At 38.3% G+C, this 144,179-nt stretch overlaps 5 protein-coding genes across 6 annotated transcripts in view; 3 read left to right on the top strand and 2 right to left on the bottom strand.

Moving 5' to 3' along the window:
* Positions 1 to 27,104: 27,104 nt before the first annotated feature.
* mcph1 (microcephalin 1) lies at positions 27,105 to 99,696 on the top strand. Of its 2 annotated transcripts, none has more exons than XM_065250513.2 (15): positions 27,105 to 27,261; positions 27,751 to 27,815; positions 28,640 to 28,731; positions 28,814 to 28,932; positions 29,763 to 29,850; positions 29,953 to 30,064; positions 30,159 to 30,290; positions 31,277 to 31,369; positions 31,449 to 32,588; positions 35,078 to 35,178; positions 41,943 to 41,980; positions 45,351 to 45,513; positions 45,609 to 45,686; positions 83,023 to 83,260; positions 99,023 to 99,696. In XM_065250513.2, exons 2-15 carry the CDS (start codon positions 27,779 to 27,781, stop codon positions 99,073 to 99,075), a joined length of 2,484 nt encoding a protein of 827 aa, XP_065106585.1. In that variant the 5' UTR covers positions 27,105 to 27,261; positions 27,751 to 27,778; the 3' UTR covers positions 99,076 to 99,696. The 2 variants fall into 2 exon arrangements, with proteins under 2 accessions (XP_065106585.1, XP_065106576.1); XM_065250504.2 differs by having other exon boundaries at positions 31,449 to 32,615; positions 99,023 to 99,695.
* On the bottom strand, positions 50,954 to 67,898 carry angpt2a (angiopoietin 2a). Its single transcript, XM_065250525.2, has 9 exons — positions 67,463 to 67,898; positions 62,052 to 62,207; positions 60,734 to 60,855; positions 59,828 to 60,054; positions 55,646 to 55,773; positions 55,020 to 55,121; positions 54,762 to 54,928; positions 52,629 to 52,759; positions 50,954 to 52,073 (listed from the first exon to the last, which is right to left on the bottom strand). The coding sequence occupies exons 1-9, from the start codon at positions 67,754 to 67,756 to the stop codon at positions 51,913 to 51,915; spliced, it is 1,488 nt and encodes a 495-aa protein (XP_065106597.1). The 5' UTR covers positions 67,757 to 67,898; the 3' UTR covers positions 50,954 to 51,912.
* Positions 99,697 to 101,692: 1,996 nt separating the features above from the next.
* agpat5 (1-acylglycerol-3-phosphate O-acyltransferase 5 (lysophosphatidic acid acyltransferase, epsilon)) lies at positions 101,693 to 121,841 on the top strand. The gene is made up of 8 exons (XM_065250538.2): positions 101,693 to 102,386; positions 105,544 to 105,613; positions 105,842 to 105,957; positions 106,305 to 106,394; positions 108,074 to 108,164; positions 110,452 to 110,613; positions 115,732 to 115,855; positions 118,924 to 121,841. The coding sequence occupies exons 1-8, from the start codon at positions 102,168 to 102,170 to the stop codon at positions 119,147 to 119,149; spliced, it is 1,098 nt and encodes a 365-aa protein (XP_065106610.1). The 5' UTR covers positions 101,693 to 102,167; the 3' UTR covers positions 119,150 to 121,841.
* Positions 121,842 to 138,540: 16,699 nt separating this feature from the next.
* Positions 138,541 to 139,883, top strand: tmem14a (transmembrane protein 14A). The gene is made up of 5 exons (XM_065250577.1): positions 138,541 to 138,685; positions 138,783 to 138,872; positions 138,991 to 139,092; positions 139,187 to 139,274; positions 139,432 to 139,883. The coding sequence occupies exons 2-5, from the start codon at positions 138,797 to 138,799 to the stop codon at positions 139,463 to 139,465; spliced, it is 300 nt and encodes a 99-aa protein (XP_065106649.1). The 5' UTR covers positions 138,541 to 138,685; positions 138,783 to 138,796; the 3' UTR covers positions 139,466 to 139,883.
* LOC135732481 (glutathione S-transferase 3-like) overlaps positions 139,828 to 144,179 on the bottom strand; it is a 4,405-nt gene continuing 53 nt past the window's right edge. The window contains exons 1-6 of the mRNA XM_065250550.2: positions 144,061 to 144,179; positions 143,839 to 143,890; positions 140,819 to 140,951; positions 140,585 to 140,726; positions 140,340 to 140,465; positions 139,828 to 140,041 (exon numbers count right to left, since the gene is read on the bottom strand). The exon at positions 144,061 to 144,179 is cut by the window's right edge and continues 53 nt beyond it. Coding sequence (XP_065106622.1) covers positions 139,910 to 140,041; positions 140,340 to 140,465; positions 140,585 to 140,726; positions 140,819 to 140,951; positions 143,839 to 143,890; positions 144,061 to 144,147 — 672 coding nt within the window. The 5' untranslated portion in view covers positions 144,148 to 144,179 and the 3' untranslated portion in view covers positions 139,828 to 139,909. The remainder of the gene's footprint in view (positions 140,042 to 140,339; positions 140,466 to 140,584; positions 140,727 to 140,818; positions 140,952 to 143,838; positions 143,891 to 144,060) is intronic.

Below are 144,179 nucleotides of genomic sequence, written 5' to 3'. Positions count from 1 at the left end.
GTATTCAGCCCGTGTTCATACCCCTCACGCCACCATGTATTCCAACATTGTGGGGATGGGTGAGCACGGATATTTAACGATGCCCCGGGTGGAGCAGAGGCTTGCGAGCTATCTCTCCCCCGCTGCGGCGTCATCATTAAAATCGCCTTCGCTTCCCACGAAACCGGTTAGGTTAACCTCATCTTTAGTGGGTAAAGCTTATAAGTCTGCAGGGCAGGCTGGGGCTTCACTGCATACCTTAGCTGTCTTACAGGCGTACCAAGCAGAACTGCTTAAAGATTTAGATGCCGAGGCGGGGGGTACGTCTGATTTATTTAAAGAGCTTCGTCGAGTCACTGATGTGTCACTCAGGGCGATTAAAGAAACTGCGAAAGCCGTGGGTAGATCGATGGGAGCTCTCGTAGCCACGGAACGCCATTTATGGCTTAATCTGTCCGAGCTTAAAACCTCAGACAGGGCTTTTCTCTTAGACGCGCCCGTTGCGCCCTCCGGTCTCTTCGGCGATGCCGTTAATACTGTCGTCGAGAGATTTGCGGAGGCTCGTAAGCAGTCGGCGGCGTTCGAACGCTATCTCCCCCGCCGTGCTCTTGATTATAGGGCTGCTGGGCGGGAGCAGCCATCGACATCATATAGAGCATCGCAAAAGCATAGTGTTGCCACTCGTGGTCCCCCTCAAAAAAACTGGGGTTCGGGCGGTCGCACTCAGACATCATCCAAGCAGAAAACAGACCTGAGGGCTGTTATTATGGCGAGGAAGGCGTCGGCTAAAAAGAAGTCCTGAGGGACGTAGTGTCATATTTCCGAGGGCAGCCCCCAATCGGGGAGAGCCGGCAGTCACCTCACAACACGGTGCCCGTCTCTCCTCGATGCCCTTGGGATGCCAGTGTGTTAACCCCGCCGCAGTGTGTGTTTCGGGGTACAGCGGCTTCATATTCTTGTGTGCCTCGTGCGCGGGGCACGCAACACCTCTCTCCGAGGAGGGAGGCATTAATATCACCCAGGTTGAACCCTGCCAGTTTGGTTCAGGGCACCGGGAAAAGTTTAAGCAGTACACAAAAAGCCAGTCTCGAGAGGCTGGTCCCCCTTATAGAAAATTTGGCAGCGTGGAAACTCCTGCCAAACGTGTCTCAGTGGGTTCTGCAAATAATAGAAAAAGGCTACAAAATTCAGTTTTGCAACCAGCCACCCCAATTCAACGGCGTGTTATCTACCATAGTGGGTGCTGGGCAGACTCTAACAATGGAACAAGAAGTAGAAACTCTCTTGTGCAAGGAAGCCATAGAATGTGTTCCTCCTCACAACAGGGAGTCAGGGTTTTACAGCCGCTATTTCATAGTTCCAAAGAAAGACGGGGGGTTACGTCCGATTTTAGATCTACGTCATCTGAACCGGTCTGTTGCAAAATTAAAGTTCAAGATGTTAACTATAAAGCAGATCGTCACACAAATCAGATCCGAGGACTGGTTTGTGACGATAGATCTAAAAGACGCGTATTTTCACATATCTATCCTCCCGCAACACAGGAGATTCCTGAGGTTCGCCTTCGGGGGCGTGGCTTACCAATATCGGGTTCTCCCTTTCGGTCTATCTCTGTCACCCCGTACATTTACAAAGTGCATGGATGCAGCGCTGGCTCCATTACGACTCCGGGGCATCCGTGTCTTAAACTACATAGACAATTGGCTAATTTTAGCCCAATCAGAGAGTATGGCAGCGCAGCATCGAGATGCTGTGCTGACCCACATGAGAGAACTGGGGTTAAGGCTAAATGCAAAGAAAAGCATGCTCTCTCCAGTACAGAGGACAGCTTTTCTTGGCGTTATATGGGATTCAACAACAATGCAGGCACATCTGTCCCCTGCTCGTGTGGAATCCATTCTTTTGGCTGTAGGCAGAGTGAAGTTAGGCCAGTCACACACTGTAAAACAATTTCAGAGGTTGTTGGGGCTCATGGCAGCAGCGTCCAATGTGATACCCCTTGGGCTGCTTCACATGAGACCGCTACAGTGGTGGCTCAAAACCAAAGGGTTTTCCCCGAGGGGCAACCCGTTCCGTTTGATCAAGGTCACGCGCAGATGTCTTCGTGCCTTAGATCTTTGGAAGAGACCATGGTTTCTCACCCAAGGACTGATGTTGGGGGCTCAGTACCGTCGAGTTACACTGACAACGGATGCTTCCCTCACAGGCTGGGGAGCAACTATGGGGAGCCATCTGGCTCATGGATTATGGGGGGCCAGACAGCTCAGCTGGCACATAAATTGCCTAGAGATGATGGCAGTGTTTTACGCCCTGAGATGTTTCATCCCTCACCTGCGGGGCCATCATGTGTTAGTCCGGACAGACAACACGTCGGTAGTCGCGTACATCAACCACCAGGGGGGTTTGCGTTCACGCCCTTTGTACAAATTGGCGCGGCATATCCTTCTGTGGACACAGGGGAAGTTGCTGTCCCTTAGAGCAGTGTACATTCCCGGGTGTCTGAATCAGGGAGCAGACGTCCTGTCGAGACAGGGGCTGAGGCCCGGGGAGTGGAGGCTCCACCCTCAGGTGGTGGAGTCCATCTGGACGAGATTTTACCAGGCGGAAGTGGATCTGTTTGCGTCCAGAGAGACGACACACTGTCCGCTATGGTTTTCTCTCACACATCCAGCACCGCTGGGTCTGGATGCCATGGTTCAGCCATGGCCGAGGCTACGGCTGTACGCTTTTCCCCCGATCGCTCTGCTCCCGGGAGTTCTGGAAAGGGTTCGTCGCAACAACGTCCGCTTGTTGCTGGTTGCCCCACTCTGGCCGAACCGAATATGGTTCTCGGACCTGGTGTCCCTCCTCGACGGCTCACCTTGGGAAATACCCGTCAGGAGGGATCTCCTCTCTCTGGCGGGTGGCTCGATTCTTCACCCCCGCCCAGAGTTATGGAAACTGTGGGTCTGGCCACTGAGGGGGCCAGACTCATAGAATCTGGTCTCTCAGCTGAGGCTGCTGAGACCATTCTTCACTCCAGAGCTCCCTCCACGAGGAAGCTTTATGCCTTTAAATGGAGAGTCTTTACTTCCTGGTGCAGCAAACACCTGCATGACCCTGTGAACTGCCCAATTGGTACAGTCTTGGAGTTTCTGCAGGAAAAGTTCACAGCAGGGTTATCTCCTTCTACACTGAAGGTGTATGTGGCGGCCATCTCGGCTTACCATGTTCCTTTGGTTGGGCAATCCCTTGGGAGAGACCCGCTGGTGGTTCGCTTCCTTCGTGGCACTCGGAGGCTGAGGCCTGTAGTCCGACCCAGGGTCCCAGCATGGGACCTGGCCGTTGTGCTGGAAGGTCTGTCCTTGGCTCCGTTTGAGCCCATTGAGACCGTTCCAGTCAAGTTTGTGGCACTTAAGACAGTACTTCTGTTGGCAGTCACTTCTCTGAGGAGAGTGGGTGACCTTCAGGCCCTGTCGGTTTCCCCTACGTGCCTTGAATTCGCACCGGGGATGGTTAAGGCTTTCTTGTACCCAAGGCCCAGCTATGTGCCTAAGGTACCGACTAATGTGCCACGACCTGTCGTACTTCAGGCCCTCTGTCCTCCCCCATTTAGGGATAGGAATCAGGAAAAGCTTAACTATGCCTATGTTCACAGATCTTCTTTGTGGAGGAGATCTGAGCAACTGTTTGTGTGCTTTGGCTCGCCCAAGAAAGGCCTGCCGGTGACCAAGCAGACACTCAGTAAGTGGATAGTTGAGGCTATCTCTCTGGCTTATGAGACCACTGGACGGCCTTCACCCATCGCCGTCAGGGCTCATTCTACTCGGGGTATGGCAGCCTCCAAGGCCTTGTGGCTAGGGGCTTCAATGCAGGATGTCTGTGATGCGGCAGGCTGGTCCTCTCCGCTCACATTCGTTCGGTTTTACGAGTTAGATGTTGGTGCTACGCCTGGAGCCCAGGTGCTCATGTCTTAAGCTGTGCGCGTTTTTACACACAGACAGGCATTTGGTAGTATGGTGTTTTGGTACATCGTTCCCATAGCGTAGCTTCGGCGACGCAGCTCGAGTTCCCTCGAAGGGGAACGTCTCGGGTTACGAATGTAACCATTGTTCCCCGAGAAGGGAATGAGACGCTGCGTCTCCCTGCCATACTCCCTGCATCCCTGTCTCGCCTTGCTTCGGCACAATCTAGCTGAAGTTGGCTTGCCGGGTGCTCTTTTTATAGCTTCCTGGTTCCCACGTCACCCGCCTATGACGTGTCACTTGACCATTGGACTGATTTGACATACGTGCTTCAGACGCAATCACGCAGAGGGCGTTCCCATAGCGTAGCTTCGGCGACGCAGCGTCTCGTTCCCTTCTCGGGGAACAATGGTTACATTCGTAACCCGAGACGTTAATCTACCAAATGATGGTTTGTTGAACCAGCTAAAGAAAATGTAAATTCTAACCAGCAACATATTAACATGCTAAAACAATATTGTATTGTTACTATATGCATTATAAGATGAGCAGATATAAGAACACAGGTCACAGTAGCATGTATTGCTCATTAAGTGAGTTTATTATTTAGCCTACAACAGACTAAGCACAAACACACCTTTTCTGCACAATAGTAACCACAAAACATAAAAATATAACACAAGCTCTTCTAAATCTCAAACACAATTGAACATTTAACACTAACAAATAGTTCTCTTTACTGAAAAACACATAAAATAACATTTAAATGGGTCATGACATCATTACTAAAGTTGTGCACTAGACGTTACTAATTTTTCGGCATACTTCCACATGCAAACTATTACTACTGAGCAGACCGATCAGCCTATGACATCAAACTATCACTTGAGCGAATGAAAAGCAATACTCCCATGATAGTTTATCGTAGGCCGATCAATCGTCAGTGCCACAAGTCAAACACACCTATGGGTTGTATAACAGCATAAGCAGAAAACAAGGACAACCCTGACACTATTGACAGGCAACCCTATGAGTGGCCAAAAGTTTTTTAAAAGCAAATTCTCTGGATTCAAACATTGTAGAAAACATTCAGGATAACATAAGTGCTAGTAGTTTTTGGACATTTAAATTGAAAAAGTCTTACATGGGCCTAAGGTAAATAGGATTAATTTAATTTCATGTTGACTTATTGGTACAAGATGAAATAAATATTTAGTCTCGGTTTTGTTTCTACAATGTCTTAAGCATTTAAGCCATATAAAAAGAATTTGCCAAACATTTTGTAATGTCAAGTTGCTGATTGTTTGTTGTGTTCGCGTGTTCCTAACGTTTAATCAGAAAGCTCTCTGGATACTGCCTGCTCATTGATTTTCAAACTGCTTTTATGTGCAAGTCATTATTATATTCAAGTGGCATATGCAGAAACTACCTCTGGGAGAGACTGACCAATTAGTCGTGTCAGTAAAAATAAATCGCGTGACACAATGAATATTGCATTAAAAATGCAAATGAGCATGCGTCTGATGCATATTAAGTGAATATTATATTAACAGAGAATCAGAAAACGTATAGGTGCGCTTAATAACAGCACAGCCATAGATATGAGGCATCATGTATTGCTTGTACTTGATACATATATTGAAAACTTTAGAATTGGTGTAAAATTTTTCATCTGTCATGCTATCAATCACAGCATAAAATTTGCCCATTTTTGTGTCTCTTTTGCATTTGTTTGCATATTCTGTGTGATCAGCCTTTGTAGCAGATCTTGGACTAAATGCAGCGTGTTAGATTGGGGTTTCTGTTTGCTATTCTCATCTCACCTGCCCCTTCTTTTGTAATGTTTATGTGTTTTCTAGTAGCGAGATTGTCAAAGATACTGATAAAAATCTAAAATGTATAACTAGTTAAGCACCCGAGGGGGAGGATTTTCTACTAGCTCTGTGTGACACATTTAGTGTGGCTTGTACAATATATTCAGCAATAATGCTTTGGGGAAAGCTCTCTGTCTAACACAGTCTCACCCCATTTCGTCAATATTTGACGACACTTGACCATTCGTCAATATGTGACGCGGAGGGTATACCTTTCGCGTCATTTTTTGACGAACTGGGGACTTCAATACTATTACGTCCGTTGCATTCTCTTCTCCTATTTTCTTACCAATTTCGCGTCGGTTTAGGGTTAGATTTACATAATGACATCCCTACCCAAACCTAACTCTAACCCCAACGCCAGGTGACAACTGTTTCTAACCCCAACGCCAGGTGACAACTGTTTAATTTCGCGTACACTGTTTAATTTCGCGTACACGGTTTAATTTTGCGTAATCTAACCCTAAACCGACGCGAAATTGGTAAGAAAATAGGAGAAGAGAATGCAACGGACGTAATAGTATTGAAGTTCCCAGTTCGTCAAAAAATGACGCGAAAGGTATACCCTCCGCGTCACATATTGACGAATGGTCAAGTGTCGTCAAATATTGACGAAATGGGGTGAGACTGGGTTGCTCTGTCTACAGTATATAAGAACAGATGAGCATTGTATACACCTCACTTTTTTACCATACAGGCATTGCATGTGAGGTCAGGTTTAGTAGAAATTTATTTTGATACCATTTTGAATTGTTAATTGATCATGCATTGATGTTGTGTTGTACATATATTCAAAAGTGATTTAGACAATGCTTTCCTGGAGCAATATTTCCTGAATCTACCCCGAATCTAGCTCTTAAATCATCCAAATAAATGGTCGACAAAAATAAAGCCCCTAAATAAAATTTTTTATTGTGTGCATCTTTTTCAAAGCATTCTTTTAAATCTACATTTGTGACTTCACACAAAGATCAATGCTTCAAAAGCATTTGTATTTTTAATGGAATATATTTTTTCTGGTATAAAATGAAGCTGCTTAGAGATTCTTTAAGAGTGTTTCTTCTTCTGACCAGGGGCTTATCTGCCGGGATGACATGGGGTCACAAATGCCAAGATAAAGCATTGCCACCCCATCTGCCACAACAACATTGGTATCCCAATCTATAAATTAATAATGTAAGCAGTTTTCTGATCTGATGTCTGAAAATACTATTCTGGAAAATAATGGCATGCCTTTCATCCAGTAAAGTCTATAAAAATGACTCTTAGTTTTTTACTTCATTTGACACTTGAGGTGGACACATCAGAGCTTTTTGCTGTAATGTGTGGATTCAGTTTCAATACAAACACAACAGTGAACATAAAATGTAAATGGCTTAAATATATTAAAGAAACATATACATTTATTTTACATAAATACTTTTACACACCTTACATGGGTATACACATTTTTGCTCTTGCAACAAGTGGACTTGTTTTTATAAAAATGGGTCTATTTAAGAATTATATGTCTTTTTGATTTTACAAGTGTAATTTTGTACCAGAAGTACCAAACAATCGCTGGCTGTTTGTTTCGGTGGACTCTCTTATAGTTGTCAGGATCCTGCCAGATCCTTGTTTGTATTTAGATCTAGTCATCATGGCAGGGTTCTGACAGTACAATGTTTCATGTGGCAGATGCATGGTTTAAGTATTGGTTTATTCTGACCATGCATTTCCCGAATCTCGTCACTTTTTCCCCGATCCCTTACTTGTGATTCTTTTCAGATGTGTGTCATTTAGTTTTCCCTATATTTAAAGTCCTTGTGTTTGGTGTTTTGTACAGGTTCTTTTCATCTGTGAGTACTTTGATATTGTAAAGATCTAGTCCAGTTTATGTTTGATCATCGTGAAGCTTTGTGTAGTCCAGTGTATTTAGTGTTTACTCTGTTTTGTTTGCCCCCTCATGGGTTTTGTTTTCCTGTTTTTTTACCCTGTTTGTGATTAAAGTCCCGTGTTATTATCCACGTCTGCGCTTAGGTTCATTCCACGTCCGATTCCTAACAATAGTTGGACAAACAGTAACAGCATTTGCTTAACATTTTCCAATTTTTGTAAACATTTCAGAATCAGAAACCCTTTATTGCCATGTGTGCTTGCACACACAATGAATTGTATTTGGTTATTGAAGCTTCACTCTTAGAAAGGATGTGTTAATTTGTCTTTGTGCGTTAAGCTTTTAACACATTATAATTTTAACACGTTATGTGTCATTTTGTGTTGATTTTGTGTAAAAATATAACACAAGTTATCTTAAAGTTACACAAAATGTGTTGTTTTAATAATAACACAGAGATGGGTGGATTCTGGGACAACGCATTTAGTGTGTAGTCCCAGAAACAACACTAATGTGTTGTTTTAACACATTCGTTCTAAGAGTGTTGTAGTACACACATTCAAGCCAATAATAAGTTGATACAGTTAAAGGCAAATGTTTAGAAATGGGAATAGTAAAAACATAGTTTAAATATAAATACAAATTTTAAATATAAATTAAAAAAATATAGAGACATTGTAGGGTATATTGTTGCATTTACATATTAACCAGGGCCGGAGTGGGGCCACTTTTCAGCCCGGGAGTTTCAGGCCCAAGACCGGCCCACTTTTTCCATAGTGTTATTCCAAATTATTACACGGCTCTCTGGAATGCTTGATTCTGATTGTTCAGTTGAGACATTTGCAGGTTCGTTCTTTTCAAATAATAACCGCTCCAAAATAATAACGCATAGCCGGACTACTTGCACGAGTAAAATCGCTCCGCTCCACTAAAGATCAATAAAGATTACTGTCTGTTTGCCGCCATCTTGTGACAAACACTCGACAACCACGACAAGACACAGACAGCTTACTGAGACTGAACTTGACAAAATAGAGCATGACAGCTACGAAGCCAACACACAAAAAAATACAGAATGGGGATGAAAACTTCTCAAAGACTGGTTAAAGAGAAAAAAATTTAGACAGACAAGTATGAAGCAGAGGATCTTAATAAGGTATTACGATCATTTTATGCATCTGTGCAAAGTTTCGCGGAAGGATAAAAATGTTAATTTAAAACAAATATGCCAATAAAATGTTTCAAATTCATATTCATGTCCCGTTTTTTTTTCTTATGTGGCAAGTAGCCGTGTAATAAGCGGGATAATGTAGAGGAAGTCGGTAGTTATTGGGAAATAAGCCCCTTCAGTGTGATACAAGACCCTCCGCTTCGCGTCGGGTCCTGATCACACTGTCGGGGCTTATTTCCCAATAACTACCGGCTGCCTCTACATTATCCCTTACTTAGCACTTTTTTCAAATTGGATAAATAAAGCAACAGTCCAGCTCTTACTATAGTTTCTATTAATATCATGGTTAAACAAATAAGGTAAAAGTTAAATAATATTTCACTTAAGATGAGAAGTTAACAAAAATATTCCTCTACACTCTAAAAAAGGCTGTGTTATTTTTGACCCATAATGGGTAAATATTGGACAGAACACATGCTGGGTTAAAATAACCCAATGTTGGATTGTTGTTATGCAACCATGGATTATAATAACCCAACAGTTGGGTTAAAACAACCCAGCATTGGGTCAATTTTAACCCAGCAGCGTGTTCTGTCAAATATTTACCCATTATGGGTCAAAAATAATCCAGCCCTTTTTGGAGTCTATTCCACAAGAAAAGGTTGATAAATTATTAGCATTGCTAATGCTATGAGGGTGTCACAGAGCTGCCCTCTGTTCCCTGTATTTCCCTGGCTAGCCCTTTAGAAACACATGAGCACATACTTGGTTTTTAAAAGACTCTTTATTTACCTTGAAGCACCAGCAAAGGAAGAGGTGGATAACACCCACATTTGCCCAAACATACATATTCAACTAGACTGTGGTGTCTCAGACTGGCCACCTGAGCACAAACCTAATGGACATTTAATCTTCCCTCAAACTATGGACTGTTACCTGGATCAGCAAGCATGGTGGCGGCCATCTTGATTTGAGTAAAAGACTAGAGTGAACTTCTGTTGTACTTTTTATACTTGTGCTGTGTTGCATCATGGGAGTGGGAGATACCAAGTATGATGTCAAGGGGTATAACTGTTTTAATTATTTTATTGATGTTTTCTTAATACAACTATTGGTGAAATGAAGTTTGTGCTTTGCTATTTAAATTTGTGGTTGGAAGGAAATTGGGTTTTTGATTTTCTAGTACTTTTATTTGTTCTGTAATACTTGTTTATGACCTTAATACTTCCCCAGGTTAATTTGTTGCTGGAAAATGGTTGTACCCATGTGTATAAATTCAGATACAAGGAAGGGGGCAAGTTAGTCTATGACTGGCGGTAGTAAGAGCAGTATATGCTGAGTTCTCTGATAATTGTTATACCTGATCCAAGGTTATTATTTTGTATATGTTAAAGTTTTTTTTCTTTTTGAATTATCATGATTTTGCACCTGTGAGCACCTTGCACTGTACTGGCTTGGAAGAACTTAAAAATAAACTTACAAATTGGCATTTGACGTCCTCCCATGTGGTGTTTGAAGAATTCTAGACTGTATCCAAAAACTAGTCTATGACAAGTGGTGTCAGAAGTGGGATCGTCATGCCACCCAAGACCAGACAAGACCGAGGTGCTGGTTCAGATGAACAGTTGGGAATAAATCAGGAGCTGCCCAGTTCTTCAGAGTTACCACTAGCAACAGCTGCTGCCAGCAGGGGTGATGCAATAACTACTCCTGCAACGAGCCCAGCAGAGGGGATGGTGTCAGAACTGGCCGGCCTGGTTAAAGTTCTCCTGCAGTCCCAAGCTGACCGTGACGATCGAATGGAGCAAGTATTGGTGAGGCAAGACCAGCGTTGGCGAAATATGCAGCACCAATTCCAACAAATTCAACACCATGTTTCTGAGATCCAGGGTGGAAGGGGCCCAAGGGGTAGTCAGCCTACGCCTATAGCAACAAGCCCAGTGCCAACAGGAGACAGTACATCATCAGGACGTATCGAGCCGAGATTACATCCCTTGACCAGAGATGATGACATTGAGCAGTTCTTAACAACCTTTGAAAGGATGAGCACTGCATGCAGATGGCCTAAAGCCGATTGGGCAGTGAGACTGGTTCCCCTGTTAACAGGAAAGGCACGTGGTGCCTATGTAGCCATGGATGGAAATGAGGCTGAGGACTATGATAAAGTTAAGGAGGCCATCCTTATGAAATATGAGATTAATGCAGAGATCTACCGGCAAAGATTTCGCTCCTCCGAGATTCGGCCAGGCGAGAATCCCCGTGAGCTTTATGTACGATTGAAAGATCTCTTTTCGAAATGGGTAAAGCCAGAGACATCTACTATTCAGCAGGTATCAGAACTTATTATCTTGGAGCAGTTTATGCAAATGATAAGCCCCGATATGGCAGTGTGGATTAAGGAGCATGATCCAGCCACGGCAGAAGCAGCAGCCAGGCTGGCAGAAACATACCTGGCCGCACGTCGAGATGCCCAGCTCAGCTTTGGAGGTCGAAGTCAGAGATGGCCAAGTAAGTCTGGGGGTGAGGGTGGTCATGCCCAAGGTAAAATGAGTTTTGCTGGTAGGCAAGGGGATAGAATTAACAAGCAGGAAATTAGATGTTACTATTGTGGGGAGATAGGACATACTAAGCCCTGTTGTCCATCCAGGAAGGTTAAGCATTCAGCTGTTTGTTATGTTCCCCGCCCCTACCCGCCACAGACTTTGTCTCATGAGTCTGTGCAAACACGTCACGCAGACATATTAACACCGGTACTTGTGAATGGTCAGTCTGCTAAGGCCTTGGTAGATACTGGTAGCACTCAGACGCTAGTACATGACAGGTTGGTTCCTGAAGATGAATGTAGTACCCAGAATTCCATTAAAGTTTGCTGTGTGCATGGAGAAATTAGGGAGTATCCGACTGCAGAGATCTACTTAACAGTGCAGGGGCAGACTTTTTTTGTGCAGGTGGCCGTCGCCTCCCAGTTACCACATGAGGTAGTCCTAGGGCAAGATCTTCCCATTCTCTATGATTTGGTTCCCCAAGTTCAGCCCTGTTTTGCAGTAACACGAGCCCAAAGTGCTGCAGCCAGCTTCAATGAATTGCCTTTTGCTGATGTTGACTTTGAGGTGACCAGTGAGAAAATACGCAAATCAAAAAAAGAAAGGCGTAAACGTAAGTTTGAGGGTAGTGTGAAAGTGCAGGTTGAGGAGGTAGATACTAAATAAAGCTTCCTGACCCCAGTTCTTGGAGGGGTGGAGATTTGACATTTGGGACGACAGTGGTCGTCTGCAGAAGGGGGGAGAAGTGTCACAGAGCTGCCCTCTGTTCCCTGTATTTCCCTGGCTAGCCCTTTAGAAACACATGAGCACATACTTGGTTTTTAAAAGACTCTTTATTTACCTTGAAGCACCAGCAAAGGAAGAGGTGGATAACACCCACATTTGCCCAAACATACATATTCAACTAGACTGTGGTGTCTCAGACTGGCCACCTGAGCACAAACCTAATGGACATTTAATCTTCCCTCAAACTATGGACTGTTACCTGGATCAGCAAGCATGGTGGCGGCCATCTTGATTTGAGTAAAAGACTAGAGTGAACTTCTGTTGTACTTTTTATACTTGTGCTGTGTTGCATCATGGGAGTGGGAGATACCAAGTATGATGTCAAGGGGTATAACTGTTTTAATTATTTTATTGATGTTTTTTTAATACAACTATTGGTGAAATGAAGTTTGTGCTTTGCTATTTAAATTTGTGGTTGGAAGGAAATTGGGTTTTTGATTTTCTAGTACTTTTATTTGTTCTGTAATACTTGTTTATGACCTTAATACTTCCCCAGGTTAATTTGTTGCTGGAAAATGGTTGTACCCATGTGTATAAATTCAGATACAAGGAAGGGGGCAAGTTAGTCTATGACTGGCGGTAGTAAGAGCAGTATATGCTGAGTTCTCTGATAATTGTTATACCTGATCCAAGGTTATTATTTTGTATATGTTAAAGTTTTTTTTCTTTTTGAATTATCATGATTTTGCACCTGTGAGCACCTTGCACTGTACTGGCTTGGAAGAACTTAAAAATAAACTTACAAATTGGCATTTGACGTCCTCCCATGTGGTGTTTGAAGAATTCTAGACTGTATCCAAAAACTAGTCTATGACAGAGGGCTATGATTAATCAGATGCAAATAGAAATATAAAACCCAGTCCGAATAAAAAAAAAAAAACAATTTGACAAAAATATTGAATCCAATATTGGGTAAATATATAGCATAACAAGTGATTTATAAGCTTTTTTTTTTCGGCTGGTCATTTTTGACTGGGAACACAAAAGGTGTTATATGGTTCTGAACACAACCTGAGGGTTAAATAACTTTAATTCATATTGTTTTCTCATGGCCTCCTCATTTTCAGCGGCGAACTGGCTTATCTGCTGCTCAGAAGCTGCTTGCATAATATTTGCAAAGTCTATGAATCGCCATGTATACACAAAAGGCTAATATTTAAACTACTAAAAAAAGTTGGCTTGTAAATAGTTTGACAACGGTATTAGCCGAATAATTACGTTGCTAATGCTAATCATTACTAGGCTTATTTCTCTTTAAGTTACCTGTTGTTGTCCTCTTGAAAATAAATCTGTAAGTTTGGCACATTTGGCAGCATCATCCTCCAATGGATTTTTTCTTCAACCTGTTTTTTACGCCCTCCTCCTCTCAGACGCGTATTGTTCAGTAGGGCCGGTCCAGCCCATAGATATGTATATAAAGGCTAGATGGCTCGTCCGCGCTGATGGCCAATTGAGTGGAACGTCCGCATTTTGGCGGCCATCTTAGGACAGGGCGCTCGCTCACTCGTAGCATTGAGTTTTAATGATGCAGGTACTTTTAAATGACCATAACTTGCTTAATTTTTTACCGATTTTCAAACGGATTGGTTTGTTATAAACGTCAAAGATGTACCTATGACACTGAATACGTACACTAAAAATAAATAAAAAATTCATGAAACATGTTAAAGCATCCAGAATTATAGCCACGTTAATAACGTTTGTAAAAAACCAAACTGTTTGTAAATCCGTCAAGAATTCAGCAAGTTACGAGCATTTTAGTTGGCGTATGTCACTCACCTTCCGTCCACAGCAGCAGGGAGCAGCACTATGGCAGCACTGACCTAAGATGGCCGCCAAGTGACGACACAGCTGACTCCGCCTTGAGCCATCTAGCCTTTATATACATATCTATGGTCCAGCCTACCGGAGAAAAGTTTTCTTGGACGTGCTATGGACCGAACCAACTCTATGGGAGGGGAGGGGGAAACTCCCTCACATGGTACAACCCAGAGGCTGCGCGCTGCAGTGTCAATGCGAAACGTGTGAAGTGTCATTTAAAAGAAGATAGACTCACTAACGTGACAAATGTAAAAAAAAAAAAACTCGACCGGCCCAAAAGTGAAGCGGCCCACCGGGAATTCTCCCGGTTCTCCCGATTACCCACCCCGGGCCTGGTGGTTCGTAATTTCAAAATTATGTGTTCAGTGCATCGAGAGATCCTATGTGCATCACGTGTCTTATTAAAATAAGTGCCTGCTGCAGACGCGTCTAAAGTGTTTATGATAAAAGAGACGCGAGTTTGCCAGATACTCACATAATCTCATGTACAATTGAGTTTAGTGCTAAGGGAGTGTCTTGCGTATATTTTATGAACGTGAGCGTCTCTTTTATTATAAACTGTTTTAACGCGTATGCAGCAGGCTCTTATTTTGACAAAACACGTGATGCACATGGTTCACATGATGCAACAAACCAACATGATCTGATGAGAATAGGCTTGTTCGACTTCATGCGGCGGCGCAAGAACCGACAGCCGTATGACGTCAAAGTACCGTGAGAACGATAAGAGAAATCATACGAAGTCTAATTTCGTCTTGTTCTCGCGGTACTTTGACGTCATCTGGCTGTTGGTTCTTGTTAACACAGTCTCACCCCATGTCGTCAATATTTGACGACACTTGACCATTCGTCATATGTTGACGCGAAGGGTATACCTTTCGCGTCATTTTTTGACGAACTGGGGACTTCAATACTATTACGTCCGTTGCATTCTCTTTCCTATTTTCTTACCATTTTCGCGTCGGTTTAGGGTTAGATTACGCAAAATTAAACAGTCTACGCGAAATTAAACAGTTGTCACCTGGCGTTGGGGTTAGAGAGTTAGGTACGCGAAATGAAACAGTTGTCACCTGGCGTTGGGGTTAGAGTTAGGTTTGGGTAGGGATGTCATTATGTAAATCTAACCCTAAACCGACGCGGAAATGGTAAGAAAATAGGAAAGAGAATGCAACGGACGTAATAGTATTGAAGTCCCCAGTTCGTCAAAAAATGACGCGAAAGGTATACCCTTCGCGTCAACATATGACGAATGGTCAAGTATGGGGTGAGACTGGGTTGTTCTTGTGGCGCCACATGAAGTCGAACAAGCCTAATACGTGTGTATTTTTACGTTTCAGTGTGGTTGTACCATCCGTATATTTACTTACGTTTAAAACACACTGAAACGAATAATATCAACATTTTGAAAGGGCTAATACGTAAATTATTTACTTATTTACAGCTTTACAAAATTAGAAATTTGTACGTAAGTTATTCCTATTCATAAATATTAAAATAGGCATTGGTGTTTCTTACTCATATTATTGACATGTTTTCAGTCATATTTTTTTACTTATTTAAGACAGTTGAAATGATTGGATTGAAATGAATGAAATGATTATTATATTCAGAGAATTTCACAATATTGAACATTTTAAAACTTTAACATGAATAAGATTTCTGTATTTATTTAACTAGTTTTTAATATTTAGTTTGTTTGCCATGACACACAAAAACATGTTTTCTCCTATGCTGTCTTCTATGCAATACATTATTATTACTATTAAGCAATAATTACACCAAAATACAACATCAATTCACAAAAGATGATCAGAGTTCTCATCAGCAACCGTAAAGTCAGATTGCGCGTTCGTTATAATATAAATTTGAATTCAAATATCGCGCCTCAGGAAGCTTTACGACACATTGCTTTACGGCAGTGATATCAAAGGCTCATTGGCTCTTTGCGTGCCACGTGTCATATTGGCGACTTTCCATTGGTGTACGTTTGAAAAAAAAAAACGTGACAAAGGGAAGCAGGATCAACCTTCTCTTGGATTATTAACTTTAATACTTCTCTTTACTTCATATACTCCATAGAGGACATTGTCATTTTAACTATACTTTTGGTATTGATTTTAAGTTGTTGTGATAACACTTGTCTGTCTGTTATGTTTTTTGTAACAGTAACGTTAAATGATTTTAATAAACTGTTTTGCGTAGGACTATATCTTTTGAATGCTATATTGTTACTATTGCTACTAAATTGTTCCTAAGCATATCTGTTTGGTACGTTGCATAATATAAAAAGAATACATTGCATATTTAAACATTTTGTATAAAAAGGGTTTGGGTTTAGGGTAAGGTTTTCAGGTGGGGTTAAGGTGGTAACACAACGCTAAAATGGTTAAAGGGAAATTATACAGCAATCTTTATGGAATGAAAGATACGTAAATGTATTACGTTTTTTAACTGTAAAAACATATTAATGCTATTAATGTTTAAATGTTGTAAATAAGTCTACATTGCATGTTTTGGCATCTATTTAAACGTACAAAAAATATGTTTTGTTTTTTGTTTTTTAAAGTTACGTGTACATATTACGTACTAACAGTGAGACCAGGCTGAACAAACACACATTTTGAAAACACGAGCAATTTTTTGAATTTGCGCCCCTCTTATGAGCAGTCACGAGCCGCCACGGGTGAAGTATACAAATTTACATTTACAGGGGCACATGAAAGGTAGAGTAGAAGTGAATTAAATTATTTACATATAATATGGCATCATTATGTACACAGTGGGAATAGAATAAATAGTAAAAGGTTGCACTTGTGTAGTAGTTAACTATTTAACAGGGAGATGGCCCGGGGGAAAGCTGCATCTGTGTCTGGAAGCCTTGGTGTTTAATGCTCTGAGGCATCAAACAGAGGACAGCAGTTCAAAAACATTGTGTCCAGGGTGTGTGTGGAATCTTGAATGATTTTCCTTGCCCTGTTCTTCACTCTGGAAGAATACAGGTCCCGAAAAGTGGGCAAGAAGGCACCAGTTATCCTCTCAGCCATTCAAACTTTCGCTTGCAGTCTTCATAAGTCTAATTTGGTAGCTGAGCCAAAACAAACAGTTACTGAAGTGCACAGAACAGATTCGATTACTGCTGTTTGTAACTTGTTCCTGTGGCAGGTTGAACTTACTCAATTGGCGAAGGAAGTACAAACTCTGCTGGGCTTTCTACATAATAAAGTCTATATGTTGGACTATCACTTCAGGTCTTGTGTTGGGGTAATGGTGGAGCCCAGGGCTGGACTGGGACAAAGAATCGGCCCTGGCATTTTGGCCCAGACGGGGCCACTACATGGGATCACAAATACTCTGCATAGTTGTGATCCATGGTTTTGTCTCCCGTCGTATTATTTTATTTTCAACAAGATATTTGTTAGAGATTCGTTTAGCCACTAGCCAGACCAATAAATAAATACAGACCGGAAGTTGACTGCGGTTCAGGCGATTAACTGCGACAACACGCGTGCGTCCAATGAAACCGTCTATATCACAACACTGTGGTTTTTGAAGTGGACGACACTGATGTTGGAAGCCCCTAGGAATGTTTTATAATAAGCAGGAGAAGTAATTGCATTATGTTATCTAAGATGTGCTGGGCCGAAAGTGATTATACTGCTCTCAAACTGAGAAGAGAGGAGAGGAAATTAGGTTATACTTAATTGCCTTGCTTTTATTCACCAGTAACCTTGAAAAGGGGGAGGGCCTCATACTTAAGGCTATTAACTAATAAGTTCTCACGGTGTGATTTGTCTGTAGGAAGAAAAGTTTTCTAATGGATTTCTGATAGAGCAGGCGGAAGGGGTCATGTCCTCTACATTCAATAAAAACATTACGTCCACTGCGAAAACTAAGTTTAGTGCTTCAGGACAAACTTAAACAGATATGCGCCACAGGCTATCAACTACAGCATATTATATTCTGCTGCTTGTTGACAGAAATTGACTTTGAAAGTCTTCTCAACCTGACTTTGCCTTACATCACTTTTCATGATATTTAATTCAAACAATCAAGACTGGTAGTTTTATTTAAACCTTGCAAGACGTGGTGGTAAGGCAATTTGACTGACAACAAAATAATTATTTATGGCGCTTTCCATTGCATATTACCCCACGGGTCACTTTACTTTGGCTTGGTTAGCATTTTTGAGTATAGTACCATTTCAGAGTGGGAGGGATTATAGGCGTGTCGTTATTTTTGCCCTGCCTACTGTTGTGACATCATACAAAAAGTGGGAGCGAGCAACAGAGGGAGCATCGTTGTAATGCAGTGTTTCCCATTAGGGTTGTGACAATTATCGGGCAAATGTGCGTTTTCTCAATGAATGAATTTGAATGAATTACGGTGAAATGCCGCCACCTTCAAAAACCAGAGGGCGCTTTCGTGCAGAAACTTCTTATATATCACTGTTCTTCATATTGTTTCAGGTATTTTCATGATAATAGAGAATATTTTAAATGATTGTGTTAGACAAGTGTTGCTTTTTTAAATGCAGGTTATAAACAAGTCAAACTCGTAGTGATTTTAGATTGATAAGGACTTCCTACTGATCACAGAGCCGTAGTACACGCACAAGCTGTGAATGAAACACTGAATCGGAGCCTTACGATTCAGAATCGATTTTAGACAGGTCTTTTTAATGGGAATGCGATGCATTGATGCACATCCCTATTTCCCAAACAGACCAATCAGTGATCTTCAGTGTTTTTACCTCACATTTTAGTATCAGCTCAGAATCTCAACCGAAGTGGTACTAAAAAAGTATCGGGTAGGACGCACGGTACCCAGTGGAAAAGCCCCCAAAAGTAAGCTGATCCGACTTGTGGGGTACTATGCAATGGAAAAGCACCATTAGATACCCCAGCTAATTTCATGCACAGCAAGCATAAAATTGGACATTTCTAACTTACAGATGCATTTAAACATCATAGGCATTTCATTTCACTTCTGCGATTGTTGTATCACTAAAACTGTTATTTTATATATAGTAATATAAAAAAATTTGAACTTTGTTAGGAAAATTTGTTTTCAAGGAAAAGCATGTTAGCAAAACATTTAACATCAAAAATGAGTATTATGTGAATGTATCTGTGAAAATCTATGTTTTCCTAATCTAATGTCAAAGTTTGATTGACACAATTGGAAAAGACTGGACATAATCAGTTGATATGACCAAATTACATTCATAATCTGTGCGGAAATCTTTAGGTGTGTCTCCAGCTTTTCAGTCTTAACAGTGTGAGATTTGGCTCGCCTTGATTTAATCGTTTTAAAACAGAGAGGACCTCTGGGAAACACAATTTTCTCATAGGTTTTCCTGTAAATCTAATCCTGTTCGAATTGATTTCACATTAATTTTAATCAGTCAATGTTAAAGACATCAAGGTTATATTTTTACAGAAATTTATCCTTAAATTATGATTTCATGTAGAGAACATAAATCACAAAAAATTGACCTTCGATGGGTTTTTACAGGTCACATATCAAAATGTGTATGAAAGGTAAATGTGTATTTAACTGCAGTGGTCATGTTTTTCATGCGTTTATCACTTTTACTAACATCATTTTTGTGCAGTGTGACAAATGATTCAGTTAAAAGTCAGTGAAACTGCATGTTTAAAAAGTCACTGCTTGGCATTTCATTTCAACAACCCACATAACCAAATGTTTGTTTAGTGCAAAACAATCTGTTTAAATAGCTGAAAAATGGGGGCATAATAACTGTGTGTACAAAAACATGAATATGATTAAAAAAGTGCATTGTGTATTGTTACCTTTGCACATTTAACAGACACATTTATTACAAAGCAAATTTCAGTCACTTGAGCTAAAGAAGCAGGGGCATCATGCACCAATTTATTTTAAGGGAGCACAGTGTGCACAGCTCAGAGAAATTTATAAAGCGACATTAAAAGAAATATAACAGAACGTTCACAGTTTTTTCCATGGCACTCCCACTTACATTTCTAACAATCTGAGCCCCCCTGCCTTTATGTAAAAACACCAAAATAAATGTGTTGGCTAACTTTTAAGTCAAATATATCAATTAATTCTAGTAGAATACATATTGGCATCAGGCTCATATTATATTTGAAATGGCATTTTTGTTTATTTAAGTTCTGTTAAATGACTTGTTTAATTACATTTGCACAACAACTGCGTTATGTTGTAAAATAAATGTAATTTTAAATCCATAAAGTATATAAACAATAAAAAAATGAAGCAACAATCACATGATTGATTTTAATGTTCAATGCTGCAAAAGCAATAATCCTGTATATACACTTTGTTTATTTTATTGCAAATATTAAAACATTTAAAAGTATGTTAATATAAAAGTATGAAAGGTGACAAGAATGCAGCAAAGAATTTATAATTTTATATTAAATAGAAAACAAGACAAGTAAGAAATTAATGGACGCTTATATAAGTTATGAAATTCACCTTTAATCTCAAGCAAAACAATAGTAATATAAGAAACTTAGATTTGTGAGGCACTCATTAAAACATCTGAACACATTTTAAAATAGGCACTAACTTTACCAATCAACTGCAGATTTGAAGTTTATACGTCTATATTCTCACCTTAACTAAAACTTCATTTTGTGACCCATAAACAGCACTACAGAGAATCAGCCATTATCTCTATTGAGTTGGCTTTTTTAAGAGGTCACAGTATTTCCGGTAAGTGAAAATAGGGAGCATTGATGCACACTGTGTTTTGCATTATGGAATTTTTTAGGGAACGACTGTTCCAGTGCACTGAAATGATTTTGCAATTGAGACAGCTCTTAAAATGCCCGACTCCCTGATCTGTGCCCTGACTAATGAATAAGGGGCCGATTGAGACGAAGCATTAGCTTTTGATATGCTTAATACAGGAACGTGTCAGATATGTTAAATAAAGATCTTAACCACGACCCTCATTCAGTTGCCTCATTGTTAATATAACAAAAATATGCATAAAGAAGCTGAGATAAAACAAGGTTATGATGAATAAGTGAATCATTTATCTATTGAATTCCAAGTTTGGTTGAGTATTTGTAGGATTTGTTCAAGTTAGCTGATAGTTGTGCTGCTTCCTGAACTGTATCCAATGGTTGACGTGAATAACATGAAAATAAGCAATCTTTACTGTTGACTAATCTAATGTGAAAATAAGCTGATGCAGTTCTAGCTCCATAAGCTGTGGTTTTATTGACCACCTGCACACAACATGTCAGCTAGATATCAAACACACAGAACGCCTTATGGGAGCAGGGACGAGATAGATGGAGAGCCCATCGTCAAGTTCAATACAAGTGACATAAAACGTGGCATACTGATGGACTACATTTACAGAATTTGACATGAACTCACAAATATCTTGTGGTCTTTAATTTAAAGTGATAGATGCAAAGTCTGCATCCAAAAGGGCATTTAAGTCTTTGTTGGGTTTAAGTTAAGTAACAAAGGCTAGGTCTCCTTTTATATTGCCATAAGAAATTATGTTGTGTGAGAGTACAAGAGAACAATACATTCACACATGGAAAATCTCATTTAGATTTAAAGGAACACGCCCACATTTTGGGAATATAGCTTATTCACTGTATCCCCCAGAGATAAGTCCATACATACCTTTCTCCTCTCTGTGCGTCCCGTAACTCTGTCTGACGCAGCCCCCGCTAGCTTAGCTTAGCACAAAGACTGGAAGTAAATGGCTCCAGCTAGCATAATGGTCCCAATAAGTGACAAAATAGCACAAACTTTTCCTATTTATGTGTTGTGGTTTGTATAGTCACACCGTGTACAAATAACAAGGACATATGAGACACGGCCATCTTTTAATAGTATACATACTGGGAACTATATTAAGCACTGCTACTTGGGCAGAGTGATTCGCTCGCAGCACCCGAGAAGCCCTGGTGAGGGGCAGAGAGTTCGGTCAGAGTGTTCAAGACAATGTTTACGTTATTTTGTCACTTATTGGGAGCATATTGCTAGCTGGAGCCATTCACTTCTAGTATTTGTGCTAAGCTAAGCTAGCGGGGGCTGCGTCAGACAGAGTTACAGCACGAACGGAGATGAGAAAGGTATGTATGGACTTATCTAACTATTGGGGATACTGTGAATAAGCTAAATTCCCAAAATGTGGGCGTGTTCCTTTAACAAATCTAAGACCATTGGGACACATGTAAGATATAACAGGAAGCCTAATATGCATGTGAAATTGACGTGTTGGCGAGTATGTTGAACCATACTAGAAATGTGACCTATACATTTACCCATCTAAGTGAGTATTGAACACGCACTTTATTGTTATTGTATCTGGCAATGCAATGCCTTATTAATTTGGTTGTATCTTGACAGTAGAAGTTTAGTGTTAATAAAATAAGTCAGCAAAAATGATTTGCAATAAATACCTACTGGTACATATCCGAATCTGGAAAGCTGTGTGTGTGTGGACAAATGTGTGATCTTTCTTTCTTATTAATTCAGATGGCTCGGATCCAGCCAGTGGTCAAGCATATCAATAATTGGCATGCATATTAAGTATAGCGTTCTGGACATCTGTACCAAAGATGTAGTATGAGAAAAAATGAGATTGTCCGTGAATTGGATAAGCCTACTACAGCCCTCTTGTTGCTGTCAAAACATTTTATCATATTAAGGTTCTGTATTATCTTTCTATTAACTAAATCATTTTTATAATTGTTTACATTTTTACATCTTCTGACAAAATTGTATTCCCAAGAACCTTTGGTGTTGTGAATGCTTCCCATAATCAAAATAATGTATGTGTCATGCAATGTATTGCATAGAGTGTGGTATATTTCAAAAAATCATAATGTATCTGTGTTAATACTGTACATGATAACAATCAGTGTGTTTACATGCACAGAATAAGCGCATAGCTAGCAAAAATCTCCTGCCTGTGTTCATGCGTGTCTAGTCATTAAAAAGCCAGTGGGAAATCTGTCCAAAGCTATACCGACTGTTGTATCATTTCTCATGTCTGCAGAACCTGTGAATGTAACATGAGCTTTTAATTTCACAGTTTCTCTGCAAACTGCATGAGTCGAGAGAAGACTTTATGCATAACTTCACGCTTACTTCCATTTGTAATGGTTATTTTTTACAAGCATGAACAAAACTGCGACTCTGCAAGAATGCCGGTTCAGGTGTTTACATGCAACGGGGTAATAACCAAAAAAACTACCTAACCTTACCATAATCGTGGTAAGACTGTGCATGTAAATGCACTCATTAGTTGCTAAAGGTTTTATAAGCTGCTGGAAGATCATGGTACTAGTGTGGTTCATTTTCCAGGGAACGCATATATAAAAGTGTATCTACTGTTGCTTTGGACAAAAACTATTGTCTATGAATTATCTGGCGTTTATACCTTAAATTGCTGCCTTTGTATTCAAGTCAAGACAAAAGTGCTGTAGTCAAGACCACCTAAACTGAGACTAAGACAAAACCTAGACAAGAGTTTGTCGAGAAAAGGACAAGACCAAGACTTTAAGAGGCCACAACTAAGAACAAGGCAGGACAAGACCACGTTAAGACCAGGCCAGCACGTGCTTTTTCCATTTGAAAAATCCACATAACCATTATCCTAAATAGTCAAAATTAAAAGAGTTATTGCAATGGTGAATTTTTAAGCTTAGAAATTTTCCTTTGTTTTTTTTTAGGCAAACAAATCATATAAGAAACGTTTTTCATTGCATTTGAAGCTTGAAGGTTTAAATCCAATCAGAATAATGATGCTAACAAATAAATCAGATAATGAATGGAAATAAAATCCAAGGACCATAAAAAACCATTTTCAGACCAAAACCTGTCTTGAGTCCTACAACACAGCAGGACACCACTGCATCCAACTGCTTTAACTGTGATTATGGGCCTCAATTTTCAAAAGATTGTGCCAGGTCATTTTGAGATACTTGTCTGCTACACAAACTGGATATAGAAGAGCACAGCTGTGCAGAAGAGCTTTGGGCAGATGGGGAGAGCTTTCACTACGTGGTTTGTTCACTGTTCAATTGCGCATGCAGCCTTTCTTATTTTTTTTCCCAATGATACTGTGCCAACTGTGGCCCATGCACTTTTCAGGTTTTGTAAGACCCTTTGCCATTTACCTAAGTACACGTGCTTCTGAACAGCTGCTCTCATGTTTTGAGGTAGCTAAAACCCACCTTTTGCCAAAATGAATTGGATTACAGGTACAGTAGATGCCAATGCATGCCAATACGGACAAGAAAGCAGCTTGCCAGAGCTGTGAGAGTTCCTGTATCAGCACAATCAAAAGCTTTACTAATCAAAGTGCATTCAACTGGACTTGAAACAATGACAAATGACAGAAACAAATGTCAACCTTACCATGGAAAATAAAGGTTTTACCAAAAGATTTAAACCCTACTGATATCTCAGATAACAATGTTTAGTGGCTTAAATACCAATGTGAGTAAATACCAATATCTGCTTAAGTTTTCCATAGTTAGGTAGGTGCAGCTTTCAGAATTGTCACACATTAATTATATTGCTTCTTCCTCATAATTAAGCAAATTAACAAAAAATATATTCATTATCTATTATAAAACTTCTTTATAGCATTAATTAACTTGTCAAATCTATGAATCCACAAAACGGGGAACTTAATCTATTTTTAACTTTTTAATACATTTTAATAAAGAATCCATGAGTCATTTATTTGTCATTGGTGATACCTGTGATTTAAATAACATTAATGTTGATACTAAATCTTTTTTCTCATTACAGCTTGTGTATTTAGTTAAAGGATGAGTAGAGGAATGATAACAGCAAGAAAAATGATTGATTATTAATATTTGTTTAATTCAATTCTTCATCTTTATCCAGCATTGTATGAAATTATTTGATTCTCAGTTTGACTTTTTTATTTAAAACCAACAAAAACAAAAATATTCAACCAAAAAGGCTTTGATGCAAAAAACTGAAATATCAACAATGTCTTACATCCCATATCAACAACAAAATATTACTAGAAAGTACAAGAAAATACATTCATAACACCAAAACTTGGTTTAACACCAATGACAAAATTAGAATATAATAATAGATAATGAATATGATAAAACTTATAAACTTTCATAAAATGTTCCATCTTGTTTTGGTTTTTATGCTTTTACTGTATGTTGGTCAGTTAAAGGAATAGTGCTTAGGAAGTACTCATTAGAGAAGTAACACCAATGACGGTAACACCAAGGACAAATTGCAGAAAAAAACTAATATTTTAACAAAATGACTGTCATGAGCCATGTGCTATTTCATCAGAGATGTAACAATCAAATACTTATTCAGTATAATGTATTTTTATGTAAAGATCTTAACACTCCCAGCTATAAAAAAGAGTAACACTAATGACATCCAAAAAATCTTATCTCAAAATTCTTAGATATCTCATGATATTTTAGAAAAAAAAGGTAAGACATCTCACAAACCTTTTGCCTTCCTCCACTGCACGTCTTCCACTGACCTCTTGACCCATGAAAAACTTCAAAGAGCTGATGCATTGTTTCAAAATAAAAGTGCTTTGGGTAGGGTAACACTAATGACATAAGGACAAATATTTATTTTATATTATTCATATTAACAGTGTATTTTACTATTTCAGTTTTGTAGTAAATTCATACAGGGTTAAAGGTAAATGTAAATTAAAACATGGTTTTAAATAATAAGTACACAGTTCAACTTCCATGTGTGATCAAAGGGACAGGGCAATTTTCAGGACCAGACATTTAAAAAAAAGTTTTAAAAAAGGGAAAAAATAAATAAATAAATAAATAAATAAACTCTCTCATCATTTTAAGGACAGTCTTTATTTATAAAATATATTTCATTATGGGATTATTGGGTCAAATTAAATGATTAGGGGGTCTGCAAAAGCAAGGGACAAGCATTTCCACCTTTTTTGTAGAATGACCCAAATACAAAATATAAGATCTAGACAAAGTAAAAATATAAGTGAAGGAAAGAGCAAGAAAATAGAGGGAAAATGCGTCTGTACGTACGTTTAAATTTCACAGAAACTCCTACAAAGTATAGCCTATCTTACAAAATTTGTGTGCTTATTTGTCACATCCATAATACGTATTTTTACATTATCTAAAATCTTTGTGTGTGTGTGTGTGTGTGTGTGTGTGTGTGCGTGCGTGCGTGCGTGCGTGCGTGCGTGCGTGCGTGCGTGCGTGCGTGCGTGCACAAGAATACATGAATAACTATTTTAGAAGACTATTGAAATATTTGGTGTTAACTTGTTTTTATTACTTAAATCATTAATGACATTCAGTTTCTGTTACTGTAGTTTGATTCAGTGGCTTTGTTTAATTATTTTTGAATGGCAGTGTTATCATATAAAGTAGAGTCGGATATCGCTTTATTTATCATCAGTAGGCAATTGATATAAAGGCTAAAATCTCTTCTCAAATCTTTAAGGAGCCTTTATGTACTTTTTTTATAAATACGACTGTAATCTAAATGCTCGTTCTGCTCATAATTAGGATTATAGTGGCCTCTAGTGGTAGAGACCGCGCTTAGAAATGTTTAGAAAGAGTTCTTTATTAAACCAAAAGACAGCAAGACCATTTTTCCATAGCACGTAACACCCAAACAGTTTGACTTTAAAGTCATTTAATAGCAAGCTTGCTTTAAACATTCATGATATACACGAGGGAAAAAGTGGTGTAAATCGGTTGTAAATTCATTCGTAACACATTTTTTTTATTTTTTATTTTATTACCATTATGTCAGTAACAATTAGCATTTGTATTATACATACAAATAGTATTATACAATAACATAGTATTATAAAATAATAAGAACAAACATTCTTTTATGAGGGATTTACAGTTATAAAAAATAATAAAGTAATAATAATGAAATAAATAAACAAATAATAATAAAATAAAGAAAGAAAATAAATAAAGAAACAACATTCGTAACACATTGTAAGCACATTATATTTCGACAGACTAAAATACTCTCATTAAAATGTATAAGAGGCGGGGCCAACATTCAGCAACCAATGGGTGTGAGTAACGTCACAGAATTCCCATCATGCACTGCAAAAGGAACTAATAGCGCGAAAGCACCGTTACGAAAGCGAATCATGAAATAAAAACATTTCGTATTAATAACAAAAACTCCGGCGATAATTCATGTGTTCATGTTCAATATTATGATCTTATGTTTCACATCAGTCAAGGTGAGCTGTTGACATCGTTCAAGCAACTAGTTTAAATGGCCTGTTGAGGCACATGTTCTAGTATTGTCAGCTGCTTTTCTTTAGTTATGGCAATCAGATGTTGTTTAGAAAAGATATTATATTAACCGTCAAGCAGTTGAATAGCTAACTGTTATTTATTAAAAGTGGCCTCACGGTTTTACTTTGTGCCAGGACAAGGTTAAAATGCAGCTGGATTGTACCGTTACTAATAATTAGTGGTGTGTGAAATGAATACTAAGTTACTCTTGTTGTTATTTACCTAACGTTAGTCTTGCATTACTGAGATTAACACGTTGATGTGTGTTTTTGATTATTTAATCCAAATGATTGTTTTCAGCAGTTTGGGTGGCACTTATTGCAGGATAAGCATGATACTGTGTAACTAATATGTGTTTTGTTACATTTTGGCAGACGCAATGTACATCTGTTTGATTTTATTATGTGGTCATTTTTCTATGGTTTGTGCAGGTTTAGAAAGTGACCTTCATATTCAGACATGACGGGACAAAACTTGTCTTCTCCAGTGCTTCAAGGTAGTGATAGGTGTTTCTTAAATATTTGTTTCCCTGTTTAATACTGAGTTTCCCAAATACATTTCCATATGGTAAATAAAAAAGTAAAGAACATTTTGGTGAATATATCACCTTGATATCTTTAATATTGACTGTCAAGATTTAAAGATAACCCAAAAGTGAAAATTCTGTCATCTTTTTCTCATGTTGTTACAAACATGTATAAATATTTTTTCTGATTAGCATGTAGGAAGATATTTTGAGTAATTTTGTAACCCAAACGGTTTGTGGACCCCATTTACTTCCCTAGTATCCTTTTATCCTACTATGGAAGTGAATGGGGTCCATGAACAAATTGATCATGTTTATTAAAACAAAGTTTGTAACAACATTTAGTTGAGTAAACTATGAAAAAAAAAAATTTGTGGTGAACTATCGCTTTAAGTCTGTGACACATTATAGAACCATAATTTTTCTATAATAATCCTTCTGTTTTCATTGATATATGACACGTTAATGGGAAAATGTTTAAAATCTTGTTAATCAGGTATATTTATGATGAAAAAGCATATAAACATTTAACTGAATGTACACTACCACATGAGCTTGAATGTAGCGACGATAACCAAGTCAAGTCCCTGTAATGATTTGTTTATTGGTAAAATGAAATATTAGCAGAATAAATATTATTTTTATAATAAAAAATATAAACTGGAATAAAATGGAATAAAGTTTAAACAATCTTCTGAACACACACCAAGTGTTCAATAAGCTGTTTCTGAAGTCACAAAAAAAATTCTAGTCATCAATTTGTCTCTTTTTGCTCTCTTTATCTTGGTTTGAAGGTGTGGTGGCGTATGTTGATGTGTGGTCTGCAAGCAGGATGGAGGATTACTCGCATCCATTCATACAGCAACTTCTTGACATGGGTGCCAAAGTAAGAAAACTTTTGATTGGGCTCTCTTGAATGTTTACAATGTAAGTTAAATTTTGTAAGTAAACATATTTGAAAATCACAGGTATCTAAGACGCTCAACAAGCAAGTGACTCATGTCATTTTTAAACATGGCCGCCCGTCCACATGGAAGAAGGCCCAGAAAATGGGAGCGAGGACTGTGTCTGTACACTGGGTGGCAAGGTGAAATGAATGTCACATATTACTGATCATCTGCATGTTTAATTATTATCCAAAACTTTGTTCTCTTTTAATGTCACTGTTTCCGTCATCAAAGACCTCATTGTTTGATAAAATGTATTTGGCCTTTTCACTTGTTCGGTCGAACACTGAAAATTACATTTTCAGACGAATAATTTGGGTTGCTGAAAATTCTATGCACCTCTAGTTTTAGGATTACTGACCCACAAAGTATTGTATTCAATTTATTGTTGCATTACTTTAGATGGCCTTTAGATGTCTCTAGCTCTCAATGTCAGAGGTATAAAGTGGTAAAGTATTTTTACTCGCTACTCAAGTGTCTGTATTTTATTTGGAAATTTTTACTTCTACATTCTGATGCATAATATTTTACTTTTTACACCACTACATTTTATAAATACAACTGTTTTTATCTATATTGAAGTATATTAAAAACTTTTAGGGGCGGTCTCGGACAAGGTTAAGATTAATCCAGGATTGGACTTTGGTTATATTAGGACATTAAAGTAGTTTCTACCAACAAACCTTACAAAAAAATTACTGGTGTGCATCTTGAGACAAAACAATGGCATTAATATATGTTACAACATGAATTTTTTTAATTAAGAAAAACATACATTTTAGTCTGGGACTATGATAAGACCTGTCAAGGAAACCACCCCATAATGATTTTATTTATATGAAATGTAGTGAAGTAAAACATGTTATGCTTTAGAATGTAGTGAAGTTATAAAGTACAGATTGAGTACTTTGCCCCTCTGCTCAATTTGATAGTTTTTCACAAACATTATTTTTTTCCTTTCTGGATGCAGTTGTAAAGAAAGTGGTGAACATGCTGATGAAGATCTTTTCCCTGCACAGAATGAAGAGTCCAAACATTATCTTTTGAACAAAAGAACAGTAAGATAAAAACAATATAAAACCCTTTATTTTTGTTTATTTTATTTTACATTTAAACATGTTATGCTATTGTTTAAATTAAGAAGCTACTTTTTTTTGCAGCACCGTTGCATGCAGCCAAGAGATATTCCAGTAAAGACCCCAGAGAATGATCGACGGATGAAAAAGAAACTGGATAAGATGATGGAGGGCCTCATCTCTTCATCCCCTGTTGGTGAGGGCAGATGTTTGTTTTAACTTTAAACAAATTGAGCTCGATTCAGTCATTACTGCGATTATTTAGACGTTTTTGGTTGTTGTTTTAATAGTTTCTGATACATCACCGTTCATTATTGATGAGGAGAGTGGAATAGTGTACAGTCCCTCTTTAAAGCGCTCTGACGGCATGGCTCAACGTCTGAAAGAAATGAGAGCTCAACGTGAACACCTTTCACCTACAGGTATTTTCTCATTTCACTTAAAAATGTCACTTTTAACAAACAAAAGCTGCATAGTCTTTACCGAGCCACAAAACATGTACTCTGTATTGGGCTCAGCTGTTTTGATAACAAATAAAAAAAATTTTTTTTTTCATTGAATCAGATATTACTTTTATTTTATTTTTGGAAGTAACTCCTAAACTGCAATCTGCTGCTCTTTGGGTTTTTATGAATTATGCTGTTTTAATATTTTAACTTACAAATGACCTTTAATGAACAAATCAATTTGCGTTTGATTGATCTGTCACTTACTACAGGTGCACAGATAGAGAACAGGAAGAGACAGACATTCAAACAAATAATTATTTTACTCAAATTAATATTTATTTATTATATTAAATACTAGTTTTCTACTGCTTTTCAGCACAAACTCGACTAATATTTGATAAATTCTTTTCTTTCTTATTTTCTTTATTTATGGATAGCCCTTTGAGATGCAACATCTCATTTTCACATAGACATACAACAACAACAAAAAATTGCTCAAAACAGTTGAGCTACTAGGCAGTCTACACCAATACCCTAAACCTAAGACACAACATAGCCCTGACATGTTTTTTCTGTCGTAAAAAGCACATCGCCTTTACCACAATACACAATTGGAACCCATAATATAAGAGATTCTGTGTAAGGGTGCCACAAAAGAAGTTTAAATTCAATCAGTTAAACAGTTACATAAAACAATTAGAAGCATCACAAATCAGTCCAACATGCATACACATTGTTTAGATATTGAAATAAAGATAATTAAAATTTACAGAAAGATTACTATGAAAAGGTCCATCTCATATAAACACTATAAATGTTCACATACTAGTTACATTTTTTTATTTAGTTTTTGCAGCATTAAGTAAATTAGAATGTTATGTTTATCAAGTACAGTACATATAAATAAACTTGTTATTGGTGTTTTATTTTGCTGTTGTAAAAATGTTGTTGTGCCTCAGCCTCACAGATGCAGGACAGCGGTTCAGGATCTGATGCGTCTTTCAGACCTTCGGTTGGTGCCTCACCAACACTCTCTTTCTTGCAACAGCTTGGTAAGGAAAAACTAAACTTCTTTAGGTAACTGAATAATGTAAAACTGGAAATGCTGAACCTCCAAACCTTATTTTGCAGAGGAAGAACCTTTGGATTGTTTTTCGACATCTCACCGGCGCTCCTCAAAGAACAAAGATGAAAGTGCTAACCAGAAAGGGAATAAGAAGTCAGCAACAAAAATAACTAGTAAACTATTTAGCCAGACACATCCTGAACCGAACACAGCTGCCATGTGTAATTTGCCCAGCGTTGAAAAAAATCCTAAAGTCCCAGCATTATCTTCGAGATCACGAAGGTCATTGGTGAACAAAACCGAAAAAAAGAAGCAGACCACTTTAGAGAATTACGTTCATAAAACCTGCTCTGAAAGCAAAAACATCTCGCATCAACTTGAAACCGAGTCATCCAGCAGTCCTGAAAGACCGAAACCTTCCTTGTCGGAAAGCTTCAAGAAAACAAATAGAGGCAAAACGACAGAGGATTCCAAAGACTTGGAGACTAAGTCCAATCACAGCTACACTAAAAAGTCTACACTAAAAAGTCCAGCAAGCAGGTGTTTTACAGAAAATGAGGATGTCTTTCAAAAAAGTGAGCTAGGTACTCCCAAGTCTGTTTCTAAAGTTGCACGTCAGCGATGGAGCGCTGCTGCGTTGTGTTCAGCTGGCTCTGTTGGTAACATTTGTAGTCCAGATGATGGTGAGGAGTTTGAAGACTTCTTCTCACCAGCCAACAATGCCCACAAACAAAGGGTCATTTTATTTGGTTCTACCTCAGAAGCAGTAAACCTGCCCACGTTTGACCTGGAGAATCCCAAGAAGAAGGACAGAAAATCCTCTACAAAATTATGCGGTAGAAAGCGGAAACATGAAAATGAGAATATGAAAGAAATGCTGTTTAACTCTTTGAGCCCTGAGAATAAGAGTGAGGAAATTATCGCTGAGACACCTGAATCAAGGCCTAAGTGTTTGTCTATTGTGAGGTCTGAGGTGAATGAAGCACCCAAATCTGAAGAAATTAAACTTGAACCACTGACAAAGAAACAAAAGAGGCGTACCAGAAGCTCTGTTGTTTCCTGTGAAGAGGAGGATGGTGGAGGTTCAGTTAAGCCCAGTTCTGCTAGCGAAAGGAAGAGTTGGACAATTTCCTCTCTGACAGCATCCACAGCGGTTAATGTGAAGCTCCAGAAGAGTCCTGAACCTGACCCTACACTCAAACATGGTATTGAAAAGAGAATGGGATTAAAAAGTATGTAAATTTTATTATGTGAAAAAATAAAGTATTTAAAAACCTAAACACTTTATCTTGTTTTTAACTCATTCCCCGCCAGCCTTTTTCAAAACAGTTGCCTGCCAGCATTTTTTGTAAATTTTCACAAAAGTTTCAAAAAATGTCTTCCAGGAAAATTTTCTTCTATAACTATATTTAAACATACAAATATATTAAATGAAAGATCAGACCCTCTGCTTTCAAAGGAACAAAAAAAATGGACAAAGTTTTATCCTATCTTCATTTATTCTCTTGTTATAACCTCTCAAATATATGTATTTTTCTTCAAAAATACCAAAAATAAAAACAGCTGACATAATTGTATTTTTGTAAAGGATTCTTGTTAAAGATCAGATTCAGAGCGATGATCAAAACATACACCATGTTTACAATGTTGTAGAATTAAGGAATGCTTCAGTTTTTTTTATAAATTGGGTAAGAGCCATCTAGTGGATAATAGTGGATTTATAGATTGCAGAAAAAACTCATCAGGAAAGCGTCATTGGCAGGGAAGTGTTTTCTCTTAATTGACGAGATAACTTGTCAATGGCGGGGAAAGAGTTAAATGAGCTATAGGCAATATATAAGTGTCCCATAAAGTACATGGACCTTAAGGATTTTGAACTACCCAGGTGAAAAATTAGTACACTTCCATAGTGTACTTAAAGTGCTTTATTTTCGCACACTAATTTTGTACTTAAACTAAAAATTAATCTTTAGTACTTCTTAAGGTGTTCTTAAAGGTGACATATAATGATTGAAAGGGGTTTTTATCCTTGTTCTGTGATGTGACATTTAGACCAAAAAAATGTTGTTTGGGTCTGTAATGCCTTAGAAGCTTCCTAAAAACCTTTCTCAGATGGCTCTATTTTGCACCTATTTGGCTCCCCCTACTGGCTTAACTTGCAATCTCATTACTGATTGGCTGACTTTGCTGCCACTCAAAAAATGTAGCCAATTATTTTAAAGTGGAGGGGCAGTGAGAAGCCTGTGATGTCATAAGCATCAGTTTTTCAGATTGGGTCGTTTTCTGGCTGACATTTCTAAAAGGGGAATTTCTATGAGACTGAGATGTTTAGCATGTTTAGCACTTTTTGTATTTTTGTGAATGTGGGTAGACTACCATTATTCAACAAAAACAAGGTACATTTTTTTTTTAATTCTCTGTCCCCTTTAAGATCATACTTCATACAAAGTTCAAGTTTACTACAAGTGGTACCTAAATACATTTTTAGCACATTTTAGTTCATATTTATGGTGTCTCAAAATAGCACAGTGAAGTACACTTAGATGATCTTAAGAAGTACTAAAGATGAATGTTTAGTATATTAAATACAAAATTAGTGTGTGAAAATAAAGCACTTTAAGTACACTATGGAAGTGTACTACTTTGTCACCTGGTTAGTGACACACCTGTATATTTTGGCCAGGCCTATTATTCTGGATATTATATGTATAAGATATAAGCATTGTACTAAAAAGTATTTGTCAGTTGACCATTTTCATGCCTCACTTGTTTAAGTGTGAATGCTATTGCATTATATAACAAAATATGAACCCAAATGACATAATTTTTGGGAAATATAGTACAGGTTGGGAACTGACATCCATTAAAATCACCTTGGCATTGCTTTAAAGTTCAATTGTTTTGAAGTTTGAGTTGAAAAGTTATATAATTTCTTCCCATATGCCACTTGCTTTTGTTACATAATGCAATCCATCTTACAAACCTGTATAAATGTCTTTGTTCTGATCAACATTAAGGAAGATATTTTGAGGAATGTTTGTAACCATTTAGAAGCCCTACTGATTTCCATAGTAGGAAAAATATTATGGAAGTGAATGGGGCTCATCATCCGTTTGTTTTCAAACATTCATCAATATATCTTGCTCTGTGGTCATCAGACAAAAGACATTTATACAGGTTTGTAACATGAGAGTGAGGAAATGATGTCAGTATTTTCATTTTTGAGTATTTTTTGAACTATTCCTTTAATGTCTGAATTTTTGGTGGGTGTGGGGAGTTTTTTTTTTTTTGTCTATAAACAAGTATGTTTTTTCCTAAATGAACTTGAATTCCTTTTGCAAATACTAGGTAGAAGCTGAAAGATTTATTTACATCAGATGAAATGTTTGCATTCCTGAACTTTCAATAGTTTTGCAGTTTATTCTTAAAACCTGAAAGAGTTTTTAGAGATAATATAAAACCTGGATCCCTGCTAAAGTATGATAAGAAGAAATGTTTGTACTTCAGTTTATTTGAAAGAAGTGTATATTCTTTTGTAGTTAAGAGACACTCTTTTAAACGCATGCTTTCAAAATGTTGCTCTTTAGACCAAACCCTTAAGAGAAATGCTTATCTGTGTCACAACACACCTGCTGCATGCCGCTTTTGTCTGAACTAAACTTACTCACTTTTTTGTTGTTTTGCATACTTTCAGTTGTAGGCAAAGAAAATAAAAGCACAGCTGATGGGCTTAATAAGAAAACGTCTGAAATGTGCAGCAAACAGGGAATTATGAAAAAGGACAAATACATAAAGGTAACATTGCAACAGATTATTTTTGTTTATGTTACTTATTTTCGTATCTTTAAATAAATACTATTAAGACTGTCACTTGAGATACTGTTATTAAAGTTTGCTTGCTTGGTGAACTCAGATTGCACTAACTTATACCCCGCAAGCAACAGCCATCATTTCAGTGTCTGTGTACCCATCTGGGCTGTGTTTGGATGGTTGTTAGACTTCTTTTAAATGCAAAATTGCTTGCTACTCAGTGGTTTATGACTGCTTTTTATTATCACGTAGTGACTAATGACAGATACATTTCATTGGAATTTTTCCAACAGGATTTTTTCCGCATGCAATATTTAGCTTCTGGCCTTTCAAACGCAGTAATAATGCAATTCTGGTATACTATCTCTTGTCTCCAGCTGAAAAAGCCATGGAGCCGCATGGCCCAGTAACACAGCGTAGTCATTTTATCTGAAGCAATTGTTATACGCTTGCTTTTCTGTATTTCTTCTGTCTTCCTGTGTGTTCTCTGTTTGACTGTGATGCACACCTGCTTGAGCGCTCTTTGCCTGTATTACTACAAAAAGCGAATGACTTTCATCTCCAGACGTTATCTCGGTTTGATTTTATATCCGCCTCAATTCATCAGAAGTTCATGTGGAGTTTACTCCACTGTGATGAAGAATTCACAGATTAATTTTTGCTATCATCTGTTACATTACGTCTTTGACAAGGTTTAGGTTTAAGTGAAGATTTAAATGAACACTAGATACAATATCAGTTAAAAATTGATCAGTTTTTTTCTCTGGGGCTTTTTGCTTTGGTGAGAAAGTCACATAGACCTTTTTGGATATGACGTTAGCTGTGTTTCCATTAAAGATTTGCGTAAAAAGACAACGATTCCATTAACCAATGTTATGCGTCTATGAGAACAAAACGTAATTTTGTTCTTTTGCGATTATTTATTTCAAAAACCATGCCGTCGAGTGAGTTCAACTTCATACGGTGCTGTGAAGACCGACATGCGGATGAAATCTATTTTTGAGAGTAACTCAAAAGCATACAGAGCAGTCGAGTTCTAGTTCGATCAAATGGGATTTTGATCTCATTGGTGCTTTTCGGTTCTTGTGATGCAGCATGAAGTCGACCACACCCTGTTTTTCTCCAATGAAACATATCGTGCCATATTTAAAGAATGATCATGTAACTTATACGCACATCAGGTGATCTGTTTCCATTGCGGTTTTGAAATAAATGTCTCTTTCGAAGTGCCTGAAAAACTACCTAACCTGAGCAGGGCCGGTACTAGATATTTGGAGGCCCTAGGCAAAATTTATGTTGGAGGCCCCTCACACCCCTCTAATTTTCAGAATAATGTGAGAACGTGTTTTTCTACTGCGTAAGAAATCAGATGAGCACTACTAATAAACATGTTTTTCCCCATTACTTTTACTTTTTATTAAGTTTTATCAACAAATTTATTTACTTTATGCTAAAATGTAATTAGAAATTATGCAAAACCACATGTGTTAAAATTTTTAAGGCAGTCACATTTATTAAAAACATCACCTTTTTGGGATAACACAGGATAACAGTTTTGCTTTCTCCAAAGAGTAAAATTAAAAAGACAACAGTACATTGCAAAAACCCTAACCTTAAAAAAATTATAGGTGAACACCTCCTAGAAAACTTTTATTGTTTTTTTAATTTTAACTTGGTATAAAGAATAATTTCCCTCTTACATAACCAATATACAGTATAAAGTTATCTATCAGACTATTGCAATACCTTTTTATAAACTACCTTAAATATCCATACAAATCAGCTGGAAGTTAAACAGACAAACTACTTTCATGAATTGAAAACTAAAATAAAGTGTAGAGGACTTACAAGATATACAGACGGTTTACTTTAGGTAACGCCAGTTTTGTTTGCTGTTCGACTTTAAATACAAACTTTTTTAAATACACACTTAATTCTTGCAGTGGCGGCGCCGCATAAAGTTGAACTCACCTTAAAACTTTATTTAATGCTGTCAGTAGTGATTTTCAAACCAGCGCACATGGACTTAGCAGTTATGGAGGCCCCCCTTCCAAGCTTGAGGCCCTAGGCATTTGCCTACTCTGCCTATAGCTAGCGCCGGCCCTGAACCTGAGCATAAAAACCTTTTTGGGATATATGGGAGTTTATGCGAAAGCTGTGTTTCTATTGGCCGCATTTTCGATTCCCTATTTCAATTTGCATTATGGCCATGTCTGGACACCATTTTGCAGATTTTATCAAGCAGATATTGCTCCTAGAGCTCCATCCTTCAGCAGAATTATGTTTCGGCTTCAATAAAACTTCTCATTAGGTTTTTTTTTCAACTCAAAAAAGTTTTGTTGAACCGCTGGTGTGCTGGCAGTAAAAACTTGGCTGTCATTTATCAGCCATTTTTCGGTTAACATAAAATCAATCTACATAAAATAAAGAACATATGGTGAAAAATCACCTTGATATCTTTAATATTGACTGAGTAAAGCAATATCACAGATTTGATACATTTGGTCTCAGAAAGTCTTAAAGCATCATGAAACACTAACCAACACTTTTTTTAGATGTTTACAGAGTTAGTTGTGTTGCACATCATAGAAGACAATGTTGATATGTTAGTTTTAACATTTGGAGAAAACTAGTTTATTTTCAGCTTTTTTGTGATATTTTTGTTTTCCGGGTTTAAACTCTATAATATCGTGTAAACGTCATGTGCTGTGACGTGGCAAACACGAGACAGAGCACAACGCGTCGTAACCTGAAAACCATGCCCACAGGTCGAAAACAATCCATCTGCCTCCATTGACTTTGTATTGCATGAGGCTTCGTTCTTGTCATTTCTGGTTTATAACAAAAAACAGAATAATGTCTAAAAGCTGCTGTGTGACAAGGTGTACAGCTAACAAGCCAAAAAAAACAGAAATAAGTTATTATAAGCTGTCGTTCCCCAAAAACAAGCGTTAAAAGACACAAAAGTTGGATTGTTCCCCCCCGGTGGGCGTTGTTTTCACCGTCAGTGTCTCATTATTATTTATGAGATTGCGTGTTCTTAACAAATGCGAAGACATTTTGCTTGGGTGTGTGTGTGTTTGTGCGTGCATGTATGTGCAAAGACGTTTTGCTTGTGTGTGTATGTGTGTGTGTGTATGTGTGTGTGTGTGCGCCAAGCGTGCCGCACAAGCCCTGAAAAGTGAAGCCAAAACGTCTCGATCGCCCCCAGTGACTGGTCCCAGTATAGGTCATAAACCCCGCCTCCCCATGTTATTCAATGGGACTTGAGACCAACTAAAAAAATTAATTACACTTCAATTATCTTTTTTCCGAAGCTGGTTTCTGTCATTTATTGTAGTTTTTATCACGCTGATGTAAATTCAAATGTTTGTTTTTAAAATAAGTTTGTGTTTAGTTAGTTATTTAATGATATAAAAACGGTGGTGTCACGTCATGATTGACAGCTGTGATATCGTGTGATATGCGCATTCTGCGAGGGCGAGGTCTTGATTTCGCGGCTTTACTTCCTGCACACTACTGCGCATGACTGATCCCGAAATCGCTACTGCGCAGATTCAGGACCCAAGATGTCAGCGCCATATCGGGACACTGGCGGCTTCACTTTTCACCAAAGGAAGAGAGCGAACAGGCGTCGTCCATCTTTTTTTACAATCTATGGTGTGCGCGCGCGCATGTGCGAAGACGTTTTGCTTGTGTGTGTGTGTGTGCACGTGTGCATGTTTGCAAAATTGCTTTTAATTGATTTGCTACTTCCTATTGCTAGTCAGTTAAGGTATTGTAGACATTCACATTGTGAGATAATTTTATTGAACAAAAGTGTTGGAAATGCCCTTAATTACAATAATTTCAGTCCCTTTACCAGAAAGTAAAAAATTCCAATTTAAATCTTAAATCTTAAAGGAATATTCCACTTTCATAGAAATCCAGATAATTTACTCACCCCATGTCATTCAAAATGTTTATGTCTTTCAGTCAAGAAGAAATTAAGTTATTTTTTTAGGAAAACATTTCAAGAGATTGTCATTTTAACTCTTTCACCGCCAGCGTTTTTAAAAAAAGTTGCCAGCCAGCGCCAGCGTTTTTCATGATTTTCACCAAAGTTTAATGCCTTCCAGAAAATGTTCTTTAAATAAATAAACATACAATATACCAAATGAAAGAACAGACCCTCTGCTTTCAAACAAAAAAAAACCATTTAATCCTACCTTTAGTGGTTCGTTTGCAATCAGCTTTTGAATTTGGGTAGTTTTTTGCAAAAACACCATATTTTGAGCAAAAAGCAAAAATAATTCAATTTTTGTGACGGACTTTTCATAGAGATCCCATCCAGAGCGATCTTTAAAACAGACACGGACATGCAGCAGCTTGCCATAGGGCAATACTTCCGGTTTTAAAAAGTTGCGGAAAGTTGCGCCACCTGGTGATATCTCGTCAATGGCGGGGAAAGAGTTAATAGACTTTATTAGACCCCAACAGTTTATAGTTTCAATGCAGTTACAAAGGGCACTAAACGATCCCAAACAAGGCATAAGGGTCTTATCTAGAGAAACGATGGTAATTTCGGCAAGCAAAAAATTACTTTTAAACCGCAACGTCTTACACTAGCTTTGTGATGCACCAGTACGAGCTTACTTGTCACAAATGTGAAACGCCTACTTGTGGACCATTTTAAACAATAAACTGACACAAAGACATTTAAAAAAGTATCATTCCACATACAACAACGTCAACGCTCCTCTTTCTCCACACTTGTAAACACTGGAGCAGTAGTTTCGCATACGTCGTCCATGACCTTTTGGCGTGATTATGTAATACGACTAGTGAAAGACGAGAAGTTGTGGTTTAAAAGTCCTTTTTTATTTCTTGCCAAAAATGACTATCATTTCGCCAGAAATGCTTGTTTGAGATCGTTTAGAGCACTTTGAATCTGCGTTGAAACTGCAATTTTAAACCGCACTGAAACTGTAAACTTTTAGGGTCCAATAAAGTCTATTAAATTGGAAAAAATCCTAGAATGTGAACAAAGAAAGACATCAACATTTTGGATGACATGGGGGGTGAGTAAATTATAAGCATTTCTTTTTAGGAAAATGGGAGTAATCCTTTAATTGATTTGCTACTTCCTATTGATAGTCAGTTGAAGGTGGTATTGGATACATTTACATTGAACAGATCATTTTATTAAACTAAGCAGCTGGATATGCACTTAAATGCAATCATTTAGGTCCCAGTTTAAACCTGAATTTAAACTGCTTAAAGTTAGTTTTGTTAATATGTTAGGATATAGGTGACAAAATATGGTACAGCATTTAACATGCATGAACTAAAAACCATTGTTGTTTTAGTTTTTTGACACTTAGCCACAAATGTGATTTAATGACTTAAAGCAAAAGCTTGTCATGTGATTTCTTTTTTGGTTTGATGATGTCATGTGCCCTACGACACTAGCCTGCAGTCTTTTAAATCTAATCTATAAAACTTTTAATAGTTCTTTTGGGAAAGGCCAAAACATAGGCTGACCCTCCTCTCTGTGAATAGAGGCCTCATATCAGAGGGCATGAACTAGAAACCAAGTTTGGTGTGTCATACTCTGAAGAATTTCCTTCATTTGTGCAGGGCTTATTGGAAACAAGCACTCATTGAAGTTCACACCAATTCTTTGTCTTGGGTTCATGCACCTTTCAGTGGCCTGCGTTGTGCATTGGCAGCAGGGTTACACTTCAGCAGGTATTGACAAAAATAACTCGAATCATCTCAGCTTGTCTTTTAACACTACTTCATTTTCTTTCATCTTTGAAAATAAGTATTGCTTTGATGTCTCTACTGAAATGATTTCTTTTGGATTCACTCAAGGAAAAAATGTAGTGCTTTCTCTAAAAAGACGCCACTTGTGATGAAAGATATTGAACATAATGTAAAAGCAAAAACTAGGTGTGGTCACATTTAAAATTGGATGGGGGACAATATACCCACATTTTAGAAACCGATAGACTTATTTGATGAGTGACAAGGGTTTGTTCAATGCTTTTACTGTACATCCAACTCCATGACCCCTTAAAAAGTCAGCCGTTTTAGTGTTTTTCATTCATACGGTTCAAGCAGCTTAAATGTCTGTGAACACACCACGGATAAATTCAGCTAAATCAGGGGTGTGTAGTATTTGACAGACATCAAATTTTTATTTGGACTTCAAAGGCAAATTGAACATTTTGCAGATGCAGAGTTTTCCACAAAATAATGTTCTCCCGCTAGAACAGTTGGACGTCATATTTTACCAGCCATGTCTTTTTTTTGTGGTGGTCCGCACCTGGCCATGCGTTTGTGTCATGGTGTCAGAAAGCATCTTTGTAAACATGTTATGTATGAACCTGTTTTTGCTGCCCTGTTCACTGATGGATGTAAACCCCAACTTCCTGTAGGCGAACAGAGAGGAAGGTCGTTCATGTGTTTGTACTATGGAGTTGTTGTGCTGGGGCCAGGGTACTGAGAACGGATGAAGTGCTGCCACGCTGTTCTCTGCTTAAATGACTCTCAACCGCTCCCCCCCGTACGACCTTGGGCTTTCATTTCCTTTTCGTTCGCTAAATATGCAGATATCTGGCATGTGTTTACTGGTTTATGCCGCCGTTCATCAAAACAAGAGTGCAGAAGTGCATGTGACTGAGATGTTTAGATGAATGAAATCAGACACTGTCATAGAGAAGGGCATAAAACATATCTAATGTTTCTTTTTCCTGTCTTTCTAGAAAAACAGATCCTTGGTAATGACAAGTATGCCCACTGAGTAAGTATCTGTAGTCTTTGTCATATACTACAAAAATTCAGCTTATTTCCTTGGATACAGTGCATGTTTGTTGCTATTTGTTGGATGGCATGAACATAATCTTGCCAAATTTCTATATAAATATTTCATGTTATTTGTCACAAAGTTATTTTTGAAAGTTCAAATGCTTGATGATTAGTGGATTTCTCAGGCTTGTCATAGTTGTTCCCATGACATAAATGCACCAATGTAGAGAAAATGTGTTTTGCATTTAAAACGCACCATTTTTGTTGCTTTGTCTTCACATTTAAATCATGAAGAGGCCAACTGATCTCCACCAATGGACACTTTTGAACCGTCAAAACTGTTTAGCATCACTCTACCATTATCAAAAGTATACTGAAAAACAGTTCTGTGGTAACAAACAACATACATAAACCTCATATAACTAAGTGTTGCTCCTCAGCACAATGAAAATCACACAATTTCGACAACAGGAAACTTTTGAATCTGCAACACAACTAAACAATTAACAATAACATGTTTTCGTCCTAACTCAGAAATGCATAAAATAACACATTTAAGCATTTACTTTCCAAATTCTGCTGTATGACAAGTATGCTGGGCATAAAACTTCCCTCCATGCTGTTTAAGTCCATGCAATAAAAAAAATATTTGTGTAGTCCCAACACAAATTAATTTAGTCAACTGAGGTTTTTTTAATTTCAACAACCCTGCTTTAATACAAAATGAATCGTTCATGTAGTCCCAACTTGATTGTATCAAATTAAATGTTTCAACATGATGGAACTAAGTTACTTTAATGGGACATTTCACAAGACTTTTTAAGATATAAAATAAATCTTTGGTGTCTCCAGAGTACATTTGTGAATTTTTAGCTCAAAGTACCCTATAGATAATTTATTATAACATGTTAAAATTGCCACTTTGTAGGTGTGAGCAACATGTGCTGTTTTTGTGTGTCCTTTAAAATGCAAATGAGCTGATCTCTGCACTAAATGGCAGTGCCATGGTTGGATAGTGCAGATTAAGGGGCGGTATTATCCTCTTCTGACATCACAAGGGGAGCCAGATTTCAATTACCTATTTTTCACATGCTTGCAGAGAATGGTTTACCAAAACTAAGTTACTGGGTAACTTTTTCACATTTTCTAGATTGATAGAAGCACTGGGGACCCAATTATAGCACTTAAAGGAACAGTATGTAGGATTGTGGCCAAAACTGGTATTGCAACCAAACAACTTGTGGCTAAAACTGGTACTGCAATCACACAACTGGTGGCCAACACACAACATGACAACATAAACATCATGTATGCGGCATCCAATAGCCACATAGAGGCTTTGTAGTGGGCTCGTGACTCGTTCGCTGTCGGTCATCCTGACTTCAATGAAGCACTGACGATTTAAATGCTTTTAGTTTTTATTTAAGCACAAACAACATGATAAGACCGGCATTGATACGGTCAAAAGAAAGTTGGTTCCCGCTACTCAACCTCTCCAACCAATGCACAATCAACCCGACAAAGAGATAATAAAGAAAACGGAAGTGATCACCTGTGCCCACGTGACCGTGTATAACCAATAAGAAATAACAACGAATTAACGCACTTACACATCAGTTGGAGGCTGAAACTCCACTTTTTAAATGACAATATCCTGGCCAGACCACTGTAGTCAGTGATATAAGTATTTGAAATGAAAATGATTTCTTAATGACTAGTGACATGTCAGGGCCATTTTATGATTAATTGATATACATTTCTTACATACTGTTCCTTTAAACATGGAAAAAGTCTGATGAAATGTCCCCTTTAAAGGTGACAGAGAATGAAATACGTTTTTACCTGGTCTTAGTTGAATAACGGTATGCTACCCGCATTTACGAACATACGAAAAGTGCTAGACATTCTGAACATCCACGTTTCATAGAAATTCCTCCTTTAGAAATGTCCGCCAGAAAATGGCTCAATCTGAACAACGGATACATGTTACAAAATGCATCTCACCCCCTCACTCTCATTCAGTTCCCTCCCTTTCAAAATAATTTGAAAACATCCGGCCTCTCGTCTCCAACGGGAAGTAAATTGCAGCAGTGTTCGCGAAGTTGAAATGGCGAGTTGCGTTCTGAGGTGTGCTCTTCAATCTGTAAAATTTTGGTGTGTCCGTGTTCTGAAGCGGCGAAGTACATTCTTTTGAGTGGCAGCAAAGGCATCCAATCAGTGTCAAGTGCTTGCATTTCATAATGAGGTTGCCAGTTAAGCCTGAAGGGACGCCAAATAGGTGCAAAACCACGTTTAAAATCCGCCAACCCTATAGCTTTATGAGAGAGGTTTTTAGGAAGCTTCTAAGGCATTATAGCCTGGTATAACCAGACTCTCGTACATTCATTTCATTTGTACAGAGAGTCTGGCCACGCTCCATTGCAAAGCGTTACTTTCGTTAAGGAGGGTCCTCTGTTGAAGATTAAAACTATTGGATCTGCCCAGAGTCACTCAGGATCTGCCATGGCCAATCGCTAACGTTTGGTCGTGACCAGGGCCTGAAGTTAACTTTTTTGACCACCAGCCACTGTGGCAGGTTGGATTTCGAAATCCAAAAATATTTTAATGATATTCAGGCCGCGGTCAGTCGGTCGAGTTTAAAAACTACTTTGAACAATTACGGGCGGGTTAGTTGAAAATGTCGGTCGGGAGTGGGTTGTTTCTACAATGACCCGCGCATCACTAATTCGCATTGGCTACCCGCCAATGTGGCTGGTAGATTGACAGTGTTACCCGGCAATTGCAAAATCCACCCGCATTTGGCGTGTGGTCGGGTGTTAATTTCATGCCCTGGTCGTGACGTATATCATGCACTGAAACCGGCCGGAAACAACAAGTCAGAATAATCAGACAAACAAAACTTAGCAAATCTGGTTCTTGCTCCGGCTTTAACTTCTGTATATTCGGCAGTTTTGCAACAACGGACCGAATAGCTTTTCTCACGTCTTTCTCCGCTGCCATTACTGAACTGACGCACGACCGCAACGTCATCGTTCTTAGCCACCCCCATCTTTTCGCTGATTGGTCCTGCAGATTTTTGCAGGAGAAAACGAAACTCTACAGAGCAGTCCCAGACGTAGTACTGAAGCAAAATGAAAATTAAAGGCGTTCTAAGCGAATCTGTGAGACGTTAGTTTTTGTTGACGTTTGAATTGTTTTCAAACAGACGGAGCGTAGCTAACTCCTCCCCCTCCCTTCCGTGCTTTCATGAACGCGCCCAACCCCCACCCCCAAATCCTTCTTGTCGTTTATTGGCTCTAATATATTGTTTGCATTGTGGCTTAAGTAGGAAGGCCTGTTGTTTATTGCTCTTGTGTGTGTTTTAGGAAGCAGGAGGTTGTCTTCCAGTTGATCAGAAGTTTAGGTGGCTTCGCAGTGGTGGATGAAGTGTGTGAAAGCACCACTCACGTTGTGTCCGGGAGTCCCCGTCGAACCCTTAACATCCTCTTGGGCATTGCACGAGGCTGCTGGATCCTCTCCTTTGAATGGGTGTGTAGAGTGTATGTGACATTGTGTCTGATTTTCTTTTAATACGCATTTTTTTTAGACGGTTTTATATCTTAAGTGTTTCCTTGTGTGAGCAGATCCTCTGGTGTTTGGAGCACAGGCAGTGGGTTCCTGAGGAGCCTTATGAACTTTCTGATCATTTTCCTGCTGCACCTGTAAGTAAATACATCCCTATGTTCATTTTACCACACCTGTCAAACATCTTTTAAAAAGGAATATCAGGGCTTTTCCTGCATTGAGAATTTGTACACCACCTCCAGCAAATTTTGTACCAGCTCTCAGCAGGTGTCTTTACGAATGAATAAACTGCACTCTGTGGATTGTCACTTGTACCTGTAGTTGCGGCATTACAGCACTGTGGTGGCGCTGTTTCGTTATCAGCTCAGTGAGGCGCTGACTAAACTTTAAAAGAGCTGTCATTTAACTGTGCATTCAGACCGCCACCGGCGAGAGCGTCAATAAAAGCTCTGGCTGCCCTGACAACGACGCTAAAGAAAAGTTGTAGTGGACGCTCTGACGCTCGAATGCATTCTCTGAACTCCTCTCAGGCGAAGGTTTCCGCCTTCCGATTGGTTGCCAGTGAACATTTCCGCCTTCCGATTGGTTGCCGCCGAACCGCGTCATATCTCATTACCATGAAGTTGAGCTGATTTCAACTCAACTCGACGCTCACGCTGTACATGACGCGCCGCGCCGCTGCTCGCCGGAGCTCACCGCCGGCTCTCATTGAAAATGAATGACTTCCGGCCACTTTGATGCTCTTGCCGGTGGCGGTCTGAATGCACAGTAAGAACAGCTTATTTGGAGCTTGGGTATATAATGTATATTTTGTGTATGTTGTGCATGCAGACACCAGCTTATTATTACTGCAATGTTTTCTACATGAAATTGTTTGACGGTTTAACATTGCATACGCACAGCAGCACACAACGTGACCAGTAATGACTCGAAAACAACTGATTCTTTTAAACCGATTGGTTTTAATGAACCGTCGCAACAGTTCAGTCACCCAGTAAATAGGGCTGTAATTCACGCTCACATGAATGCATATAGGCTTATATAGAATGCAAACATATATTTTTAAAATATAAAAATGTAATGTGCGTGTTCATAGGCACCGATTTCTTTTCCGCCGGTGGATGCTCGTCACAAAGTCAAGCAAGGTTTAGGTTTCTTAGCAAGGGCAGAAGCACGGTTTGGTTTTAGACGCAAAATGTGAAGAAAGTGAGATTATGTGCTTGGCCATTTCTGTGGGTGCTCGCGCCGAGCCCCAGAGCACACACGGTAACGGTGCCTATGTGCGTGTTTATAGTAGTTAATCCATCTGTGAAAAAACACGGTTTAAGTGAGGAACCTTATTGGGGTTAAAATGTTTCCAGCCGTCTTGAAAACATGTTCTGTTGGTGTCCTGGTAGTAGGGGTGCAACGGATCACAAAACTCACGGTTCGGATCACATTAGACTTTAGACATAAACAAATGTTTTTATTAGAAAAAAGAATACTGTGGAGATAATTTTGTTTGTATGTGCCCTGTCTCTTTACGTCTCTCCATGTGTGCACTACTGAGTGCCCTTAAATGACACACACAGACAGACAGAGGGCGAATTACAAACGGCACCGCATAAATACGTTTCATTGTTTTTCATTGCTCTATTAGCCAAATGTATTTTAATACACTACATTATGAGCGAGAGAATCGCCACTCTATAGAGTTTCCACATCGAGAGTTCTGATCTTTGAAAGATGATTACATCTGACTCTGACTCGAGCTGGACCGGACCATTCAACCGCACGTGCGTTTGCGGGTAAAGTAAACTGCTCACTTGAGCGCCTTTTTGCAGTTAAATTGTTTAAAATGTTAACATTTGCAAACCTTTGGAACATGTTCAAATGATAAACTTTCCCCATTTATATTTTGCACATTAATCCGCGATTCACATGCGTGCCGAACCATGGGTCGTGATCCATACGGATCACGGATCAACTGCTATCCGTTGGAGCACTACCTGGTAGTGCAGATTGATAATTTTTCGCATCCTTAAGGGACCACTAGAGATTTAAGCTCATTGTTTCTCCCCCAAGCAAGTGGATCATCACCGATATCAGTTGCCTCCAGGGCTGTCGCGAGAAAATACAGAACAAACTCACTTGAAATAGATCAATACAAGTCCAGTTTACAATGACGACAAAACACATAAATTACCTCACACCTATACATGATGTACCAAAAGTCTGCATTTCTACCAACAACGCATTAATAACAACAATACATACCAGGATTGCAATTAAACAAATGTGATCTGTAGCATATAAAAGTATACTAACCTTAAGCCAATCACGGCAGGAGTAAAATCTCAGTTCAATCTAAGTTAATACAACCAAACTCTTTTATTTTAATAAACAGAACTTCTAAAACAAAATATAAACATATTGAAAGGTAACTTGGAGGAGACTTGGCATTGGCTGTTGTAATTGAATAAATAAAGAAAGGATTATAGGGGCTATTTTGTGGATGTTTTACTATAAATATTATTTTGTTTCATATTATTATGTTTTATATTATTACATTTAATAGTATGATATAACTATATGATACTATATTAGGATCTTAGTTTTCTTTGCCAAGAGTGGAGGAAGAGTGACAAATGATGTTTATGACATTAGCTATCACCAAAGACTGCAAAGCACTGCAAATGAACTGTAGTGTAAGTTAAAAGCTTGTATTTAATTTGTTTTAAACAACTTTGCTGCTTGTTTAATTTAAATTTCTTACTGTAAACACTTTAGCTGCTATATTGTATTTAATAATTTTAAATTTGTGTTAATACGTTAACGATCTGCAAAGTTACAAATCCCAAAGTATCATCTCCAACTGAAATCTCTTTTCTTGGACTACAGTCAACGCAATTGTAGGCAAAAGTTTACTTTCTTAAAGAGTCGACGTGGACTTTCTGTCAAAATTCTGCCTGCTTCTGACTCGTACTTCATTCTGGTTGAAACGCGTTCTAAGCCATGATAAAATACCCCTGTAACCCCACAGTTCAGACCACATTACATAAGTATCACTGCGCCACTGTTGCTGCGTACTGATTTATGAAAAAACACCAGTCTTTAATCATATTTTTAATTTTTCTACAATTGCACAATTAATGGCGATATCCAGATTAATATTGTTGCGTCATCTCGTCAATAAAGAGAAAACACTTGCATGTAAACAAAAGACTTTTATTTTGGGGCTGACTGGCACTTAGAAAAGGCACTAGTCTTACAAAAACTCTTGCAAGAACCTCATTTTTGGGCCTTTTGACCTCAAACGTGAAACATAACTTCTTTAGACTTGTGGCTTGCTTTGGTATCATTGCATTTCTAGGTTTCACACACATATTTATCATTAAGATTTTTAGTATTACAAACAATGTACTTCACCCTCTCTAACTTTTTTAATTTTATCTTAAAATAATTTTGAAACTTGAAAATGAAGCTCAAAGTGTCTTCTATCTCAGTTATGCTTATACTCTAAAATGGTTTAGTAAAAACAACCCTTATACTGAAAGTAGGTCTTTTCATGGTTTGGGCTAGAGTGGGGGTGCTTTTCAAGAGGTTAATGTATAAATCAGATTAGGGATGTTCACATTGACCGTTTAACCGTTAACCGAAGGTAAGAATTTATGACCGATTAACATTATCAGTTAAAATAAAAAAATATTTGTTAATACATGGTGCGTGTCGTCATGAGCCGACAGACATTTCGCCACTTTTCTATCTTTAATTTGTGAATGTCCTGTAAATGACACAAATGATTGCTGCCCTGACGGTCTGATAAAGTAATCATTTGTATGCGTGTTTGAAAGCCGCGCAAGATGACGTGGTCCGTCTCGCGCACATCCGGACAGACATTTGCTGATGGCCTCTGACCCTAACCATAAACATCTCTCTTTTTGCACAAACGGAGAAAGACGACGCAAAAGCAAAACTTTCTGAAAAGCGTCCTGCTTTAGAAATGACCACTGTGGTAGATGAAACGGAGACAATCTGCCCTTTGGATATTAATCCTCTGGACCGATCGCGTGCTTTTTAATAAGGTAATGTTGCGTGAATATCTCATAATGTATGAATCCTGGTTCTGTTGTTGATCTGTCGCTGCTGTTTGCACGTTCAAATTAAATGTTTCGTTTTTACTAGTTCACAGACAACCGTCAACTGTATTTTTACTCAATGACAATTTCATATTAAAATCTTATAAGTTAACGGTTAATGTTCGGTTTAGAAGCTACGGTTGTCGGTCGGGAAAATGAACTGATATGAGCATCCCTAAATCAGATGAATGTTGATTTATAAAAATAAACACCACAGTCTTAAATCATATTTTCATTGTGTCTCTGTTTCAGCCACACTTGATTCTGAGGAACTACTTTGTTTGGCTGAAGATTAATATTTGTACTAATATAATTACAACTTATTTTATGTTTTATTTTATGAAATCCTGCTATGCATATGAAGTAACCGTTTTATAAAAGCAATAAGCCCTAAGAAGCAGTGGGTTACCAGTGGATTTTATAACAGCTAAGGGGGTTTTAGGCACTCCGCTTCACGTCGTGCCTAACAACGCCCCTTAGCTGTTATAAAATGCACTGGTAACCCACTGCTTCTTGGGGCTTATTGCTTTATTAACAATGATTACAAAAAACTGTTTAAAACTGAAACTTTAGTTTGAATAATATCTAATGTCTAAATGGTCATAAACAAGTATAATTTTTATCAAACTATAAAACATTTGGTAACTTAACATGTAAAAATGTTTTATACCTAGGAATGCTGGTTTGCAGTCAGTTATTGTCCTATATTATCATAACTAAAATGTCTGTTATTCTTGCACATTGAGTTATTACATATTATAAATGCATATTTTCATTCATCTTTTTATCCCTACACTTACAATATGATTAATTCATACTGAGTCATAAGCAGTGGCAGACAAAAGGATTGTGGGAAACAATAAATTACTTTGTTCTCGCTTTGAGAGAGCTGAGAAAGACACACAGAAAGACAAGCTGCAATTAAAAGTCATCGCCAGACTTTTTAAATTGGTTGAAAATCCTTTTGGTAATTATTGGGCCTGAATGAGCTTATGCAAACATTGAATGTAATTCAAGAATGTCATTTCAGGCATAGATGTCGAGTGAAGCTGCCGTTGTTTTGCTCAGGCAGTATAAAGTGCTCTTTTATAAAATAGACATTACTAAAGTTTCCACAAACTCATCCATCTATCAAGTAAACAGAAAAGTCACTTTAAAGGCCTGTCCACATGCAAATAAATGATATGAAGTCTTCACAAACATGGAAGCAACATTTCACATTGCAAGCAAAATTCTGCCTCTTTTACCACACAAACACATACGATTTTAGGAATTACAAAACAAACTGACAAACGTTTACATAAACATAAAGTTTTTATTTAATCTTTACCAAATAAATTCACTAAGTGTTCTTAATTTTAATAGTTGAGTGATAAAAACATCAGCCAGTTAGTGTTCAGATACCATTACAAACAGGAACCTCATCTATACCACGAGTCTAAACATGCAACAGTTTTCCTTGCTACACTCTCAGAAAAAATGGTACAAGACGCTACAAACGTTTTCACTGGGGTGGTACCTTTTTAAAAAGTACACTTCTGTACCTAAAAAGTGCATTTTGGTACCTCAAAGGTGGGGTTCACCTAGGGGTTCATAGTGGTGGTACATATTAGGAACTTTTTAAAAGGTACCGTCCCAGTGACAACTTTTGTACTTTTTTTCTAAGAATATATTTAACCAAATGTTATAAAGTTTCGACCCACCAACACATAGCCACTATTAAAAGAAAAATTCATTTTTTGTGTTTTAAAGGCCCAAAGCACAAAACCATTTAAAGTGATCGTGCAAACCTAAGGGTCACCCTCAGCCTTATTTATTTAATTTATTCTTGTACCATTGTCACGTTTTTAAACCTAAATATTTGGTATTTACAAATAAATTTATTACATAAAAAATAAACACTCTCAATGTGGAAAATACTAGTTCTGGTTGCTTTAACATCAACATGAAGTATGTAACGCATCAGAGTATGTCAGTCTGCACACCTGTCATTCACAATAAATTCATAATACTTTTTTGTGTCCATTTGTAGTGCTCCATCCTAATGTTGTAGGCTGTGTAATGCTTTAGTTAAATAATTTTTTACAAAAATTAACACCTTAACCAAGTTGTTTAGCAAGTGCTTAATCTTCTTAAAGAAGTCTGTCGGGAGGTGCATGAAGGTCAAACCTTCTCCCTCCAAATGTGTTCTTATTGGATAGGAAAGCAGTGACATCAGTTATCGTTGTGCACTGGATTGTCTGGTTTAAAAGTCTGCTGGTCTTATCATCATCATCGTCGCCTTTAATGAATAGGCAGACCCTTTCCAGTAATACCATTTGATGCCGTTGAAACGATTGGTGTTCTGTCCCTGCTGGTAGTAAACACCATTGAGATTGGATGGTCCACAGGCGTCAAACCACCAACCTAAAACAAACAACATATTTCTTATTTTGATTTGAAGGCACTCTGTTTTCATAAATAATAATCAGAAAACTAAATATACTATATGTCTAATAGTAAAATGGAAAATAATCAAGATTGAAGTTGTTTTAGAAGTGCTCTTTTTGTGAACGACCCTCGTTTTAATGCGTATATATATCAGCTAAGGACAGAGTTTTCAGTATTCATAGATACTCCCTTAAGGATCCCCTCATGATAACTTTAAAACTAGATGGCAAGAGAAGTAAACCGTCAAAGAAATTCAGATAGGCTATGAAGAGTAACACATCTTTAGTTCCCAGACCATTCATCTCAGCATTTGAGTTATAAATTCCCAAATAATTTTGCTTGTTAGCCATGACCCAGCTACAAAAAATGCAAGGATTTTTTATACTGTACAGATTTCTGGGGCAAGTGCCAAAGTTCAGATGAGAGACCTTAAAGAAACGAGCGCTGCAGATCAGAAACGCTGGGGAGATGAATAAAGTACCAAGTAAAACACTTAAGAACTGAAATGAATAGAAAGTAACCTGTGCTTACCTCCTGAGAGCATCTGTGAGCATTTACAAACACATTTGTCATGATCTACATCCTTTGTGCTAAAATCACTTCCTGGCTGACCCATGCTACTGGTTCTCCCTGCTGTCCCACTGTAGCCATTGAGCTGTATCCTATGGAATTGGACATACAGAGTTACAAGTTAATTGAATAAGTTAAACATTTTTGCCAGTTTTCATGGTTTTTTTTTTCAGAGAATGCAATACCATAGTAAGAAATACTTTATTAAAGTGAATGTATTCATACTCAGAACTAATAAATAAAATGCAATCTTAAACAATATAATTTACCCAATATTTATTACTCAATATTTATATGCTATAGTATATTGTCATTTGTGAGGTTATGCGTTTCAGTTGAGGTGCTGCAGTTGCGTATTTAGTTAGTAGACAGCAAGGCAGCTTCGGGAAAAGAGCCATCAAATCTCGTTCATCTATTACTTTGATATCATTTTAAATGGCAATTAGCCATTAGCTTGTTTGGCAGAAGTTGTCCAGGGGACGTTAGGATTGTGTTGTGACATGTTTTTGCACTACACAGGCCGTAACTATTTCCAGATGACAAAATATTTCATTTGGAGCTTTGACAATTGTGTGCCAGCTCCCCGGGGATTTCGTGAGTTGAAACAGCAGTAGTGTTGATATGGGTGTGCACCAGATTAACAGCTTACATAGCTTCCTGCTGTTTCGTTTTAAACCGATTCAAAAGAATGGTAAAACAAGATGCAAAGTTTAGAAACAATTGACTGAAATGTCTGAAACCTGTAGATGTTTGAACTTACTTTTGTAAACAAAATATCATTTGGCCAACATTTATGATTTAAATAAAAATTTATTTTTGAAATGGATGACTCTGACTAAACAATAAAGAATAACAACAAATAAGAGGCCAGAATAGATTGGGAACTCCTAATAAACCTCTTAATAAAAAGTTTCCCAGGTTAAAAAAGGTGCTTCATGAAATGCCAAGAGTATGATTTTGCCAATTGTAACCAAATGGTGACCATGCTGAAGATATAGTTTACATTTATGCCAGTGTTTCTAAATGTTTAATTATATATGTGTGTGTGTGTGTGTGTGTGTGTGTGTGTGTGTGTGTGTGTGTGTGTGTGTGTGTATATATATATATATATGTATATATACTGTACGTGTCTTCGTCATGCAAGCACGGGTACATTAGCAGTACCCCCCCCCCCCCCCTTCTAAAGTGCACTTAAAGCAAACTGTAACATAAACTCGTTTGCATAAAAATTAAATTAGATATCTATCATTCTTATTACTTTGAGTAATTGTAAACAATGTAACAAGATGTGGGTTTATGTATGTCTCATTATGTTGCAAGAGACTCCAAAACAAAGTTAAGAAACTTAAAATTAGCATCATATGGGCACTTTAACATTAACTCTTTCACCGCCAGCGTTTTTAAAAAAAGTTGCCAGCCAGCGCCAGCGTTTTTCATGATTTTCACCAAAGTTTAATGCCTTCCAGAAAATGTTCTTCTTTAAATATATAAACATACAATATACCAAATGAAAGAACAGATCCTCTGCATTCAAACAAAAAAACCCGTTTCATCCTACCTTTAGTGGTTCTTTTGCAATCAGCTTTTGAATATGGGTAGGTTTTTGCAAAAACACCACATTTTGAGCAAAAAGCAGAGATAATTCCATTTTTGTGACGGACTTTTCATAGAGATCCCATCCAGAGCGATCTTAAAAACAGACACGGACATGCAGCCGCTTGCCATAGGGCAATACTTCCGGGTTTAAAAAGTTGCGGAAATACGGAAAATCTCGTCATTGGCGGGGAAGCGTTTTCTCTTAATTGACGAGATATCTCGTCAATGGCGGGGAAAGAGTTAAAAGCCGCATCCCAGCTCATAACAAAACAACACAGCCAATTATTTTGAATTTGTCAGCTATGCCTGCTGTGGTGAAAAAAAACTTAACAGTTGCTAAAAAAGTTATTCCGTAGTTTCCATAGTTTACTTTTAATTTTGTGGGAAAAATAGAAATAAAGCATACGTGTTTTAAAACCTTTGAATGGTAGTGTATATTGCTTATAAAATCACATAAACCCAGAACTCAAAGTATGAAAGCACATCATTGTTCTTCACCTGTAGTTTTGCTTTTCTCCATCAAGTAAGAACTGGTCATATTTGGAAAAGGCTTTATTTCCCTCCCAATCCATCAGATCTATCCTAAGCACATGCTGCTTTTCTTGTGTCAGCTTTGAAATGAATTCATTTCCCAACCAGTGTTCACCGGAGATGTCTCCAAAGCCCTGAGGTGGAAACAGAGTACATGCATTAAAAATGCTGGTATTTGTCAATATAGTACAATGAAGGATCGATGGAGGGCAATTTAATCCCTACCAATGTATAATTTTTCCATGTTTGATGAAAATCAACTAGGCCATTGAAGCGCTTCTGTATTACTGTCCATCCACCTCCATCTGTTTCCATGTCACAGTAGACCTGGAAACGCAAACAACAAATTACTGGCAACATTTCGCCTTAGTCTTTCAAGCCCCCTCTATATAAAATGAATCTCATGTCATGCCTTTCTTTCGAGATTTAACCTAAACAAATAACCTTTTCTGGACACTTTTTTAGAGCGCTGAAAGGATGTTGAATTGCCAGACTTCAGTTACTTTTTAATGAAAGGTATCTTAGGAGATTGCTGTATGTGGGCAAACATGTTCAAGACTGACTACAGCAAAAGAGAGATTTGCTTTCTTGCTGTTAAGGACAGCTTTAAAAGTGACTGGACTGTTATATTTGAAAAAGGAGATGTTTTTGTACTAGCTGTTGGTCTAGTTATGACTTAAATTAAGGTGTTAGCATAGGGAAAAAACAAAATTGTGCAAAATAATTCAAATAGTTTAATTATGACATTCATAACACTGTAATTTAGCCATTATTCTAAGTGTGACAAATAAATATTATAAGATGATGATAATGTGACAGACAACTTAAAAATAGATCAATATTCTTCTTACCTTAAATTGCTGTTTGGTATCTGGTATGGTCAATGAGTAGACCCCACTTTCTTTGTTTCCTGATTTAAAGACTGCAGCACAGTTGTTGTACTCTTCTGGTTTGTCCTGCATCATTGCCGAATTGGCACCTGGAAACAGATTAATTGTACAGTTTAACAGACCTTAGTTTATTCATATACATCTGTATTCATATATATAAACACGGTTATGACCTCCTCACAGAGATACTTTTAGTATCACTGTGCAGTAAACCAAAGTTACTGTACAAAATCATATTATGATGCTCAAAGATGAGTTTTAAGTGATCAAATTATCGACTACAGGGGGACTTTAAAAGTTAGTGCTTTTTAATAATAAATAAGGATGCACCGATATATCGGTCTGAAACAGAATTGCAGTTTATAGACTCTGCACTTCTAGGATTTGACATAATAATTTGAAAAAGCAAAACTATCAGCATCTATAGGTTTTCTTAGGGGCTGTTTACACTTGGTATTAAGATGTGTTTTCATCGATCGGATCACAAGTGGACGAGAGAGACACATTACGTTTACACCTGGTATTTAAATCCGTCTCTTTTGTCCACTTTCGACCGCTTCTGTCCTGAATACTGTGAGGGGGTGGTCTGTGAGACGGTGGGCGAGTCTCTCTGCTGTCTTTCCAATGCTAGCGGGAGTAATTATGAGTTTATATGGACGCAAACTAATATTATGTCACAGTCCGCTGTTTGTTAGCAAGTATACATGCTGCACAGTGTTTTGTATGTTTATATGTTGGAGCTTTCTCTGAATTTTTAGCGCAATTGATGAAATAGGATCGCGCAACTTTCACGCTTTCAAAACGAAACGGCAGTAGTTTTATCAATGAAAGGCTTAAAATAGTGCTGTTCACCGTATGTTCATGCCAGAAGTCAAAAAAAGACGTAAAACTTGTGTTTAATACCTCAGATTAGATAAATGGGCGGAGAGAAGGCGATCGCGTGTGGCTGTTCGAACACATTCAACCACATTTGCGTTCCGCAACTCCAAAGCGATCCGATCGAAAGTGGTTTCGACTACCTCTGGATGTGGTTGAAAGTGGTCGAAAGTGGACGAGCTCAAAACGTTTTGAACACCGTTTTCACCTGGCATTAACGTCGTCCACTTGTGATCCGATCGACGAAAACGCATGTTAATGCCAAGTGTAAACAGTCTCTTAGATGTCATTATAAGCAGTTAAATATCGACATTGGCACAGAAATTGTGTATCGGTGCATTACTAATAAGAAACAAACATCAGTCCCTAACATATAAACACTAAAGTCCTATTTCTAGTCGTGCGTAAGATCTTCGCCGTAGGATATCCGTAGCCACTGCATAGCCTGACGTGCACCTCGCCAAATTTTTTAACAGCATGCCAGTTCTATGCAGACTGCAAGCGCTGTAATTGGTCCACTAGAACCACTCCCGTCCCATTTCCGTTTGTGACGGTGAGAACAAAGATGAACAAAGTTGAAGAGTGATTCAACTCAAACTGCAACATAAGTCGCTGTTTATTTACTTTCTTCACAGCTGGTCATTTCGTGTCGATGTGAAAACACACATGCAGACTGCTGGTAGGCAGTATCCATGCGTGTAACTTCAGTAGCAGCGCAACAGTCAATGAAGCAACAGCTTGGCAAGTTTATCCACAAGCGTAAAAATCAGCAACTTGTTGTGTATGGTTTGAAATGACTTTAGTGTTTATATGTTAGGGACTGATGTTTGTTTCTTATTAGGAATGCACCGATACACAATTTCTGTGCCAATGTCGATATTCAACTGCTTAGAATGACATCTAAGAGGCTGTTTACACTTGGCATTAACATGCGTTTTCGTCGATCGGATCACAAGTGGACGACGTTAATGCCAGGTGTAAACGGTGTTCAAAACGTGCACCGATACACAATTTCTGTGCCAATGTCAATATTGCATTGCTTAGAATGACATCCAAGAAAACCTATAAATGCTGATAGTTTTGTTTTTTAAATTATTATGTCAAATCCTCGAATTGTAGAGTCTATAAGCTGCAATTCTGTTTCAGACCGATATATCGGTGCATCCCTATTTATCAGGGCTTGAAATTGCGACTATTTTGGTCACATATGCGACTGAAATTTAATCTGTGCGACCTTAAAATATATTTGGGAGCATTTGTGCGACTGCCTATTTTGTTGTATTGTACTGGATTTAGATTGTGATGCTGAGTGCTGTTCCAGGTTCAGTGTTCTCTCCAACGTTACATAACCAATCAAATTTCACCATTAAGTTCTTGCGTTTAATGAAGACCGCAGATTGGCTAATATGAGCGTCAATCATTCCTTGTTGCCGTGCTACGTTGGTATGTGAACGAGCCGACTACAGCCAATGTTACTACTGTATTAATTCATAACGACGATCCGGATTCAAATGCGACTCCACCACCGGAAAATAAGACTTGACGTTAAACCTTTCGGAGAGAGTGGCTTAAAGTTTTTTCGAGTTTCTCCACTATGAAAATGGCTTGATGTAACTGTTACTGTGTTTACTGTAAATCCTGTAAAACGGCGTTGGTGAGGAATCAAAACATTTTTAGCGCAAGACCTTGCTTAAACATGGCGAAAGTGCCAAACACACAAGAAGTGTCGTGACATGTGTTCATTATTGATGGAGACACCGACCTGTCTGTCAAAGAGTGTCTGATAGTGTATGTGCGCATGCGCTGGTGAATGGACATCTGACAAACATCCTTGTGGTCCATGTTGATGTGGAACACCACAATGCTGATGGTATGTTTTTGTTGTATTTTTTAAAACATTGCCTATTTAGTAGTAATAGCATCCTGGTAATGCAGTTATCAATACAAATATATATATATATATTAGCCTTCTTTATTACACGGCTCTCTGGAATGCTTGATTCTGATTGGTCAGTTGAGACATTTGCAGGTTCGTTCTTTTCAAATAATAACCGCTCCAAAATAATAACGCATAGCCGGACTACTTGCACGAGTAAAATCGCTCCGCGCCAATAAAGATCAATAAAGATTACTGTCTGTTTGGCGCCATCTTGTGACAAACACTCGACAACCACGACAAGACACAGAGAGCTTACTGAGACTGAACTTGACAAAATAGAGCATGACAGCTACGAAGCCAACATACAAAAAAATACAGAATGGGCATTAAAACTTCTCAAAGACTGGTCAAAGAGAAAAAAATGGAGACAGACAAGTATGAAGCAGAGGATCTTAATAAGGTATTACGATCATTTTATGCATCTGTGCAAAGTTTCGCGGAAGGATAAAAATGTTAATTTAAAACAAATATGCCAATAAAATGTTTCAAATTCATATTCATGTACAGTTTTTTTCTTATGTGGCAAGTAGCCGTGTAATAAGCGGGATAATGTAGATTATCCCGCGTCGGGTCCTGATCACACTGTCGGGGCTTATTTCCCAATAACTACCGGCTGCCTCTACATTATCCCTTACTTAATAAGGCCACTTTTGTAATGTCCCAATTAATCAGTGTTTTACGTGTTTGCTAGATTTTTTTATTGTAATCTTAATCATTTTACCTGTAATTGTTAAATTATTATTGCTGCTATACTATTTCAACAGCATTTGGGTATTATTTTAGGAATCTATGCAGCAAAAAAAATAAAAAAATAAAAATGTGTAAAGCCCATTGCTGGTGTTTTATTATTAATAAAATAAATCTCTTACATTTACATTGAAGTTGTGGTGCTTTTTAATTTTTGGATGGATGTGCCTAAATTTTTGCCAGTCCTACCAAATAAAAAAGTTAATTTTGAGTCCTGATTAATTATTAAAAAGTACTACTAACTAAGTTCCTCTGTAGTCGATAATTTGATCACATAAAACTCATCTTTGAGCATTATAATAGCATGAAAGTATTGGATTGATTTGTACAATAACTTTGGTTTTAAAGTTGTATCGCTCACAGATCTTGAACTATGAAAACAGCATTGTTGTGTACAGATACTGTCCTCTAATGATAGTTATCTTTCTCTGTGTGTCTATTTAACTAGTGGAGTGATTTTGTTCATCTTTTTCCCCAAACATTTGAACAGCTGCTGGCATAATATTGTTGTGGAAGTCTGTTTAGTCCCAGGGTCCTGTGTGTGATAAGAGAAATACTGACGCAGGCAAATGGTGGCTTACCCACAGAGATGGTTTGGATTAGATTGTTGACTGTGTTGGTCAGCTCCTGCTGTTGCTGCTTCATGGCAAAGTTATCAGAGGAGGCAAGGAGGAGTTGTTGCTCCATCTCTTTTATAGTGCTGATCTGTTTTTCCACCAGGTTCTTGAGCTGTTCTTTCTCCTCTTTTAGATTGTCCAGCTCTGCAATTCTTTTTCCCTCCATTTCCTCCATTCTCTTCTCAAGGATGCTGAGGACCAAGAGAAAACACATTAAAGTCCATGTGAAGTCTTTTCAGAGACTGTAAACACGCCAAAAAGACCGTAAACTGTGTATTACTGAATTTTGGAGTATCACTGTTAAACAGTTAGGGGTGTACCGGATTACAAAACATGGATCGGATTATCTTTCTTTTATGCTTTTCAATCAGCTTTATAGAGTTGTTGATGTGGTCGCTATGCACTGTTGGGGTATGGAAAGGGACTGCATAAAGATTTCTTAAAGATTTGTTCTTTTGTGTTCCATGGAAATGATCACAGCTTATGAATTCGGAATTACATGGGAGTGAGTAATTAAGGGATGATCAGGACCCCAATGCGAAGCACACATGGCTAGCTCATTTGTAAGAAATGAAAACCTTCTGAAAGGAAAAACTTTCCTAGTGGTTTAAGCCATTCAGAAAAGTTCAGTCAAGACAAACATGAATTTGGTTTAACCCGCCTGTAACCCGAAGGTCATCGGTTCAGGTCTCAAAGTAGACACTGTGGTGCCCTTAAGCACCTTATCCCCAATTGCTTCCTGGGTGCTGCAGTGATAGCTGCCCATTTTAAGTATGGGCTACCACACGTGACAGAACTTTAAATAAAGGTTAATAAACAAAGACAGAATATATATATATATATATATATATATATATATGTAATTATTACCTGTTCTTATCATTCAGTTTATCGATTTCATTTATCTGCTGTAGAATTTCTTTTTCCAGTTTGCTGGTGGAAATGGAGTTCTCAAGAAGCTGACGTTCAAGTCGGGTTGTTTGATTAATTACCTAAAGATAAAAAAGTCAGCTTCAGTCTTAGAAAATCTACTTTGCATGAAATCTTTATTAATCTTTTGTTACGTTACTTCATTCTGATGTATGCATGCATACTAGTACCTCATAGGTACATATAGGTGCCGTACACACTGCATATAAATTCGGTTGTCACTTCGCCTTTTAATGCTTAATTCTGTTCTGTACACACAGTTCAGTAATTTACAGGACTGACAACCGAATTAACTCCCGCAAAATGCAGGTAGTGACGACTGCATTTACAGAAACTCTGCATAGTTTGTGCCTAACAGAACTGAACAACTAGTAGTTAACAAAGTGTTTAAATGTGCATCCTGGACATGACAGGTCTTTTTTTTTTCTAAAAAAAAATTAATTCCTAAAAGGGGAAAAAGTCTTTTGTATGCGCGGTGTAGAAAATGACAGAGGCACGAGCGTTTGCTGCCCAGTGTTGCCAGATTTTGCACGAAAAAACAGCGAACAAGAAAATCCAATAATAAACCGAAATAAATCCAAATGCTTTACATCAAGAATCAAAATGTTGGGATCGTAATCTTCACACTTTAATAACACCAAAAACGGTTAAGCCCCAAAACGGTATGTAAGTACAAAAAAGACGAGGACCTGGCAACACTGCAAGAAAGCGCGCTGTGGGGCGGTCTCAAACGCGTACATACACAACGCCAAGACGGAGGTTTATTGCAAAACATAACGCTGTTAAATTATTTTGTTCAAAGCTGTGAGTGAGCACACAAGATGGTAGTGCGTTGCTATGGTTATCTCTGTGTCAATCATCACATTTTCGAGAGTGAGTCTTGTTCCGTACAGACATGAAACTAACATTTAGGGGATTCACCCCTGCATTGAAATGCGGTTGTCACTCCCGAAAGTTTGCAGTATGTATGAGGCCATTGATACCTCATATGTACATATCTCTTTACCTAAATGGTACATATTAGGCACTTATTAAAGGGTACCATCCCAGTAACAGCTTTTGTCCCTTTTTTTTTTGATGGTGCAGAGAATGAAACCCCATAATGCATTAATATGGCACATGAGTTGCTGTAGAGAAGTCTTTAAACCTGTAACTTTTGAGGTTTCATTAATTCGGATACAGTTGACAGCAAAGCGTCTTTGAAACTGTTAATGTGTCATAATGTGTAGTGAAGTATACACTAAACTAAAGGCCTCACCTGTGCTTCAACATTAGTGATTTTTCGAGTTTGCTCTGCTGTCTGACTCAAGAGGTTTGTCCCAATCTTGATCATGGTCACTGTGTGATTTTGCACCGTGTCCTGTTGCATCTGGACCATGTCTTGATTGAGGTTCTCCTGGATGTAGTTCTCCAGCTGTGAAAGAGATAAGGGTGTGTATTACAAAAATTAAATCTAAAAGGCTATTACGGAAAAAACATGTTTTAGGTGCATTACCTTATCTTTACATTGTATTGTATCTTAGCAGTTTTACTTATTTTTGCCTATAGTTTTCCTAATTTTTTTAGGTCACATTGGATGAAAGCGTTTGCTTGCTTAAATTCAATGGTATTTCACAGATTATCTGCTGAGCTTTGATGACAAAATGGTAATATACATGAAAAATTACAGGCTCTAATGAAATATAATTCTGTCGAGGTTATTAAGACTTTTTTTCTGTCACATTGAAATAGAAAGGATGATAATTTTCTTTACTTGGTTTTAATCGTATATTTACTCCTATTCATATATTTCGTACATATAATCGTATATTTACTAATTGTATATTTCGTGCATTGTTGATTTACTTTGTTATATACATGAGAGTTGATTATGTTTACTAAGATTTCCTAACTAGAAATAAGATAAATTTTTTGAGCTAAGAAACCTTAAACAAAGGAACACGCCCAGATTTTGGGAATTTAACTTATTCACCGTATCCCCCAGAGTTAGATAAGTCCATACATACCTTTCTAATCTCCGTGCGTGCTGTAACTCTGTCTGACGCAGCCCCTACTAGCTTAGCTTAGCACAAAGTCTGGAAGTGAATGGCTCCAGCTAGCAAACTGCTCCCAATAAGTGACAAAATAATGCGAACATTTTCCTATTTATATGTTGTGGTTGGTATAGTCACACCATGTACAAATAACAAGGTGAACTATATTCTCTGAAGACGAAGCACTGCTACTTGGGTGGAGTGATTTGCTCACAGCACCCGAGAAGCCCCTGGTGAGGAGCAGAGAGTTCGGTCAGAGTTGTGCAAATCACTCCGCCCAAGTAGCAGTGCTTCGTCTTTAGAGAATATAGTTCCCAGTATGTATACTGTTAAAAGATCGCTGTGTCTCATATAACCTTGTTATTTGTACACAGTGTGACTATACAAATCACAACAAATGTTGGCGTTATTTTGTCACTTATTGGGAGCAGTTTGCTAGCTGGAGCCATTCACTTCCAGTCTTTGTGCTAAGCTAAGCTAGCGGGGGCTGCATCAGACAGAGTTACAGCACGCACAGAGATGAGAAAGGTATGTATGGACTTATCTAACTCTGGGGGATACGGTGAATAAGCTAAATTCCCAAAATCTGGGCGTGTTCCTTTAAAGAACTTAAGATTTGCTATATATTGCTATATATTACTATATATATTGAATTGTGAAAAATCTTAATTCAGCATATCATATGTTAAGAACTAAAAACATTTCTGTAATGCGCTCCCAGATGTGAAGGCTGAGTAAATGGCTTTTTGCGCATCTGTTTCTATATGGATGTATGAGAGAGTGGTGTTGCAGAAGTCTATCATGACCCCTTTTAAGTAGGTCAATAGGAAATTATGTCTTAGTTGTCAGAAGAATTGCCACTTTGTGTGCTTGACAGGCAATTCTTTCTCTTTTAGCAGATATGGAGTTAGTATTTTGTTTTTTTAAGCTTCTATATATAATCTTCAGTAGTGATGGGGAGTCAACTCAAAAAGAGTCAATTCCTCGACTATTCATGTATCTGAAGTCAGTAGCCTCTTTCACACAGTAATTCTGGTAAATTACCATGAATTTACCAGAATGAATTTACCAGTAAATACAAAAATTTGCTGTTCACACATGCAGTGACGTTCCGTCTTTTTACCAGTAAGACATCATTCACACATCAGTATCAAAATACCGGTAAACTCGGAGAGAAAGCGGAAGTTACCTGTGGCGCGCGGCCGACGAGCTCCGTCCGTGTCGTATTTGTAAACGGCGGGTTATGACTTAATATCCACGGTCCGTATTTTGTTGTTTTCACATCTGTGGCAAGCGGTCGCGAAGTTGCTCGTGACCAAACAACATTGCGTTAGGCGGCGTCAAACGGAACCTGCGCGTTTGCACATTAGGCTTCACAGATGGTGTGCTAAGGAAGTCGGCAATTTGGCAATTAGATGGTAAGCTGTTTTAAACAACTTTGGTGAAGAAATGTGGATGTTAACTTCAGGTGTGCTCGACTTTTAAGCAACATGTGTGTGGAAACGTCCGTAAACAGTCTGGGGGAAACCGCGTCACCTACCTGTATAAAAACTTTCTGATTGGCCCGCCCGATCTGTCAGCGCGGTCTCACATCATCTAAATGCCGGTAATGCTATATTTTTCGTTCACACACAGCGCTTACCGGCAAATTACCGTTAATCTTACAACCTGTCTTACTGGTAAATTGGGAGCACTGATTTACCGGAAAGGTTCTGTTCACACATGACATGTTAACTGCAATTTACCAGTAAATTACCAGTAAAGACTGTATGTGTGAAAGGGACTAGTATCGACACCAGCAAAGGAATGGTCTCCATGATTCTTTGATGCTGTCATTAGTCCCTTTCACACATACAGTCTTTACTGGTAATTTACTGGTAAATTGCAGTTAACATGTCATGTGTGAACAGAACCTTTCCAGTAAATCAGTGCTCCCAATTTACCAGTAAGACAGGTTGTAAGATTAACGGTAATTTGCCGGTAAGCGCTGTGTGTGAACGAAAAATATAGCATTACCGGCATTTAGATGATGTGAGACCGCGCTGACAGATCGGGCGGGCCAATCAGAAAGTTTTTATACAGGTAGGTGACGCGGTTTCCCCCAAACTGTTTACGGACGTTTCCACACACATGTTGCTTAAAAGTCGAGCACACCTGAAGTTAACATCCACATTTCTTCACCAAAGTTGTTTAAAACAGCTTACCATCTAATTGCCAAATTGCCGACTTCCTTAGCACACCATCTGTGAAGCCTAATGTGCAAACGCGCAGGTTCCGTTTGACGCCGCCTAACGCAATGTTGTTTGGTCACGAGCAACTTCGCGACCGCTTGCCACAGATGTGAAAACAACAAAATACGGACCGTGGATATTAAGTCATAACCCGCCGTTTACAAATACGACACGGACGGAGCTCGCCGGCCGCGCGCCACAGGTAACTTCCGCTTTCTCTCCGAGTTTACCGGTATTTTGATACTGATGTGTGAATGATGTCTTACTGGTAAAAAGACGGAACGTCACTGCATGTGTGAACAGCAAATTTTTGTATTTACTGGTAAATTCATTCTGGTAAATTCATGGTAATTTACCAGAATTACTGTGTGAAAGAGGCTATTGAGCGACACCTCTTGATCACGAATGGGCACACAATATTTCCTGGTTTATCACATTCAGTGTTAATCACTGGTGGGACACTCATCAACCATGTCTTTTGTATGCCCCTTTGAATAAAAGCTTCTGCTATACTTAAATTTAACCCTGTGGATTACCTGTGTGTGCTATAGGTGTCATTTAAAAAAGTATTTAAAAATTATATTTTTGTTATACTTTTTGATGTTTTATTTGTTTTTTTACACAATTCGAAAGTCAACGAGGCACAGTAAGAACGCTACAAGTCGTTTCTCCTTCATTAAAAAAGTGAAAACTGTTGCAATATAAAATGCACTGGGTACAGTGTTTTCCATACATTGATTTATTTTTGTGGTGGCCCACCACAGAATCAACACTGGCCCCCACAAATAGAATTTTCATGATTCCCATTTACATTTTTATTTCACTATTTAAAACTGCTTAATTCGGCTTAAAATATAATTTGATATATAATACAGATCAAATTCAGATACAGATCAAAGAGTAGAAGTGAAACATATTTCAGGTGCCAACACTAGATCAAACGCAAACACGACATGATGACGTCACATATATGCTAATTAGCGGGTGACGTCATCACCGCCACAGTCTCATCAAAATCCTGTGGGAAACACTGGGGTATTGTTTAAAAATAAGTTTCTGCCTTTTAACCCTTAAAAGTATTTAGACCTGGGTTCATGCCCTTCAACTTGTTGGTTTCAGAGTTTGCATTCATGTTGGTTTCATCTTGTAATAGTGTTCCTGTCTCCTCGTTGCACAAATTTGCAGGAGACTTTGGTGATCTGTTGACAGCTGAAAAAACGAAATTAAGATAACTAAATAATGAATTTGCTTTCAGTTACCTTGTACTCTTAATACTGACCCTGTTTTGATTGACAGTAAATTGAGTTAAAGAGTTAATTTCATCGACTCCAACAGTGAGAGTCGGAGTTGACTTAAAAAAAAAAAACTGAATCAAACACCCCTACACTTCACTGTACAGGGCAGGTGCTCATCTCGTTGACTCTTGTTTGAAATAATAAAGTTCGGTAATGTCAAGACATTCAAAATTCTCTCTCAGAAGTTGGGGCAGTCTTGGCCAAATGGTTAGGGAGTTAGGCTTGAATCGGATCTCACGGCTGGCAGGTTGTGACTGTCGTGCCCTTGAGCAAGGTATCTTATCCCCAATTGCTTGCCGGGTGCTGCATTGATAGCTGCCTACTGCTCCGGGTGTGTGTTTGTGTGTTTAATACTTACTGGGATGAGTTAAATGCAGAGATCACTTCACTTTATTAAGTTTTATTTTAAAAAATACAAAAAGGACCATTTGCTGTATAAATTGCAGTCATCTGTGATTTCAGTATGGAGATAGAGTTTGTGATATTTTTTCCTCATTGTTAGTTGCTTACACATCTGATAGAGTGCTTGGACCCGGTGCCGTGTGACGTCAGACTTAACAAGCAGATTGAGTATTTAGTTCCTGAGCGGTTGAATAGCCAACGCTCAAGCAAACAGGATGGAAATGATAAGTGTTGCATCCTCAATGAAACACTGAAAGCAAAAATAGAGTCACATTTTCTTGCAGTCTTTCGAGTTCAAATGACTCATTTACTACTTCTGCACTGTAGTAAGAATATTTTGAATCATTTTGTGTGTCTTCCTCCCTTTGTTTCATCATGCGTGTTTCGTGGTGCACAGCTTAACGTGAAGGGTGTCATGATATGTCGTCATAACTGCAAGCAATAAATTCCATTGATTCCTTATGATTTAGTGATTTTATCCTGCAACTAGGCAGATTGTTTGTTGTGATGATTTACACATCAACTTATTTTTGTATTGGCCACTTATAAATCAGATATGCGTGTATTGTGAGATTTTTCAGCAGAATTAATCACAGTCAAATTAAAGGAAGAATCCACCGCTAACCACCTGTAAGGTTATGATCCAATCTAGTTTTGAAAACCAAACCTACATGTGTTGCTGTACAGTGATGTTCAAGAGGAACGTACCTTTTGCAGCCATTGTGTGTTGTTCTCCATGATAGTCTGTAGTTGTTCCAGTCTTTGGACTGAGCTGTCGTAATCAACCAGGTCATCACGCTGAACTTGGTTGGTTTGGGTGCTTGATGGGCTTCCACAGTTTTGCGGTTCTGGTAGCAGAAAGGTGTAGGTACATGGCCCGTTCTGAATCTGGTACTGTTTCTTTCCTGTCAGATCTAAATTTGTTGTGAATCCTTTTCCAAAACGAAAGCAATAACTTATAACAAAAAAATTAAATAGTGTACCGGTCTTCATCATGTTCATTATTAAAGTTTTTAATATTATTTATTTAAGCCGTGCGATTCAATTTCGTTCTTGATTCCCGTTCTTGGAGCTCTGGATGTTTGATGAATGAGGATTGAAGGTTTCTACATTCAGCTGATTCTCCTCATCCAGGATTGTGCTCTCGCACTGTGTGTGAGCTTTATTTATATGCCATGTAGAGGTAGGAGGAGGCGAACCGGATTTTTGTACTCGCCCCTCATCAGTCGGCTGTGTTCTGTGCGGGACTTGGGCTCCTCCCATGGCCCGTGGTTATGGGGAGCTACTTGAATAGAGCAGCGTGAAGAGCTCTCAAGCCAGACAGGAGCTCAGAAGCGCTATTTAAACACTTCCTGGTGGACTTTTCCTCTGGCCTGCATCTGCTCCAAAGAAAGCCAAGATAGTGGGTCAGGTCGACAGGACAGAACGGGCGACAATGGCTGTATTTGTGTTTTTCCTAAAGACTCAATTAAGCTGTTCAGGATGCAGCTGTATAGTTCAAGTAATGCAGCTTCAGCAAACGTCCATGTCATACCATATGACTATAGGTCTCGATGTGGACCTATGTATTGTTCTTTTTTTTTGCTTTGCTTTTAGCCTTGTTCTTCAAAGCAAAGATAACCCTGAATGTTTGTGGGGGGGACTTAAAGCTATCACACCACTCCAACTATTCCCATCTAAAAGTTGGAGTTCATGCCCCAGAGTACACGCTGCTATTAAGCGAGACATACCATATTAAAAAAAACATTTTTCAGTTGATCTTTTCAATTAAATTGTAATGCAGATAATAAATCAGTTAGCATGTTTGTGGAGAAAAGATAAAAAGCAGTTTGTTTATAAAACTATTTGGCTGTTGTTCAAATAACATTTGTAAAAGCCCTTCTCATGTCATTTCAATATGATTCCTAATCTCCGTTAATAGAGCGGCTAAAAAAATTCATCCGCTCTCATGCCTTCTAATCTATTCCTCTCACATCATCCAATACGGTCAAGCATTTTTGTGGTCACATTTCTTGCTTTTGTAAAGTAGAAATGGTTTTATAAACATTTCTGGTTTTAAAGTTACAGTATTTTGTAGGGCTGTGTATCGCCAACAATTCCCCGATACGATACGTATCCCGATACAAGGGTCCCAATACAATGCGCATCACGATACAAGACTATTTTGAATTACAATTTTGTTCAGAATTTAGTAACATTATTATTATTATTATTTTTATTATTATTTGTTTATTGTACATTGAATAAGCAGTGTTGTAACAGTTGTGTTTTTGCTATTCATTTATTAGCTAAATTAGAAATATTTAAAATCCCAGAGTTAGTACTTAACTTGTGTTTTTTTAAAAGCAGTTTTACAAAGATGTCTTGTCTCTCATTAATCTACATCTATGAATATATCTATAAACATGCAGTCAGACTTAATACTATTTAATAGAAATCAGATTATTAATGTGACAGCTATAGTTTGAAGTAGCTCTGTATCTCTTCTCTAGACATTCACTTTTCACATGCAAATCTTTGTCGTGTTTCTTCTCAAATGCGTTAGTACTGTTTTATAAGAGCATGGCTAATAAAGCCCTAATAAAGCAGGGACGTGCACAGGAATTTTTAGGGGCAGTTGCTCTGACCTAAATAAAGGGCACCCCCCCCCTAAATATTTTTTTAAACACGGCCTATATGAAGGATTGAGAATAACAGGGTCTTTATTAAAATCAGCAAACATGTTTGCCTAATGCCTACCAAAAAAATTGTAGCCTAGGCTGCTTGTCTGCAAGCTATGATAGCTAGCTGCTATCTGTCTGATTATTTAGGCTTAAACGTGGCAATCTCAGCCTAGATTCATAAAGATTTTAACAGAGGTGGAAAGAGTAGCCAAAAACTTTACTCAAGTAACTAAATAAATAATTACTCAAGTAGAAGTAAAAAGTATGCAATGAAAATAATACTCAAGTAGCGAGTTACTAGTTACTCATGAAAAAATAAATCTAGATATACACGCGCAAACACACACACACACACACACACACAATACAGTGCCCTCCATAAGTATCAGAACTGTAAAGACAATATTTTTCTGTTTGCTCTGGAGACCAGAAATTAGTAAGATAAATATCAGTATGTCAGAAGTTTAGAATGTCACATTTTATTAACCTTTGTTTATGTTTCAACACATACATGCTTTAAAAACAAAGAACAACAGCATTAAATGCTGATTTATGTATGTTGTACACAAATGCACATACGTGAATCAAACTGATCCTACACATTTTATGCTTTTCATGTGTAAACAATCAGGACACAGCTCAGTGACCATTAAAAAATAATGATGTGACAGATTCTGTACTTTTGTCTCATGTTCATCTTTTAATGTTTAGACATTTCTTGACTCCACAACAAACAGAAGAATACTTATGAAGGGCACTTCTACATATGTGTAAAACTGCAACATACACAAACAGTACAGAAAATAGAATACAAACACAGAATAGACAAGCATTTCAAATTAACAAATTAACTCTAGTCTCAATGATGATGTAGCTTATAGCTGAAATATCAGACAAGTAAACTGATAACAGTTTTGCATATGTATAAAGTTAGAAATCTCCTAAGATGGTCTGAGGACATTGACAGTTTACACTTACATAAAACTGATTTTAGACAAAACTCATGTTTTCTTACGTTGTCATGTCACGTGTGTTTTGTGAGAATCACTTACATCATACAGTACAGTATACAGCGAATCAGATGTCAATCATCGATGGATTTTCTTCAATCTGTGCTACAATGCTTCTGGAGGTTGCACGCGTGTCTGACGACGAACAGGTCGCGTGGGTACATGTGTGAAGTTTTGCTTTTAGTTAAAAGATTGGTAAATTCATTTCCACGTCACCCAAAAATGGTTATATTCTGCGTGTTTCTACATAGGTTACGAGTAAAACAGCTTCGGACGATTCCGTTTTTGCAGCGATCTGAACAATTCATTCAAACTGATTCGCGAACCAATTTAAACGTTTGGCCCATTCGCTTTGTTAAGAATCGATTCAAAAGACTCGTTTATTTGCAAAACTTTGTAAGGAATCGACTCAAACGAGTCATTAATTCGCGAATGCGCCAGAAACACAAGATAGCAATTTAAAAATAAAATACAAATTTCGTAATTAATTAAAATACAGTAACGAAGGAACGCTGCATAGTGTAAACGAAGTAAAAGTAAAAAAAAATGTTCCACCTCGGAAGGGCAACTTGAGTCGAGAAGGGCATATGGGCAGTTGCCCGGGCAACCTGAGCAACCCCCCTGTGCACGTCCCTGCTTTGCAGTAGTATAGGCTAAGATATCTGCGCTTTCATACTGAAATCATTGACTTTAATGCATGCGTGAGAGAGAGAGAGCGGGGGTAAGCGCCTCACTATGCAGACATGTGCGCCAGCGAGACAGACACGCAAAGTGAAAGTATACCCCACCACCTTTAACTCAACGTACTCCGTGGGACACATGCGTCCTTTCCATATGGATCACGGATCAACAGCAATTCGTCACGTTACTTTCAAAAGTACATCCGAATCGATACGGAAGGTGCTGTATCGATGCGCGCATCGTCAGGCGTCCATGACGATGTATCGTTGTATCGATATTTTGAACACAGCACTAGTATTTTGTGTGATTATGTGTATGCATGGCGATTGGCACTGTATCAAGGAATGAAAAAGAGATTGTCCGCCATGGTATGAAATTTGTGGAATTTTGGGCCGAGAGGCCATATATTCCTGAAAATAAACCGAACTTGAACTTGAACACAGAACCCCACCCCTACCCTAAACCCGACCAATTCTCAACCATATAAAACACATTCACGAAAACCAGAAACTTTTGATGTTTTGCAAGGAACAGAAACGAAACCAGAAACTTTAAAAATATATATGTTCTGGAACAGAAACATTTATTTAAAATAATGGTAACTGGTTAATACCGTTATTTTTTTCATTCTTTGACAATATTTCTGTGCAATACTCGAAGTTCACTTCCGGTCGTCGTTGACTCGTCGGAGAAATGAGAAGCTTGCCACCAGGAAGTAGCCTAACATTACTCACTAATGCTCAATCATAAGAGGTAAATATTGTAGGCTACCAAGTATCTCAAGATGTTTGTTCTTTACTAATTAGTGGGGTAACGGATCGCAGTTGATCCGTGATCTGTACAGATCACGACCCACGGTTCGGCTCGCATGCGATTCGCGGATTAATACGAAAATTTAAATAGGAATAGCAATTTTCTGTATGTACAAAAAATGTTGTTGAATCTGTCCGGTCCAACTCCAATCAAACGTGAATCCCTATGTCCTTCAAAGATCAGAACTCTTGATGTATAAACTTGAGAGAGAGTTGCGCTACGGTGTCTCATACTGTAGTCCATTAAAATACATTTAGTGAATAAAGCACTGAAAAACAACGTCTTTTTCAATTTATGTGGAGCGACTGTTTATGCTGGATCTTCTTCCTGAAGCGCCGTTTGGAATTCATCCTCCGTCTGTGTGTGTGTGTGTGTGTGTGTGTGTGTGTGTGTGTGTGTGTGTGTGTGTGTGTGTGTGTGTGTGTGTGTGTGTGTGTGTGTGTGTGTGTGTGCGTGTGCGTGTGCGTGTGCGTGTGCGTGTGTTTAATTGCACTCAACTTTTTGTTCTAACCAGTTCAGGAACATCAATTTTAGGGTTGAACCAAAAACCGGAAACGTTAAAATACTGTTTCTGTTCGGAACGAACCAATTGGGAAAAAAATCTGGTTCAAAGCCCTGATGGACACAGCTCATCACTTATCACTTGTGAACCAGTTGTCTCAATATGATCACATTTTAAATCCAAGAATGTTGTTCCATTGAGTTTGTAAATTGTGTATGTTAAAACAGGTGAAAAATAAAACACCAATTTTGCTATTATTGTCCCAATACTTATGGCGGGCACTGTATAATTTAATGATGACCGTTGGTGAAAGTTTCACCTGAGGCGCTAAATTAATAAACGCTACTGTAAGTAGTATTTGGGGTATTAGACAAACAGTCCTATGGGTTGAATTTAGATATGCAATGTGAGACTATTATTGTGGTCAGAGTTGTTTGAAGTTGAATTAAAATGAATGATGGATATATATTTTGAAGACTTTAAGAGTTGAAAAAAGTAATGTAAGGCAGATTGATTAGTACACATCCTTGTTGTAGATGATATTGCATATTGTCCTGAAAAGCTGACATGAAGGAAGGGGAAGGCAGGTGTTTTTGGAGGAAATAATTCCGCTCAGAGGATGTTTTGTCTAACCCCTCGGGTGTCTACCCTGCTTTGGATATCATGTGTCCTTGTCGTCACTTCCATTGACACCTGAGAGAACATAGCTTTATGATGACCATCAAAGCTTTTATTTGCTCAGGAGTGCGTCAGAGATTTTTCTGGAAATGCACCGGAAGAAACATGACATTTTTGTGTTTTGACAAATATTTGGTTATTTGCCAAATCAAAGGCTTAGCATTAACCACTATAATTCCTCATGTGTTTTATCTAGAAGGATCATGTCATATTTCTGATTAAAAAGGGCATGATGTTCTAACATCATTTACAATTTGTGCATTTGGGAATCAAACTCATTTCTTGTGTTGTAAGTGCCAGGCTCGAGCAGTGGACCAACAGGAAAGCCAGAACTCAAAACATCCTCTCTCCAATCCCCAATTAAAGCATTTATGGATCTTTTAAAAACATAAACCATTGGATTATTTAAAAACTGAACTGGATCCAGCAGCAAAAACATAGCAGCAAAAAAATTCCTATTAAAGTGCACATGTTTCGTTGCTAAAAAACTTTGTATTTGGTATAATATAATCAGTTTGCATGGTTTATGGTTAAAAAACACATTATTTTCCACATCCCGTACATTTTTGTAGCTCCGGATATACTGCTTTCCTCAAACGCACTGATTTTGTACAAAACTCATCAAAACTCTTTATCTCTGATTGGCCAGCTAATCTGTACGTTGTCACTGGTCGGAATATCTCTGACGTCAGCTGGAAAGTGACGCTTCTTACCATGTTTGAAAGATTCGGTTGCTAACAGGAGTTAACTTACATGCTGTGAGTCTGAAGCGGGAGGAATTATAATAATGTCGGTCTTGTCTACATCACCAATCCCAGGAAGTAAACTGTTGCCTACAATCTGTGTTTGTTGTAGTCCAAGAAAAGAGATTTACGATGGAGACGATAACTCGTGTCATCGTTTACACAAAGTTCCATGTATCTCCTGATCATGTTCGCTGAACCCCTTAAAGTTCCAGTGTACCGCAAGAGGATCACAGCAATATTTGACAGAAAACTTTATGACATACAACAACTCAAAAACAAAAAGCTAAACATGTCACATACTGTACCCTTGATAAGCTGAGATTATTTTGATTCTAATGATGTAAACCCTTTTTAGATGTGTTTAGCCTTTTTCAGGAATGCTAAGGGGTTAAATATTTTGACATAGCTTTACCTCTACCAATAAGAGAGTGTTGTGCTAGCACTGTACCTATGTTAGGTCTATTCCACAGTCACAGTCAGTGCAAAGCCTGCCATTGCTCAGGTGCAAGGCCTGAATCATCTCTTCGTATTACATGCCTGGGTGGGTTTCTGTTTGTGTTGATCATTTTGTGTTACAAGGAAGTTGCAGGAGGAAGGAAATTACATAATGTCCTTATTTTTCTTAAACAGTTTACAATGTGCAAAAGCTCCGTCCCTTTTAAATATTTTTTTCCTTTTATTACACAGGAGACTTGCTCACTTTATGAAAACAGTAGTATGTAGATGTTGTTTATCCATTTGATGCATCCATTTTTTTAATCACCAAGAAAAAAGTCTTTGTGTTTTCTTAGTGTCATATATTAACAGCTAGCATTTTATGTCTACCCATACTATAGTTTATTAAAATATATACTATATATGAACCAAAAATAAATCAACAATCAAAAATATTTTCAAGGCAAGGGTTCTCAAAGTGGGGTCCGGGGACCCCTTGTGGTCCTCGATGCTTAGCCAGGAGGTCAGTGAAATAATTTATTATAAATGATAAAAATGTGTTGTATTATTAAAAAGGGATACTTACATGTGGGGGCAGTCGTAAGCTAGTGGTTAGAAAGTCGGGCTTGTCTGGCAAGAGTAACTGGTTATGTCTCGTGGCTGGCAGGTTGCGGTGTAGTTACAGATGCCCAGTGCTCTGGTTGTGTGTGTGTGTTCACTACTCAATGGATGGGTTAAATGCAGAGGTCACATTTGGAGTATGCATTCCATACTTGACTTCAGTTTTACTTCATCTAGAAACCATCAGGGTTTCTTTGACTCTTGCTATTGCTAAATTTATTAAAGGTTTTAAGATCATTTAAAAAGTATACCTGTTGTTCAAATGTTACTCAAACAAAACAACCCTCTTAAAAACACATGTTTACTTAACATGATTTATGAGAATGTGTTTTGTTAACCGCTAGTAAAAAATAATGAAAATATGTTTTAAGGTAAGAATATGCTAAGGAACCATTAGAATTTTAAGGGGGTCCTTCAAAATTTTTCTCCTCTTTAAGGGGTCCCTGGCTAGAAAAGTTTAAGAACCCCTGCTTTAAGGCACCCAGATTTTGCTTACATTACAGCTGTGCACACTCTGGACATTATTTTGCTCCAACTCATAATAATAATAATAATAATTAGTAAATAAATAATATATACGTATTAAAACTGTTTGTCTATAAATGAATTTCAAGCATTAGCCTTTTTGGGTGACCAAACTTTTGAGCGTTTGATTAAAGGGCCATTTCATCGATAGGAACATTAATCTTTATTGAAAGTGTGTCATATTTGTAGTCGAAATGTAACATAAATTTAGAATTTTGTGCCTATTTGACCGAGAAAAGACAGAACGTGACTTCAGAGCACATTTGTATGAAAAACTACAACTCCCACTATTCACCACAATGCACAGCTCTGCAAGCCACTCCCATTAATCGGAACACGGCTCAGATATGCTATTGTGTACGTAAATGCCACGTTAGTTAAACAAAGAAAATAGCCACCACTGTGTCTGACAGACACCAATCATGACTTACTTTTAAACGTAATGTTATATTGTGTTACACACAATAACACTCTGGTCTGGTGTGTAGCAAAGTCTTAGGACGGTTTCACATTTGGTGCGATTGCCTGGTCTGAACCCGAGTTCGATTGCTCCCCCCTCCCCATGCCCCCCATGGACTGTGTTCACATATTATTTTTGCATCCGAACCGCGGTACGCTTGCATCATCAAGCTGCAGCCGGCGCGTTCTCATGTTGCTTGGCAACCGCTGTAAACGAGAAGACGACAAGCGTGATTGACGAACTCCAAGCAGAGAGATGATTTCTGAATGCCTCCGCAAAAATTGACGTCGGCGGACAGACCGTTTTCATCGAAACGACTTTAGTATGTTTGGGGCAGACAGACGCAAGTGCGTTTCTGTATTATTTCTTTGAAAACAAAACCAAAGGTTTAAAAAAAATAAGAACAAAAGTCAAGCAAGCATTCTATGCATTTTGTTGTCAAGGTAAGTGCACGCACACAAACACACACGTCTGTTTTGGTGGGACATTCCATATAATACGTAATTAACAGTAGTTAACTTCCGTGATTTGGTACGATTGCGCTCACATTAGCAGCGAACCGAACTGGAGTTCACATGAACTGGACCCCACACCACCCTTTTTAAGCGGACTCGAGTACGTTTCGCGGGTGCGCACCCGAGTTCGGAAAACAGCGTTCACATCATCCAAATGTACCGAACTCTGATGTCAATCGAACCCGGGTGCGCACCAAAAGTGCTAATGTGAAAACGCCCTTATTCAAACAGTAACGTGTGGTTTCAGATCCGCAGTACAAATGTCTTTCCAAGTACTTAAAAAAGGGTATGCATATTAAATGTTTATTTAGTTTTACCAATTTTCTTTTTGTCTCTTGTTTACTGTAATTACATCTGTGTAATATCAGCCTCATTGCTTTCACATATCCATATAAAACACTGCTCAGATATGCCATTGTGTACTTAAATGCCACCTTACTAGTATAACAAAGAAAATAGAAACACTCACTTTACAGTCAGACATCCGTTTATCCCTGCATCCTCCACACAAACGCGTCCCCTGCACAATATCTCCACAGACGCGCTGCCTCAGCTGTTGGAGCTTGTGCTCGTAAGCCGAAACACGTCTTTGAAATAAACATGTCCAATCACGCGCAAAGTTGCTCTCTTGCCTCGAAACATTCTCCAAACTAACGTCCATTTCCTTATCTGATGCAGAAATGTTATAAAGAAGGCACACTGCGAGAGTACAGGCATCAGTCCGGGCTTCTCTACACAGCAGACGCCGATGGTTGCGGCGTCCTCCCCGGGCTCCTCTACTCAGCCGAAGCCCAGGCTCCAGCCTACTCCTCAAGCTTCTGTTCCTCCATCTGCCTCAGCTCTTTTTTTCTTCCTGTCTCCTGAGATACCTTCATCATCCTGTCCCACAATTCTATGCGTGTTTGTGCATGGGGAATGTGATTTGTCGAGCCTGGTCGAGTTTGAAAAAATAAAATGGCAGCCAAGAAAGCAGCTGGAGCACAAATTTAGTGTAAATAAAGTTTTATTTTCACTTTGTAATTGCATTTCTAGCGAGAAATTAGTATTGTAGTTTTTAAATATGGGATAAGTTAACACAAAGGTGCTCTCTGTTTATATTTCAAACTAAATTTCATAATGCTGCCTATTGAGTGTATCCCAAAGCGCTTCTTGCAGCTGCCTTCATGCCTCTAAAGTCATTACCTCATGAGGCAGCAAGGCAACAAGTCAGCTGCCTTAGCTTTTGGACGCAGCCATAGTGCTTGTGGAAAAAGTATGTGAACCCTTAAGTTAATGATCTTAAAAAAGCTAATTGGAGTCAGGTTTAAGCACATTGTTAATAATATGTTTGGAGGTGTGGACTACAGCTACTATGACTGATAAAAAACCCTCAAACTTCTGGAGTTTGCTCTGCACAAGAAGAACACACTTATGTTAGCCATGCCTCGCCAAAAAGAGCTTTTAGAGGAGCTACGATTAGAAATTGTTGCTTTACATAAAGCTGGAAAGGGTTACAAAGTTATTTCAAAGACTTCAGAAATTCACCAGTCTACAGTTAGGCAACATCCTACAAATGGAGAGGCTTTGGGACTGTTGCTACTCTAGCAAGAAGTGAGCGTCCAGTCAAAATGACACCAAGAGCACAACGAAGACTCATCAATGAGGTAAAGCAACAACCCTGCATGAAAGCCAAAGATTTGAAGGCATCATTGAAACTTGCTTACATCTCTGTTCATGAGTCTACAATACTTAAAACACTGAACAAGCAGAGTATCCAAAGAAGGACACCACGAAGGAAGCCACTGTTTACTAAAAAGAAGATTGCTGCACGCCTGAAGTTTGCTAAAGAGCAAATTGACACTCCACAGCTGTATTGGCAAAATGTTTTGTGGACTGAAGAAACTAAGAATGAACTATTTGACAAAACACACAGCACTACGTCTGGTCTAGAAAGGGCATGGCACATCATCATGATAACATTATCCCAACTGTAAAGTTTGGTGGAGGAAACATAATTTCGGCCTGCTTTGTTGCATCAGGGCCTGGCCAGCAATCATTGAGGGAAAGATGAATTCCCAAGTTTATCAGACAATTCTTCAGGATAATGTGAGAATGTCTGTACGTCAGCTGAAACTGTGTAGAAGGTGGGTGATGCAACAAGACAACAACCCAAAACACCGGAGCAAGTCCACAACAGAATGGCTTCAGAAAAACAAAATCCGCCTTTTGGAGTAGAGGAGCCAGGGGAGGACGCCTCAACCATCGGCCTCTGCTGCGTAGAGAAGCCCGGACTGATAGTGCCTCTACTCTCGCAATGTGCCTTCTTTATAACATTTCTGCATCAGATAAGGATATGGACGTTTGTTTGGTGAAGCCCAGACCTCAACCCAATAGAGATGCTATGGATTGACTTGAAGAAAGCCAAAGAATATGACAGAGCTAAAGCAGTTCTCCCAAAAAGATTGGGCTTAAATTCCTCCTCAACGATGTTCAGGTCTGATCCACAGCTACAGGAAGCGCCTGGTTGAGGTTATTGCTAGGCTTGCCGCGATAGTCGGTGAAACGGTGATAACCGGTGCTTCAGCCTCTCACCGGTTAGATCACTTGCCCACCGCGACACCGTCTTTCACCGTCGTTTTGATATTTTCTTGTAATTAAATCATGTAGTTTCGTTTGAAAGAGAAAACATACCAACAACTGAATGTGTCTGCTGACTGAATTCATCGGAGCTGAACACGCGTCACAGAGCAGCAGGTGTCAGATTTCATTTATTTCTGTCAGAGTTCGCGAGACGAGCTGACTGACCAGATGATGACAGAAACTGCGTGCTTACTCGTTGTTGTTATAATATACATATATGATGTTTAATATAAGCGAGATCAATTTGTTGTTGTTGTTTTTCATCAAGAAAAATAATAAACACATCATTCAAGCAGCGCTTTATGTAGAAGTAGCCGGTTGCTCTGCTTGGGACTGGCAGGTTCTGTGAGAATTACCTCCGCACATTGACTCAAGCACTTAATTAAACCAGCTGTTGCACTCACATTGCACGCAAATTCATCCGCGATTTAACGCAGCGTACGCAAGCGCTGCATTTCAACAGTTGCGTAATTCAAAAGTGAAAGTAAAATGTGCACGTCTGCATGCACATTTATAAGCCCCTCCCACTCGGTGAAACCGGGATCACCGGGTTTGTGACGCGCCGATTAACCGGTGGGAAAATTCTGTCACCGCGGCAACCCTACCGGTCACCATTAATTAATCTAAGGGTTCACTTAATTTTTCCTTTGCCATTTTGAATGTTGAATGAGTGTGTTCAATAAAGACATGAAAGATCAGAATTTTTGTGTTATTTTTAGAAACATTATGTTTAGTAATCTAGCCACTTGTTAAAGGTGCTCTAAGCGAATTCACGCGTTTTAGACCATAAAACATTTTTTGTTACATACAGCAAACATCTCCTCACTATCTGCTTGCTACCTGACCGCTGATCAAACTGTAAAAAAAACGCGATCTCTGTAGACAGCCCAGGCTCTACTTACTTCAATATACACACAGTGGCCAAACCTGCACCACGAAACAAAACAAAGTGTTACAGCCAATAAACGCCAAGAAGGATTTGGGGGTGGGGGTTGGTCCCGTTCATGAAAGCACGGAAGGGAGGGGGAGGAGTTAGCTACGCTACGTTTGTTTGAATAATGTAAGGATTCTGTTTCTGGGTCCAAGTCTCCAGTCATGTTAATGGACGATACGGTTTAAAAAGACATTTATTAACACTATTTATTAATATTACATTTTTAAGCAGAACTTTCATAAACTCACAGTGTACACTGCAGTCTCAAGTCTCGTGGGACCACCTACAGCAATATATTAATAATTCATAAAACAAAAACATTTCTATAAGCCAGTGTCTGGTTATTTTGGATTTTGTTATGGGGGCAAAAATTAGTTTTTTTTTTGTTGTATTTTTACATTATGATACGAGTGTATATTAGCATTGTTTTTTAATTTATTTCACTATGTTAGCAGTTGGACCCGGAAGCGGTGCATGATGTCAGACTTAACAAGCCGATAACAAGCAGCGCATTGATGTTACATCATTCTTGTTTCTTTTGCATTCCTTCAGTTCTAAACTTTGTACCTTCACCTCTAGGGATGCACCGATACCGATACTGGTATCGGGTATCGGCCTCGATACCACATTTTCTAAAGTACTCGTACTCGTTAAAAGTCCCCCGATACCTGGAATCGATACCATGGTCTGAGAAATGTCTATGTTTGAGCGGCGTGTAAGGGGTTAATGCCTCTTGTGTTGTCCAAAGAGGCAGAGTTTGCAACAAACTGGAAAACTAGTCCTTTGTTTTTTTGTTAAATTATATGACTAAAGCTGTTACCTGTAAATTTAAATCATGTTTTTTTATTAAGTACTCGGTATCGGTATCGGCAAGTACTGAAATGCAAGTACTCGTACTCGTACTCGTACTCCAAAAAAGTGGTATCGCTGCATCCCTATTCACCTCTTTTATTAAATGGGACATTCCATGAAAATCTGACTTTTTCCATGTTTAAGTGCTTCTACCAACCCAGAAAACATGAAAAATAGCAACCCTGTAACTTTGTTTTGGTAAGGCTCTCTCTGCAAGCATGTGAATATATAGGTCATTCAGATTTCGCTCCCCCCATGAAGTAGGTAGGGGATCTTATTATAATGATACCGCCCCTTCAACTGCGCTATCCAACCATGAACGGCCTCATGAGTGCGATAGACAGAGAGAAAGAATGACTGACAGCACGACACGTTTGTATTCCCTCAAACACAAACAGTAGCCTACAATCTTATAACTTGTAGTTTTAATGGTCTTTCTAAAGGTTGAACATGAGGATTAACTTTACCTTAGTGCGAGAGAGAGAGAGAGAGAGTGAGTGAGTGAGAGCAAGGGAGCGAACAATGTTGTTTAATATGTTTCTCTAAAGTTTATATGAATGAACACGAGGATTAATGCACTGCACGAGACAAAGTAAGGGAACAACGCGTATTCACTATCATACACAATAAGTAAATATGTTGTTTAATGTTTCTCTGAAGTTTCAAATGAATACGAGGAGTTACAAGACAGAGAGTGAGAGACTGACAGAAACGCGAATGTGTTAAATATGTGTACACAATAAACGTAAACATGTCATTTGATCTGTTTCTCTAAAGTTTAAGCATTAAACGTGTTGTTTTATTACAGATCATTTAAATGTGCTCGTGTGGTTTGGTCAAAAAGTAAACTTCTGAGTGTTTGTGGAAGTGGATTTTATTGTAACATGCTGAAAATCATTGTGCCTGTTTAAAACACTGGCAGCATGAGACCTTAAAGTCTTTATTTTTATTCCATAATGTTCCCCATCTGCTGATAAACATGTATTTAGTATCCATAAAACAGATGATTGACTTTTTAAACTTGTTCAAATATATAATGCTGAACATCGCTTACTAACTTCTTTCGTGAGAGAATATCCCTCTTGATGCTCTGTAATGTCTACAGCGCCAGCGCTTGAGACTCCGCCCACCTGAGCAGCTCATTTGGATTTAAAGGGATACACACAAAAACTGAGCATTTTTGCTCAGACCCATAAAGTGCCTATTTTAACATGTCACAACAAATTACCTATATGGTATTTTGAGCTAAAACTTCACATATGTACTCTGGGGACATCAAAGATGTATTTAATATCTTAAAAACGTCTTGTGGAATGTCCCCTTTAAAGCTTAAAACGTTAAGTCTGAAATGGTCCAACACTTTAAAACTATTCCCTGACTTTTTTCCTGCCTGTTTCTATTTTATCCAGCTCCTTGACAAACTCGAAATCCTGCATCAGGCAATTTTGTTAAACTGAGCAGATTGTCTCTTTCAGCCTTGTCACTGACCCGTAGCAGTCACGGAGCACGCTCCAGAGTTTTCCCACTCGACAGTGATGTGAATGTGTGCTGGGACAGCATTCGCGCTGTTGGTGTGCACCATTGAGATCACTTGGACTGAAAGAATAGCCTGCTCCGATTGGATCCCTGGGAGCTCAAACAAGCAAAAGATGCCATTATGTACTGTATAATCTTTGATGAATTACCCTGATCAACTGCAAACTGTGAATGTCACAAGGCCTTTGTTATGCACACATACCCAACACCAAACTTCCCATCACTCATGTACTGAAGTGAAGGAGGAGGGGGTACCACCTCCAGATCTCTGCAAAATGTAACTCACTGAAAAGGGGTGTAAAATCTAATATCAAATGTTTGAATGTTTAAAACATTAAAGTTTTTTTCTTTAAAACATTAAAGAAAATCTGTACTTGTTTCATACAATAGAATTGAATTATCTGTTCAAGCTTTGAATACATAAAGGTACATTTTGAAAAAATATGAAAGGTAAGTAATTGAAGGCAGAGTTTGGATTTTGGGGGAACATTGAAATATTCCTGCTCTCTAAGACTGGTCTGATTTTCTTAGGGCAGTTTTTACATTTAGACTTACAACTTTGGAAAGTTTGCTTTTTAGACGTGTGTCAACATGTTTCCCCTTTATTACAGAGTGCATTCATTGTCTACATTCACTCTTGGAAACTCAAGTGTACTAAACATTGAACTTTTCTTGCAGATATGCCGGCTACAGCAGCACTTGTCAGCTGGTGAGCATCAGCAGGACCTGTTCCAGGATCAGCCTCCCATGTTTGTGTCCCCACACTCTCAGCCTCCCTGCAGCAGCCTATCAGAGCTCATTCAGCTGTGTGGAGGTACTGTGTGCCGCAGTGTGCGACAGGCGGGAATCTGCATTGGAGACTATAAGGGCAAAAAACCAGAGGAGAGCCACAGTCTTTCAGAACAGTGGGTTTTAGGTAAGATAACATACTGATCATTAGATGCTTAATATGGGCCGACTATTGGCTATGTGTGAAACGAAATACTAATGGAGTGCTTAGTGTGCTGTATATGTTGTTCAAAGTTTTTAAACACTTAGGGGTGGTTTCCCAGACAAGGTTTAGATTAATCCAGGACATTTAAGTTGTTTTTACAAACATACCTTAGAAAAAACAATACTGGTGTGCATCTTGAGACAAAATGATGGCGCTGATATGTTAAGATACTCTATGTCAGAGCAACATGTTTTTAAATTAAGGAAGCTCAAACATGCATTTTAGTCTGGGACCATGTCCGGAAAACACCCCTAAGTCGTTCTTTATTTAGCACCGAGGTGGCACAAAAAAATGGATTGGTTAATACATACTGTACCCAATGGGAAAAAAACTAAAGTGAGCTGTATCGTACCGTACAATGCAATGGAAAAGCCCCAACATAAGATAATTTGTAGAAATTATAGTAAACTCATCAAAAATATGGCATAACAATTATAACTAGATAGGTACATTTCCTGAAGAAAATGTGAAGTGGTGCTTGCCGTGGCAAAATTCTCGGGACAATATATGATTATACTCCAACCCAAAAGTAAAATGGTCCAACCCCCGTGTCTCTACAATGTTCTGATGCGGAGATATAAGGCTTTGTTTATTCGTTTGCTAGGGTACTGGATTTGGTTGCTAGGGAAAAAATTGGCATCCAGTAGTGATTACACTCCGAGTCACGAGTCAAACGGTGCAGCCCCCGTGTCTCCACAATGTTCTGATTCTGAGATATAAGGCTTTGTTTATACGGTTGCTAGGGTACTGGATTTGGTTGCTAGGGAAAAAATTGGCATCCACTAGTGATTACACTCCGAGTCACGAGTCAAACGGTGCAGCCCCCGTGTCTCTACGATGTTCTGATGCGGAGATATAAGGGTTTGTTTATTCGGTTGCTAGGGAACTGTATTTGGTTGCTAGGGAGAAAATTGGCATCCACTGCTGATTACACTTCAAGTCGCGAGTCAAACGGTCCAACCCCCGTGTCTCTAGGATGTTCTGATGCGGAGATATAAGGCTTTGTTTATTCGGTTGCTAGGGTACTGTATTTGGTTGCTATGGAAAAAATTGGTATCCCATAGTGATTACACTCTGAGTCACGAGTCAAACGGTCCAACCCCGGTGTCTCTATGATGTTCTGATGCTGAGATATAAGGCTTTGTTTACTCTGTTGCTAGGGTACTGTATTTGGTTGCTAGGGAAAAAATTGGCATCCCATAGTGATTACACACTGAATCACGAGTCAAACGGTCCAACCCCCGTGTCTCTACAATGGTCTGATGCGGAGATATAAGGCTTTGTTTATTCGGTTGCTAGGGTACTGTATTTGGTTGCTAGGGAAAAAATTGGCATCCCATAGTGATTACACTCTGAGTCACGAGTCAAACGGTCCAACCCCGGTGTCTCTACGATGTTCTGATGCGGAGATATAAGGCTTTGTTTACTCTGTTGCTAGGGTACTGTATTTGGTTGCTAGGGAAAAATTTGGCATCCCATAGTGATTACACACTGAGTCACGAGTCAAACGGTCAAACCCCTGTGTCTCTACAATGTTCTGATGCGGAGATATAAGGCTTTGTTTACTCTGTTGCTAGGGTACTGTATTTGGTTGCTAGGGAAAAAATTGGCATCCCATAGTGATTACACTCTGAGTCATGAGTCAAACGGTCCAACCCCCGTGTCTCTACGATGTTCTGATGCTGAGATATAAGGCTTTGTTTACTCTGTTGCTAGGGTACTGTATTTGGTTGCTAGGGGCGGGGCTTGGGAGTGGCCAATGATGTGACCAGTTGCTACACTCCGAGTCACAAGTAAAACAGTCCAACCCCCGTGTTTCTACAATGTTCTGATGCGAAGATATAAGGCTTTGTTTACTCTGTTGCTAGGGTACTGTATTTGGTTGCTAGGGGCGGGGCTTGGGAGTGGCCAATGATGTGACCAGTTGCTACACTCCGAGTCATAAGTAAAACGGTCCAACCCCCGTTTTTCTACGATGTTCTGATGCGAAGATATAAGGCTTTGTTTACTCTGTTGCTAGGGTGCTCACATTTGGTTGCTAGGGGCGTGGCTTGGGAGTGGCCAGTGATGTGGCCAGTGATTACCCTCCGAGTCACGAGTAAAACGATCCAACCCCCGTTATTCTACGATGTTCTGATGCCTAGATAAAACTGTTTGAATTTTATGTTGCTAGGGTGCTTAAAAGTGGTTGCTAGGGGCGTGGCTTAATAGCTCTGGGACTATCCTGATAAATTGATTGGATGTCTGAGTAAAATGAGCCCACCCCCATGTCTCTACGACATTGTAAAGCGAAGATATTCCATCTGGAACTTTTTTATTCCCTTATATGGGCATGTTTCCTGCCCCATTATAAGTCAATGGGAAATTTCGGGTGCCTCTTACACCCCAGGGGTACAACTAACACCCCAATGTGATGTATGTTCTTACAGAGCCTACCACCCTCTTCAAATGTTATAACCCACATGTTTCTACCAAATCCTCGAGCGGAGCTATGACCCGTCAAAGTTCGGCCCAATGTTAAGTCAATGGGATTTTTCGGGTGGTTTTTCGCCCCCCTTTCGGAAATCCTGCACCCGATCTCTTATAAAAGTCATAGCACACCTCTCCTCAATAATCCGGTCAATTTGAGCCCTCTTTCGTGTGTCTACGACAAACCGTGTGGGACGAGTTACGCGCCGAAAAAGTGTGCAGACATAAGAATAATAAGATATAATAACTAGATAGGTACATTTCCTGAAGAAAATGTGAAGTGGTGCTTGCTGTGGCAAATTTCGGGGGACAATATATGATTATACTTCAAGCCAATAGTAAAATAATCCAACTACCGTGTCTCTACGATGTTCTGATGCGGAGATATAAGGCTTTGTTTATCTGGTTGCTAGGGTACTGTATTTGGTTGCTAAGGAAAAAAATTGGAATCCACTAGTGATTACACTCAGAGTTACGAGTCAAACGGTCCATCCCGCGTGTCTCTACAATGTTCTGGTGCGAAGATATAAGGCTTTGTTTATTTGGTTGCTAGGGTACTGTATTTGGTTGCTATGGAAAAAATTGGCATCCACTAGAGATTACACACCGAGTCACTGGTCAAACGGTCCAACCCCCGTGTCTCTACGATGTTCTGGTGCGGAGATATAAGGCTTTGTTTACTCTGTTGCTAGGGTACTGTATTTGGTTGCTAGGGAAAAAAATGGCATCCACTAGTGATTAACCTCCGAGTCATGAGTCAAACTGTCCAACCCCCGTGTCTCTACGATGTTCTGATGCGGAGATATAAGGCTTTGTTTACTCTGTTGCTAGGGTGCTCCAATTTGGTTGCTAGGGGCGTGGCTTGGGAGTGGCCAATGATGCGGCCAGTGATTACCCTCCGAGTCACGAGTAAAACGGTCCACCCCCCGTGATTCTATGATGTTCTGAAGCAGAGATATAAGGCTTTGTTTATTCGGTTGCTAGGGTGCTCATATTTGGTTGCTAGGGGCGTGGCTTGGGAGTGGCCAATGATGTCGCAAGTTATTACGCTCTGAGTCACAAGTAAAATGGTCCAACCCCACTGTCTCTACGATGTTCTGATGCGGAGAAATAAGGATTTGTTTATTGGGTTGCTAGGGTGCTCCAATTTGGTTGCTAGGGGCGTGGCTTGGGAGTGGCCAATGATGCGGCCAGTGATTACCCTCCGAGTCATGAGTAAAACGGTCCAACCCCCGTGATTCTACGATGTTCTGATGTCGAGATATAACTGTTAGAATTTTATGTTGCTAGGGTGCTTAAAAGTGGTTGCTAGGGGCGTGGCTTAATAGCTCTGGGACTATCCTGATAAATTGATTGGATGTCTGAGTAAAATGAGCCCACCCCCATGTCTCTACGACATTGTAAAGCGAAGATATCCCATCTGGAACTTTTTTATTCCCTTATATGGGCATGTTTCCTGCCCCATTATAAGTCAATGGGAATTTTCGGGTGCCTCTTACACCCCAGGGGTGCAGCTTACACCCCAATGTGATGTATGTTCTTACAGAGTCTATCACCCTCTTCAAATGTTGTAAACTACATGTTTCTACAAAATCCTCAAGCGGAGCTATGACCCGTCAAAGTTCGGCCCAATGTTAAGTCAATGGGATTTTTCGTTTGATTTTTTGCCCCCCTTTCGAAAATCCTGCACCCGATCGCTTATAAAAGTCATAGCACACCTCTCCTTAATAATCCGGTCGATTTGAGCCCTCTTTCATGGGACTGTGGCAAACCGTGCGGGACAAGTTACGCGCCGAAAAAGTGTGCAGACATAAGAATAAGATATAATAATAATAACTAGATAGGTACATTTCCTGAAGAAAATGTGAGTGGTGCTTGCCATGGCAAATTTCAGGGGACAATTTATGATTATACCCCAAGCCAAAAGTAAAACGGTCCAACCCCCGTGTCTCTACGATGTTCTGATGCAGAGATATAAGGCTTTGTTTACTCTGTTGCTAGGGTACTGTATTTGGTTGCTAGGGAAAAAATTGGCATCCACTAGTGATTACACTCCGAGATACGAGTCAAACGGTCCAACCCCCGTGTCTCTGCGATGTTCTGATGTGGAGATAAAAGGCTTTGTTTACTCTGTTGCTAGGGTAATGTATTTGGTTGCTAGGGAGAAAATTGGCATCCACTAGTGATTACACTCCGAGTCACGAGTCAAACGGTCCAAACCCCATGTCTCTACGATGTTCTGATGCGGAGATATAAGGCTTTGTTTACTCTGTTGCTAGGGTACTGTATTTGGTTGCTAGGGAAAAAAATGGCATCCACTAGTGATTACCCTCCGAGTCACGAGTCAAACGGTCCAACCCCCGTGTCTCTACGATGTTCTGATGCGGAGATATAAGGCTTTGTTTACTCTGTTGCTAGGGTACTGTATTTGGTTGCTAGGGAAAAAAATTGCATCCACTAGTGATTACCCTCCGAGTCATGAGTCAAACGGTCCAACCCCCGTGTCTCTACGATGTTCTGATGCGGAGATAAAAGGCTTTGTTTACTCTGTTGCTAGGGTACTGTATTTGGTTGCTAGGGAAAAAAATGGCATCCACTAGTGATTACCCTCCGAGTCACGAGTCAAACGGTCCAAACCCCATGTCTCTACGATGTTCTGATGCGGAGATATAAGGCTTTGTTTACTCTGTTGCTAGGGTACTGTATTTGGTTGCTAGGGAAAAAATGGCATCCACTAGTGATTACCCTCCGAGTCACGAGTCAAACGGTCCAAACCCCATGTCTCTACGATGTTCTGATGCGGAGATATAAGGCTTTGTTTACTCTGTTGCTAGGGTACTGTATTTGGTTGCTAGGGAAAAAATGGCATCCACTAGTGATTACCCTCCGAGTCACGAGTCAAACGGTCCAAACCCCATGTCTCTACGATGTTCTGATGTGGAGATATAAGGCTTTGTTTACTCTGTTGCTAGGGTACTGTATTTGGTTGCTAGGGGCGTGGCTTGGGAGTGGCCAATGATGTGCCCAGTGATTACATTCCGAGTCACAAGTAAAACGGTCCAACCCCCGTGTCTCTACGATGTTCTGATGCGGAGATATAAGGCTTTGTTTACTCTGTTGCTAGGGTACTGTATTTGGTTGCTAGGGGCGTGGCTTGGGAGTGGCCAATTATGTGCCCAGTGATTACACTCCGAGTCACAAGTAAAACGGTCCAACCCCCGTGTCTCTACGATGTTCTGATGCGGAGATATAAGGCTTTGTTTACTCTGTTGCTAGGGTGCTCAAATTTGGTTGTTAGGGGCGTGGCTTGGGAGTGGCCAATGATGTGCCCAATTGTTACACCCCTAGTCACAAGTAAAACGGTCCAACCCCCGTGTCTCTACGATGTTCTGATGCCGAGATATAACTGTTTGTATTTTATGTTGCTAGGGTGCTCAAAAGTGGTTGCTAGGGGCGTGGCTTAGTAAGTCTGTAAGGATCCTGAGAGACTGATTGGATGCCTGAGTAAAATGAGCCCACCCCCATGTCTCTATGACACTGTGGTGCAAAGATATCCATCCGGGCATTTTATAATGGCAGTCTATGGTATAGGTTGCTAGGGTGCCCAAAATGGTTGCTATGGTAACCTTACACCCCATTGTGGGGGACGTCCTGACAGAGTCTAGCACCCTCTTCAAATTTAGTAACCCACATGTTTCTATGAAATCCTGGCTCGGACCTATGACCCGTCAAAATTTTTGCAATGGTAAGTCTATGGGATTTTCCCCCATTGACTTTTCATTGGGGCACTTTTGGGCACCTCTTACACCCCAGGGGTACAACTTACACCCCATTGTGATCCATGTTCTTACAGAGCCTACCACCCTCTTCAAATGTTGTAACCCACATGTTTCTACAAAATCCTCGAGCGGAGCTATGACTCGTCAAAGTTGGGCGCAATGTTAAGTCAATGGGATTTTTTGGGTGGTTTTTCGCCCCCCTTTCGGAAATCCTGCACCCGATCGCTTATAAAAGTCATAGCACACCTCTCCTCAATAAGCCGGTCGATTTGAGCCCTCTTTCATGGGTCTACGACAAACCGTGTGGGACGAGTTAGGTGCCGAAAAAACGTGCAGACATAAGAATAATAATTATAATAATAAGTATGCAAGATAGTAATAGTGATGCCTTGCATAAATGCAAGCACCACTAACTAGATAGGTACATTTCCTGAAGAAAATGTGAAGTGGTGCTTGCTGTGGCAAAATTCTCGGGACAATATATGATTATACTCCAACCCAAAAGTAAAACGTTCCAACCCACTATCCACTAGTGATTACACTCAGAGTCACGAGTTAAACGGTCCAACCCCCGTGTCTCTACGATGTTCTGATGCGGAGATATAAGGCTTTGTTTACACTGTTGCTAGGGTACTGTATTTGGTTGCTAGGGAAAAAATTGGCATCCACTGGTGATTACACTCTAAGTCACAAGTCAAAAGGTCCAACCCCCGTGTCTCTACGATGTTCTGATGCGGAGATATAAGGGTTTGTTTACACTGTTGCTAGGGTACTGTATTTGGTTGCTAGGGAAAAAATTGGCATCCACTAGTGATTACATGCCGAGTCACGAGTAAAACGGTCCAACCCCCGTGTCTCTACGATGTTCTGATGCAGAGATATAAGGCTTTGTTTACACTGTTGCTAGGGTACTGTATTTGGTTGCTAGGGAAAAAAATTGGCATCCACTAGTGATTACATGCCGAGTCACGAGTAAAACGGTCCAACCCCCGTGTCTCTACGATGTTCTGATGCTGAGTTATAAGGCTTTGTTTACACTGTTGCTAGGGTACTGTATTTGGTTGCTAGGGAAAAAATTGGCATCCACTAGTGATTACATGCCGATTCACGGGTAAAACGGTCCAACCCCCGTGTCTCTACGATGTTCTGATGCGGAGATATAATGCTTTGTTTACTCTGTTGCTAGGGTACTGTATTTGGTTGCTAGGGAAAAAATTGGCATCCACTAGTGATTACACTCTGATTCACGAGTCAAACGGTCCAACCCCCGTGTCTCTACGATGTTCTGATGCGGAGATATAAGGCTTTGTTTACTCTGTTGCTAGGGTACTGTATTTGGTTGCTAGGGAAAAAAATGGCATCCCATAATGATTACACTCTGAGTCACGAGTCAAACGGTCCAACCCCCGTGTCTCTACGATGTTCTGATGCGGAGATATAAGGCTTTGTTTACTCTGTTGCTAGGGTACTGTATTTGGTTGCTAGGGAAAAAATTGGCATCCCATAATGATTACACTCTGAGTCACGAGTCAAACGGTCCAACCCCCGTGTCTCTACGATGTTCTGATGCGGAGATATAAGGTTTTATTTACTCTGTTGCTAGGGTACTGTATTTGGTTGCTAGGGAAAAAATTGGCATCCCATAATGATTACACTCTGAGTCACGAGTCAAACGGTCCAACCCCCGTGTCTCTACGATGTTCTGATGCGGAGATATAAGGTTTTGTTTACTCTGTTGCTAGGGTACTGTATTTGGTTGCTAGGGAAAAAATTGGCATCCCATAATGATTACACTCTGAGTCACTAGTCAAACGGTCCAACCCCCGTGTCTCTACGATGTTCTGGTGCGGAGATATAAGGCTTTGTTTACTCTGTTGCTAGGGTACTGTATTTGGTTGCTAGGGAAAAAAATGGCATCCCATAATGATTACACTCCGAGTCACAAGTCAAAAGGTCCAACCCCCGTGTCTCTACGATGTTCTGGTGCGGAGATATAAGGCTTTGTTTACTCTGTTGCTAGGGTACTGTATTTGGTTGCTAGGGAAAAAATTGGCATCCCATAATGATTACACTCGGAGTCATGAGTAAAACGGTCCAACCCCCGTGTCTCTACGATGTTCTGATGCGGAGATATAAGGCTTTGTTTACTCTGTTGCTAGGGTACTGTATATGGTTGCTAGGGAAAAAATTGGCATCCACTAGTGATTACATGCCGAGTCACGAGTAAAACGGTCCAACCCCCGTGTCTCTACGATGTTCTGATGCAGAGATATAAGGCTTTGTTTACACTGTTGCTAGGGTACTGTATTTGGTTGCTAGGGAAAAAAATTGGCATCCACTAGTGATTACATGCCGAGTCACGAGTAAAACGGTCCAACCCCCGTGTCTCTACGATGTTCTGATGCGGAGATATAAGGCTTTGTTTACACTGTTGCTAGGGTACTGTATTTGGTTGCTAGGGAAAAAATTGGCATCCACTAGTGATTACACTCTGATTCACGAGTCAAACGGTCCAACCCCCGTGTCTCTACGATGTTCTGATGCGGAGATATAAGGCTTTGTTTACTCTGTTGCTAGGGTACTGTATTTGGTTGCTAGGGAAAAAATTGGCATCCCATAATGATTACACTCTGAGTCATGAGTCAAACGGTCCAACCCCCGTGTCTCTACGATGTTCTGATGCGGAGATATAAGGCTTTGTTTACTCTGTTGCTAGGGTACTGTATTTGGTTGCTAGGGAAAAAATTGGCATCCCATAATGATTACACTCTGAGTCACGAGTCAAACGGTCCAACCCCCGTGTCTCTACGATGTTCTGATGCGGAGATATAAGGTTTTGTTTACTCTGTTGCTAGGGTACTGTATTTGGTTGCTAGGGAAAAAATTGGCATCCCATAATGATTACACTCCGAGTCACAAGTCAAAAGGTCCAACCCCCGTGTCTCTACGATGTTCTGATGCGGAGATATAAGGCTTTGTTTACTCTGTTGCTAGGGTACTGTATTTGGTTGCTAGGGAAAAAATTGGCATCCCATAATGATTACACTCTGAGTCACTAGTCAAACGGTCCAACCCCCGTGTCTCTACGATGTTCTGGTGCGGAGATATAAGGCTTTGTTTACTCTGTTGCTAGGGTACTGTATTTGGTTGCTAGGGAAAAAAATGGCATCCCATAATGATTACACTCCGAGTCACAAGTCAAAAGGTCCAACCCCCGTGTCTCTACGATGTTCTGATGCGGAGATATAAGGCTTTGTTTACTCTGTTGCTAGGGTACTGTATTTGGTTGCTAGGGAAAAAATTGGCATCCCATAATGATTACACTCTGAGTCACTAGTCAAACGGTCCAACCCCCGTGTCTCTACGATGTTCTGGTGCGGAGATATAAGGCTTTGTTTACTCTGTTGCTAGGGTACTGTATTTGGTTGCTAGGGAAAAAAATGGCATCCCATAATGATTACACTCCGAGTCACAAGTCAAAAGGTCCAACCCCCGTGTCTCTACGATGTTCTGATGCGGAGATATAAGGCTTTGTTTACTCTGTTGCTAGGGTACTGTATTTGGTTGCTAGGGAAAAAAATGGCATCCCATAATGATTACACTCCGAGTCACAAGTCAAAAGGTCCAACCCCCGTGTCTCTACGATGTTCTGATGCGGAGATATAAGGCTTTGTTTACTCTGTTGCTAGGGTACTGTATTTGGTTGCTAGGGAAAAAATTGGCATCCCATAATGATTACACTCTGAGTCACTAGTCAAACGGTCCAACCCCCGTGTCTCTACGATGTTCTGGTGCGGAGATATAAGGCTTTGTTTACTCTGTTGCTAGGGTACTGTATTTGGTTGCTAGGGAAAAAAATGGCATCCCATAATGATTACACTCCGAGTCACAAGTCAAAAGGTCCAACCCCCGTGTCTCTACGATGTTCTGATGCGGAGATATAAGGCTTTGTTTACTCTGTTGCTAGGGTACTGTATTTGGTTGCTAGGGAAAAAATTGGCATCCCATAATGATTACACTCTGAGTCACTAGTCAAACGGTCCAACCCCCGTGTCTCTACGATGTTCTGGTGCGGAGATATAAGGCTTTGTTTACTCTGTTGCTAGGGTACTGTATTTGGTTGCTAGGGAAAAAAATGGCATCCCATAATGATTACACTCCGAGTCACAAGTCAAAAGGTCCAACCCCCGTGTCTCTACGATGTTCTGGTGCGGAGATATAAGGCTTTGTTTACTCTGTTGCTAGGGTACTGTATTTGGTTGCTAGGGAAAAAATTGGCATCCCATAATGATTACACTCGGAGTCACGAGTCAAACGGTCCAACCCCCGTGTCTCTACGACATTGTAAAGCGAAGATATCCCATCTGGAACTTTTTTATTCCCTTATATGGGCATGTTTCCTGCCCCATTATAAGTCAATGGGCATTTTCGGGTGCCTCTTACACCCCAGGGGTACAGCTTACACCCCTATGTGATGTATGTTCATACAGAGTATATTACACTCTTCAAATGTTGTAACCTACATGTTTCTACAAAATCCTCAAGCGGAGCTATGACCCGTCAAAGTTCGGCCCAATGTTAAGTCAATGGGATTTTTCGGGTGGTTTTTCGCCCCCCTTTCGAAAATCCTTCACCCGATCGCTTATAAAAGTCATAGCACACCTCTCCTCAATAATCCGGTCGATTTGAGCCCTCTTTCATGGGACTGTGGCAAACCGTGCGGGACGAGTTACGCGCCGAAAAATGTGCAGACATAAGAATAAGATATAACTAGATAGAAAAGTTTGAAGACAAACTTTATGTTGGCTTGACAAAGCCTAGCCTGAACGTTTAAAACAGATTGAGAGAAATTTAAAACAAGTTTAGTTTAGTATTATAACTTTCCGTAAACATGATACCAAAAGTTACCATGTTAGCATGTTTAGCACTAAGTTAGCATGATGTTAACATGAATTAGCATGAAGCTAGCATGATGTTAACATGAATTAGCATGAAGCTAGCATGATGCTAACATAAATTAGCATGACGCTAACATGAATTAGCATGAAGCTAACATGATGCTAACATGAATTAGCATGAAGCTAGCATGATGCTAACATGAATTAGCATGAAGCTAGCATGATGCTAACATGAATTAGCATAAAGCTAACATGAATTAGCATGAAGCTAACATGATGCTAACATGAATTAGCATGAAGCTAGCATGATGCTAACATGAATTAATATGAAGCTAGCATGATGCTAACATGAATTAGCATGAAGCTAGCATGATGCTAACTTGAATTAGCATGAAGCTAACATGAATTAGCATGAAGCTAACATGATGCTAACATGAATTAACATGAAGCTAGCATGATGCTAACATGAATTAACATGAAGCTAGCATGATGCTAACATGAATTAGCATGAAGCTAGCATGATGCTAACATGAATTAGCATGAAGCTAGCATGATGCTAACATGAATTAGCATGAAGCTAGCATGATGCTAACATGAATTAGCATGAAGCTAGCATGATGCTAACATGAATTAGCATGAAGCTAGCATGATGCTAGCATGATTAGCATGAAGCTAGCATGATGCTAGCATGATTAGCAGGAAGCTAGCATGATGTTAGCATGATTAGCATGAAGCTAACATGAATTAGCATGAAGCTAGCACGATGCTAACATGAATTAGCATGAAGCTAGCACGATGCTAACATGAATTAGCATGAAGCTAGCACGATGCTAACATGAATTAGCATGAAGCTAGCACGAAGCTAACATAAATTAGCATGAAGCTAGCACAATGCTAACATGAATTAGCATGAAGCTAGCACGATGCTAACAAGAATTAGCATGAAGCTAGCACGATGCTAACATGAATTGGCATGAAGCTAGCACGATGCTAACATGAATTAGCATGAAGCTAGCACGATGCTAACATGAATTAGCATGAAGCTAGCACGATGCTAACATGAATTAGCATGAAGCTAGCACGATGCTAACATGAATTAGCATGAAGCTAGCACGATGCTAACATGAATTAGCATGAAGCTAGCACGATGCTAACATGAATTAGCATGAAGCTAGCACGATGCTAACATGAATTAGCATGAAGCTAGCACGATGCTAACATGAATTAGCATGAAGCTAGCACGATGCTAACATGAATTAGCATGAAGCTAGCACGATGCTAACATGAATTAGCATGAAGCTAGCACGAAGCTAACATGAATTAGCATGAAGCTAGCACTATGCTAACATAAATTAGCATGAAGCTAGCATGAAGCTAACATGAATTAGCATGAAGTTAGCATGATGCTAACATGAATTAGTATGAAGCTAGCATGATGCTAACATGATTAGCATGAAGTTAGCAAGATTTATTATGAAATTAGCATAAAGCTAGCACGAAACTAGCATGAAGCTAGTATGACTTAGCATGGAGCTAGCATAAGGCTAACATGACCAAAAGACCCAACCCCCATGTCTCTATGATGTTCGGATCCAGAGATATAAGGCTTTGTTTATTATGTTGCTAGGGTGCTCATATTTGGTTGCTAGGGGCGTGGCATAATACCTCAATAAGAATCCTCCGAGACTGATTGGATGCCTGAGTAAAATGAGCCCACCCCCATGTCTCTGTGACACTGTGCTGCAAAGATATCCATCTGGGCATTTTATAATGGCAGTCTATGGGATATGTTGCTAGGGTGCCCAAAAATGGTTGCTAGGGGCGTGGCTTAATAGCTATGGGGCGATCCTGAGAGACTGATTGGATGCCTGACTAAATTGAGCCCACCCCCATGTCTCTACGACACTCTAAAGTGAAGATATTCCATCTGGGACGCTTTTATTCCCTTATATGGACATGTTCCCTGCCCCATTATAAGTCAATGGGGAAATTTGGGTGCCCCTTACACCCCAGGGGTGAAACTTACACCCCAATGTGAGGCATGTTCTTACAGAGCCTGCCAGCCTCTTCAAATGTGGTAACCCAGAAGTTTCTACAAATTTCTCGCTCGCAGCTATGACCCGTCAAAGTTTGTCGCAATGTTAAGTCAATGGAAAATTTGGGGTGTTTGAGCGCCCCGTTTAGGAATTCGGTAGGTCCCATCAGTTAGAAAAGTCATAGCACGCTAAGTCAGACCAGTCTGAAGACTTTTGGAAAGTTTGGTGAATGTAGCTTGAAAGCTCTAGGAGGAGTTACAGTCAAAAATTTTGGGGATCAGAAGAATAATAATAATAATAATAATAATAAGCTTAGATCGAAGAACAGTATGTTGGCTTTGTCAAGCCAACATAATAATAATAAGTATGAGCAATAATAATAGTGATGCCTTGCATAAATGCAAGCACCACTAAATATGGGAATTCAAGGATGTGATATTGATTTCCATATTTTCTGACCTCTCGGTGGGATGACTTGTCTAAATCACATAAATCTGATGAGTTTTATTTTTGTGTAGGTGGGTGGGTATGCACGCGTTGTTTGTAGAGATGCGCTCTTTGTAGAGGCACGCTTCGTCATCATCCAACATGTGTCCCAGACATTAGGTTTGTTTGACTTTATGAGACACATCAGGCAGATGACATCAAAGTACCACGAGAGTGATTCGAGAAATCATAGAGTTTGCTTTCGAATGCCTCTTATGCTACTTTGATGTCATCCGCCTTTTCTTCGTCATAAACATGCTTGTTGAGGATGCGCAGAGCGACAACATTTGGGTCATCAGTCGAGTATAAGACACAAAACGCTGTAAAACATTATCACTGTAGAATTCTGAGGCGTCAATGATATCAATTGAAACAACATTTATACTGACATTGCAAAGTGACCTGAAAGGATTTTATTGGAATGGATTGGAACAAATGATGGACATGGACTACATGAAACTAATCGCCAAATAAGCATAAATCAGAAATAACCATTTATGTAGAAAGTTTTATCATCATTTAAGCAATTTTGGACTATTTGAGCAACAAAGATGCTAAAGTGAGCTGTTGCGCAGAAACACTCATGGACACAAACTCAAAAGCCCACGCGTTTCAAAAAGCACGCAAACACAGAATTTATCTGCGCTTGAAAGGAGACACAAAATTATCTTGTAATACCACAGTCATGGTTGTTTAATTTAAGTGAACAGTTCAGAAAGAAATCAGATGTGTCAGTGAATCCGTGCTTATCTGTTCTTAAAGGGACAGTTCCCCTTATAATAAATGCTTACTTTTGTGTCATTATGTTAATTAAACTACACAACACAAAAGGAAAATCACATCTTTAGCTTTATAAATATTAATTACATTTTATTTATAGAATGAAAACAGCAATATGTTTATTTGATTTTCTTCCTTCTTTTTGTCCTTGTCCAGTTAAATGCTTGGAATTATATTGTGACTAAAAGCATCCAAAATAAATATAAAAAATTATATTAGATCACCTGCAGTGTATTCACCCGTTTCCTAGAATGTGTAAAAATTTTAGGTCTTACCCTAGGATACTTTTTAACTTATTCCCTGCCAGCATTTTTTTTTTTTTTTAAGTTGCCCGCCAGCATTTTTTGTGATTTTCACAAAATGCCTTCCAGGAAAATTTTCTTCTAAAATTAAATAAACATTCAAATATATCAAATGAAAGAACAGACCGTCTGCTTTCAAACAAACAATAAACAAAACGGGGAAAAAACGTTTTATCCTAACTTTAATTTTTTCTCTATTTATAAACTCCTAAATGTGGGTATTTTTCTTTAAAAAAACATTTTTTTAGCAAAAAGCTGAAATAATTGCATTTTTGTGAAGGGATTTTGTTAGAGATCAGATTCAGAATGATTATCAAAACATACACGGAGTTTAAAATTAGTAAATAACGTTCTAGCTTCAGTTTTTTTATAAATTGTGTAAGTGTAATTGCGGTATTACAGATTACCATAAAAACTCTTTTATGCAAATGTTTTCCCTTAATTGATAAGATAACTTATCAACGGTGGGGAATAAATTAATAGTGATGCAAAGATTACGATTTTTCATGGCTGATTGGCTGTATGCACAGTTACTTCCTGGTTTCCTATGAGCCAGCTCAGGCAATTTCGGTGAATTGTCAGCTATAGGACGTCATTTTAACCTCACTGCCTTAAAAAAAATTAATTAATGGTTTAATTGAATTTTTTTGAGGAGAAATACTGAGAAGACCCAGCAGTGCTCAGCTCTTGATACTGAAATGTAAACATATTTTTAATTAATTAATTACGTTTAAACAAATCAGTTGATGCTAGGCATAACTTTTTAACTAATTAGATTCTGATTATAAACTAAGTATTACACTACTGATGCTGTCAAAGCTTCCTCAGGATACCACAACACCAATGTGTGACAGTTCACCATAAGTTTTCCAGCTGTGTTTTTGGTCATTTTATTGTGCTCTGTTGTACATAACCATTTTTTTTTTCTTTTCAGATTGTGTTACACATCTTGCACTACTCCCATATAAAAACTATGTTTTGGAATGAAGATCCCAAGAATAAGATGTCCTTGTATTTGCAAGAAGCGGATATGATTTTATCTGTCTAGCTACTGTTATTAAATGTTTTTAATATTTTGTGACTGGCGATTTAAAGTGCCAAAATTATTTTTTTACATTGTTGTGTTATTTTCCTAAGTTGTCTTTTAAGTGCTTGTATGTGTAACAAGTAGTTTAATAAAACTGACTGTCTATAAACTGTGAAACATGCTTTATGTATAAATGCAAAGCTAATGCATTTTACATTGCACAGAACAAGTCATTTAGAGATAATACATCTCTCTCAAGATTGTGAATTTTTTTATGATTTCAAAACTATGTAAACAAACTATAACAATAAAAATCTGGCATGACTACGCCTTTTTGGTTTCTGCCGACTCTTCAGGCCTATGTAAGGAGGACTCCAAAAACTGGTGAGTTTTATTTTCATGACTGAAACTGCTGAAATGAGCCTAAAAACTAAGTCTTGTAAGTAATATATTTTAGGTTACATACCCAGGAACGTTACAGGCCAAATCAATGTCAGTTTGTTCTAATACATTTTTTAGTAGCCCAGATTTATTTTTTAAGCCTTCCTATTTAAAACAATGTCTGTCCCAATTCAAAGGCTCCTTCAAGTGCCTCCAGATGTGTCCTTCAAATGTATGGTTGTCAGATGGACTTGACTATCCCGAGATTTACTGCGTGCCTGTAACGGCTGGATATTTTGAAATAAATATTCATTACCCAAGTTAAATAAGTGTGTGTGTGTGTGTGCGTGCGTGCGTGCGTGCGTGCGTGTGTGTATGTATAAATAAAAAAATCATTGTTGCAGTTTTACTAAATTATCTTTGTAATTAATATCATTGCTGGAATACTTTGTATGTTGTGTTTACTTTTGTATATTACTAATGTTGGTAAATGTTATACTTTTGGGAAAGTTAATGTAGAGCTCCATATTATTATTCATGACTAGGGTGACCAGATGAGATTGGCTGAAATTCGGGACGGGGCAGACTTTACGGGGGATCATCCAATAAGTTTATTTAATTTAATAATAAAAATAAATGAATTTCAAACTGAACTAATCAAATTAATATAAGTACATATGCATATAAATCTATATAATAAGTATAGAGGTATTTTTTTTTTAACACAGTGCCTCTGCCTCGACCAATCGACTGACTGCCACTGCCTTCACTTTCAACTGTCCTCGCAGCAGCTGCAACTTTCGCTCTCTTAAAACAAAAAGGGGAAAAAAAGGTCTTATTGTCTTTGTGCATATAGATGAATTAGATAAACTAATAGAAACAATACAACTTTAAATTGTATTAGAGTGGGATTCGGGATGAAGATTTAGCTTCAGTATAATTTTCGGTAGAATTATAGCGGGATTCAGGATTTGGGACAGCAGATTAGATTTCGGGACTGTCCCGAATTTTTCTGTACGTCTGGTCACCCTATTCATGACCCTTTCAAATAGGGCAAAAATAGGCCAATTAATTCAAAGAACAAATCCTAGGGTTGTAAATGGTCATGTAAAAACGTTTCTGGATAAGTTTTGCACTTAATAAAGTTACATACTTTCTATGTAAATATCAAAGAACAATTTGAAAGATTATTAAAATGCATTCTTTGGCACCTTTAAGCAAAGACAATGTCAAAAACAATTGACAATAACTAGTTTTTCAAGTTTAACCTTTGAAACTATAGTCTCAATTATATGTAACAGTAACTATCCTGCTGAAAGAAACAAGAGAAACCATCACAGCTTATGCTGCGTTCCAGGTAGGTTTTTGAGCCCGTGAATTACAACTTCAAAACCACGACTCACGACTCTATGCGTTCCAGGCAGCCTGTAACCCATGTTTTTACAACCTTCTACCTGTGAAAGTGCACTGGAACGGCAGTCAAACCTGTGACTTCCCACCCGTGAACTCGTACTAGATCGATGTACTCCTAGTTCAGAGTCGTGAGTCGTGGTTTTGAAGTCGTGATTTACGGGTTACAGGTTGCCTGGAATGCAGCATTAGTTTCCATTAGAAACCATTTGCATTTTTACAATCACTACAAAAATCAATTTAGTATGTTTTTGGACATATTTGAGTAGAATTAAAAATTCCCATTTTCTGTGATGGATTCTATTTGTCTAATATTTTACTACGGTAACCATGGTTTAACCATGGTTTTAACAAACCCATGGAAATTTTGTTGTTTGTATATGCAGTGATACCATTGTTAATTATTAGTAAGGGTGTATCAGCAAATCCCGCGGCTCCCCAGTTCACGTCTATGCGTTTACAGGGCAGTGCCCGGTCTAATATGGCGGCCCGTTAACGCGCGATCCAGCAGCCAAATACGCACTCTATGCATTTATTATGTCTGTGGCTGAAATGCCAACTACTCCGAACTGTTTTCCACCAATCTCAGACCCGACCCGCGTCCAAGGCTGTTGTCTAAATTTTAGACTCGAACCTTCTCTGGCCGGTCCACGGGTTTTCTGATCCAGGTGGACCCATGAGCATCCGCGCAGCGCGTGCACACGTGCTAAAAGAACTGCATGGAGGTGTCGCACAACTCACACACCCGGAACTCGCTCTTCAGCCAATCACTGTTGCAGGATATAGGCACGTGGCTGATGACAAAACTGCAATATGGAGGCTGTGAAAGGCGTGTGTGACTTTGGGAGTAAAAAATTGTGTCTAGTTTTGTGTGTAAGATAACGTGATTGTGTATGTTTGTTGTTTGGGCGTTAAATCAGCGGCAGTAAAATTGATAAATCGTGATATTTAGATTACTTTTGAGTTTTGTACAATGGTAATGTCGCTCGGAAGTATGCCAAGTAAAGCGTTCACTGTGAAGCAAATAGACTTGCATTGGGTTCATTGACAGGAGTGTCATCATGGTCAAACCTGCAGGAAATTACCGGAAGAAGTTCAGCGTGAAATTTTGCAGCATCTTTTTCCTTTCCTGATCGAGGTCGTGGTTGAAATCAGATTAAATTGGGCATTGAGATAAGTACACGTTAGAGACAGTCATCGACTACACGGAGTTAGCTTTAGTTTCAGCTTTGCAGGGATCTTTGTGAGCTTTCTTGTGAAAATGCTGCTGTCTCTGGTCGTGCACACGTACTCGTTGCGCTATTGGCTCCCGGCGGCCGTGATGATGGGCACCGCACCGGCTTACCTGCTGTCCTGGAGCGCGTGGCGGCTCCTCTCCGTCCTCCTGCCCTCCAGACTCTTTCACACTGTGGATGATCGGGTGTATTCAGTCTATCAGAGCATGGTCCTGTTCTTCTTTGAGAATTACACGGGCGCGGAGGTGAGTACTTCACTTTCAAAGCCCCATTTATGTTTACTTTACTCAGCTCTTTACTACTAAGTATTGGTTTCATGTTGGATCCACATGATTAAGATTAAACAAATATAGTAAAGTTATGTAACAGGACTATTAGACTAAATTGACTAATCTAATGATACTATACAATGCATAAACATCACATACAGTCAAAATGTGCATTGAAATATGCATAACGTTACACACATTTCATGATTCAGCAATAATAAACCTAGCTTAAATATGTGCTCATCCTAAACATGCTCTTTGTGAAAGTATCTGCCAAATGCATAAATATAAATTTATTGCTAAGTTAATTTTTGTTATTTATTTCTAATGGCCCATTCTCGTTGCTTTTAAACAACATTTTAACCTATTAATTGCCATCACAGTGCCACAATGTAAGAAAGAAACCGTATAGTCCTAAAAACAGATTTGTTGCATAGGCCCTTCACCTTACAAGTACTTTTGTAATTGTGTATTGTTTTTTTAACCATGTTTAAAGGTGAAAGATATCCTTTTAAAGTAGGGATGCTTAACGATTAATCGCGATTAATCGTTAGCATAATAAAAGTTTTTGTTTTCATCATATATGTGTGTGAACTGTGTATAATAACTTTTGTATAAATAAATGTACACACAATGCATGTATATGTTTTAGAAATGTTTACATGTGTATATACATTTGTATATCTATGTATAATTTATATTATATATAAATATAAATACTTAATATATAAAAAATGTTTTCTTATAATTATACATGAATGTGTTCATATTTATATATATACATATTTATTATACACAGTTTACACACATATGTGATGTAAACAAAAACTTTTATTCTGCTAACGATTAATCGCGATTAATTGTTTAGCATCCCTATTTTAAAGCAGCCTTTCTCAAAGTGTGGACCGGGCCCCACTGATGGGGAATAGGAACATCACAAGTGGGGTGTGATAAACAGCAGGAAATTTGGTCATTTTTGTGCCCATCCTTTATTTAGATGACACATTTAATTATAGGTCTAACTTAAAACAACATCAGACTGTGAAGAAAACGTCACGCTGAACCATAGCCTACAAGAATGAATTAAGGTGGGAAGGTTTATTGAAGCAGAACCAAAACTTTAATAAGGTGGTATAGGCGGTAGCGGGTATAAAAGTTAACAATGGATATATTTGTGACGCGTAATAGAAACAGAACTGAAGATTCGGCACCAGCAGAGAAAAACAATACAGACAGTGGACCTAATTAACCAAAAAAACAGCCGAAAAGAAAGTATGATGACTCTTATCAGAGAGAAAATGCAAACACTGTTGCATTATTATTATTATTTGCTATTAAACAAAGTCTTTTTTCATGCAAAGTGATAATACATTTCCATGTTTATTGGGGGTTATGTTTTAAAATATGATTTAAATACATTTCAACAGTTAAACTTAAAGGTTCGCTAACTATCATTTTGTTGGGGCGATTGGGGACAGGTGGGGCTCGGACCCCTAACCCTCCTCCAAAGTGGGGAATGGCAGAAAAAGTTTGAGAAACACTGCTTTAAAGTGTTCATACTTCCTTGCTATGAAGTCGTTAAAATATCTTGGCTAGCCAGTAAAGCAGGTTGACTTAGAGACAGTTGGAAAAAGTTTTCAAACAAGCAGGGTAAGTTTTAAACATCTTCACCTAGCACACCTTTATCTAGAATTATACTGATTTAACCTTACAGTGCTGTTATCATTGTATTAATAAATGTAACTCGTAAGTCCGAACATCCTGGTTGTGAATAAGATAATGACATGTTTATAGTTTACAATACAACTTGTAAAAAGTGTCTTACCACACCAAAACCACTTACATACATTTAAAAAAATCTGATTACTCCACCCACCATTCAGATGATAACCAATTTTCACTCATCATCGCTTATATTGTAAAATAAAAGGTAAAGTGATAGCAGGAAGCAGTCATCACATTAGCTGAGACTTTAAATGTTTTATGCAGTATGTCAATAAGTGGTTAGAGTCTTTACTTAATGCTTTCAAACAGTTTTACGGCTAGAGAGTTGATAGCCCCTCTGGTGTGTTGTTTTCCCGAATACTCCAGCCAAATATCATATTTACCCCATCATTTACTCACCCGAGATGCATATGAGCTAGGGATGTTTGATTAATTGTCGATAAAAATTAAATCAATAAAACTTGACAATGGCGCAAAACACATACAGCAGGAGAAAAAAATTAAGCGAGCGCGCAGAAGTTAAACTAGCCATGATCACAACGATGCTCGATGCCAAGCACACACCTGGGCTTTTTAACCTCATGAGAGACGAGACTGGCTGCCAACGCAACGAAATGGCATCCGCAGTGGTTCTGATAGGGTCCAATACAGAAAATGCAAAGACCCTCTCTAGGGAAGCCTGCAAGCTTAGCATAACAACGCTGCTTTACACAGGGAAGCCGACCTGAGGCCGTTTTAATGAACAGATTAAAATTCTTGCAAGAAACTGTCAAATGTAAACTGTCGTAACACTCTGAACGCCCACAACTAGGGATCGACTGATATGGATTTTTAAGTGCCAATGCCGCTATATGCCACTGCAGTAAAGCAGCTTATTGCACTATTACAGTTAACAACAGCGCCGACGGTTTCACAATTCAGTTCGGCAACGCATGACGTCACCCATTAAAAGTGAATGGGAAGCGTTAACGCTCATGCCCCGTGTGAATGTACCGTAAAACAATTAGTTCCAGTCCTTCATTCTGATTGGTCAATAGTTGTGCTTTACTTCACTTTGCATTGTGCTTAATACAATAAAGCAGCCTCTCGTAACTTACTGCTTATATCTCCGTTTTACACATTTAGTATCGGGGTCCCGTCTTCATGCCTCTCTCATCTAAGGGGTCCCTACCCAAATAAAATGTTGAAGACCCCTGCACTAAGAGCATACTCACACTCTCTGAATCGTGCCCAAGCACGTTTGATCCCCAAAACCTGATTTGTTTGACTAGTGTGAGCACTCCTTATCCATCCCATGGCATGGTTTGGTTAATCGTGGAAAGCACAGAGCAAATCATGTGCGTTTTTTATCCTGCTGTTGTTTCTTTCTTTGATGTATTTGTAAAAGTGTATTTTATTCTCTGTCCAGATCATAATTTATGGGGACATACCAAAGAAAAAGGAGAACGTTGTTTACCTGTCTAACCATCAGTCCACATGTAAGTATGATTGTTTTGCAGTCACTGGATGTTTTATCTATACACATTAAAACATATGTGCAGTATGTGATATGTATCTTTTATTTAATTTTTTTCAAATGTACCATTGTTTTCTTTGAAGCATCACAAAAATACTATGGTACATGATAAAAGGTACCATGGTCATAATCATATTGCATGTAATTACAGTTACTGAACCATTTCTAAAGGTTGTGTTTTTCTATAAAGCTGATTGGATCATTGCTGACATGTTAGCCATTCGTCAAAATGCACTTGGACATGTAAGATACGTCCTGAAGGATGGTCTAAAGTGGCTTCCACTGTATGGATTTTATTTCTCACAGGTAATGCACACATCTTTTTTAATGTTTTCATTTATCAACCACTAGAATTATTATTTGTGTTAATACTTTCATAAAATAATTATTTTACATATTGTTGCATTCGTTTAATAAACAGTGTACGTTAGAATGGTGTTTACAGAAACGTTATACATGATATAAGAAATATATTTAATTAGTTTTGCATTTACTGTGATTCAAACACACAACCTTGGCGTCACTAGTGCCTGGTTTTGAATACAAAGGATTTACACACATTTGTCTTGCTTGTGCGGCATAAGTAGCCTACTGTTGTATTTTCCTGTGGTTAAAATGAGCATTAGCTGGACTTTGAATCATGTTTTTTACAGCATGGAGGTGTGTATGTCAAGAGGAGTGCCAAATTTGATGAAAATGCCATGAGGAAGAAACTATTATCTCAGACAAAACTGGGCACACCTGTGAGTATACAGTCATCTAAAGCACTGACTGAATGAAGTGTCAGTCTTTGTCCTCGCATGTAAAGTAAAGTAACAGAACTGTGGTGCAAAGTTCACAACCCATTTTACTTTGGTAATCTACTGCCAACAGGGTGCTTAATGAGATTAAATGAATTGAACTGTGAAAAGGGCGTGTTGATGTGATGGTTTTTACCTCACACATGTAAAGCGGTTCGGCTACAGCAGAACGTCCAACATTATTTGCATGTGAGAATGTGAAAAGTATAACGTGAGAATCCAGACAAGTTTTTATGTTTATTAAAGGCAGAGTAGGCAGGTTTAAGTCTAAAAAAGTCTAAAACACTTTTTTTACAAATTTGTTTAAACTGTTTTTATATACCAATACATAAGTAAAATCTAAGTACTCTGAAAAAGAGAGTATAAAAATTGAGTGTCTGTACACCTTTCATGACCACACCCCCAAAACACATGAACGTGCGACGCCGACCGCTCTGCTGTGAGAAGCATTTACCTGAGACGAGCGGAGAGGAAGGTGCATGTAAGATCCTATAGCAACAGGGGTGGTAGCCATGGTCACGAGAGAGTGATAGTCACGCAAGCCAATCATTTGTTTCGTCCCGAATGGAAATAATTAGCTGTGTTTAAAACAGTCGTGAGAGGTCTACAGACACTCGAGTTTTATACTCTCTTTTTCAGAGTACTTACATTTTAATTATGTATTGGTATATAAATACAGTTTAAACAAATTTGAAAAAAGTTTTTTTGGACGATTCCTGCCTTTATGAAAACATGTGCACAAAAATTTAAAAGATGTTGTAGGTCATTTTTATAGTTTAGTTTCCACTCATTCAAAATGGGTATAACCATGTATGATTTTTGACAAGTTTAATGTTTTTCATTAAAGAAATAAGTTAATTAATTGCATAATTAATGCAAAGGGGACTTTTTAAAGATGTAAAATAAATATTTGGGGTCCCCAGAGTACGCATGTGAAGTTCTAGCTCAATATATCATAAGATCATTTATTTTGGCGTGTTTAAACCCAATTATAGCATTTAAACATGGGAAAAAGTCTTATGATATATCCAATTTAAATTACTTAAATATACTTAGCTTTAGGTGAGTGTATATTATATATAAATTAAAAAAGTATATATAATTTTTTTAAACGTATGTATTTATGTGTGTGTGTGTGTGTGTTTAAATATACACAATAATTACACACAGCACACAGACATATATTATGCAAAAATTAACTTTTAGTTTGCATGCGATTAATTGCGATTAATCTTTGCCCAGCAAAGGGGTGTGCATTGTTCTTTAAAGAAAATAAGAGGTTTTAGGTTTAGGTTTTTGTGGTTATTTTTTGTTTCTGTATGGGATTTTTTAAAACTAAGACTGTTCCCATGACACTGTTTGAGCCATGTAGCTGTATTATAAAATGTTACTATCATACTGTGGGTTCAAGCCAAACTTTTCCTCATTCATCATAAGCAATGGGATTCCATGTGCGCCCCCCCCCCTTTTATATACCCAAGTTTTGTATTTTCACCCAGTAACAGCTAAAGAATGCCTACTAAGAATTGCACTGTCCCACGACTACGACTGAGTCATAATTCACTAACATTAGTAAGTGCTTCAGTTTTATGACTCTGTTCCCCTATTTGTTTTCTGCATAGATGTATCTTGTCATTTTCCCAGAAGGAACGCGCTACAACCCTGAGTTCAAAAAAGTTATCACTGACAGTCAAGATTTTGCAGCTAAAGAAGGTATTAATAAACTTTTTGTTCTTGCATTAGTTAGTTTAGTGGTTGTTACGTATTGTCCTCGAGCACCTGTCGCCTGTAATCCTGTACAGTATACGGCCTTTGTATCGCGACCCACATTCAGTATTTGCAAAACCATTGCCGATGTACCAGCAGTATGCAAGTGTTTTAAATGTATATGTTGAGGACAAAAGCTTATTGTTTGTGGTAGATTGTTGTCTAAAGTGCTTCCTGTATCGCTCATCACTGAATGGCGATAGAGATACATTACTGCCATTGCAAGTACTTATGTATGTAAAACACTAATCTACTATGTTGTTTGAGAAAGAGATAGTGTTGCTTTCGTCAACGAAAAGTATGACGAAATATAGTCGTCAACGAACCTTTTTTACGTGACGAAAACGAGACGAGACGTAACGAAAATGCTGGTCATGTGACGATGACTATAATAAAATGTATAATGCAATATTGTTGACGAATAAAAACGAGACTAAAAGTGGTTTACAAAATAAAAACTAAGCTAAAATGTCTCTTCATTTTCGTTGACCAAAACGAGACGAGACGAAATGTTATAACGTTATTTCGTCTTTTACCCATCTCAGCATCTCCGCGTCCCCACCACCTGACTGCAGGTGATCACCTGTGTTGTTGGCGATGCGTAGATCAATCAAAACATGAAAGTACCGCGAGAGTGAGTAGAAAGCATGCGGAGCAGTCTGCTCTCGCGATGCTTTGATATCATACGCCTCCATTTGCACGTTAATGGGCATTTCAAACAGTGTACGCGGCAACCGCGAGACATGCGGAAAGCGGAGAAACGGGGGCGGTTACAGAGGTGAAGCGGAGTTGGTCCACAAGCCTTGCTCGTGCACCTAAGATCCTATCCCTTTTACGGACACGACTCTTCATGGCAGTCGCTGTTGAAGATAAACACATTTCCACTAAATGCTGCACAAAACGCTTCCACTGCATGAGAGAAGCTGTAGCCACGCGGCGATTCCGACCGGGAAGATGCAGCATTCTGGCTCCAAATGTAAAAGAAAAGTCCAAAATAAATCCCGTGCATCACTTTCAGGTCAGTTCAACAAGCCTGTTGAAATCTATAGCTTTGATTGCTGACACCACCAGTATAACAATGTACAAATTTATATCATGTAACAGTTGTTTAAATGACATTGTGCTGCGTTGCGTTTTGAAATATTGTAAATATATCTATGCTAAAGACATTCGTTGTTTTGTATATGCTTAATAAATACACTTATTTATTATTTAAATAAACAAAACATACTTCGCTGAATACTTGAGTATTAAATCAATCAAACACCTGTACTGTTGAGAACATAACCATACATACCAACTTTGCTTTTCTTAATAGACATCTGATGTTTTCTTAAAGCTGACTTTTAATTTACTTACAAGAAAAACATTTAGTAATTCTCCAAAATTGCTTGGATTTATACTGACATTTAAGATCAGCTTTGTCACATTAGATTAAGCCAAAGTCGATTAGGTACACTGGTGGTAACGTACAGATGCAGAAATATAAACTATAATAATATATAATTACATATGTATGATTGTAGTTTGTGCTGCTTTCAAAATACAATTATAAATGTTAACAATAGCATATTTCTATTCTCACACATACTATAGTTGTGTGTGACCCATTTGATTTTGTGTGTGTGTGTGTGTGTTTGTGTGTTTGCTTAGACTACTTTTGTTTTGATTATGTAGACTTTTATGTAGACTCTTACGAACAGTCAAGTCACTAACTCAGAGGATAGTAAAATAAATATCTATTCAAATCAGAGCATCTTCCATGTCTGGAATGGATGTATTCTTGGCTCTATAAGGTAACAATAATATAACTTTTGTTTGAAATGGGTTTGGCTAAAAGAAAATATTGTTTTGTCTATAATACTATCCGGTCATTATACTATATGGGTTAAATAGAATGCATTACTAAAAAGAGACTAAATACAATTTCACTGACTAAAACTAGACTAAAATGTCATCAGTTTTCGTCGACTAAAACTAGACTAAAATAGTAATGAATAAGTCTGACTAAAATAAGACTAAAATGGCAAGAATTTTAGTCGACTAAAACTTGACTAGACAAAAAAGAGTATGACGTGACTAAAACTAATAAAAACTAAAATGACAGCTTGACACAAAGACTAGACTAAAACTAAAATGAAAACAGGCTGCCAAAAACAACACTAGAAAGAGATGTGCTTTTCTGTTCATTTTTCTTGCAATTGTCAGTGACATGTTTTCTTGCGCATTACAGGACTGGCTGTGCTAAAGCATGTTTTGACACCAAGAATGAAAGCGTCACACATTGCCATAGACACTATGAAGGATCACTTGGATGCTGTCTATGACATCACAGTTGCATATGAGGGAACTCTCACAGGGGACTGCCAAAGACGTCCGGCTCCTTCAATGCCAGGTAGAGTTACCTGTCATGCATTTCCTTTGCAAGCTGAATAGATCTTCGTATCATGAACTGAAACTGGCACAGGAAAGAAGGCGGTCACAATCGGTTAAACCACTGATTGAAGCCTGTTATAATACAGATATGTGAATTTCCTGTCACTTCCTGTAAACAGGCGAGTGGTGTGACACGCTATTTTCCATTGATAGCTGTTTCCAAAAACACTGAATTGGTTTCATGCAGAAAACATCCTGTTTTTCACAGGAATAAACAGCATGGACATTAAGGTAGATTTTAGGATATTATGTCTACATCCTTTTTTTATTTTTATTATTTTATCTTTTGCATGCCATCAGAGAAAGCAAAGCAAAGCAAAGCAAAGCAGTGGGGTTGTCACGATAAACATATTTCAGTAGTCTATAACAATAACCGTACATTTAAGCAGTTTAGGTTCCAATTTTAAAGTCCCACTTTGGGGAAAAATCAGGTTCTTCAGTAGTTCAAGTCATAGATTTTATGCATGGATGCCACATAGACTCTGTGCTCACATGTGCGCCTCACACATGTAGGTTAAGTGCTGTAACAATAGACTGTAAAAAAAGATGGACGATGCCTGTTCGCTCTCTTCCATTGGTGAAAAGTGAAGCCGCCAGTGTCCCGATATGGCGCTGACATCTTGGGTCTTGAATCTGCGCAATAGCGATTTCGGGACCAGTCATGCGCAGTAGTGAGCAGGAAGGGAAGCCGCGAAGTCAAAACCCCGCCCTCGCTCTCGAAGAATGCGCATATCACACGATATCACAGCTGTCAATCATGACGTGACACCACCGTTTTTATATCATTAAATAACTAACTAAACACAAACTTATTTTAAAAACAAACATTTGAATTTACATCAGTGTGATAAAAACTACAGTAAATGACAGAAACCAGCTTCGGAAAAAAGAAAATTGAAGTGTAATAAATTTTTTTAGTTGGTCTCAAGTCCCATTGAATAACATGGGGAGGCGGGGTTTATGACCTACACTGGGACCAGACACTGGGGGGCGATCGAGACGTTTTGGCTTCACTTTTCAGGGCTTGTGCGGCACGCTTGGCTGTAACAAGTTAACATCAGCGCTTGGTGCTGCAAACACTCAGTTCATGTATGCATTGTGTGAAACCAAACTTAGAAGTTATGTGACCGAAACTGCAGAATGTAGCATCTATTTACATATCTATATCTATGGTCCGAGTTGTGGAGTGGAGAAGGGAACTAATTTGCATATTTGTATCTATGGTCCGAGCTGTGCGATTGAGTAGAGGTGGGGACTAATTAGCATATTCATAGATCCTTGTATACTAAATGAGGCAAGGGTGTATATTCATATCTGGTATCGGCTGCGATATGAAATTAAAGTCCTGATCGGGGATTGGTGACGCGGGATCGGCTCCATCCGATCTGATATTTCTACGCGCGTGCCCATCAAAATCACACATACTCAGCCGTGCAGAAATGTAAAAGCAGATTTTCAACCAGAGTCTCAACTGTGAACACAGGAAATCTCACAAAATTTCCAAGACTTCAGAATAAGCATGGCGGACTATATGCAGGAAGAAATGTCCATGCTTGCGTCTTCCATCATCTCGATTTCTGATTGGATATTATTTCGTTTCAAGTGATAATCTCAAGAGCGTGCACGCGTTTGTCCTCGGGGTTTCCCCCACACATCAGGATTTCTGATCGTAATTGTATTAAACAATCGGGGCAGGCTCTGACATTCTTCCGATCAGGTTCGGACAGTCTTAACACACCTCACACCAAGGGAAAATCTGATAAGATAATCTGTAGAACCATCAAGATAATTGGGAAATAGCTAGGATTGTCGGAAGGGGGGAAATCGGCCCAAAATCACCCCAATATTATCTTTTGGTGTGTACCCAGCATAAGGCTGCAAGCAAACTACACCCTTTGTCTCTTGACCGCAATGCCATCACTGCCAACTTTATTAATCACATTTAAAATCTTGTTTTCTGATAAAGGAAATACTCTGAAGATGAAGATTTGTTTTGGAATTGTATCCCTGTTGCGTTGTTTTTGATGATTTTTGCTCCTGTGTAGTAACTTGTTAGCAACCACCCTTTTAAAGACACATTTAAGATTTAAAAATCATGAGCGGGAGATATTTCTGGTGTGTTTTCAGTCTGTGAATAAAGTGTGAAAATATCTTGGGCTTGTGTTAAGCATCTTATTTATGGCTTTTAACCCAAAAACCCATTTAAAAAAAACACTGACTTCAGGGCGATGGAAGCAGAAGTGCTTAACAGGCTTATTCACACTTCTGTCATTAGGCTGTCATCATCTACAAGAGTCTTCATTTATGCCAATGAAATTAAGTAATATTTGTTGTTAACTGTAAACAACAATAGTATAACAGTATATTTATTATATTTAATTATGCTCAATTATAATAATGTAGGATACTTAGTTAGGGTTACTAAACCCAGCGTTGAAAGGAAAGTCGCATCGAGAAGACCAAGAAGAGCAGAGGTTTTAAAGCCAAGTAGCAAACTGGGCGTGAATGACTCTATCTGTATGTCTCAATCAGAATCAGTATATGTATATGTACAGGGGTTCAGGCACTGGTAAGGACACTGGCTCACTGTACATTGGGACACTTAATGACTTATTTTCTGGTGATGTGAGTATTAAAACAAGATGTTTCCACTGATATTTATAAGCATCGTGCAGAAAGGACCTCTCTCTGACTTATTTTTTCAAAACTGTATGAAAAACGCTTTGAATATTTCATGTAGTACAGACAAGAACAAAGTAAAGTCAAAAAGACAGTGCTAGTACAGCGTTATGATGTACATAGAAAATCAGATAGTGACCATAGACTTCCATAGTAGGAAAAAAATATTTTGGAAGTATTGTGATAAATGATAAAGGAAAATATTTATATAAAAGATGGTAAGCACACAGTTGTAGGTACCCATTAAATTCCATCATATTTTTTTATTCCTACTATGGAAGTCAATGGTCACTATCTGCCTTGTGTTTACCATCATTTCTCAAAATATCTTTTTTTTGTGTTCATCAGAAAAAATTTTTTTTATACAGGTTTAAAACAACATGATGATGAAAAAATGATGACAGAATTTTCATTTTAAAATGAACTGTCTTTTTAAATAAGCAAGTTATGGAATTAATTTGATGTTCATTGTATCGTGTTGATTTTCTTACCTTAAAGATTATTTGGTGACAAGGTTGAACAGGGGAGATGGCATTATGAGAGAATTTAGTTTGAATAATATACATTTTTAGATTTTATAATGAAAAAATATATATAAATGTTTATGAATAAAGATGTGGCACATTTATTCTGGTTATTTTATTTTTATTTTGGCTAGTAGAAATGCTGAATGGCCATTCATAATCTAAACATTTAGTAGCCAAATTGGCAGGTGAGTTAATAAGTCAATTTCAAGCCCTGATTATTACCTTTTCATTTCTAAGTGATCGTATTAATTTTATAATAAAGTGTTTCTTTTTTTTTCTTGCTACTTGCATACATTCAAGAATACTTTATATTTCTTATGTGGGCTTTTTTAGTACAGTGCCCTTTATCTCACTCACTAACTCTTAAAACAAATGTGTTAAAATAACACATCTTGTGTCTAGTTAGAGACAAAACCACTAATGTCTTGTCCTTAACACATCTGTGTTATTTTTGGAACAACACACTTTGTTTTGTTTTAACATTATCTTGTGTTCTCCCTTTTATTTATTTGAACTCAAAATCAACACAAAATGACACATAATGTTTTAAATAGGATAACACAAAACAATGTGTTAAAATTAACATATCCTTTCTTAAAGTGTACACAATTTAAATGTTTCTTTATACATAACAAATATACAACTGGAAATATATATTTTAGGAAGAGATCACTCACAAATAGTTTTTTCATATTTGGGAGTCCTTGGCATCATAAAGTTTCAAAATCTTTGGGGCCGGTTGCACCAGATGGGCTTAACCCGGTCGTAAGTCTAGTCTGGACGTAAAATGCGCTTTACATTTGACGTAGAATTTACACCTGTTGCACCATTTAGGCGTAGCGCACGTCTGAGACTAAATCTCACGTCTAGTCAAGGGCAGACGTAAGTATAAAGTATTGACTGTTTTGTATGGCAAAAATAGAAATAATTAAATTTGACCAGATATTGACGCGTCTAATGCGCAGGATACACAAGCAGTTTGCTTTCATGCAAGGCAGAGTGAGAGACCGCACCAATAAATTCTTATATACATCATAAAATACCTAAATATTTACAAAGACACAGTAAAGAGCTCATTAAAAGCTTTCAGTTATTTTGTTTTAATGCAGAAGTATTTAAATGAATCTGCAAATATTACCGTATATATATAATCTTTTTTATCCTGGTTTGCGTATTTAAGTTGATGTGACCGCACCAATGGTTTGGATATAGTAAAACAACTAGCTGTGAGTTGGTTTGTAAGTTAAAATTGTTTGCCTCCTGATGAAGGCCCACTGTTCTGCATTTTATTTACTTCTCCAATAATTAAGCACATGCATACTTCTTCTTTATAACTAAGTTAATAGTTTAATTTTATGTCATGTAAACATCTCATTTGTAGGTCTGGCACATTGGAGAGTTTACCTGATCTTGTAAAGCCAAATAAAACTTAAAAAATAATACAACGGCAGCATATTTTCTTTGATTTCTTTTATTTTTATCTACAAAAAAGCATCAACTCTTACGCGGTAAAAATACACCGTGTAAAAAGCTGGCGCTTGCCGGAAGCTCAACAATGATGTAAGGTGCATTAGTCATTGCTTTTCTTACAGATATTTTTACTGCTATACCCCACTGATTTTGACAACAAACACTTTATCAATAAATATTGCTTCAAACAATACTTTGTTCAGACAAATATTTTCGTAGCAAGAATGTCAAGACTGAAACCGTGAGAGAAACAACCAAATGGGATCGTGCAAGTTTAATTTCCTCTGACATATTTTAGTCCGTATTTATCATACTGCTTGTTTGTTTTGTATTGTTTGTTTGTTTTTGTTTGTGGTGATTTTCTTTCCTCGCTCTAATTGAAGTTGTTTGTGTTTTGATAGAGTTTCTGTGTAAGGAATGCCGCAGGGTGCACATCCACTTCAGTCGTGTGGATATGAGGGAAATTCCTCCAGAGCCTGCGTTCTTCCGCAGGTGGCTGCACGAAAGATTTGAATTGAAGGACAAGTGAGTATCCCAACACCTGTTATTTAAATTAATAATAAAGGGGACATATCATGAAAATCTGACTTTTCATGTTTAAGTGCTATTATTGGGTCCCCGGTGCTTATATTAACTAAAATGTGAAAAAGGTCAACCCAGTAACTTAGTCTTGGTAAACCATTCTCTGCAAGCATGTGAAAAAATAGGTCATTGAAATTTGGCTCCCCTTGTGATGTCAGAAGGGGATAATAACGCCCCTTAATCTCCACTGTCCACAGCACTGCTATTTAGTGAAGAGATCAGCTCATTTGCATTTAAAGGGACACATCCAAAAACGGCACATTTTTGCACACAACTACAAAGTGACAATTTTAACATGTTATATAAATGTTCTATATGGTATTTTGAGCTAAAAACCTTACCTAAATGTACTCTGGGGACACCAAAGATTTATTTTACATCTAAAAAAAAGTCTTGTGAAATGTCCCCTTTAATTCATTTTGCTTGTAGGAAGTTATTTGTCAGCGTGCCACTGTCATGGATCCCCAAGCATCCTAAAAAAGTCGATAGCAAGCACTGTAGCGCAACAAGAACAGAGTTTGATATAACTTAAAATAAAGTTACTGAGCATTTAAGGAAATCTGCTTCTGTATAGCTCATTGGTAGAGCATTGTGTTAGCAGTTCTAAAGGTAATGGGTTCAAACCATAGACTGGAAAAAATGTGTGAAGAGTGAAGAGCTTTTTGAAGCTAATAATTTTAGACATGCATCAATCGCAGATAACTGAAAATAGAGTAAAGAGGCGGGATGGGCGGTGAAGCTGAGGTGGTTGGTTGCTGAAACCACGACTGCCTATTTTAACTTTAGTGACAGCAGTGGCAGCTCACCCATCACTCAAGTGGCCACGCCTTTAATTATGCAGAACTTTAAGGCTTAATATAATTTAAACGGATGAGTTACAAAAAATGTACCCCCTCACAGTTGTCATGAAGGGCAAATTAACTATAAAGACTGAAAACACTTTTTGTACCAGACTGTAAACATATGAAGCGTTGCAAAAAGAGATAATGTTTTTTTTTTTTCAGAAATCTTGTTTTTTGGTTGTGCATTTCAATTAATATCAATTCAACTGCAGTTGGTTTGTTTTGATTTAAACCTTCATAACTTAAAAAATACAGCCAAGTAGCACCGTAAAACAAAATAATAACATGATAACATAATAAAAAACATGTTTTGACAAAAATGTTAAAAACTGATTTATGACGCTGAATTGCAGTTTAAGTCACTTCAGTATTTGACTCTGAGAGATTGGAAGGTTGCCCCTCAGTTCAAACCCAGGGAACACACAAATACTGATCAAAAATGTAAAACATCTGCCAAATGCGTAGTAAAAATGTAAATAAGACAGTAAAAATCAGAAAAGCATACAAGTTTAAAGAGATAGTTTGGCCAAAAATGATATTAAATCCATTATTTACTCACCTCCAAGCTGTCCGAGGTGCATATGTCCATCGTTTTTCAGACAAACACATTTTCAGTTTTTTTAGAAAATGTTTTAGATCTTTCAGTTGATTAAATGTAATGTTAGGGGGTCCATATCCTTCAAGTCCCAAAAATGTGCATCCATCCTTCACAAAATAAATCCAAACGGCTCCAAGTTGATAAACAAAGGTCTTCTGAGGGTAATCCGCGCGGTGTTGTTGTAGAAATATCCACATTTAAAACTGTATAAACTAAAATAACTCACTTCCGGTAACGCCGCCATCTTAGTCGCGTTCACATTCAAGATTAGAGCATACGCAGTTTATGGAGGTTTCTCTGCTGCTGCTCTGTGCCCCGCTCTCCGAATTTGTCATACGTCACTAAGAAAAGTGCGTACACTACGCTAATACTCTCTCCTGAATACAGAGGAGTCTAATGGCGCTTTTCCATTGCATAGTACCCCACGGTTTAGTTTAGTTTGGGTCGGGTCAGCTTACTTTTGGGAGCTTTTCCATTGGGTGCAGTACGTAGTACCCGATACGTTTTTCGTACGACATCGGTTGGGGTTCCAAGCGACCCGAGCTGATACCAAACGTGATGCGAAAACACTGTAGATCACTGATTGGTCTGAGGAAATCGTCACAACAGCGTCATCTATAATGTAGATTAGCTTTACCTTTAGTGCTAGCTTGCGCTGTTACGAGCAAACATGTTGTCATCTTTGCTCTGCTATAAGTTCCCAAACTCCCTTTCAGCCATGAAAAACATCCACAGGTTGAGAATCAGGAACACCATAACAGTTTTTTCAAAACTTGGGGTAACGTTAGTGATAAACGTGATGTGCAAACATCTATTTCTGGTGGCCAATTTTAATTTTGTGGCGGACTGAGAAATAAATAAATGTATTTACAAGGACGCTCTCACTTGTATGATGTCACAGCAGTATGCAGCGCAAATATAACGACACGCCTATGATCCCTTCCACTCCGAAGTGATACCAAACTTGATGGAAAAGCTAACCACGCCAAAGTGAGGTGAGCTGACTCGACCCAAACTAAACTAAACCATGGGGTACTATGCAATGGAAAAGCACCATTAGATGGCGGCGTTTCTAAAATATCTGAAAATGTGTTCATCTGAAAAACAAAGGACATATGAATCTCGGACAGCTTGGGGGTGAGCAAATCATGGGTTTAATATCATTAATGGACAAACTATCCCTTTAAACTTTATGCAAATGATGAGCGACTTTCAGGAGCGACTACCAATAAGAGCAAAGCAGAGGGGTTCAAGTCATCCATCTCTCGTCAGTAACTGGAGTGGATGGTACTAATGTTAATGACAACCAGATTTAGAAACGCCTCCTAACGACCTCATTGAAAGAGACGGGGGACACTGAGAAAGTGAGAAAGTTGCTGGTGGTCTGAACGAGGGGTGAAGGAAATGAAAGTGGCCCTACCTTTATTACTGTATGGCAGAATAACCAAAACACATCTTTAATACCAGCTGTAAACTGGGCTAAAAAGTAGTTTATTTTACAGCTGAATGTAGTCAAGTACTTTCCTGATGTATTAAGGACGTTTTCTGAATGACCTTTTCTCCCCCTTTAGGCTTCTGACCACTTTCTACGAATCTGAAGACCCAGAAAAAAGGTGCAAGTTTCCTGGAGAAGGTCGAAGCTCACCTCTCGGTCTCTCTAAGACATTGCCTTCACTTCTGATTTTGGGCGGTCTGACTTTACCGATGCTTTTAACCGAGTCAGGTAGAAAACTCTATCTTAACACTTGGATCTATGGGACTTTGCTTGGATGGGCATGGGTCAGCGTGAGTCCATAACCAAACCGTAAAGAAGAAGAAACATCCTCACTGCAATACCAGCTCTCCGGAGGTTGCGTTGTTGGATAAGACTCTTTGATTTGCAACTTTCAGTTGGTAGTTTGGTACTCGGTGTCTCACTAACCAAAAGGCTGATTTACTGTCTGTCTTTCTCATTGGGTTTGTTATACTTCTTGTTGGCTGATGTTAAACTTTAACACAGTGTCTACACTGCAAGCAAACAATGAGATGCAACAAAATTAGAACGCTGACATATACAGATTTGTCGGTCATAGGGTGAGCGTTGTAGTTTTGTCATTGCATGGCTTGTTTGTTGTACCGTCTTAACCGGATCATATCATTTAAGTTCATATTTCTTGTCTACAAAATCTGCAAAAGCTTCTTGATGTTCTTGAGAAGGTTTGTATTATTTTGCAGTGATTTAGATTTTCTGTAAAGATTTTTTGTTTGTTTGTTTATGCATGGGGTTTCAGTTATTTCACATTTATTATCATTAAATTGATGCCAAGACCTAGAATGCCATTAAATAGGGACTTTATATTTTGAGTGTTTGCACATTGCTAAATATTTCACAGATCGTTGCCAAACTTGCAAGGTGTAGGGTGTGTGAAAGGAATGGTCCCACCTCCAAAAAAAATTGGTGTTATGGAGTGTTAACCCTCTTGCTGCTGCAAACCTGTATGCTTATATTTTCTTTTTTTCTGTGTAACATCAAAATAGAAAGTCTGAAGATCATCACACCTATTTTTCATGTAACAACAGTCTAGATTGTCCATTAGTGTTATATGATATCTTAATGTGAGGAACAGGCCAAAGTAATCTTTAATCAAATTCTGAATGATTCCTTGTAGGAGGTTTGATGTTATTGATGCTACATTACATTTTTATCTCATAACAGAACATGTTACGCTAGTTTAAAGGAAGATTTGAGAGCTACAGTTAAATTATCAGTGAAAAAATTTAATTTTTGTAGTTTATATGCTTTGCAAAGAATTTATATTAGAAATGTATAGCAGATATTTCAGTATACCTTATAACTTTAAAGCCCCTATATGCTTTAGCTGTATAGAAAAGTATGCTCTTTAAAACAATTTATTTCTTGTTCCAAAGGGGAAAAATGACAAGTTGACCGAATAAGAATCATTTTTGGATTTAACTGTTTGTTTTAAACTGAATAATTTAGTGATGTGCTATAGACATTGAATATTTAAATTGTATTTGAATATCTTTATAGTCTACATGATAACTGACGGAAAGGTCTGGGAAATTGTAATAAAGTATTATAGGTTGGTTGTAGACTTTAACATCCAAATTCAAACTTCACAAGTATAATCATCGCCTTATCTTGTTTATGCCTTTTTGTTTTTATTTTTTATTACTTGTAGTGTGAGTCCTGATGTTTGATAATGTAGCCATACAAGGAAAATCAAAATTCAGTTCTGGAGGAGCTTTAATAGAAAATTAGTAGGCAACACTGACTCCCTCTACTGGAGACTTTTGGCACCGCATATGCTTTTAGTGACCAAGTTTGTTTGAATCCTAGTTTCAAAAGATACGTTTTTTTTATGACCATGATTTATAATGGAAGCAGTATTTAAATGTTTTTAAAGTATGAGAAACGTATTAAAAAAAAACAAGCAAGTTCATTTATTGAAGTACTGTCTTAGCTTTTAACCCTAAACTTTTCAAGAAATCTTGGCACACATCCCCCACTTCCAAATTTGAGAATTTGCCAAAATGTAATCATATATTTACAAGTCACTTTTAATCCTTTCACTGAGTTTAAATAAGACTGCACAATATATATTACACATACCATGCCTGCATGCCAAGTCTTAACTAATGGCCTGTGTCCAACATGTTAAGGTTCATTTATATTTTCAGCTGACTGCTATTTGCTTTCATCATTACTGTCTTATGCTTATTCCATAATTTCTAAATGCAACCAATATGGTGTTTTAACATAATAAATTCTACCTCCTAATCTTAATCTACGTCTACCACAAGCAGCGTGTCATACTGTGAATTATATTTTCCCTGTGCGTTAATCTATGCTCTGTGTATTTTCTCAGACATAGAAAACATCGTTTTGTGAATTTGTTTGGACTTGCATTAATAATTATGGCTATTTCAATAATGTTTCAACAGTTCACAATTAAAAATCTTTAGTTTTAATTATTGTTTCCCTTCATTTACACACAAATATTTTGTTTTTATTTCCTAAATCAAACAGTTGTTTGTTGAACAAATCTATTGATAAATCTCATTCATTACTTTGTGACCGAAATGCAGAACGTCTTTTAACCCTGTGGATTATGTTAACATTCTGAAAATGTTTACGTTATTGTCACCAATAACCCACCAAACTACAGTATTGTTCAAAACGCATGTTTTGTAATATGAGTGTCACAAACATTAAATGTTATTCTACATCTGTGTGTTTTCTGAATTAAGAAGGACATGCTGTATTTATTAAAGCATATACATCACGCTTTATACATTTTTTCACTTTTGTTATTCAAGTCACGATCTGCAGCAATCTGTCTTAAACTGGTGCTGCATTAATCTCTTAAAGACTTGTAATAGAAATAGCCATATTAATCTAAGCCCAGCACTACTCACAGAATTGTCCTGAGACTCTTCATCCCATTGTCTGTATTTGTTCACAATAAACTTGTGCTTTTCAAAAATGCTTCGACTAATGTCATTTGAAGGTCTTTCTCACATCTGATGCTTTAGGGTAATATTTTGTAAAACAAAAATTTTCTAACATATGTATTGTGTACAATATTCACATTTAACCCAGTCTAAAAATCCACAATGAAGAGAATATTAATGCACGCACATCTTACTAACCTTACTTTTGACTTTCACTTTGCTTTTTACTGTAAAGTAATGGATCAACGCATTCAAATGTATTTTTATTTCAGTCTAGGCAACATTTTGAGGCACTTTCCAGGTTGCACATGATCGAAACTTGTTGGATTTACGTAATTATGTACACCAGTTCAAAAAGATTGAATAAAGTTTTCTTATTAAGAAAACTTAATTAATTTATGTGCAACCGGTGTCCACAAGTTTTTTTTTCAGTGAACTAAAATGCATGTTTGAGCTGCTTTTATTTAAAACATCTTGTACTGACATATCTTAAAGGTGGGGTGCATGATCTCTGAAAGCCAATGTTGATATTTGAAATCACCTAAACAATCACGGCCCTACCCCAATAGAATCTGGACCTTCTTTTGAAAGTCCTGCCCCACACATACCCAACCCAGGCAAGAGGTGTGTTCGAGATCATCTGGCACTGGTTTGCCGCTTGCAGTCGAGGAAGGGGCTGAAGATGGAGCTGTCAAGCCGGACACCTGCTGCTTGCCCTAGTGATGTGTGTCTAGAGATTTCATTTTTTTTTATAGCGAAGGAAGTGAATTAGATGGTGACTTTGATCAAAACAAACCTTGTCGTGGAATTTTAGCCGCATCAAATAATACTCACTAAGAGTCAAAGTCAAGGATCACACAGACACACTGTCGACAGAATTTTCTTTGTCTGAATTTTATATATTCTGCAGAATAGGCTCTCACCCCCATGGTGCAAGAAGTTTAAAAAACCTAAGAGCCCCGATCACAAGGTTGAAGACACATTTATAGTAAGATGGTGAAACACGTACAATCATCCGTTTCTACGTCATTTAGAAGATAGCCTTCAGTTGTCAGTGATTAAGAGCAAAAACCGTTAAACATAATCATAAAGGACAGTACATGCTGGTACATGATGTTTAAGTCCTTCCTTGGACATTGTACTTGCTGAAAAGACAGAAAGAACATAATTCTGTACGTTAGCAGAAAAACATGATCTCCATATGAATCACAATTTGTGAGCTTCAGATTGTTATTAAAAAATGAAAAATAGGATGAAAAATAAAACATAATAATATGAAAATAAAAGCATAATAAAAGTCCTCCACTACACTCCTCCCTTTTTATGATTTATTCATAACTTCATTTACTGTCATCGTTACGTAGCTCTTGTTATTACCCTTAACCATAGTGTACATATAGTTCTGTGCAGTTGCAAAAGTAAAAATGCACACACACATAGTATGATCATGAATCTCATTTTTGAAAGAAGAAAAATAGTTCGTTTTCTTGAAGAAATTGAGCACAGTTAGAGTTGGGGTCGTGAGCCCTGAGCACAGTTAGAGTTGGGGTCGTGAGCCCTGAGCACAGTTAGAGTTGGGGTCGTGAGCCCTGAGCACAGTTAGAGTTGGGGTCGTGAGCCCTTGTTGATTAATTTCTTTTGTAGGTTCGGGTTTGGTAGGACCACACGGTGCAGTCGTGCCAAGCTATCCTGCTTTCTTGTTCGAATGAAATTATCTTAGTGTCTAAATTAATGTGGGGTCTCAAAGCTGGTGTTGTAATTACAGTTATTAAGCTGCAAGCGTCGTGTCGATTACCCACATTAAAGATGTCGTGTGCGTGTGTCCAAACCAAACCCAGAATACTGGAGTCGTCCTCCAATACTTTGTGAGCTGTTGCAGTTCTCTCGTGTCGTTCTTCGTATAAACTTGCAGTATACAGGTATCTGTGGTTCCCACCAATACGAAAAAGTGGTCCGTAGCAGTCGACTAGCCGTCCTCCCTTTGGTTTACACCTTGCAGTCCAGGACCAACCCTCCGGCAATGGGCAACGTGCACGCGCTTCACAGCGGTGTGAGTCGTCAGCAGAACCTGAAATGGCCCCTCCCACCGTCTGGCTTTCCAGGATTTCCTCCTGAGGTTCTTTACCACCACATAATCCCCTGGTTTGATGTTGTGTAATGGTTCTTCTACTGGACGGGGTAGGGCTGATTTAACCTGCTTTGGAGATATTTTGAAATACAGAGGACATAGAAATACAATATTGCAACATGTCATTTTCATTTTGAAGAGTATCGCATGTCACCGTGGTCCCCATGTGTCAACCTAGCAAAATGGGAATAAAAATGTTTAGGTAAGCAAGGTTTTTGATTTGGACCCATCCAAATCCCTTCCGGAATTTTGGTTGCTCCACACGATTTCCATAGAGCTATTTCTGTTGGAAGAGAAAATGTTTGCATGCTTATTAGTAACTCCTGTGGTGTTTCGGCTTCCTTTTCCTGGGAAATCTGTGTAAGAGAAATGTTTTTGTTAGTAGTCATGAGAGATGCTTCCGCATCCGTGCGTGCATTTCCTCTGGAGATCACGTCCTGTTCCTTGGTGTGTGCTTTGCATTTGCACACAGCTATTTGAGAAAGGAGTAAAATTTGTTATAGGAGAGAAACTGTCAGTAAAATCAGCAGTCAATGTAAATGGTTATAGATTGATTAGTAGCAAGTTGACAAGCTTGTGTTAGTGCATGCAATTCAGCCACCTTTGCAGATTTCTGAGGTGGTAAGCATCCGGATTTCACTACTTCAAAGTCAGACACAACTGCCCACCCCATCCTATTTATGCCTCTGTCATCTCTGGAAGAGGAACCATCCACATAATATGTGAGGGTGCATTTAGGTATGGGTGTGTCAGCAAGGTCAGGCCTTGGTGTGCATACTTCCCGTAGGGCAGACAAACAACAATGTGGTGTACCTTAACCAGGTGTAGGTAACAATGTCGCCGGGTTTAGCACTGTACATCTTTCAACTGTGACATTAGACATCTGAAACAATGCACAGGAATAACGCAGCCATCTTGCTGCAGACAAGTGAGATGTGCGCTGTTCGAGCAGTATGTGAGACCAACAGTCGTAGCTGTGCATACCCCACAAACTCACTGCTCGCTTGCACAGCTTTCTCTGCAGCTGCCACTGCCCTGAGACATCCTGGTAGGCCCCTGGCCACCGCATCAAGGCGTCCTGAAAAATATGCAACTGGTCTCAACTTGTCACCATGTTCTTGTAACAAAACAGATGTCATACAGCCATTTCTTTCATCCACAGTTTGAATAAAAGGCTTTTTTTGGGTCTGGCAACCCTAAAGTGGGTGCCTGCTGTAATGTCTGTTTTAGTTCCACAAATGCCCTTTCAGCCTTCTCTGTCCATTCTACCTTCTCTGATGGTGCCAAAGGGTTCTCATAAATCATGTCATGCAATGGTTGTTGCATCTCAGAATAATTAGCAATAAAAGTCCTGCAATATGATGTCATACCCAAGAATGACATCACCTGTTTCTTTGTAATGGGTTTTGGTATGTTAGCTATTGCCTCTATTCTCTTTGGAGAGAGAGACTTACCCATAGGTGTAATTTTGTGTCCTAGAAAGGTTACTTTCTGGACAGAGCACTGTACCTTTTTGGGGTTGACCTTGTGGCCCTCCTCAGCTAGATGAGTGAGCAGCCGTATGGTGTTGTCTGTGCACGACTGCTGAGTCGGTGCCGCCACCAAGAGGTCATCCACGTACTGCAATAAAGCAACATCATCATCCAACACAAGTGTCTGTAATGAACAATGCAATGTAGAGTTTGTAAATAGTGCGGCTCTCGCTATACCCCTTAAATGTAAAATCAAACCAAAACTGGCTATCAGAATGGACAGGAACTCTGAAGAATGCACTTGAAATATCCACTACACTGAAAACCACTGGCCATCAGCTGGTATCTGTGAGAGAATTGTGTAAGGGTTTGGCACGTGAGGTGCCCTTGCTTGTACTGCAGCATTTCCTGCTTGGGGATCTTGAACTAACCTCCACTCTGTGGGCTGACCTGCATCCCTGACCTTTTGTACAGGAAAAATGGGTGTTCTCACAGGTGAGTGTGGGCAGGGAATAATTATCCCTTTTTCCAATAAGGCCTGAAATACTGGCCTTATTCCCTCAAGCGCCTCCCTTTTCAGAGGATATTGGGGTATACATGGTCTATAATCACTCTTTGGGGTGATAGTTACTGGTTCACACCCTTTTATCAAACCCACATCATACTTGTCTTTAGCCCACAGGTAATCAGGTACATTGTCAAGAACTTTTTGCGGTAAATCAATACTAGCACACGTCATGTGTACTGACAAACTGTTTTGTGAGTTGAAATCTGCAGAAACAGCTTTCTGTATTACAACTCTCTCTCTCTCTCAGCCATGAAAAAGCAGCATAATCTCTTCTGTGTGCTGATAACTAGGGATGTCCCGATCCGATCACGTGATCGGAAATCGGCCCCGATCACGTGGTTTCAGACTCGATCGGAATCGGACGTTACCTCCCGATCAGGACTCGGATACATATGCAAGGTTTAAAATCCATTAAATTCTCGCTCTGCTCCGCGCCAGTGTACGCGCTGCGCTGGTGCGTGTGAACTGAAGAGAATAGGCTTGTTCAACTTCATCCGGCTGCTGGTTCTTGTGGTGCTGCATGACGTCAAAGTTCCGCAGCAAACTCCTCCGTATGATTTCGCAGATCACTCTCGCGGTAGTTTGACGTCACCCGGCTGTCGATTGTTGCGGCGCCGCATGAAGTCGAACAAGCCCATTGACGTGCTTTCATTCATAGGCTTCACACTCGTGCGTGCAAGGAACCCACGACAAAACCGCGTTTTTACCGCTCATTTAAACGACGCGTTGATCGTTATTGTCAACATGTGCTCAGACGCAGTTCCGCGTCTCACTCAGAACCTCAAGAACGCGCATTCGCGCAGGATCATTTGAAATTACTATAGAGATGAGCGAGAGAGAGAGAAAGAGAGGTAAGAATGGTGCCCATGTCGAAAAAACTTAATAGAAGTCTAGAAACAAAGTATTAAAGTATGTATAGCCATGTCACTCATCTCATTACAAAATGTTAACTAGATAACTGGATACAACTGATTGTATAGTTTAATAAAATAATGTATTTTGATTATACAAATAAATTACAACCTAACTATAGTGATTGTTTAACTAACTGCTGACCAGCTTAGGGAATCTCTATGGCTAATTTATAAGACATATTGCTGAATCAGTATGTTGTTTTTCTTGTTAATTGAGTCTTTTTGGGTAGTCTATCATATGCCTAGAATTAGTCAAGGAGGTTGATTCTTATAACTTCCTTCAAAGTTTGATCAATTGTGCATAATGACATGTGCACCAAATGCATATAGGGTGTCAGACTCATAGATTTGCATTGTTTAAAGTTCAGGTTTTAATGTTTGGGTCAACCTGTGGCACAGCTTTAAAGCTGAAAGTTATAAAATCCTATCAGAGATACAAAATGTCATTGAAACACACCAGTGGCTTTGCTGTCATCAGGATTAAACATGTTACCCCTCGAACCCTCCCTCCCAACAGAGCCTCCCCACAAAACAAACCCCAATTTAACCCCTGAACATATATACTATATATTCATTATTTTTAACACATCTGTAGTTATGCACTGGCACAGAGTTAGACTCTTTTGACTCCACACAGAAACAGCAATGCGTGCGGCATGACATAAGGAGCATCCTGGTTCTGTTTTTTCGCTCTTTATTCTTTTTTTTATGTATTATAGAAGTATCGGATCGGGACTCGGTATCGGCAGATACTCAAAATCAAATGACTCGGACTCGGACTCGAGGGCAAAAAAAACCTGATCCAGACATCCCTACTGATAACTGCTCTGAGAACTGTATGCTATCTGCCAATGGTTCCCAATCAACAGCCTCGCTGCAGGCCTTTGCAAATTCACCTGCATTTTTAATGGCTGACTAGTATTTTTGCAATGGAGATGTGGGGTACTGAATTGTCAAAATCAAAAATTTGTTCCTGCTTTCCTGTCAACTGAACGAGTGCCACACACCATGAGTCATTCCAGCATATATGGGTTAAAGTCAAAACCCTCTGTCTTTACAGAAAACCATCTCTCTTGCCACTCTCTTTCTGTTATGTCAACAACATGAGCTTGTGCAATGCATGTTTTCAGCTGGAATGACCTCGCTGGCTTGTGGCAATCTTATCTTCCCTTCAGCATGCAACTCTTCATTCAGAAAGGCCCATTCATACACATATACAGACAGAGACATACATATAGATGACATTCTGGGATCCCAACAAGAAATATTCAGGCCTTGGTTGTTACATAAGATGCTAGCATTAATTTTACACATCAAATCCCTCCCCATGAGGTTTACCGGACACGCGTCAGATAAAAGGAACATATGCATAAACTTGTTACCGTCATGCATACAACAGAGTGGAGCAGTAAATTCTTCCCTCACTATATGCCCCGTATATGGAAGAAAAATAATGACAAAAGTTTTTGAATTAAAATAGCCTGTTGAATTGTACTACCTGAAAAAAAATGCATTGTATTAACCGTACTTGAATTTTAATGCATTGTATTTTTATGTTTTTGAATTAAAACAGCCTGTTGAATTGTACTACCTGAAAAAAAATGCATTGTATTAACCGTGCTTGAATTTTAATGCATTGTATTTTTAGGTTTTGCATTTTTAAGGGCTGAAATTCAACATGCGTGTATATTTTCTGTATTAAAAATTCAATAGTCCACATTCACCTTTTAGATTTCACTTTAAAATATTCGGTCTGTTTAAAAATACAACGTAAAATATTCAGCAGGCAAGTTTCAGTCCATTTAAATTCGCGTCCAAAAATTCAAGTCCAAAAATTCAGTCGTACAGATTTCAACATTTAACATCCGGGAACTGCAGGAAAAGCAGTAGAGTACCGAGTATAATCTCATCTGCTGTTAATCGATCTGGCCAGCAGGTGGTGCACGTGTTCGCCAAAACTTTGTACATGTAAGATGATTTATCCACTGCAGTGATGAATGTTGGCTTTTATGTTCAGTTTTAGTAGAACAACTGTAATACACTCATACAGAGAGTGTATTGCTTGGTTATGTTATTGACAGGATACTAAACGGTTTTTAAATGCCATATAAATTAAATAGGGCCTTTCTGCCTGCTATTGGCTTCGTTTCTCAAAAGCTAAGTTGATTGTAGATTTTATTGGTGGCAATCTACCATCTTCTTATGCCTACGAGAAACGGACACGTTTTTGTAATTCGTCACCTCAGTTTATAAACCATACTCGGATTATTGAACTGTTCAAGTTACAAATGGTGCGCGCGGATTAATAAACCATACGCACAATTAAACAATCAGTGCTCTCAGATTTTCAATCCATATCCACAAATTCATAAACAATAAATAAAAAGTGCACACGCTTTCGCAATGGTTTTGCAAACTGAGTCCACTACCGCAGAGCTCCCCAACCACCGGGTCGTGGACAAGTTGCCACCGGTCGCAAGAACATCCTGAAAAAATGTGTATAATAGCTACGTTATAGTTTAATCAGGTGTTTTGTCCTTTACGAGCCGACTTCAAATAACATATCAATCCACTTCTATACAGGGCCGCGCTCTCTCTTTTTCTTTCTCTCTCTCTCTCCCTCTCTCTCTCTACCAGCGCATCGGCGATCACATTGCTGTCATTAGAGTTCAAGCATACAGTACTTCTAAAACACAATCGATCAAAGAATTGCAAAGGTATGACTTTATGAATAAAATGAAGACATTCATTTGATATCGCAAATGAAACTAATTGCAGGCAGGCGCGGGGCTATGGATTGACAGCTGGCCCGCCCAATCAGAAATGAAAAAAAAATAATACTCGGGACGTCGGGGTAGCGATTTTGCGAGCCCTGCATAGGTTTGTTTTGTAGAAAGACTTTCTTTAAAGTGAATTTCGTTTTGTATAAATTGTATCTTAATATTAATCAATGTTTAATCAAACAATTGCCTCGATTTAATAAATAAGAAGCAAACCAAGAACGTCTGTGGTGTGGATTATAGTGAACCCACTATATTTCCGCAGCCTATTCTTTCTGCTTTTAATGCATTTCTTAAATGAATGTCTCAATTACACAGTAGGCTTATAGGTTGTTATGATATTTGTTGCTAAAAGCAATAGACTATATTGTATAAAGTGTAGCAATAAACATGGCGTGACTTAGTGCTGAGTTAGAGAGCTGGTAGGCTATCAAACAACATCACTGTGATCAGATGTTTCCTTTCTATTTTTTACCCCGCTGTCATATATTTGTTGTGTGTTTATGTTATTGAGAGGAAAGCGCGCAGCACATATTTATAACGTATTGTTATTCAAAATACGTTTTCCACTTGCTTGCAAAAAAAGTTCTCAAAGTGATCATGGCTGAAAGCTGCTTGGGAATATTTTTTTCATTAGAACCATATAACGCAACATTCAACTTCTTTATAATAGTTTTTAAATAGTTATCAGGCTTACTTATAATTTTACTGTTTTTAACATATCATGCAATAGGTAAAATACACCATATGAAGTTGTATCCATGTCTAACTGTCCCGGGGCTATGGCGAATTCCTGTCGGGCTACAAAGATGTATCTGCGCCCTGCCCGTCGGAGGAAAAAATATTGTAATGGGTTTGCATTCTCTCAGATTTAGTTAGGTAATTATATTGTATGTAATTCGGTGTCATCTTGTTAGTTATTACTATCCCCACTAACAAGTGAAACTGTCAGGAAATGAAGTGAAAGCATAACTAAACCCATTATTCCTTTCGTGTTCACGTCTGAAATGCGCGCTCCTCGGCTCCGCTCTTTACGAGTACCCGCTTCTTATGGTCATCAAAAAGTATATTAAATGTTTATTTATTTGTCATTTCGTTTAACCTCAGAGTCAAACATTATTCTAGCAATTCCCTTTTTCTTTCTTTATTTAGTAAGTTAACTTAAATATGTGAGAACGAAAATATATTTTTAGTGATTTGTATGAAGAGAATATGATGTTAGAAGCTTTATTTTATAACACAAAATAGTGACTGCACACTCACTTGCAAAAATTATTTATTATAACCAACGTATCGGCAAATAGCCTTCGTCAAGGTATGTGTTCGCTCAGAGTGAAGCTTCATTTTAAGCATTTAGTAGCTTAATTTATTTAAACAGTTTTAATAGGCTATTTTAAAAAGTATTAGGTTTTTTGTGTTCATTTATATTTCTTGTCACTGTGTGCAGGTTCTTTTTTGTAGGCTATATGACAGCCCAATAATTTTTTTAACCAAAAAGGCTTAATTAATGTCATGTTGCATTACAATTTAAAGTATATCAATAATGTAAAAAATGTGACGTGCAGTTCGGGTGTTCTCACCAATACGCTTGTGATTCCTGAAGTTTTGACGAATTTTATAGACTTGTTATAGTTTCTTATTCAAAAGTGACACCCATAGATTCAGGTCCACCCGGACTTAATCCATGCCCACCCATATGTCACGTTCTGCATCCGCCACTGAAAGGGTGACTTCAGATGATGAAATGTAACCATTGATTTTTTTTGGATGCTTTTAGTCACCAACAAAAATTCTCACAGACACAGTTACATTTGTGCTATTGTAGTTTGGACGTGTTTATTATTATTCTGTAATATGGAAAAAATATAAATAATAAAAAAAAATGTAGGGGTTGTCCTCGGTATTTGAAAAATCCTGGCTACGGCCTTAATGACAGCAATGTGATCGCCGATGCGCTGGTAGAGAGAGAGAGAGAGAGAGAGAGAGAGAGAGAGAGAGAGAGAGAGAGAGAGAGAGAGAGAGAGAGAGAGAGACAAAGAAAAAGAGTGAGCACGGCCCTGTATAGAAGTGGATTGATATGTTATTTGAAGTCGGCTCGTAAAGGACAAAACACCTGATTAAACTATAACGTAGCTATTATACACATTTTTTCAGGATGTTCTTGCGACCGGTGGCAACTTGTCCACGACCCGGTGGTTGGGGACCTCTGCGGTAGTGGACTCAGTTTGCAAAACCATTGCGAAAGCGTGTGCACTTTTTATTTATTGTTTATGAATTTGTGGATATGGATTGAAAATCTGAGAGCACAGATTGTTTAATTGTGCGTATGGTTTATTAATCCGCGCGCACCATTTGTAACTTGAACAGTTCAATAATCCGAGTATGGTTTATAAACTGAGGTGACGAATTACAAAAACGTGTCCGTTTCTCGTAGGCATAAGAAGATGGTAGATTGCCACCAATAAAATCTACAATCAACTTAGCTTTTGAGAAACGAAGCCAATAGCAGGCAGAAAGGCCCTATTTAATTTATATGGCATTTAAAAACCGTTTAGTATCCTGTCAATAACATAACCAAGCAATACACTCTCTGTATGAGTGTATTACAGTTGTTCTACTAAAACTGAACATAAAAGCCAACATTCATCACTGCAGTGGATAAATCATCTTACATGTACAAAGTTTTGGCGAACACGTGCACCACCTGCTGGCCAGATCGATTAACAGCAGATGAGATTATACTCGGTACTCTACTGCTTTTCCTGCAGTTCCCGGATGTTAAATGTTGAAATCTGTATGACTGAATTTTTGGACTTGAATTTTTGGACGCGAATTTAAATGGACTGAAACTTGCCTGCTGAATATTTTACGTTGTATTTTTAAACAGACCGAATATTTTAAAGTGAAATCTAAAAGGTGAATGTGGACTATTGAATTTTTAATACAGAAAATATACACGCATGTTGAATTTCAGCCCTTAAAAATGCAAAACCTAAAAATACAATGCATTAAAATTCAAGCACGGTTAATACAATGCATTTTTTTTCAGGTAGTACAATTCAACAGGCTGTTTTAATTCAAAAACATAAAAATACAATGCATTAAAATTCAAGTACGGTTAATACAATGCATTTTTTTTCAGGTAGTACAATTCAACAGGCTATTTTAATTCAAAAACTTTTGTCATTATTTTTCTTCCATACCCGTAGCACTCATAGATGAGTTAAACTGCCCACTCAAGGTGACAAATGGGAATTCATCTTTGCGTATGACAGAGTTGATTGCACCAGAGTCTACCATAAACAACAATGCCTATCCCTCAAACATTATTTCTTCGAGAGGCAGTTTAGAGATGTTGCCTCTCGTTCAGCATCAAGCAAAGCAAGTTCTTCATTGCATAGAGCGTTTCTTTCCCTTTCACACACATCAGAAAAACAGAATTAGCAAGCAGATAATATGGCATTTGAACCGCAGAAAAAACAAGATTGGACTTACCCGCCTCCGTACGATGCTCCCCTTCCCCCTCCTGGCTTCAGTCGGCCCTTTCTTTACACACCGGCAGGTTTCCCGCGCTCCCTTGGGATTCCGGTGTCCCTTTAGTTTTCAGGAAATGGAAACATTGTTTTCAAATGTCCTTTCTGTCCACAATACCAGCAAACATTTTCTTTCGGATCTCCTCTTCTCTCATTCTCTCTGCTGCCCGTTCTCTCGGGAGCGTTGTCCTTGCGAAGAGAAATTGCGTTGTTATGTTGTGGCTGTGCCCATTCTCCTATCTTGGCAAAAGCTGAAGATAGCTGTTTCTCTGGTGAACGGCTTCTCTGCTGTTTCCTTAGGCCTTGCCTCCCATTCCGTCTTTATCTGAACATCATCTTTGTCCTCTTCAAAAGTGCTGTCAAGGATGTGGATGATCTCTGATTCTGGTCCACGTGGCAGTTCTTGCATCGGCGGTGGCGGGGGTGCAGAAGGTGGTGCTTGTCGTGCTGGCTGTTGTATCTGTGTGGCTTGTTGAGCTGGTTGTTGTATCTGTGCGATTTGTTGAGCAGGTGGTGGTGGAGGGCGACGTTGTGGAGGGGGTTGGAGGTCATCGTCCAGAAGCGGTACCCTTGTGAATTGGAAATGTACCCCAGGTGGGGTACGTGCAGGTGCATAGGGAGGAGGGGAAAAAAAGAAAGTTAGGTTCATCATGTAATGAATCTGATGTAGGAAAAACATTTGCTTAATGTTTAGCTCTGACTTAGTCTGAGTCAGTTCGTCCTTGGTTCTTATCTTACTCTGTGCTCTCATTTCTCTGCCATCCGCAATGATCTTTTCCCTTAATAAAGTGAGTGCTTTTACACTCAGTGTCCCTTTAGGAGGAAAATTATACCTTTTCTCCCAGATTTTACGCTTTCCAACGCCCCCGTGCCCTTTGATTTGATCACTCGAGCATACACGCCATTTTCCAGATCCAGTGACTTTGTACTCCCTTTCGAATTACCCTGACCCATGGTCACGAACGAAATAACGCTTACCGTATTATCTATTCAGATGCCACCACAACGGTTCTTTTCCAGATTCCGTCAGCTTTGACTTCAGAAATGGTTGAGACTCTCCCTTCCCTTAGGCCTGGGGTACAGAGCCCGAGACCTCTTGTCTCAGGGGTGATCAGTCAGTCTCTCCCAAACCTGGAGTCTACAGCTGTGGAATCCGCATCCTCGTCGCCATTATTGTCGTGGAATTTTAGCCGCATCAAATAATACTCACTAAGAGTCAAAGTCAAGGATCACACAGACACACTGTCGACAGAATTTTCTTTGTCTGAATTTTATATATTCTGCAGAATAGGCTCTCACCCCCATGGTGCAAGAAGTTTAAAAAACCTAAGAGCCCCGATCACAAGGTTGAAGACACATTTATAGTAAGATGGTGAAACACGTACAATCATCCGTTTCTACGTCATTTAGAAGATAGCCTTCAGTTGTCAGTGATTAAGAGCAAAAACCGTTAAACATAATCATAAAGGACAGTACATGCTGGTACATGATGTTTAAGTCCTTCCTTGGACATTGTACTTGCTGAAAAGACAGAAAGAGCATAATTCTGTACGTTAGCAGAAAAACATGATCTCCATATGAATCACAATTTGTGAGCTTCAGATTGTTATTAAAAAATGAAAAATAGGATGAAAAATAAAACATAATAATATGAAAATAAAAGCATAATAAAAGTCCTCCACTACAACCTTTTAATAAAAAATTGCAACCAGAAACATATATATTTAACCCTAATAAGTCCCTTGGGGTCAATCTTACCCCCAAGCCACTTTTATTTGGTTAAAAAACATGGTTCCCTTCATCTCAGTGGAATATAAGATGTTGTGACTTTTCCAGATTATCTGTCAAGATTCATATAAAAAAAACTGGGCTTGATTCGGTCGTTCTAAAGAGGTGTAAAAAAAATTCACCAAAAGAGGCCCTTTGGGGGTAAAAATGACCCCAATTGAAATTAATGCGAAATGCAGTTTTCAAAATGCATCAAAAACTACAAAAAAAATACTGTTTGAAATCATTTTTATTTTTAATGACCTTTCTGATGTTTATATAAACATAAATTCACAAAATGTTTCACTAAAGTAGTGATGTTGAGCAGTTGATCATATCCAGTGAAATGAATGGGTCTCAATGGGCATCTGCTCAAAATGATTTATTTCCTAAACTTTAAGCATAAAACTTTTTTCTAAACACCAAATGGTCGAATTCAACACATAACATCTAGATCAATATCTAAAAACAATTTAAATCAAATTTAGATCATAATTTATGTGAATTTTTCATAAATATTTTATATTTTACAGGCAAGTTAATGGTGTAATTGAGGAATTGAGTGGTAAACAGGTACAAAAGTACTTCATATCTACCAAAACACAGCATTAATGTATAGATGGGAAGTAAACGAAAAAAAAAATGATATATTATTTGTATCATAAAAAATAGTATATATTTTTTGTAATCACCCTTTTAACACTGCTTAATTCCTTAAAACCTTAATTCACTGCTTCAAGTTAGCGACCGATCGGTCTGTACAGTGCACATGAAGTCGAACACACCTTATGATGTTGGTTAGTAGACACGCCCCTTACTGCTGATTGGTTACAAGTGTGTTTTAGTAGTCAGACCGACTCCCTTTTCCAAAGTGTTTTTCAAAAATCATGCACCCCGCCTTTAATATCAGTGCCATTGTTTTGTCTCAAGATGCTCACCAGTATTGTTTTTTGAGAGGTTTGTTTGTAAAAACTACATAAATGTCCTAATATAACTAAGGCCTAGTCCTGGATTCATCTATACCCGTTCCGGGAAACCAGCCATTAGTGTTCTTCCACTGATCCAGGAGGAGCTAAACTCTTTTCTTCTTGAGGTTTACTGCATCATTAGCATCTGGCTGCATCAGCATCGCTTACAGATGTTTATAGTATCTACAAAGGGCCGCTCCATTCTACATGTGCACCACATAAGATCTTGGTTCTGAAGTTTTGTTGGCAGTACGGTTAACTTCCTCCTACAGCTGTATTTCTGGTAAAACACGAGCAGAGTGTATCCAATCATAGATCAACTTGTAGAATTGCTTCACAGCCTCGTCCTTATATTCCTGCTTTGTATTTAACAGGTTGAGTTTTCCCTTAAGCATTGGCAGGTTGGTTATAATCTGTCCACCTGTCAAACAGGTAAACTGTTTGAATGTGAGCTCACATTCCAAAAAAGTTGGAACAGGTAGCAATAAGAGGCCGGAAAAATTTAATGTACATATAAGGAACAGCTGGAGGAGGACCAATGTTTAGGAATAGGAATGTTGTCCCATTCTTGTCTAATACAGGCTTCTGTATTCTGAAATCCAGAATGAGCTAATATTTGGCATGATATTTTAAAATGTCTCACTTTCAACATTTTATGTGTTATCTTCTCCTAGGGTTTTTTTCCAACCCCTGGGGAGTCTGCTGACATTGGCTTAACTTGGCACCCTCTGGTTAATGGTTAATCTTAACCGCTGTATTGTGCTGTTTATGTTTTAAGATTTTTTTTCTGTGTTTTTTTCTGCATCTATTATGTAAAGCTGCTTTGAAACAATTAAACAATTGTGAAAAGCGTTATATAAATACAATTTAATTTACTTTATATTCTAATGTGAATAAAATATAAGTTTATGAGATTTGTAAATTATTTCATGCCTCTTTTACTCATTATTTCTACAGTGTCCCAACTTTTTCTGATTTGGGGTTGTAGTTCTTGTCCATATTCAATCTTTTATGTTACCCCACATTTGTATCCAGATGTACCCCTTGATTAGTTTGTCTAGCTTTGTTGATGTCTATCTGTTATTTTGTTCAGTTTCAAAGTCAATTCTAGTCTTTGTTTTTATTTCTTCATCTTTTATATATTAAACTCCATTCTATCAGCTTCTCTTGAGTGGATGGACTTTCCTACATTTTAAATTCATATAAAAAAATATATGAAGGAACAATCCTGATACGGCAGGACCAATGTTTAAAAAAATCAATAGGAAAACTATTCTTCTATGCATCAAGTGTTGTCAGATTGTAGGTGGGTGACATCCAGTGGATGGTACGGTTGGTTTCTAGTCTAAAGTAATACATCTGTTAACAGCTACAATATTTGCAAATATCTGCAGACGTTTTTCACAACCAGTGGCATTAATAAAGAACTGTAAGTATTTTTGTTAAAATTCTTTAATAAGATATGTGGTTAACACATAATAGATATTGTTTTACATTTTATTCTACGACATAAAACTCACCAGTAAGTAATACTTTTAATATGTTAAAAATATTTTTAAAGTTTGTACAATTGTAGGCCCTACATGTCTTTAAAAGGGCAGTTACTAACAAGAGTCAGAGACTTTAAACATCATCATGAAAATGCCAGAAATAATGGAACATGGGAACAATCCCCCCCCCCAAAAGACACAGTATTTCCTTTTTTTAGGAAACGTGTTTTTAAAAGTTTTAAATTAAGATTTTAAGAGTTGTCAGAAGCTTGGTAGGACATTGGAGTCTAAAGACTGTGGTCTAGTTTGCTTATAGCATAATGGTAATGTTAGCTATAATTGTATTTAGACTTCAAATTCATAAAAGTTGTGTTTACTTATTAACATTATCTTAATGGCAAAAAGCAAGTATGTATAATAACCCTATTTTTGTGATAAACTGAATGATTGCATAAATAAATATAAAGAAAATACAATAAAAATAAATAATATTATCCTTAAAAAGGTAATACAAAAATTTAATTAAGCCTACATTTATTTAATCAAGTCATTTTATACTTTATTTATTTTCCTATAATTATTTATAATTTATTTATTTTTAATTATTGCAGGTTTGGTCTTTCATAAAAATGGGGAAGGAAATCTTATATTGCTCAATACCCATGTAATTAGGCTAAGTTAGTTAACTAAATTTAACCAAATTTAACGCTTCTCAATTAGTTCTTGAGAAGAAAGAGTCTCCGTTCTTTCTCTAAACATTTCTGACATCAAACTTTTAAATGTCTGGTGTATCACTTGTAATATTTCTCGCATTACTTCTGATGTTTTTGACAATAAGGAGCTAGATGATTCCTTAAATTTTATTTGTATGATGATCACATTTACAAAGCAAGAAAAAATTACATTTAAGCGTAAGTTAACTGTAAAGTTTTTTCTTCTCATTTACGTTTACTATTTTTATCACTTAAAAAACGGTATTATTGTTTAAAAAAGCTAGTTTTCTCTTTCTTGCCTTTCCTCTGTATGTGTTATTTTCGTTGTTTTATTTAAATTGTAATATAAATCTGCAAATAAATACATTTTAAAAACTCACTTCCTGTTTTTCGCGTCATCGTGACGCAAGTTCCTAGTTATGAATTTACCATAGATAGATAAGATTATTTCTGGTAATTCAACGACTCGTCAGTTTTACCTGCATATTTCTGTACAAGTTGTGCTCGACTTGTTTGAAAATCAACCCAGTTCACTCGCACTTCTGGTAATGCTGTTGTTATTGAGTGTTTTACTGGTTGTTGTTCGTGTTGAATGTAAATGTTTGTGTTAATACTGAACACTGTGCGCATGTGAATGTTTAGTTTTGTAGTTCGCAATGGCAGTGGACTGGCTGGGATTTGCATACGCCGCAGCGATCGCGCTGGGAGGCTTTGTGGGATATAAAAGAAAAGGTATGATGTTGTTGTTTTTATGCACTTTTCTATCTGATGTCATGCGCGTGCCATGGTACCACGCTGGACTGTCTTGTAAGGGACTTTTTTTTAGTATTTCTGTCTTTTTTTTTTACAGGAAGTGTGATGTCATTAATTGCTGGACTGTTCTTTGGAATCTGGTCTGCGTATGGTGCATATAAAATTACTTATGACAGTTATGATTACTGGACTTCTTTAAGTGAGTACACAATAAGACATCATTATTTTCATCATCATTTATTTGATCTGTTTTCAACTTTAAGCATGAACTTCTTTCTACTTTTGAACTAAAGCTGCTTCTGGTGCACTGGCTGTTGTGATGGGAATGAGATTCAGAAAATCTGGAAAATTAATGCCTGCAGGCATTATGACAGCGTTAAGGTAAATATGTGTCTCGTGCACACCATGACCGTTTGTTGAATTAAAAAAGCACACAATTGTTTGTCAATTTATCACTGCGATTTGTTGCATGCGCTGCAACAATACTCTGATGTTGACATTTGACCTTTTGATGGTTGTCTGTGTCGTTTTTTCTCAGTCTTCTGATGGTTTTCCGTCTTTTGATCCTCTAAGAGTGACATGGACAGACCACATTGGGACCATTTGGAAAAAATGATGTTTACGCACTAAACAATGTTCATGCGGTAGTTGCAATTAACACTATTGTCATTATGTACATAATCTTGTACATTCCAAATGTATTCGTCCTTTTAGTGCTTTAGTTTTAATATGTTAGCGTATGACAGAAAGCTTATTAATATTAAAGTGCATTTATGGACGAAATTACTTTATCTCCCTGGCATTTTATTAAATACACAACAGAAAGACTATAAAATATAGGAGCTATTGTATTATGCATATGTATTAAATGCAAAATGAGAAAGCATACTTTACACCATCATTCCATATCTACAGATTTAAGACAACACAGATGTGAATGTATAAAAATTTTCTTTAATGATTAAACAAATTCATATTTCTGGCTCATGACTTGGCATGTTTTGTTTATGTGTCTCCTATTTGAAGAGGTGACTCAACACCTCCATGACGGTTTTCACATAAGCCTCATCAGGTACGGGCTTTCTTGCACTGCCAGGCTGTAGGAATTTGCTTATATTTGGTAAGGCCTTTATTCTGCCCTGGAATTCCTGAAAAAGAAAATTGCAGGTTATTTAAAACGATCATAATGTTGACTAAAGCATTACTTGTTTTTTTTTATCCTGAATGATAATAAAATCTGGTTGCACCACAACACAAGGAGAATCTTCAGAGATTGTCCTCTCTCAAATATGAAACATGCTCACACAGATTACAAGATTTGAAAATAATGCAAAAATCTCCATTGTTGTTTTCCTTCCTTTCCTATTTTAATTTCTGATTTACTGTGAAACACTTTGGGTCAACCACTGTTGTGTAAAATTTACGATATATAAATAAATCCAGCACCTGAATTTTGGGAAAGGTCGAAAGTATTGTAGGGAAAAATTCCTGCAACATCAGAGTGATCTCAAGGAGAAGAACATCGGCGCGGCTTAACTGGTTTCCAACAAGGAACTGACTGTTTGCAAGAGCCTACAAAAAACACCAGAAAAAGTTTACACCAGAAACACAAAATATTGCATGATTTAAAATATATTTAAAGTAGGAAATATAAGGAATAGTTTATCTTAAGTGTCTTTGAGCTATAGTACCTTTTCAAAGACTGGAAGCAAGCGGCCTTTTGACTTGCTCTCTATGTTATCCAGTTGTTTCTGCTTGGCATCAGGTGCTATGAAAAACAGCGGTAGAAACATATCCATAATGTCACCAATTCCTTCAACGTACATGTCAATCCTGCAAGACCAAACACAGATGTGTTCAGTGAGACTAAAAGGCTTTAATGTAGCCATTTTTTGAATCAAGTGAAATAAGTGTCTCATTGGTACATTGCCCGCTCTTTGAGGTCCTTTCCATAGAGGTTGTATTTTCCAGCAATGTAGTTTAGGATCGCCTTTGTCTGCACAAGCTGCATTCCATCAATTTCAACCAAAGGCACCTGCTGAAACATCAGGGCTCCGTCTAGAAAAAAAACAGAACTCTGAGTATTATTCTCAATTACTTGATGTTTTCTGCTTTTTAATAAAAAATAATTAGTATGCGACAAATTTGAAGGCATCAAAGCACATCCAAATCCAATGTTTGGTTAATTTCCTGTCTCATTAGATACCTTCAATGTCTTGTCCCACAATTCTATGCGTGGGGGTGCGCTGAATGTGAATTGTGGTGGAGTTCGGAAAAATTAAATGGCGGCCAAGAAATTGGCTAAAGCCAAATTTTGTGTAAATAAGGTTATATTTTCACTTTTTAAACCTTTTATCTCTCTGATTATATTTTAAACCCTTAACTGGCACAAATCCCTTTTGAGTGGGGTGGTGAAATTGATGTACACCTTTAAATAAATATAACTCTGGTATTTTTTGTCTAATCTTGGTCTTGTTTTAACCCTGAGTTCTCCAGGGTTAAAGAAGACAATTTAAAGTTTTTCACATAAGTGTCTGGAGGAGAAAATATAAACAAAAATGTTATAGCAGTTGAAATTTATTTTAATAAATAAAAATAATGTAATAACATACTAATTTTATAAATAAAACTATAAAAATGTAAATGTTTCACAAAAGTAATAATGTAAACATGAAGCCACAAGTATTGAGCAGTTGTGATCCAAATTTCAAGTTAAAAATCACAAAATATGAGGTTTGCGTCACACTTTTAGTGGTTTTACCAACAATGGACACTAGGTGTCAACTGTTTGCTGCATACTTTTGTCACAAATTAATAAATTACTGTCACTGCAATATTATTAATACTGCTAAATGGTTTTGAAATATGAAAACTACATTCTCCAATGATACAAAGTTTGTCAACATTTTTGAAGATTTATAATAGGATATAGTGTTATGAATAAATTACCGTATTTTTCCGACTATAAGTATATGTCTAAATTAATTCATATGAACCAAGAAAAAGCATTACCGTCTACAGCCGCGAGAGTCCACTCTGTGCTGCTCCTGTATTTATGTAATTCAATGGATTCGGTGATGTGGAATGACTTCGGGACCCTTTTTGAACTTGATTTGACTTGTCGTGTTAATTAAGCCTATTCAGCCTCCCAGGTGTGTTCAATATGCTATTGTGTTCGGTGAATAAATGGTAATGTTACTTTAACATGTACGGACACCTCTTCAGCCTGCTGTTCTGTGTGCATTGTTTAGTTGAATAACCTGCCTTTCCAGATTAAATGTTTGTTCTTCGGCTTGGATTTTGTGAAATCATTTTCTAAATAAACCCGACGTATAGTTCAGTGCGACTTATATTCCAGAAAATACGGTAATATGCATTCCTATGGGGGGGGGGGGGGTCATGTAACAAAAAACTGTCACTGCATTATTTCTATCATGAGATGACCTTGAAATATGAAAACTACATTCTGAGAGCTTTCCGGTGATATATAGTTTGTCAAGATTTTTAGGTTTAAAATAGGGTATTAGTGTTACAATTACAAATATATACTTATATATTAAGTATGTAAACATAATACATACAAATATAGCACACACACAGACAAATGATGTAAAGTGTTATTAAACACGCCTTTGCATATTAATTTGTATGTAAACAATAGTTTTATAGACTATATATTTTAACACTTCACACCGCTACTGAAGAGCTGTCACTTTCTGCCACCAGTTGGGATCCGCCCACAAAATACGTCATCTCTGTTTGCAAACACGCAAAAGACTGGCATTAGCAAGCTCATATCGCGGCAGTGGCAGCTAATAGTGGCACTTCCGGCATCAGTAGTGGCACTTCCGGCATCTGGCTCATTTTGAGGCATCTAGTAGCATGTCTATGTCTAGTAGTGGCACTTCTGACTTATCTTGTTTGTGGCACCTCCGGCATCTTAAGGCAGCTAATCGTGGCACTTCTGGCATCGGACTCATTTTGAGGCAGCTAGTGGTGGCACCATAACTTGTTAAGGCAGCTGACAGTTTTTGTTTCATTTAGGGGTGGCACTTCAGCGTCGTATATTTGTACCAGCTGTTTTATGCAGTTTTTGTGCTGTCATAATGTTTGCGTGCTGGCGGTCAGTCGGGCATTTCGAGATGCCTCGGGAACTAGGTGCAGGGGCGCAATGAACAGTTTCAAGGGGGGTATGCGAGACAGTATTTTGGGGCCCCTTCCTTTAGATGATTGTTTGATTTTCATACCATAATGTGTAGCTATATAAAATTACTCAGTTGAGTGTGTTTATGTAATTTTTACAGGTCGCATTTGCAACTTAAAATAAATGCATGAAGCAAAAAATATTTATTCGATAAACGAATACCATTTTAATCTGTGCCACTACTAGCTGCCTCAAAATGAGCCAGATGCCGAAAGTGCCACTACTAGCTGCCACTGCCGCGATTTGAGCTTGGCCCTACTTGTGCTTTTGAACAAAATAACAAACAACATGCAGTGCATGCTATATCCCTCATTCTAAATATATACAAAGTCCAATATACGTCTTTTAGTTTTGAAAAACTGCATGTGCAGTCCTACGAGCTTTAAGACCCTGGGGAATCCATGGGAGAAGTGACGTAAGAGGGAACTTGCACATGAATTAAAAATCTTGAAATTAAACAACAAAGAACTAAATCACGGTCTTCCGATGCAATGCAGATTATTTACAGCAATAATCTGACATTAAATCTATTTAAACAAATTAATTAGTACTCCACCTGCCACTTGACATCATCAATGTTGAACCAACATGGTTCAAACAACGAATGTGCGACAAGTTATGTTTTCGGGAAACAATCTTGAATGGGTAGTTTCTCCAACTATGCATCGAATGGTGTTTCAGCAGCGTGTTATGTCGTTGTGGAGTGAATGAATTGTGTTGTTCGACGCAGACGTAACCTACCATTGATCAGCTTTTCATACTGCTCCCTTTTGGTGAGAAATACCTCCTCAAACTGTAAACAACACAACATTCATTCAATAAGTCAAAGAGAAAAGAATATCCACAAACATCAACAGTCTAAGCAGTTTGTTATGTTTACACAGTAGTTGTCGTTGTGTAGATTACACAAACACGTAAAACATAAAAACAAGTTAATTCACTTCTACATTTTATTGAACAGACCTCAGCTCCAGCTGCAGCCAAAAGCCAGCGGATTGACTCCATTTTCCCTCTTCCATCGAAGTAATACAGCACAATCTTTCCAGACATTTTCACAAAGTATTACAACCACCACAAAGAAG

This window comes from Paramisgurnus dabryanus, chromosome 20 (assembly GCF_030506205.2).
Source record: "Paramisgurnus dabryanus chromosome 20, PD_genome_1.1, whole genome shotgun sequence".
Taxonomy (NCBI): Eukaryota; Metazoa; Chordata; class Actinopteri; order Cypriniformes; family Cobitidae; genus Paramisgurnus; species Paramisgurnus dabryanus.
The sequence above is the reverse complement of the archived record's forward strand: the minus strand, read 5'-3'. Positions and strand labels throughout refer to the sequence as shown.

Coding starts and splice junctions, on each gene's coding strand:
- mcph1 (XM_065250504.2), top strand. CDS start 27,779: ATGACGGGACAAAACTTGTCTTCTCCAGTGCTTCAAG. Junction 28,732..28,813: donor TTCTTGACATGGGTGCCAAA/GTAAGAAAACTT, acceptor TGAAAATCACAG/GTATCTAAGACGCTCAACAA. Junction 41,981..45,350: donor ATGACAAGTATGCCCACTGA/GTAAGTATCTGT, acceptor TGTGTGTTTTAG/GAAGCAGGAGGTTGTCTTCC.
- angpt2a (XM_065250525.2), bottom strand. CDS start 67,756: ATGAACATGATGAAGACCGGTACACTATTTAATTTTTTTGTTATAAGT. Junction 55,122..55,645: donor ATACCAAACAGCAATTTAAG/GTAAGAAGAATA, acceptor TTGCGTTTCCAG/GTCTACTGTGACATGGAAAC. Junction 54,929..55,019: donor CATGGAAAAATTATACATTG/GTAGGGATTAAA, acceptor TTTCCACCTCAG/GGCTTTGGAGACATCTCCGG.
- agpat5 (XM_065250538.2), top strand. CDS start 102,168: ATGCTGCTGTCTCTGGTCGTGCACACGTACTCGTTGCGCTATTGGCTC. Junction 108,165..110,451: donor AGATTTTGCAGCTAAAGAAG/GTATTAATAAAC, acceptor TGCGCATTACAG/GACTGGCTGTGCTAAAGCAT. Junction 115,856..118,923: donor AGATTTGAATTGAAGGACAA/GTGAGTATCCCA, acceptor CTCCCCCTTTAG/GCTTCTGACCACTTTCTACG.
- tmem14a (XM_065250577.1), top strand. CDS start 138,797: ATGGCAGTGGACTGGCTGGGATTTGCATACGCCGCAGCGATCGCGCTG. Junction 138,873..138,990: donor TGTGGGATATAAAAGAAAAG/GTATGATGTTGT, acceptor TTTTTTTTACAG/GAAGTGTGATGTCATTAATT. Junction 139,275..139,431: donor GGCATTATGACAGCGTTAAG/GTAAATATGTGT, acceptor GTTTTTTCTCAG/TCTTCTGATGGTTTTCCGTC.